The 144,179-nt window shown below is 38.7% G+C and overlaps 5 protein-coding genes and 1 non-coding gene across 6 annotated transcripts; 3 read left to right on the top strand and 3 right to left on the bottom strand.

Annotated features, from left to right (window-relative positions):
• The first annotated feature begins 8,348 nt into the window (after positions 1–8,348).
• Positions 8,349–9,143, top strand: LOC141649803 (uncharacterized). The gene has a single exon (XM_074458481.1). It carries the CDS (start codon positions 8,349–8,351, stop codon positions 9,141–9,143), a length of 795 nt encoding a protein of 264 aa, XP_074314582.1.
• A 23,885-nt stretch (positions 9,144–33,028) lies between these two features.
• On the bottom strand, positions 33,029–34,039 carry LOC141649802 (uncharacterized). Its single transcript, XM_074458480.1, has 2 exons — positions 33,559–34,039; positions 33,029–33,492 (listed from the first exon to the last, which is right to left on the bottom strand). Exons 1-2 carry the CDS (start codon positions 34,037–34,039, stop codon positions 33,029–33,031), a joined length of 945 nt encoding a protein of 314 aa, XP_074314581.1.
• A 13,140-nt stretch (positions 34,040–47,179) lies between these two features.
• Positions 47,180–47,286, top strand: LOC141650152 (small nucleolar RNA R71). The gene has a single exon (XR_012546205.1). It is a non-coding gene; the product is annotated as a small nucleolar RNA R71 (small nucleolar RNA).
• Positions 47,287–72,371: 25,085 nt separating this feature from the next.
• On the top strand, positions 72,372–74,918 carry LOC141649801 (uncharacterized). The gene has a single exon (XM_074458479.1). It carries the CDS (start codon positions 72,372–72,374, stop codon positions 74,916–74,918), a length of 2,547 nt encoding a protein of 848 aa, XP_074314580.1.
• A 1,799-nt stretch (positions 74,919–76,717) lies between these two features.
• LOC141649800 (secreted RxLR effector protein 78-like) lies at positions 76,718–77,137 on the bottom strand. The gene has a single exon (XM_074458478.1). The coding sequence runs from the start codon at positions 77,135–77,137 to the stop codon at positions 76,718–76,720; it is 420 nt and encodes a 139-aa protein (XP_074314579.1).
• Positions 77,138–99,676: 22,539 nt separating this feature from the next.
• Positions 99,677–110,570, bottom strand: LOC141648180 (K(+) efflux antiporter 3, chloroplastic). Its single transcript, XM_074456672.1, has 20 exons — positions 110,261–110,570; positions 108,903–109,289; positions 108,355–108,456; positions 107,281–107,361; positions 106,460–106,561; positions 105,777–105,854; positions 105,081–105,149; positions 104,729–104,779; positions 104,170–104,283; positions 103,986–104,087; positions 103,747–103,881; positions 103,407–103,588; positions 103,182–103,317; positions 102,484–102,555; positions 102,258–102,359; positions 101,905–102,066; positions 101,608–101,697; positions 101,362–101,523; positions 100,670–100,756; positions 99,677–100,090 (listed from the first exon to the last, which is right to left on the bottom strand). The coding sequence occupies exons 1-20, from the start codon at positions 110,294–110,296 to the stop codon at positions 99,881–99,883; spliced, it is 2,460 nt and encodes an 819-aa protein (XP_074312773.1). The 5' UTR covers positions 110,297–110,570; the 3' UTR covers positions 99,677–99,880.
• Between the last annotated feature and the right edge of the window lie 33,609 nt (positions 110,571–144,179).

Here is a 144,179-nt window from a genome sequence, read left to right as displayed (position 1 = left end):
AAGATATTATTCTTATTATAGAATTTTAAACTAAAAATTTGAAAATGCTTTTATGATTCTTAATGGTTTTTAACATTAAATGAATGTTAAATCTCGTTGTTGGTGACGTCCCAATAATGGGTTTTCTCATTTATTGGTGTAGAAATATTTTTATATCTTGATATGAATGTGGATGTTCTTGTCTGATCAACGAGAGTATCACCGTTTCATTGAAAAGATTCCTATATTTTCTTATAACTATAATTTCTCCTTCTGAGTTTCGAGGACGAAACTTTTTAAAAGGAGGGGTGATTGTAACGCCCCGTAATTTCGGACCGTTAATATATTTCGAAAATAATTAATTAATCAAGTAAAATTTGACATTAATGTATTTAAAGTAAAAATAATTCAAAGAAATATAATTTTATTATATTTTGAAGAAAAGTATTTATTTTGATAGTTTCGAAATGTTTAAAAATAGTTTAAACCGTGTAAAACTTTTTATTTCGAAATAAGGGCGTATCGGGGGGAAAAATGACAATTCTTTTGAACATTGGGTAAACGATTTTGGAAATGGGTCGTATGAATACTCAATTTTCTTGTAATCTCGTGTTTAAGAACTTTGGTCTTGTCGGAATTTGTATTTGACCAACGGTTCTAATTATTATCGAAACGAGCCAAAACCGACTCGTAAAATCCCGACTCAAACCCGCTCTTTTCCTCTCTTTCTCCCCTAACCCGCGGCATCCCCTTCCCCTACCTTTCTTTTTTCTGATTTTTGCCTTTGTTCATCTTCCTCAAGTTACCAAAACCTTCCAAACACCATTTTATACCTAAATCAAGCCAAAATTTGACATAACTTCCTCATTTCTTATCGGATTTTCGCAAAATTTACATTTCCGGAATCCTCTCGTCGAGATCTACAACCTAGTATGTTTTAATTTCAGTTTTCTTGAAGTTGTTTTAAGACGAATTTTGGCACAAATTCGGTATTTATACTTATTGTTGTGTTTTTATTGTTTGTTTAGGTGAAGAATTGGAAGACGAGTTTGGGGACTCGTATATTGTCGAGGATAGCGGCTAGTGCTTGTTAGGGTTTGGGTTTTAAGGTGCTAATTGCTCATTTTCTAGCTTAAGGTAACATATTTCGAGTTACTCGACGAAAAATCGTCACATGCTTTGATTTTTGTATGTTTTTGTGATTTTTAATTAAGTAGTTAATTTCACATGTTAAAATGATTGCATGCATGTTTATTTCATGTCCTTTGGATAGTTTAAGTTAATATGTTAGTATTGGGGACGATTAATTATGTTTCAGACGGTCTCATACTGAACAAAAATGGAAAAATGGAGGTGTGGGGGTGGCGGCAGCAGGCCCGGCAGGCCCACGGCTGGCCCATGGCTGGCTCGGGTCGGCCCGTTGCTTGTTTCGCGGTTTTCCAGGCTTTGTTCGTCATTTTAGGTTCATTAATGATATAATAAGAATAAGTAACATATGGTTAAACTTAGGAAATGAATCATAATAGTAGTTAAAAATTATGTTAATGGTAAAAAAATATGTTATATTGATAGTTATCACATGTTAGGATAGTTTACAAAATGAAATTGTAATTAATAGGCTCAAAATGAATTTTATAGCGATAATTGTAATGTTTTGATGATTGTGCCGAAAACTGAGCCTTAGTCTCTTTGACTGATTCGATGTCAGTTAATTGAGTGATTGGTCAGCCGTAATTTAACCCGTACCTGTCGCAGGGCTGAGGTTGCGGGTAAAAATTCGGTTGGGATGAAATTTTAAATGAATTGGATAATCGGCCTTTTTCTTGTTTTAGGCCATTTATTATATCTTTATTCCACATGTGTAGTTAGTTGAATTTAATAGCTTCTTATATTGTAGAAACGGCCCTAGATTCCCCGAAACCTTTAATATGGTTAATATTGTTAGAATTGGAAATTGGTATTTAATACTTATTGAGGATACTGTTGGATTGTCTGCTGAATAGACATTTATATAGCCTTTCACATGATAGAATGTTAGCATTTAGGTTGGTAAGTTGGACTTTTTGTCCTCTTATGGTTAAGTGGGTGTCTTACTTGTCTTGTGTGGTGTGGGTAAAAGTATTCAAGCTGGGACTAGCTGGGACTAGGTCCTAGGTGAGTATTTCGGCCTTCATCATAGATAGGTCTTTATAGTCTTTGACGAGTATATGTTCACTGCTTGATAGCCTTTGTGTTCCTGACTAGTGGATTTATATCCAAGTTGGGGCATGACCTCGTTACTTATTTTGATAGTAAGTGGTCAGCTTAAGTACTAGCCAACCCTTTGGTGGACTCCTTAGGGTACTCACTTTGTTTTAGAAAAATTGTGGGTCTTGGGTGCGGTGGTGTGTATCCGCATGTCTAGGTCTGCGCAGATTTTAGGCTAGGGTTGTGTTGTGTCTTGGCCATGTTTTATTAATATTAACCGCTGAGCCAAGATACCGGTTCGATTACCTTCCCTACCTCGTGGTATAGACTCGAGTTACAGAGTGACTATTGACCGTGCTAAGAACTTATGCCTGTCTTTGATATATTGCCCTTTCTTGTATGGTGATTTTATGAATTGTAATAGGTGAGATGTAAGCCGGTTACAATTGATAAAGTTTGGATTACTGTTTGTTATATGTTTTACATGATAGTTTAGTTTGGTCAGTTTAGAGTTCACATGTTAGAATACATGATAAGTAAATGGTTTATCAAATTGTTTACATGTTACATTACATGTTACATTAATTTTGACGATTCGTGGGGTCGGGAGGACTCGGTTACTCCCCACCTGAATTGTGGCTTTCGTGTTTGTATAAAATGCGATTGACAGTTGTTGATGCTTTGTTGGGGTCACGCATTTGAGCTAGTGAGCATAAGGAACCTTGGACCTAGTTTTGGCTATTCTTATAGTAAACCTTTTAACTTTTGGTTTTGTATATAATTTGAAGGGACATATGTCTCCCTTTTCTATTTTGGGTTTGTATCATTACATTTTTATATAGATTAGCTATGGCATGTAAATTAGTTCGTTAGCATTGCAGGTTTTGGCACCCTCCTCTTGGTAATGTTGGAAATGTTGTGATTGGTTTAGAATTTTTTTTGAAATTACAGGTTTTTATCTAGTTGCACCAATTACAAACATATCCTGTCAGTTTTTCTGTAGAATTTAAGTAATTAGATAACGCTAAATTTAAGGGTGTCACAGTTGGACAGCAATATGCCGTGGCAGACTGCCAAAACCACGGCAGTCTGCCGTTTTGGCTGGAAACGAGATTCTTAATTCCGTCATATGTTCCTATTGAAAGCCCGTTTTCATATGCCTTGTTTTTAGACTATATATACATGGTTTGTATTAGGTTTTGGGGATCCCTTTTCACCTCCTTACCATCAAATCTTATGCTTGAGTTTTATTTAATCTTGTAATAATTAGACCTTAATCAATTTCCATTTTCATTGTAATCTTTCCACAAAAATTGGGTTGTAATCAAATTATGGTTGGATAAGTCTTTCATCTTGGTGTAATTCATCCAAAGTTTCCAACTTTGGTATTGTAAGACTCTTTTAATCTCTCTTTATTTATCCATTGATCCTTCCTTGTGCTTATTTTCTTAAGTTGAGTAGATTAATGTATGAATTGATCACTCTTGCATCTTATTTACCCAACTATTGCAAATTCTAGAGAAATGGTTTAATCTATCTAGGATTAACTGGAGCAAGCTTGTTGTATGCTGATTTGGTTTAAAGGATTCATGCAATAAGTAGGAAATTTCATGTCTTTTCTCATTTGTATGGTTTAATCTTGTGAGAATTGATCCTAACTTCTTATCTTGGCATAACCCTTAATGCTCATGTTTAATTTTCACTCATGGGTTAATGAATTGTTGGTTAAACTTGAAGGATATGCATGGATGGTTTAATTTGTGTATGTTCAAATCTTGATTTGATACGAATTTAAAAGCGGAAGTAAAGAACAAAGGATATATTTGACAAGCTAGACCTATAGCTCGACAAATTACGAGACCAAGCCAAGACCTATTGACTCGAAACTCAAAAAACTATGCTAGAAAACGCGTCCAAGTAACAGTTTGAACTTGAAATTGTACACGACAATTTGCAAAGTAATTTGAAAAATATTTGTGAAAAAAACAACTTGATAGTACTCCCTCCAATTTCCTATTATCTTCCCTCTTTCCTTTTTCACACAAGTTTGATTATCTTCCCTCTTTCCTTTTTTGGTAAGTTTCATTCATTTTTTATTAATTTCTCTCTCCTAAAAAATCAAAACAACTCTCCTTACTTTATCTATTCTTTATTCATCATTCATTCTTTATTATTTTCTCTCACCTATAAATTTCACAACTTACAATACTTTATTCTACTTTATTCCTTCTTTCTTCCCCTTTCTTAATTTTTGTGCCCAAAAGAAAGGGGAAGATATAAGGAAATAGGAGGGAGTATTTCTTATTCCATGAAACTGATTTTATATAGCCTAAGAGAGACACATGAAAAGTCTCTTGTAATCCTAAAATTAACTAGCTAATTACTACCATTAAACTCAACAAAATAAATAAAGCTATTAACTAAATAAAATAACATAAATAACAATGCAAACAAAATAAAATTGTCACTTGGAACCATTTGTTTAAGACGGTCCAAGCTATTTAGCCTAAACATTGGACCAAACAAACGTAGTGTATCAAGCTCGCAAGTCCGGACTTCATAGTTGCTACGGACCTAGCCATTTCCGTATCATGATTTGATAGTATTGGGTGGATAATAAGGAGAGAATTACAAAAGAGTCAAACTTTATCCTTGTTGGTTACTAAGGAGGGATTACACCCAGTCCTCCTTAATATTGAATTTTCTTGCTCACCAAGTGTTTGTTATATTGCTTGTTGGAAAAAGATTGCAACTTTACTTTGTATTCATGTTACCAATCAACTCAAGCCCCCCCCCCCCCACCCCCCCCCCCGTCTATGTTCATCTATTGTTTATCATTGTTAATAACCATTGTTTGCTCATAACCTTGTCATTAGAGCCTAAATTTGTAGTAGAGTCTTGTTTAGAAGTCGATAGTTTACAATTCAAGTTTTTAGTTGTTAGACTTTCTCTTGGGTTCGACCCTTACTTATGCTATACTACTATTCTTAATTGCATAGTGTAGAGTTGAGTTCGGTTTTAGAAATTGTTAATTTGATAGTTAATTCTAGTATTTAGCGACCTAGTATTTGGCTAATCAGTCGGGTGTCTTCCTCGCAACGATTAGGGCTTTCCTCTCTTGATCCTTTTGGGCGTGTAACTCAGCTTCCCTAACCATCTTTTCAATTACTTGTTCTGATAGTCCACCAGAAGACTTGATGGTAATTTGCTGTTCCTTTCCTGTGGACTTGTCCGTGGCAGAGACGATGACAATGCCATTTACATCGATGTCAAAACTGACCTTAATTTGGGGGAGGCCGCATGAAGTGTTTAAAAACTCGCCCGAGTTGACTCGTATCGGCCCATAAGTATCGGTCTCGTGGCTGTAACAACAAATTTGCGTTAATCTGCAAATAACAAGAGAAAAACACAAACAATGCAACAAAATAATAATTTTATTAATCAAAAGATTTCGGGTACAATCTACTAGTTATTCTACTGATTCGATTTCCGCAATTGAATGAATATGAGGGTCTTGATTTGAAGACTTGGTTCTCCTGTGACGATTTTGATTTGCTTCTCTTCTACTGACTGCGATGGATGCTTGACGTCGGGTGAAAGAGTAGTTTAATATTCAAATCCAGATGATTAGAAATGAATGTATTTTCCTTTTCTCTTGTTTTCTCTTGGGAGAGATTTTGTAGAGAGTGTTTTGTATTTTCTTTTCCCTTACTTTCTCTTAGAAGAGATTTTTTTAGTAAAGAAGGTTTTGTTTTAGAGAGGTTTTGGTTTCTTTGTGAGAATGTGATTTTTTTGTGATTATGGAGATTCGTGTCAAATGAGAGTGAATACTCTCCATTTTATAAGACTCTCTGTTTTACGGTGCCAACTACAAACATGCAACTGCTTTCCATTGTTTACGTTGACTCCCCCTAGTCTCATGCATACTCTCCACAAATAGTGGAGCTAATTTGTCATGCATTATGGACTAGGTCTTTATCCTTATCATATTACTCCGTAGTAATGATTTATGCATGCCAACAACAACTTCATGTCAACAATCCATGGTTTTTTATTTTCTTTCGACAATCTCTGGGCTTGTGAGACTTCATTTGGTGGGCTCGCCAAAGCACGGTCCGATTTACTTTGCACCATTATTTTCGAACTTATCATTTACGTCCAATACTTCATATTAGATATATAGCACAACTGCACAACTCATTTTCTGATTGAACCGATTTTATATCTTGACGAGATGGACTAAAATACCGTCATATTTGTTCGGGCTGAAATCCACCGACCCATTTCTCAGACGATAGACTTTCACATAAGTCGAGTCACGTACACGAATTTGAGTGTTTAGGCGTGAGTCGGTCCCGATACTTGGCATTGTAACGCCAAACCATCTTAGATGAATGCGAGTTGCATCCATGAGCAGCCTCAACCTTTTGTCCAATTGCATGTGCTTTTTCTTTATCGGACTCTCGTATTTGGTCAACTGGATAAACTCCAACTTTGCATGGACTCTTTGACGTAGTTGGATAAACTACAATTTGCATTTCGCAATTCTCGCAGTAGAGATAAAGTTTGACCACAATTGATAAAATAATACTCCGTAGTCCGTACTTGGCAAGTAATTTATCAAGCTTTGGATACCTTTCAAGATAGAATTTTCAATCCCCTAACACTAGTAAACTTGTGAACTAACTCGTCCATTGAGAAGTATAAAAGCTAGAGGAGCTTCAAAATTCAACACCGACTTTCCTCCGTTGCCGAGATAATTTACCATCAAGACTCTACTCTGACCATAGGCACGCCCGACGAACAAGCATCTTTATGAAAAGCATTCCCGAGTCAACCTCGCCTTCGCAAGAATTCAATGCGCATTTTGACTCCGGCGACGAAAACCAAAGCCGCTAAAGACTAAAGAGACGAATCAGAATTTCAGGTTTGTAGGTGAGCGAAATTTATAATTTAATTAACCCACCATTTTTTTTGTCGTACGCAGCTTGTTTCTTAAAGGACGCCGTAAACGAACCTCCTTGTCATCACGGACTGAACTTTGACGGACCATGACCGAAAATAAACTTGATTTGGTGGACAATTTGAGATACACTGGACTTGAATTCACCTTGATATTCAGAAAATTGAACCAATCTTGAAATCAACGGCATATTTAATTTTGGTTCATTACTTGCTTGGTTCTGTTTTTCACGTTTTTTTTTTTTTTGTTTTTTAATGTGGGAGTGTGCAGTAGGAGGAAACTCCTTCTGTTTCATTTGGAATTTCTCCTTGCATTTTTTTTTTCTTATTTTTTTTTTTTTCTTATTTTTAAAAAAATTGTGCAGGTTAATGGATTCACCTTCTCGGGTGAGACGTAGTCGCCATGCTGATTGTGTTGGACATCATGCCCGTAAAGACACCATCGCCTTGAGATGACTATTAGCAAAGAGCCGTTAGCTCTCTCAAAAGAGCTGTTAGCTCAGCTCGTCACATCCCCTATAGACTAAAAGAATAACACATCTGTGTTATTCCCGCTCAAGTTTCCCGCTCATCTTTCCCCCCATGTGGAATATTCCCTTCTAGAATATTTTCTTCTAATATATTTTCCTTCTAATATATTGTAGTCAAAATATTTTAGTCAACCCATATATGAAATATTTCTACTACAATATTCTACACAATTAATAATAATATTGCCGTCAATCACTATGCCCCTATATATGGAATATTTCTTATAGTTACGTTTTATATGTAAAAGTACATTTACATTAAATTAAATTCATATTCTATTTATTAAAATAATATTAATACACTCAATCTCTAGAATTAGCCTTTATAAAATTACCGTGCTGTAGCGCGGGTTGCTATACTAGTAAGGCAACAAATAATCTGCCTTCCTCCTTTGTAGCAATACAATTATCTCCTTCCGTAAATACTTATTTCCATACACTGTATATATAATTGCATAGAACCTTGTATAGCAGTCAAGTTAATTGGAATTGATTTTACATATGCATTCACTATTATTCTCTCAATCTCACGTTTAATATGGTATCAGAGACCTAGGTCTCTCTGCCTCCTCCGTCTGTCATCTCTGCCATTCTCCTCTGTCTATTATCCATTTTTTTTCTTCCTTCTTTTTCTTTCATCTCATGACAAATTCTGAACTAACCGACACCGCAACATCTCAATCTTACACCATGGTCCACGTTGAACACACGGGTCAAAGCATAACCCCAATCGTCTTCAACGGGAACAACTACGATGAATGGTCTCGGTCGTTCACTCTTGCCCTTTTAGCAAAAGGGAAACTCGGGTACATTGATGGTACCATTGTTAAACCGACTGTTACAGCTGCTACTTTCGAAACATGGCAATCAAGCAACGCTTTGGTCACCATGTGGATTTTCAACACAATCGATTCTGGGATCCGAAATCAAATTTCCCTTCGTCCGGAGGCAAAGCAGGTATGGATGGATATCAAAAATCGTTTTTCTCAGGTTAACGAAGCCCGCATCTATCAGTTGCAGGCTGATCTTTTGGCGTGTAGACAAGGACCGACTGAATCACTGGTCAATTACTACGGCAGAATGACAGCGATCTGGAATGCGATTTCGGACATCGACGCACTTCCCTCTTGCTCTTGCAATCCCTGTAAGTGTGACTGGCTCCAAATTATCACCACTCGACGAGAAAAGAAAAGGGTACGTGATTTTTTAATTGGTCTTGATGATCGCTTCGTTAATACCCGATCTCAAATTATTGGTCTAAACCCTCTTCCCTCGTTGGACTTAGTCTATAATCGTCTTCTCCAAGACGAGGGTGTCCGTAACTTATCCCTTAATACCACTGAGACCACACCCGCTCCAATGGCATTTGCCACTCGTGTCCATCATGGACCACGGCAGTCCGGGGGAGGAAAGGATAATAAACGTAACCTGTCTGAGCCTTCCAAATATTTTTGTATCGCATGCCAAAAACCGGGTCATGGCTAAAAATTTTGCTACCAAGTCACTGGGCTTTACCCCGAGTGTTGGGGAGACCGTCCCCGTCCTCGTATTTTCCTCGCCCCAAACGCTACAGATTTAACAAATGCCACTTTCGTCCCGGATACAAAGGGAAAAACTACCTCTGACCGAGCCAAAACAAATATCCCATCTGCTAAGGTAAATATGGCGTCTGGTAAACCGCCCGTCGCTACTGTAGCGTCGACCTCTCGTCCACAGTTGGCTCAATTTGATAAGCTGGACCTTAATTCTCTAACGCCGCAACAATTGGATGAACTGACCGTGCTCTTGAATTCTCGCAACAATGAATCACACAGTGATCGTCTCAATGGTAATATCTCTTCTTTTACTTGGATTGTTGACACGGGAGCATCCCACCACATGTCGGGATGTCTCTCTCATTTTTCGAATCTTAAAAATATTACTCCTTTATCCGTTGGTTTACCCAACGGGGATCTTACTATTGCTACTCAAAGCGGTGATATACACTTGACTTCTCGTCTTATTTTACGAGATGTCTTATACGCCGCTAACTTACATTGCAATTTACTGTCTGTTTCTAGCCTCTTGAAAGATACAACTTTAACCATTCAATTTTCGCATAATCTTTGTCTAATTCAGGACCGTACCTCGAAGACGGTGATTGGGGCGAGTGAGCAACACGAGGGGCTCTATTACCTTAAGAGTGTCAGGAATGACAAAGTCCACGCTTGTCTTGCTGGGTCCATTGATTCCGTCAAAATTTGGCACCGAAGGTTGGGGCATCACTCTTCCAATATTTCACGTTTTTTGCCATTTATTAATAAAGTTTCTCGCACTTCGGACACGTTCCATAGTAAAACTTGTGACATTTGTTTACGCGCGAAACAAACTCGCGAACATTTTCAATTAAGTTCAAGTCATGCTATTTCTTCTTTTGATCTTATTCAATGCGATCTTTGGGGTCCATACTCCGAAAATGCTTCATGCGGGTCTAAACATTTTCTTACTATAGTCGACGATTTTTCCCGGTCTACATGGGTTTATCTTTTACGTCACAAAACTTTATTGAAATTTTTCACCATGATAGAACGCCAATTCGAAAAGAAAATAAAAGTCTTACGGACCGATAATGGCACCGAATTTCGCCCTCTTATCCCGTTTTTTTAAGAAAATGGTATTCTTTTTCAAACCTCTAATGTCGACACCCCCCCAGCAAAATGGTAGGGTGGAACGGAAACACCGTCACATTTTAAATGTCGCACGTGCTTTACTTTTTCAGGCAAGCTTACCCTTATACTTTTGGGGTGAATGTGTTTTAAGTGCAGTTTACTTAATAAATCGTACTCCGACACCCCTTCTAAATGGAAAAACCCCTTATGAAATGCTTTTTAATAAACCCCCACCTTTTGAAAATATTCGCATTTTCGGCTGTCTTGCTTATGCTAGAAATTTAAATCGTACTCACGATAAGTTCGCGTCTCGAAGCCGTAAATGTATCTTTATCGGTTATCCTTTTGGAAAAAAAGGTTGGCGTTTATACGACTTAGACACCGGGTCTATTTTTGATTCAAGGGATGTTGTTTTTGTGGAAACCGAATTTCCATACCAAAACCTAAACATTCATGATTTAAACCATGACTCCACGTCCTTTTTAGCTGACACTATGTCCCCAATTGACCACAATATTCTTATCACAACTCATACATCTCCCACACCTACGTCAACTCCAGACATGACCCCCTCACCCTCCCTGGATACTACCACGACAAACACCACCATGACTACTACCACACCTAGCGACCCCCCACCTATGGACACAGACTCCACGGACTCACAAACCTTGGGTCGTGGTCAACGTGCTAAAATTCCAAACTCGAACTTTAAAGACTTTGTTCTCACTAAACCTCGCCCCTCGTTGCAACTCACTCGTCGCTACAACATCGTCCTCAGGTACCGCACATCCCCTTTCTCACTACCTTAATTATGCGAAATTTTCACCTAACCATCAAGCTTTCTTGTCGGCCGTGACTAAACACCACGAGCCTAGTTTATTTAAAGACGCCGTGCAGGTACCAGAGTGGCGAGAAGCTATGAGACTTGAGATCGATGCACTCGAGAAAAACAAAACTTGGACTCTTGAACATCTTCCACCAAATAAAAAGACCATCGGCTCTAAATGGGTCTACAAAATTAAATACAATGCCGATGGTTCGATTGAACGTTACAAAGCCCGTCTCGTGGTCATGGGGAACAGACAAGTCGAGGGTGTGGATTACAATGAAACTTTTGCCCCCACCGTTAAGCTCGTCACTGTTTGAACTTTGCTCGCTATAGCCGCTGCCAAACAATGGGCCCTACATCAAATGGATGTACATAATGCCTTCCTTCATGGCGATCTTCACGAAGAGGTATACATGAAACCTCCCCCCGGATTTTTTCCATCCACGGATGGTAAAGTGTGCCGCCTCAGAAAGTCCCTCTACGGGCTCCGTCAAGCTCCTCGATGTTGGTATGCTAAACTTGCTTCCGCTCTCAAAAACTATGGCTTCCATCAATGCCCGTTTGATCATTCTTTGTTCTCTATTTCTCGACCCGACACCGAGGTACACATTTTAGTTTATGTGGATGATTTAGTAATTTGTGGCAACAACTCAACATTCATTACGACATTCAAAGAATATTTGAGTAAATTTTTTCACATGAAAGACCTTGGGACACTCAAGTATTTCCTCGGGCTCGAAATTGCTCGTCACCAATCCGGGATATTTCTCTCTCAAAGGAAGTATGCTCTAGACATCCTAACTGAGACTGGACTTCTTGGAACGAAACCAGCCCACACACCAATGGAGCAAAACCACAGGCTGGCTCTTTCAAAAGCCGAATTTATGAAGGACCCACAACCATATCGTCGTCTGATCGGTCGCCTCGTCTATCTCACTATCACTCGGCCAGAACTAACTTATTCAGTTCATACGCTAGCTCAATTCATGAATGCTCCAACAACTGACCATTGGAACGCAGCTCTTATGGTTGTGCGCTATCTCAAAAACTCCCCGGGACAAGGGATACTTCTTCGCTCGGATAGTGATTTACGCCTCAATGCATACTGCGATGCCGATTACGCTATATGTCCCACCAGCCGCAGGTCGCTCTCCGCCTACCTCGTCTTTTTGGGTTCTTCTCCTATCTCTTGGAAGACAAAGAAACAAGCTACGGTCTCACTTTCCTCAGCTGAGTCCAAATACCGAGCTATGGCTTTTACAGTCCGGGAACTAAAATGGCTAAAAGGGTTGTTACAATCACTCGGCATACATCATCATCAACCCATTAAACTGCAATGCGACAACAAAAGTGCTCTTTACATAGCTCGCAACCCAGTTTTCCACGAGCGTACCAAACACATCGAAGTAGATTGCCACTTCATTCGCGATGAAATACAAAACGGTGTCATTGCTCCTAGCTATGTACACACAAAGGAACAACTTGCGGATATTTTTACAAAAGCTCTCGGCCGGGCATCTTTCGAAGACCTGCTCTCCAAGTTGGGTGTCTCGGACCTCTCCACTCCAACTTGCGGGGGGGTATTAGCAAAGAGCCGTTAGCTCTCTCAAAAGAGTTGTTAGCTCAGCTCGTCACATAAGGCAACAAATAATCTGCCTTCCTCCTTTGTAGCAATACAATTATCTCCTTCCGTAAATACTTGTTTCCATACACTGTATATATAATTGCATAGAACCTTGTATAGCAGTCAAGTTAATTGGAATTGATTTTACATATGCATTCACTATTATTCTCTCAATCTCACGTTTAATAATGACCGTCGCCATTTCGCTTGAGAGGAAGCCATCGACTATGCCCTTCAAAACGAAGTTGCCATGCCATTTGAGACCTTTTCTGGTACAAGAATAACAGTGGATTTTTTTTTAACAAGCAGGCCCGTTTCCGAGACACGACACTTGTTTTGCTTGACTACTCAACGCATTAATTTCTTCGCTAAGTAGTACGCTGCCTCCTCTGATCATGAAGATGCCACGACTCGAGGACAAGACCACCGTGCTGCCATGTCGATCGAGCAAGCGTAGCCATTGAGTCATGTATGAAGCCACCGTTGTATTCAAACACCTGGCGTCCAGATGTTAAGTGTTTCATAAGTCTTTCATGACCATCCAGTGGGGCGAAGCGACATTGGTTACGAACTGGCAATTTTGTTAACCCGGCCTTTGCGATTTTCATTTTTTTTGTTTTTTGTATATTTGATTTGTGCAGGTACAATTAACATCAAAGAGCCACCTTCTCATCCAGTACGAATTCAACATGTTTATTGAGTTTGGTACCGTCTGTACTGATTTTATTTTGAGCTTGACGACCAATCGGCGCCAACTGTGTCGCCGAGTTAACTCCATTTTCATCCCAACTGCTCCCTTGCTCTTGCAGTGCGGCCTTCGAATCTCAACGTTCATCCCCTTTTCTTTATGGCATGAACTGCAAAAATGTGATGGCCGCTTAGCTTGACGATGATGGCCGCAACCTTGCCTAGCTTGACGTTGTTGAGACAAATTCACAGTGAAGCCTGCCTTCAGATAAAAAATCCATATCTACAGAAGCGGATTCACCCTTAACAAATCGATTGTTCATGTCATCCTTGTCTTTGTCTAAGTCGCATCGTTCCATCACCTCCCATCAATTATGAAAACCTTGGGGTTGATGATTGATGTTGGAGCCGGCGTTGAATTTGAAATTGTTGCTCTTTGTTTTAGTCAAGAAATCAAGGATTTGGAGAATCTGCATTTGGGACTCTCGCTTTTATTTTGCTTGGGCTGGAGTCTGGAGATGTTAGCCTACTCTGCTATCAATTCCTTTTTTTTTATTTTTTTTGTCTTTGTGAAGTGGACAACAAAAGAAAAAAGAGGTTTCGTGTAATTTGATTTCAGGATTTTTTTTTTTTTTTTTTTTTGAAACTTTACAATTATTGGATTTTTTTTGTTTGACGAATTTTGGTGCAATAACGCTTTCTCCAAATAATCGTCCGAACATTTTACGAAGAATCGATGCTTATGTTTTCTCGATTCTTCATTAAATTTGTATCGAAATCCAATGCTTGACCAATTTTTTTTTCAAGTATAGGACTCCTATAAACATTGTGACATCTTGCGGTATAGTCGGTGCTTAAATGCTTTCTCCGAATCTTTTTCCGTTTCTGATATTTCTCGACGAAGTATTGTTGCTTAGGAGCTTTTTCTAATTCTTCATCATTAGATTCTCTAACGAATTTTGGTACTTAGAAGCTTTCTCCAAATCTTCGTCAATTTGACTTCACGGTAAATCATGGTGCTTGGAAGCTTTCTCCGAATTTGTATGTCTTTAATTATTTGACGATATTTATAATACACAAGTTCTATCTCCACCCGTTCTCATCATTCAAGTAAATTTGGTGCTCGTGAGCTTGAATTTGGTGCTTGTGAGCTTGCTTTATTTGACTGTGAATCACACTTTATAGCAAGGTCCGGGCCCTGAAAACTTTCTCCGGATCCATATCACACTTCACCATTTAATTTTGACGAAGTCTTGGTGCTTAAGAGCTTTCTCCAACTCTTCATCATTTGACTTTACGCTAGAGTCTCAGTGCTTGGAAGCTTTCTCAGAGACAGCCTATCATTCATATTTCAACGAAGAAGTTGTGTACTCGTGAACTTTCGCCAAATTTACATCGTGACAATTAAAGACTTTTGGTGCGTAGAAGCTTGAGTGCTTTTACGTCAAAATAGCACATCTCGAAGGATAAGCAACGATTTGATACTTAACGATGCCCCCAAGATGCGAACATTTAGTTTTTTTTTCCTACGCACTCGTAGAAATAAGAAATTATTTCACGAGATCAAGTCAACGTAGTTCCTGCAAAAAAAAGTCGATTTTGTTTGGGGGTTTGGCCGCACCTAAGTAAAGGAGTTTTACTTAAGTTGCCTACGTACCTACAAAGTAATAATACTTCGCAGGATCAAGCCAACGTAGTTCATCAAATGTAAATTTGTGTTTGGATTGTGGTTTTTTTTTTTTTTTTTTTTGCAGTTTAGGCTCGTGTTCGGGAGCTGGCATGATGATGGATCTCCGGACTATTGCCCCTCGGGATCTTACAACGTGCACTTTTTTTTTGGCGTCTTAACGTGGCGCGGTCCCGATCCATTTTCCTTTGACTTAGAAGTCGATAATGAGCGTCCTAACTTGTCTCGAAGGCAGCTCCACTTGGCTTGACTTGGAAGTCGATAATGAGCAACCTAACTTGTCGTAAGGATGATCCATCTTTCTTCTAATATCACCCTGTCATTATCTGACTTGGCGGGCGAATTTGTGTTTGACTTGGAAGTCAAGGCGTACCAAAACTTGTCGCAATGGTAATGGTTTTTTTTTTTTTTTTTTTTGAAGTCACCCTGTCATTAAATGACTTGGCGGATGATCAGTCGTCAGATAGCTTCTTGAATTTTTTTTTCTTTACTTGGAAGTCGATGGCACCTCAACTTGTGCCTAGGTTTATTTCCTTCAGTCATCAACGTTGCTTGGACACCATCTTCGAGAGTTTTAGGAGTTTCACCAACTTCTATCTCATCATCCGAATCTTGGCACTTTTGTGCCGTCACATGGTTGAACGAGGCAATATCCCGAGCGGTTTTCCTTTGACCTGACTCCTCTTGCGGATTTGTGAAGATGATGGTACGTCCTTTAATTTTCAGTGACTTATCCATAGTTATTTCCACTTCATGATGGCGTTTTATTTGAGAGGGAATGATACTACGGATATCTTTGCTAAGGTCGACTGCAACTTTTGTTTTCGAGGATTTCCTCTGCTTTCGTCGACGCCTTTTTTGCACATTTGAGCTGCCAATGCGACTGAAGACTGATTTCTTTAGCTCACTCCCTCCAATGCGAGTGAATACTGACGCATTTGGTCTTTGTTGTTGAGAACATGATTTTAATTGCACCCGGACGGTCTCTTCCCTTTCTTCGAGCCGGTCGAACACGGAAGAGCGAAGAGTAGAAGTTGGTTGACCCAGCCTGTCGAAAACAGACCTTTGTGGCAATATTTCTGTATTATCGCCTTCACTTTCCGCGAGATCTGCCGCAATATATTGGGATGAAGCATCCTCGACAACATCAAAAGACACGGTGTTCACCGAAGCTTGGGGGAGGTAGGACTTGGGAAAATAGTCCCATAATGTCAGAATTTGACGTAACTTCGACTTCACTTTCTCAGACGATGTCACATTTGGCGGAGACTTCAAGTCGGTTCTCCAATCTTTCTTGTATGACGATCTTCTTATTTTTGGACGAGTCGATGTTCGATGTTGGGAAATTGGCACTTGGCATTTTTGCTTATTTGGTCGTCGCTTAGTCGCAAGGGTCCACCCTTCGTCGCCGCCTCGTTGATTTGGAGTGTCGGAACTTGATGACATGGCGAATGTAGACTCTTCAGGCGTAATGACGATCACCGGCTCTAGAGTTCCGAATTGAATCATTTGTGTACATTCTTTGACTGCAGAACGAAGGTATGGCCTACAGCTTTCAACATCCACTTGTGCTACAATGCAGTTGGACTCAGCAGCATCATCTAGATCCAAGAGAATTTTCCCTTCTTCGGCTAACCTCATTATTTTCTCTTTGAGGGTTATGCACTTTTCCAACGGATGACTCACAACCCTATGATATCGACAATACTTCGGATCAGTCGTACATCCGGCTTCATTTGGTCGTTTTGACTCAGGAAGCTCGATCACCTTCTTTTCTAAGAGATCGTCCAACATGCCGGCTAGATCGGAATCCGGAAAAGGATACTTCTTCTTCTCGAGCTCTTTCAAAGTTGGGCATGGCTTTCGTGTATCCTCTGAAAAGGTTGCCACCCTTTTGTCTGTTTTAGGATGCGCCGAGATTTTCACCGGACTGGAAGTAGAAATTGTCATAACCTCCTTTGAAGTGCTCTTGGACACTTTATCGTTTTTCTTAAACTCCATTCTCTCCGTCTTTGGTTCCGAATGAGTAAAAAGTCGTCCTCCGTGGCTAGCGATAGTAATCTCCATGTCGTGAGCTCGAGTGGCTAAATCTTGGAATGTTTTTGGCTTGTTGCCTTGGAGGATGTAGACTAGCTCCAGATTCATTCCCTGGATGCACATTTCAATAGCCGAAGTCTCTGACAAACGATCTTTGCACTCAAGGCTTAACGAGCGCCATCTACTTATGTAGTCGATAACGGGTTCGTCCTTCCATTGCTTCGTGTTAGTCGATTCCGTCATGCTTACAATACGCCTGGTACTGTAGAAGCGATTAAGGAATTCTTTTTCCATCTGGTCCCAACTGTCGATTGACTCGGCGCTTAGATCCGTGTACCAATCAAAAGCAGTCCCTTTCAGAGATCGGACGAATTGCTTGACAAGGAGATCACCATCAGTACCGGCAGTGTTACAAGTTTCAATGAAATGGGCGATATGTTGCTTGGGATTGCCCTTTCCATCAAACTGCTGAAACTTTGGTGGTTGGTAGCCAATAGGAATCCTCAAATAATCAATCCTCTTACTATATGGCTTGACGTAACGATGTTTGTCAACGGAGTGAAAGTTTCCATCGAACTGACTTTTGAAAGCCTCCGCAATCATCTTTTGGACGTCTTTGGCCGTAAATGACTTACCCTTGTCACGATCATCATCGTTCTCGCTGGCGTCATCACTATCACCACTTTGAAACGACGATGCGGGCCGCTTCTCCAATTTTTTCGTCAAGGCGGCAATCTGCTTGGATTTCTCTTCGTTTTCCTTGTGGAGGTCTTCGAGAATAGCTTTCATTTTGCTGAGTTGTTCCTCCATGTTGTCGCACTCAACGACCATGACGGGCGCCACCATAAAGTAAGACTGCTGGCTTGACATCTCTTGATTACGCCTTTGTGGTAACGATGGAGACGAACCAGTGCTACTGTGGCTGTCCTCGACGGTAAATGGCTTGAACAAAGGATTAGTGTGAACAGTCATCTTCTCGAAATTGTCGCACACCTTCTCCCGAAATGTTGACGAGACAAATTGAGGGTCGTCGACTCGGATGGGAGAAGATGAACCGAAGACAGGATATTCATATGGCCTAGAGTTGCCGGCACCATATGATTCCCTTGGAGCATTGACAGTGACATTGGATTTGCGGGGTCTCGTAGGCACGGATGCAGAACGGAGTCTCGCTGCAGCGGTACGGAAGAGGATGGATCTGGTCCTGCTCCTTGTAGAAACACCAATGGGCGATCTGTCGAGAGACCCACCGAGACGGATTGAGCTTTTGTTAGAGGCCATTGAAACGATTGTTGTGAAACTTGATTGTGCGGAAAAAAGAGATGAGTAGTAGAGACGTCCCACCGGGCGTGCCAAATTTGTAACAACAAATTTGCGTTAATCTGCAAATAACAAGAGAAAAACACAAACAATGCAACAAAATAATAATTTTATTAATCAAAAGATTTCGGGTACAATCTACTAGTTATTCTACTGATTCGATTTCCGCAATTGAATGCATAGGAGGGTCTTGATTTGAAGACTTGGTTCTCCTGTGACGATTTTGATTTGCTTCTCTTCTACTGACTGCGATGGATGCTTGACGTCGGGTGAAAGAGTAGTTTAATATTCAAATCCAGATGATTAGAAATGAATGTATTTTCCTTTTCTCTTGTTTTCTCTTGGGAGAGATTTTGTAGAGAGTGTTTTGTATTTTCTTTTCCCTTACTTTCTCTTAGAAGAGATTTTTTTAGTAAAGAAGGTTTTGTTTTAGAGAGGTTTTGGTTTCTTTGTGAGAATGTGATTTTTTTGTGATTATGGAGATTCGTGTCAAATGAGAGTGAATACTCTCCATTTTATAAGACTCTCTGTTTTACGGTGCCAACTACAAACATGCAACTGCTTTCCATTGTTTACGTTGACTCCCCCTAGTCTCATGCATACTCTCCACAAATAGTGGAGCTAATTTGTCATGCATTATGGACTAGGTCTTTATCCTTATCATATTACTCCGTAGTAATGATTTATGCATGCCAACAACAACTTCATGTCAACAATCCATGGTTTTTTATTTTCTTTCGACAATCTCTGGGCTTGTGAGACTTCATTTGGTGGGCTCGCCAAAGCACGGTCCGATTTACTTTGCACCATTATTTTCGAACTTATCATTTACGTCCAATACTTCATATTAGATATATAGCACAACTGCACAACTCATTTTCTGATTGAACCGATTTTATATCTTGACGAGATGGACTAAAATACCGTCATATTTGTTCGGGCTGAAATCCACCGACCCATTTCTCAGACGATAGACTTTCACATAAGTCAATATTTGACTTTGACCCATTTTAAGAATGTAAGACATATTTTTATGTCTACAGTGGCTTCCCGAGACACGAAACGACGAGTTATAACGGTTACTTTTAAAAGGGTCGAAAATCGTCAGAGTAGACCGAATCAATTGGGGTAATGTAATAGACTAGGCCCTGTTTGGTAATCAGCAGATTGATATTAGTAGAAGCAGGTTGGTCAAGCAGATTATAAATGACAGATTGGATTAACAGGTTTGACTAATATATTTCAATTAGCAGATTTAGTAGAAGTGTTTGGTAATTAGCAGATTTTGGTTAATAGATTGTTGTATTTATGTGTAAATTGTTGACGGATTCATATTTCATAATCTACTAATGTGAATATGCTAGGTAGAACAGCATATTGGAAAACAGTAGATTGAGCTCCAATCTACTCTGTCAATATGCCATTTACCAAACACTCAAAATAGTAGATTGGTAAGTCAAACATGCTAAAAGCCTTGAATATGCTGAAAATTTTCCAATCCGCCGTTTACCAAACACCCCCTAGGAATAGAAACAGGTGCAGCTACTTCGAAAATTATCAGACGTTAAACGATGCAATATCTCCAAGAAGAAGCTTCTGTACATTTTTCCTGATAACATGGTGTTGTCAAGTCAACCCTTGTTTCTCAAGAACATTTTACCTAAAAACTTCGAAACAGCTGAGGCACCAGTTTTTGACTTTTTGATAGACTCCTCTTTACTTTACTTGTATTTTTGGTACTTGGCATTCAAACTTTTTTTTTTCTTTTTTTTTTTTGAATTTGCTGTTTCCACTGTCAGAAAATAGGCTGTTTGTTCATGTCTATTTTCACAACATTTTGCCAATGTTTGATATATTTTCTTTTCTTTGCTAGAAAGATGCCTTACCAAGTCATTACTTGTGTGATCTGCTGATCCACATTGAGGACTTAGATCTTACTTGTGTTTCCTCTCTTGTCTATGTTAGGTTCTTCTCTGCACTCTGGTTTTCACAGCATTCGAGCTCCCTCCAAATGCAGCATTCGGGACAAAACTTTTGGTGTTTTTGTTTCATTCACGGCCAGATCTCGTATGACTTTTTCTGTCATCATATTCTCCTTTTTTGTTCATAATCTAGCTTCATTGTCATGAAACTTGGTTCGGCTAAAGATTTGAAGGCCTGTCTCTTTATGCCTGTTATTTTTTGTAGTAAAATCGCTTTTCTACACCACTTTTTCATCTCAATCTCCTACTGCATTTTCCATGACCTCATGGTTAAGGGATGAAGTGAGCAACCACTACACCAAGCCCATTTGGTTAACATCAGAAGTGTTGATGAGGCCATAGTAATAGGTGTTGCTTTATCATTGTCGTCTTCTGCATTTGTTTTACAGGTATTCTGAGGTAAAGTTCTTTATCTTTTTAACGGTACCATTTTGTAGTTGTAGAGGTCCTTGAACACGAAAAGCAAGGTCTTCTGTAAGTTGTTTATTTTTATCGACTTGCCTAGTACTGAGTTCTCTCGCATACAAGATATTGTGCTTGTGGGGCGAGGAGAGAGCACAATCATTTGTAAAGAGTGAGCTTCCCACAAGATTTGGTTCAGCAACTTTGGGCATTCTTCTGCTTCAGGTTCATACATATAAGATTAATTTGTAACTGACCAAGTAATCACCCACAACGGCATAAGTTATTTTTCCGATTTCGGTTTTTGTTTTAACTTGCTTGGTACTCAAGTGTTTCTAGCTAATGTTGTACTCCCTATGTCCCAGTCCGGTCATTTGTTGTCCTTTTCCATGTTTGGGTGTCTCACTCATTTGTTATCCTTTCTATTTTAAGAATGAATTTGATGAGTAATGTGAACATTCACACTCAATTTATTCCACTTGTCATTTAGTAATTGGCCCCCTCCCCTTTCCTTGGTCTTTGTGCCAAAACCAAAGGACAACAAATGACCAGGACGGACGGAGAGAGTATATATTTAACAATGACATTATCTGTATGTTTCAAGCGATTACCATTAGCTGACCCAAAATTGTTATGGGACTAACTAACTATGCCGCTGTTGTTGATGTCGTTGTTATGGGACCTTTTTGATATTATGCAGGATATAGCAGTTGTGCCTCTGTTGGTGATACTCCCAGTTTTAGAGACTCAGGTTGGTGACTCTGCATTTAAACCCAACTGTCTTACGAGGGCATGTATCATGTCCACGGAGTCTTGTCTACGGACTCTGCATTTAAAGTTTAAACCCAATTTGACATCTGAAGGCCAGTACAGTGCATCAGGATCATTGCGACTTGGAAAATATATAGAGGTAATTAAGTTTTTTCATGATGGTAGTAATTCACATTACTTCTCAAATTTCTGGGACTAATTTTATGATTTTTGTTTCCAGTGGTTCAATGATGTACAATCCAGTGAAATCTCTCAGAAGTGTGAGGATGTTCTGAAACGGCTCTCAGAGGCTTATGATTGCAAAGTATGGTATCCTTCATGCTTTGATAGTGTTCTTTAGGCTTTAGTTCATCTCTACCCCTCCCGCAGTCCTATGACGCATCCGCGGATCTAATTATATGATACAGTTTCTGCTGGTCTGACACTGCTAGATGGGTCTTTATGATGTCCAGAAAGTCTAACTTTGTGTGTTCTAAATGGTAAAGACAGTCGAAATCGCTATTCCTGAACTACATGAGATGCGAACTACCCATGTTGTTTCAGTTGGATCTGAATCCTTGTGTTCACTGAATCCCTCTTTCGTGGTCTAATCTACAAATCCATCTTACATGGCTTCATTGTTGTATTCTCCTTTGTTTGGTGTCTGGGTATATTGTAGAACTTCACCATCGTCAATCTAGTTATAAAATTAAAAATTATTAATATTTTTCCGTCTTCATTTTACTTTTTGCAAATGAAACTATAATCATGTAATTTTGATTTCGTATGTGCGCTACTGAACAGTATAACAGCACCAGTAATACCACCAAGTGCTCTCGAATCTGGCTAGTCAAACTTGCATGTTTCAGGTCAGCTGTATTTTCAATCATATACTCACTTGATCGCTGGTGCCTGGTAATTAAGTTTCTGGTTCACTCAGGAAGAAATCATGCATGGTTTAGAGGTTGGAGCAGTCCAAGGATTGGAGTTATATATTACTTCCCTTCTATTCACCCGATTCTTTACATTTGTCGTCTTTGTGAGGAGAATTTTGAACAAACATAACGTGTAATAACTAGAGGGAGCATCGTAGAAAAAACATTACTTTGTGTGGTAAGAGGCCCTTTCATTCTTTAATGGCTACTGCAAAAGGAATGAGTTTAAGCTTCATAGCACCTGCTGTAGAGGAGGGCAAACCTGTGGTTCAGTTACGAGAAGAAGTAGTCGAAGAAGAGTTCAATGAGTGGCAGAATGTTCTCATTCGGTATGTACCAGGCGAAACTTCGTGGACTATGAGTTATATGCTCAGTTTTGTTGAACAAGAGTGGAACATGGTGGCTAAACCCACATTAGTGTTCCATGAGGAAGACAGGCATTTTAGTGTAAAGTTTGATTCTTTGGATGATCGGAACACAATTTTGTGTTCCGGGCCATATTATATTGGTGCCTTGGTGGCAAACACATGATCATGAAACCATGGACCTCGGACTTAAGGTTTGAGAAGGAGGTGTTCATGAGTTTGATTCCTTTGTGGGTTCAGTTGCCGAATCTTCCTTTGAACTTTTGGGGAGTGGAGTCTTTGAGTAGAATCGGAAGTGTCATTGGTGAGCCATTGTATGCGGATGAGTGTACGTTTAAGAAGTCGAGGAACTCGTATGCAAGAGTTTTGATAGACACTGTCATAAATTGTTCTAAATGCTCGTGCTGAAACCGAATCATGGCTATATCACAAAAAACAGCAGCAAGATGCTCTACCCAGTATGCCCCTCCTGTTTTGCCAACAGCTGACATGAAAAAGAAGGCAGATGCGATTGTCAGGTTGCGTTTAACGAGAGACTCTCCCACTAATCCTTCCATTTTTTCTTCTTTTATACTTCAGTTGCAAATCATGTACAGATTGAATTTTGAAGCATGCTTTAATTGTCAGACTAACCATGGACTGATGTAACAGGTTGTGTAACCCAAGAATTATGAACCCTGAACGAGCTGCTAATAACAAGGAAGCAACTCCGGAGCCTCGACAGCCACAATCCGCCCACAGAAAAATCCATGCCAATCACATAAATTTCTATTTGCCTTTGGAAATCCATACTCATGTTTTCCAAATCCACCATTTGTTCTCTTTTATTAATTTCAATGTCTTCATAAATTGCAATTGTGTGGGCTATCATTTTTCATTTGATACTGGACTTTTATAAGACCATTGACATATACAAATTTTAAAATAAGATCGTATATTTTGGGGTAAACCGGGGTGTCCACCATCGACAACCGTGTATAATCTCATCGTCGCGCGTTCAAACAATTTTATAAAAGAAGTTATTCTTTTATTGCTAATAAAAAAATTGTGTAAAGTTGAATAAAATGTAAGGCATAATAACATAAAAATGAAGATGAAAAATCCAAACTTGAATAAAATCGTGTTAAATCCATACTCATGCTTTTCGCTTTCGAGGTCTTATAATAGAAGTTGTATCTCTTTTTATAACTCTCTTTATAATTATTGTGTGAGACCGTTTTATTGTACACAAAAGAATCGTCTCATAACCTAGGACCATCTTATTTTGAAGTTTATAAAGTCATAAAAATATCCATAAAATATAATAATTAGTGTATTACACACATGATTAATATAATGATGTGGCATTAAATTACCATATACACTACTCTTAATTAGTAGTTAACTACATGACAGTTAACTACATGACTAGCTACTTCACTTAAATAATAATAATAATAATAATTAACTATCCATAAGACCATAATAATAATTAAGTACCCATAACCGTATGTAATAACAGCCCAGGACCGGTCATGCATACGAAGATCAGATAAGTTATTAATCGAGGGAAGCAAGGTAGTTCCTATTAGAATAAGCGACAACCACACCATATGTAACACCTGTTACCGGCCCGAGGATACACATCGGCCACACCCACACCCACATGAATAAGCCTTGAAATGAGTAAAAGAGGTTTAGAGACAAAGCATTGAGAAGGATCTTCATCTTAGTCCTCCTCACTTGATACTTCAGTGGCATGGTCAAATAGGTCATGTAAACCGCACCAAACATACTTGTGTAAAAAATCAGTATCGTAAGGGGCGCTTCTGGTAGTTTCTCGTCAGTCCACATTGCGCCGACACCTAGGAAAATGGTTGCAATGTAAGCCATGATCTTGATCATTTGTTCTGGTTCGGCAATGTTAAGGGATGAAATTCGTCTGTTGCCTTCTTGTTGTACTTCTGGAACCGCACCCGCTTGAATATCCTCCATTGATTATCACCTAATTTATCAACATTTAAAATGTAAGTAAATCAATAGTTTGAAATTCACAAAATGAACCAATACTCTAATATTAATTGTCAAATTCCAATTAATTGACCTTCCAAAAACATCAAATTACCACCAAGATAGTTAAGCATAAATTCAGCTTTCAAAAAAAGCTACAACTGATGATCCTCGCAACATTCAACCCTACGTCCAAGACATTTAATTATTTACCTTTTGGTTAAAAATACAACGTAAACAATTGAGTGACACTGATGAAGCATTATTCTAAAAGTTCAATGAACTTAGCAAGGATCACCAAACAAATAAATACCGGAAATTAGAAAAGCAATAAGACCTAAAAAGCGAAAAGCAATCAAACAGAAATGTAAGGCATAATAACATAAAAATGAAGATGAAAATCAAAACTTTTGAATAAAATCAAATCAAAGAAAAATGGTTAAAAGAAAAGAGAGGAAGAGGGATTGAAGGATTACAAATTATAACCCTAATTAATTAAAATTGGAGAACTTATTACTTTAGTTTATGGAAGAGAGCTGTTACTTGGGAGTGAAGGAAGGAGAGATGATGTGATATTTTGATGTATGGGATTGTTACTATGCTAATGATAATAATAATAATAACCAGTTGCTCCTCTATTTATAGCCAAAGTGATTGTCTAAGACAAACTTAATACAATGATAATAATTATAATAATTTTATGTTGAAAGCTACTAGTAACCAAGTCCAACCTAATCCTTTATTTTGTTGGAGAATTAATAATTTGGAGTGATTATTTTAATAGTATTAGTAATAACCGTAGGTGTCAGGTGATATATATATATATATATATATATATATATATATATATATATATATATATATATATATATATATATATATATGAGAGGAAGTTCTTAGGTTATTAATAGTAAAGTAAATTTTTAATTATTATTTTACCAAAAAAAAATTATTTAACATGCATGGAGATATCATTCTTAAATGGAGAATGAGATGGTGACACCGATCACCGGGGACATAATTGTAAAATGCTTGCTATATTTTATTTTCCAACATAAAATTTGAACTTCAAATTAATTAATTAATAATAAAGAATAATTCAGGAATTAAAAATATATAATAATTAGTTATAACAATATTTAAACGATTTTTAGCGGAAATTAACTAAAAGATTTTAGTTGTAAGTAAACTGCTCGTTTTTGCTTCCCCGCGGCTTTAAACTCAAAACAATGAAATTCACAATATGGTAAGACTAAATTATCAAAATCAAATATAATACATTCGATAACTATTTTAATTCGAATGGAAGTAATTTTATTAAATTTTCACCTTCTTACTACGTTGCATAACTGATTAATCAGGATGAAGACCTTGTTATTGATCATGGATTTATAATACAGATTAGGTTAAATGTTATGAAAGGGTTTTTTTTCTAGGTATGAGATATGAGATTAGATAGATTCTTAGTCTATTTTAATTTAATGGATGTCAATTTACATTTATACCCCTTTAATTTTGGCGTAAAATCGAAACTGACTTTTTATTTTCTTATTTGTTTTAGTTATGGTGGCACCATCCCTCTTTAAATCTTAAGACGGACTAAATAGAAACCAAATCACACGATAAGTTGGATTATCCGTTTTAGAAATAAAACAAATACTCCGTCTTAAGCTAGGTATTTTCGGTGCTTATATGTAAAGTGATGGTTTCTACTATTTCGCTATAATTCCACCGTCATAAATTTATGTAAAAACACGTCAATGTGATGATAAATTGCTAGTGGTAAAAGAACTATACTCCCTCCGTCACAATCATTTATTTAATCACATTAAAACAATTACTCACAAAGAATAAAAGATAAATAAACGAATGCGTGATAAAGAAAGTAGGTAAGATAATATAAACAAACTTATTTTTAAGTACATGGTACACTTATTCACTTAATATTAAATTTTGTTTTACATAAAAGTGTCATTTTGTAGGATAACTTTATGTTAAAAAAAAAGGGATGTGAATTTACTAAATTCTTTATACTCGTAAATCGTAATTAAAATGTAGCGACTTGACTAATTGAATAAGAAAACACTTTAAAAACATACTCGGTAATTCTTTTAACAGTTAATGTATTATACAACCGGTTGTATATACAACTTATTCAGTGTTGCCGAGCTTTGTTACAAAGTTGTCGAGCTCTATTAACAAAATTATCGAGTTATGATACAAAGTTGTTGAGTTTAACAGTGTAATTATTAAGCTCAATAACTTCGTAAAATAGCTCAATAACTTGTAAAATAACTCAATAACTTTGTGTGAGAGCTCGATAACTTTGACGCGGTTGTACATAGCTATTATACAACTAGTTGTAGGATAGTAAATAGGTTCTTTTAATGGGTGAAATGTGAAAACCAAAACTTAGAAGTGCCATTAATATTGGTTTGATTAATGGAGAAACGTACTATGAAACTTCTAAACTTTGATTTGATATTGTTTGTATCCCATTTTTGGTAAATATATTTATGCAGGCTCCCAACCCTATTTTGGCCATTTGATATGAAAAGGGCTTCCACACAACTAGGGATGGCAATGGGTAGGGTCTGGGTAGGGTCCGCCTAGACCCGGACCCGACCCGAGATTTTCCCTTTGGACCAGATTCGACCTGGACCGTAAGGGTCTAAAATTTGAGGACCCATACCCGGACCCTATGGGTAAGGGTAGGTCCTGCCTACCATGGGTCCCGAGTTTACCACTTTAAGAACAAGATTAATAAATATGGGGTCTATAATATTAAAAAAAAAAAATTACTTTAACATTATGAGTTTATTAATCTGCCGTTAATGGTGGTTGTCGGTCGCCGACTATTAGAGAGGTGGTTGCCAGTCGCGTATCGTCTTTGTGGTGGTGGTTTTCTTGTGTCAGTGGTGGAGTGGTGGTATTGTCAGAAGAGTTTGGTTGGGTTTTATCACTTTATGGGATGAGGGAAGAGAAAGAGACTTTAGTTGGGTTTCTACAGTCTGTCAGTATAAATTCAGAAAAGTTGTAATTTTGATTTTTTTTTCATTAATAAAGGGTCTAAGGGTCGGGTATGGGTCTCATAACTTAGACCCTGACCGACCAAATATTTTCTTAAGACCCATACCCGACCCATACCCATCGGGGTCGAAAAAATGAGACCCATACCCGACCCATTGCAGGCCTCGACCCTCAGTGGTCAGTGCAGGTCCCCCGACCCACTGCCATCCCTACACACAACAGGTTCCATATTGACTACTCATAATGAGATGCATATTCTTTCTATACATTTCTATAGTATCAGTTTCTCACATGCTACTGTTTAACATAACAAATAGCATGCAAAATGAGTGTAATTGAGCATTTGAGCCAAGTACTCATAATTTGTGGTCCTTGCATCGTAGAGCATATGATATGTATTAGGCTAAAGATATGTGTTGACAAGAAAATTAGGGCCACAATTATTACTTACAATTATTATTAGGGTAAATTGATAAAGAATACCAACATTTGTCCTCCTTTTCATAATCACTACCAACTTAAATAAACCTTCAAGATCACTACCAAATTAGTTACTCCGATTTAAAATCACTACCATTTGACCTGAAAAGGTCATTAATTTCTTAAATTCCGAATTTCCAACCAAAAATCTTCTTTTCTATTCCCATTCTACCCTTCTCTTTGTTACATATAAGCCAGACCATCTCTTCCCCTTCATTCATCTTCTTCGTTTTTGCTTGTTTGAGGTATGTATGTGACTATGTGTTATCTTCTTCTTCTCTCATTAATTCTTATTTCTTCCATTTCATTAAATCCAAACATGGGTAAACTTGATTTCCCCCTTTTAATCTAAATCTGGGTAATCCAAATCAAATCTTGGAAACTTTCAATATGTCACACATATTTAAGAAATAAGAAACATCAATAAGGATCAACAAACAACCTAATTTAAAGAGAAACATTGGGAGCTGCCCATTTTCAGCAAACGCCAGTAAAAAAATTAGGAATTGTCCCTGAAATTGGTATAAAACGTAATAAGAATGGGTTAGTAGTAATAATTGAAATGGGTTTGTTGCTCAAATTATTGGTCATAATAATTACATTTGAAGCCGTCATGTTTGATTGGCACGAGTGTTGCATTTTTACAGTACACACAACTACACATGTGTCCAAGAGCTCAATAAGGATAAAAAATTGAATTTGGATAGGAAAGGAATAACAATAACTCAATATGAGTAGTCGAGTAGACAACTAACCCAGCAAAATAGAATATTGATAGAGAAAGGGAGAAATTTGGGGATAGTAAGAGGAAAAGTTGAAGGCAGAATGTCAAGTATCAAATAAGACGTAAAGTTGAGGGGATGAAGTCAAAGCAAGGGTAAACTGGTCACTTTGTTAATAATTTTGACTGAAAAGGTTAAATGGCAGTGATTTTAGATCGGAGTAAGTAAGTTGGTAGTGATGTTGAAGGTTTATTTATGTTGGTAGTGATTATGAAAAAGAGGATATATATTGGTACTGTTTATTAATTTACCCTTATTATTATTATTATTATTATTATTATTATTATTATTATTATTATTATTATTATTTATAGAAGGATGCGCGCAGCTATCATTAATTGAAAAACAAAAGTTTACATGAAATTGGTGGGGAGTCGAGAAACAAAAGTTTATTATTATTATTATTATTATTATTATTATTATTATTATTATTATTATTATTATTATTATTATTATTATCTATTGTAAAAAAAGAAAGAGAAAAAATAATAATAATGATCTTCATTTATTAATATTAAATGGGTGCGCTTTGATCGAATATTGTCTTCTTTTTTTTATTAACTTTATTGTTCTTTTGGTGCGCTTTGATCTAATATTGTTTTGTATCCCATTTTAATAATATAAATATGGAGGCTCGCATTAGACATACAAAGAGTCTGGAGGTAAAACTTCGAAATAAAGACTATAAAGACTTGCAAATCACGGCTTTATTACATGTGATAAAAGAACTAATTTAATTACGATTAAAATTAACATGTGATCTTACATATGCCAAAACAATTAATTAGGGTGTATTTTTCATTTTTATTTTCTGGCTTTGCAATTTGAATATATATACTACAAAGCACAACCTCAATACGATGATATGATCAATTAATGAAATTGTCTAAGCTAAGGCGTGCAACAAACTTTATAAGATAATGTTGGTCTTTATAGCTAATTAATTGCATACAAGTAAATGTGTATGAATGGTGTTTATAAGCCTTATTGAAAGAGTATTTAATTACATATGAAGTTATTAAGAAAATTTTCGCTATCGTATTCCATTTATATGATGAATGGTATGGAGTATAGTGTAAGATCGATGAATCTATGAAATGTCTTTACAAAATATAGTTTGACGTTGCTAACTTAAAATTATGTTATAGGAGTATAATTTAATCATATATAAAGCACAAAAACTTCGGAGAGATGGTTTGATATATTAACTTAAAAATTAATCCAAAACTTTAACTAAAAATTTAAAATTAATGTTAAGAGGGATGACCGGTCGTACAAATGATTAAGGTTGTACCGTGAATCCGTGATGCACAGAAGCAAAATAAAGTAGGACGTAGTTAGTGGTCCTCATGCAATAATTCTCATACATACACTAATTACATACACTAATTGGAACAAATGCAATCTGCGTGTGTTTCATTTTTGGTAATTAAACTCAACCAAAAATCAGATAATAATAATGAAAAAAAGTGGCATAACTAAAGGACTAAAATTTGAGAGAAACGGTATTTTAATAAATTATTGAGAGATCAGTTCTTTGTACCCTTTTATTATATTTCGTGACCTTTTGTTGTTGATCAAATCATGGTATTTTCGTACCTATTTTCATAATAAATGTAATAAGTTTATCTATAATAATGATTTGTATCTATTTTACTATCTTTTATACCACTTTTTCTTAAAATTATAAAATAGTCTCTCAATAGGCTTAAAAAGAGACCGTCTCTTAGAAGACATACTCCTAAAGTGTGTATTTAGGATAGAGTATGAATTTTTCACATTGTAAAACTATTAATTGAATAAAATAATTGTAAAAAAGCGAAAAAAAAAATTCAGTAAAGATTTTAAGATGACGGTTTCTACTATTCTTCATTAATCCCGCCATTGTACAGATTAATATTAAACACTTTTTCTTCAAATTGATGATAAATATAGTGTCAAACATGAAAAATTCTTATTTGCTTCAAAAGACCATTAATATATCCTCCCTAACTATAAAAGCTACTCCCTCCCATCCACTTTTTTCTTCCATTTTTCCTAAAACGGAATATTCAGGTTTTCTTCCTTATTTCCATACTTGGAAAGTTTTTTTGTTGTAAAATTACCACAATACCCTTGTTATGTTTTTATATTTACACATTATGCCACATATTAACACAACAATTAAACACCAACTAAACCCATTAAACCCAAATCCACAAAATTAACAGAACCCAATTAACCCAGCCCAACTAATTACCCTACTAACCCAACCCACTAATCTCTCCCGACCTTTTAAAGCCCCCCCCCCCTCTCCAGAAACCCTAATATTATCTCACTCTCTCTCTTCCGCCATTTTCACCATTTCTCTCCTCCCTTTCTGATCTCCCCTTTCTGATCTTCTCATTCAATCGTCATGTCGATGTCTTATTTTCTGAATCGTGATAAAATTGATGTCCTTACCAATTTAACTCTAGATCTGAGTTGTTACTACTCAGAAATTAAAGAAGGTCCATGTTTGTTCAACAACTCTACTGTTGATTTTCATGGTGTTGGTGAAGGTTACAATGGGGAGAAGAGAGAGGATGTGAAGGCGGAGATCTTAGGAGAAGACGATGATGAAAAAGCAAGGGAAGAAATGGCGAAGTTTTTAAGGGTTGATTCTGAGAGGAGATTGAAGAAGATGATTGCGAGGCGTGAAAGTCCTGAAAATCAACGTTGAGTTTTAAATGAGCTTTCAAAATTATTTCCAATCTTTCATTCTGCACTAGATTCTGTTGCTTTCCCTGAAGATTCTGTTCCTGTCTCTGATTCACAAGATTTTGTACCTGATTCGTTTGGGGAACTTGATGAGTGTGTTCCTGAAACGTGCATGTAGGACCAGATAATGGAAGATCTAGATGATGAGAATGCTAGGAAGGTCTATTTCTGTTTCCCTGAATGTTCTTTAATTTTTTGTTGTTTTTATATGGACTAGTGATGATTATGTGCCATTACTTTTTGTTTTTTCCTCCTAATATTCACTTGTAGTGCCCAATGACAATTTTGAGGGCATTACTTTGCCAAGATAATCCATGCATTACGCCATCACAAGTGATTGTGATGAGGCTATGCGTGGATTGTGTTGCCTAATCAATAATCGAAATTGATGTTGAAGTCGTACTATAAATGCACTAATGCCATTAACATTTCATTGATCTGGAAGTTCCAAATGACATAAAAAATATTTGTGCAAAGTTCAAAATACATTCTTGCCTACCATGACTTTCTCTGATGTTGTTTTAATTGATTTTGATGGACTGCTGTTTTCACTTGTGAAATTGACTGCTTCCTTCTTGCTGCAAAAAGTGTCATGTCCATCTGATTCTCATGTACTTCATACATGGTCTGCATCATCTTCAAACTGCATTGCATTAGTAAGAGCATAATCCTTAGTAAGGCTACCAACATGCTCAATGTCACTTGTTTGGTCATTACTGCAACTTGCTTCCCCTCTTAATTCTGAACTGTTACCTAGACTACCTAGTGATTCTACTAACTCACTTATAGAACTTGCATCCCCAATATTCTGTACATATCTTATGCACTCCTTCACCATTTCTACGTCATCATTCAAATACTCGGTAGTAAACCAGCAGCTGCTAGTTTAGACTTGTGCATATGAGGCAGAGGATAATCATTCCCACCTTTAAGCTTCATAATTTCTAACATACATGCTTGCAATGTGATGAACACATAGTTTAGTTTGTGGACTTCCAACTTTTGAAATGCTTTCATGGTATTGTCAACAAGATCTTTCACTACTTTAGACTTTTTCTTTTATTGGAGTGATTGAATAACTCTAAAAAAATCTCAAGTCCAGTACATTTAAATCTGGGGAATTTGGTGGTTGATGAGTGAACTCAATATTATTCCACCCATCTTCTGTTCCCGCCCTTCTAAAATCTGCATCTTTGTTGGTAATATGGGGTCTTGCATTATCCTGCTGTATGAGAATGTGCTTGCTGCAAGTAGAAGGCCATTTAGCTTTAATTGCTGGAATCACTTGATTGATTAACATATCCTTAGTAACTTGCTTTGTGATTGACTTAATACATTTGGTTTCTAATGTCCCTGCACATATGTTTTTTGATTTCCTCTGAGCTGGTACCTCCATTACAAATGGCCAACAACCCAATTTCCCATCAAAAATAATTTCCTGATTAGGCCCATATAATTTGGGTCTTGCAACAGCACACATAAACATAACTTTGGTAATGAATCTCTTTGATTGACATGTTCTATAAGGTCTTTTTTCATTTTTACCTACATAAAATCTTTGAGAAGGTTTGGTTATAAAAAATCATTTCTCATCTATGTGAATAACATTACCTTGATCTTTGAAAGTATATTTTTTAGACACTTGATCATAATGTAAATGTTCAAGACAATAAATTAATCTAGCAAGTATGTTGTTGTCTGTCAAACCTAGCTTGATTGCATTAGTATGAGAGTCTATTAAATCTGCTTTTACCCATCTGCTTATTGTTGACTGACTTACACCTAAACCTGCTGCAACTTCTTCCTGTGTTGTCCTCTTAATCATGTCAAGTTGTTCAAGCTTTTCAGTGTCAAACTTGCATCTGTGAGCCATTGGTCTACCTATAAGTTTGTTGTTGACATTGATTGCTTGGCCTGATGCATACTGTTTCCTTGCTATATTCCATATGTTTGTAATTGTCTTCCTGCAAACCCCAAATTGTAATGCTATTTCTGACATTGTTCCATATTTGGGTTTTCCATCTGTACATTTTTCCAGTAAAATTTGTGATATTCTTGACCTTTCTGCATTTGTGAGATTCTTTATCTTCATTTATTGAGAAAGTAAGGTTACAAAGTTAGTTTTTGTTTGGCTGGAATAAATGAAAGTTTGTTTTTGTTTGGATGTAATAAATGATCTACCTTGTCTTTATATACCCATCTGAACTTTGCACAATGTTTGAATATTAATTTGGCGCAAAAATGAAATGTTTGCTGAAATTTGGCTCCTTCTTTGAATATTGGTGCCAAAATTCTAATTATGGCAACTTGCATCCAAGTAATTAGACTTTGACACTTTGGTTATGGTTCAAGGACAACCAAATTGGTTGGAAAGGAGGAAGAAATCCCAAGACAGAATCTGAAGTCCATGAGTCACAAAAAAAATCGTCTCATTTTGTTAATTACTGTAACTTAATTAATGTAATTTCTGTTTTTTGTACTTAGTTTTTAAAAGAAAAATAATGTAATTTTATTAATTAGAGGCATGTCTCCAAAAAAACAATGCATTTTTATTAATTATTGTAACTTAATTAGTGTAATTGTTGTTAAACTTTTGTGATGTTTTGGAGTAATTACAACCGGAATTAATTGAGGAAAGAATTAACAAAAAGTGCACTTGCTTTATTAAGTGTTAATTGTACTTCCTTTATTTCTAATTACCACTACCCTTCAACAATACCTCAACCCCACATATGTACTTTAACCATTATAATACTCCAACCCTTAAACTTTGTGCCCTTTTGATATGGGAACAAAAGAGTGGATGGGAGCGAGTATAAAGATAAAGATAAATATAAGGAAAATATTAGAACGAATGCTTCTTATTAGTTATGGATGACACATTAATGGTCGTTCCAAAAAATCAAAGAATTTTTCGTCAAACATTTATACTCGCATGTATTAAGATGAGACAAAAATAACTTATTTTTTCCCTTAAATTTAGTTTTGGGTCAACGTGTCACTTTGTATGAAAAGTTTCTGTTAAAAAAAAAGGGTGGAACACCGGAAAAACACTCCCTCCTAGTCGGTCTTTTCTTCCCTCTTTTCTTTTTTTATGGTAGTCGGATTTTCTTCCCTCTTCCTTTTTTTGGAAAGGTTTGTGTGGTCCAAATTCATTTGCATGTAGGGTAGAGTCTTTTGTGTGTTTCAAAATCATTTTCTTATTTCTTGTGCAAAATGGTAGAAGGAAGAAATGAGCGATTAAAAGGGAGTATTTTTTATAAAGTGAAATTTAAAATGAAATAAAGTTGGGAATTTGGGACTTGGGAGCAACTAAGAAGCTTCCCAACTTTGACATGATAGATATTGTTTATACCCCAATTTGGTAATAATCCTAGTTTGATGATTTGATAGGAAAGTATTCACTCGTAGTCTGATTGTTGGTTCCCTTATTTTTGGGAACCAAAATTAAGAAATGAATTTGGACCACACAAAACATCATACCCCACATAAAATTAAATTTAGATCACATAAAACTTACCAAAAAGGAAAAGGGAAATCAACACCCGACTAGCATGGAAAAGGAAAGAGGAACCAACAATTAGACAAGGAGGAAGTATTTTTTTTTTTTTGACAACAATGTAATAATATTACATAAACCAAAGATACATATACTATTCTTTTATACATATATGCCAGTTATCTCTCTTCTCCATAACATACCTAATATTGGTGATAGTATGAAAAACATATTGGTGGGGGTGAGTTTGACTGTATCAATTTGAATAAGCCTCTGCCTTTGTGACCGACTTTCAAGGTAACAGAGATCAAGTCTTCTTTAAGAGCAAACTCCAAAGCGACTTGGAAAGCAAAAGCATTTGCGAGCAGAAGTAATGATGTGAGGAATATCTCGCTGCGATGTTGTATATTCATATTGACGATCAACTGAAACTGGGATCGACCTGTCCTTTTGTGACGCTGAACGCATATTGTGAATTTGTCATATACTTGCTATCATGTCTGTTAGAACACACTTGGTTGATAATGCCAAGTTTCATTATCATTTAATTGTTTGCCTTTTAGTTAAATGTTTAGCAAATTGAAGCATCCATTGATAGATCAAAGAAGTTCAAAGATGATCAAGATGAAAGACAAGTCAAGCATGCCCATTGTCTAGAAAGAATGTTGTAAACGAGGTAGTTAAACATATCCTCTTTAAGTATAAGTGATTGCAAAACCGTGCAACAGTTCCTGTGACTGTTGCACCAAGGTTTCTGGTACTAACGTATGGAGAATTTTCGGAAAAATTCACAAGTGTTTGAAATTCTTTAAAAAGCTTTTCTATGTTCAAGAGGAACATTATTTCAAAACTGAAGAACAAAAAGAACAAAAAGAATATGCTTGCAAATTAATTTAAAGATGTCAATCCTATTAATGCAAGTTGTTTTCCATGCTAAAAATGGGTCTTATGCTTTTTCCATTTGTGGCAAAATTGTGAGTTCCCATAAATTTTATGGAAAACACTCCTTTGCTTCTGAAAAATGCAGTCACCTTGAGCCTCACAAATCTGATTATTCTTTTATAATTTTAAATGAAATGCATACTACAAACCTATGGATTTTAGATTAAAGAAGTGTTAAGACCCTTCTCTTACACACTTCCTTTCTCTATAAATAGCCACTTCATTTATCATTTATTGTAAGACTTTGAAAGAGCATTCATTGTAAACACTTTACAAATCTTTTCAGCATTTAAAGCTTTGTTCTTCAATCATTTGCAAACCGTTTTCTGTTTTTCAAAAGTCTTCAATTGTTTTTCAAAGCTGTAAAATCTCCAATTATCAGTTCGCTTCACTGTTGCATAAAGAATATGTTCAATGATTCTCGTGTTTAGGTCTTAATTGTAATCTCCATATTCATAAGTGAACCACTGAGATTCTGACTCTGTAAACCGTTGAGATAGAACCTTAAGTCTTGAAGCAGAGTAGCATTGAGCAAGATAAAGTCTTGAAGCGGAGTAGCTTTAAGAAATTGCAACCGGAGTAGGTTGGCGAGTTATTTTCATTATAATGGTTTAGTTAAGTTTGAGTAAATTTCTAAACAAGCAATAAAATAACGGCTAGACGTAGGCTCCGGAGTAGGAGCTGAACCAATTTTTAAACATCGTCTTGTTTGTTTATTTACTTTCACGTTCTCTGATACGGTCGTTATGTACCAAAAATAAAATACCTAGATTACTACAAACAGAAGTCAGCGGTAAGTAGGGTCGATCTCCACAGGGAGGCTATTTTGCTAATTATCTGTTTAACTCAGTCTATCCGAATGTCACAGAAATGGGGGTTTAAATTATTTTACTAAAACTATTAAGAGACTAAGGGAAGAGAGATAAAAACAGAAGAAATTAACAATAAAGGGAAGGAACTAGGACTTCGGGTCATCAATAAACGTCAGTCAATTGCAGCTAAGGTCACAAATCAGTCGATGTGTCGGTCTAAGGGGCAACGAATATCTCCTTTCGGTCTCAATTCGCCCTAAAATGCTATTAGCTTAACTTTCGCCCTCACTAAAGCATCATATTGTTCACTGCGGGTCTCGCCAATTCCAACCTTTCGGTCCAGGTCAAGGGTTACCAATATTAAAAGGCTAATTGTGTCGACTCAACTAGCAGGATACAGTTAAAGCAGCGATTAACAACATAGACTACAACAACAACGACAGATCTAATAACCTAATTAGCAACTAACATTAGTCTAATGAATCACCTAATCCTAGCAGAGGTATTTAGCCAGACATGAACAAAAGAGCAAGAATAAAAGGGAGAAAGAACAATAACATAAACATAAATTAAAGAGGAAAAGGAAGGAAAAGAAGTTACAGTAGAAAAGGATCCAGAAATTAGAGATGAATAAAATAGCAGAGTAACAGTGTATTGGAATTATAAGAGATCCCAAGAGGGAAGAGAAGAGAGAGAAGAGCGTTACAATTGACGTAATACCTTCCTATTTATAAGAAAATAGGAATTATTCAACCTAATGACGAAAATAAACCAAAAAGCCCAAGCCCGTAGGAGAATCCACTCGATCGAGTGATTTAAAACCACTCGATCGAGTAAACTAAAGCTTAAACCACTCGATCGAGTAGAAAATCTACTCGATCGAGTAAATCCTAAAATGCAACTACTCGATCGAGTAGAAAAAGGACTCGATCGAACATAATTCTACTCGATCGAGTACTTTCCAAAAGACAATTTCGCTTTGACCGAACGTCAAACGGCTGCCATTTCTTCGTTACTTGGTCAAACAGGGCGATTCCGGTGGCATTAGAAGGCTAAGAGGACAAAATTTCATCTCCAATTAGAATCATCTGAATATCAGTTGTAGAACTCGAGATATGGCTCTTCAAAGTAGGCACTAGCAATTTGAAGTTCTTCCTTTGCTCGCCTAGCTATCTTTCTTCTTTGCGCATCTCAAAATAGCTACATTCCCGCTCCAAATTCACTCTTCCTCCAAATGCATGCTAAACGGACGATAAAAGGCTTGATTTCACTACTTTCTGGTTCATTCCTGCAAATAAGACAAAACAAACCAAAGTAGCATATCCGGGGCATTTCGTAGCATAAACTACGATAAAAGAATGGAAATAAGTGCATGAAAAGGCCTAAAAAGACTATATAAAATGCACGTATCATTCTCTTATCATTTTACTTCTATACGTTAATCTCGCTTCCAGTGTTGTGCAACAGTCTTTCATACTGTTGCATAGACCTGCTGTACCATTTGTGAACTTACAATCCATTAAGTTTCTCAAACCCGTACTTAATAGATCTTACTTGTATTAGTCATTAACCAAGTAAACGAGAAATTTTTTAAAAGGTACACCTAATTCACCCCCTCCCCCTCTTAGGTGTTTATCGTTCTTAACTCTTGAATTGATATCAGAGCCTTGTGCTCTTGATATTGGTTAACACCAAGGAGTTGATCCCATAGTTATGAACGATTTAAAACAAACTAAGTATCCCATCTTTAAGGGAGAAAACTATGCCTGGTGAAAACATCGCAAGGAGCACTATGTCAAAAGTGCGGACTACGAATGTTTGTTGATCATTCAAAATGGTCCCCTCAAAATTGAGGTGACTAATGCCGATGGCCCTAAGTCTCTCAAAAGTGAGGACAAATATGTTGAGGCCGATTATAGGAAAGTCAAGAAAAACTCTAAAGCCATGTCCATCCTTCAATATGGCATCGGTGAACAAGAGATTAATCGAATATCCGGATGTGACTCGGCAAAAGAAATTTGGGACACCCTAAATCTTGCTTATGAGGGAACGTCACAAGTAAAAAAGTACCGTGTTGATCTTCTCATACAACAATATGAGATGTTCAACATGGGAAGAGATGAGTCAATTAATAGTTTGTCTTCTCGTTTCTCTAGTATTGTTAATGACCTCAAGAGTCTAGGTAGAAACTTCGAATCCGAGGATTTAGTCCGTAAAATCCTTCGTAGCCTATCTGAAAAATGGCAACCAAAGGTTACGGCTATTGAGGAAGCTAAAGACCTCTCCTTGCTATCCCTTGATGAACTTATGGGCTCACTCATGGCTCATGAGTTAACTCTCATGAAGCGATCCGGTGAAAGTTCTAAAGGGAAAGGACTTGCTCTCTGTGCTCTCTCAAGTGATGAGGAGGATGAAGATGACGAGTTTGAAATGTTCACTAAAAACATTGTTGGCATGATTAATGGTCGAAACTCACAAAGGTCTAATAACTATACTAGCAAACGACGCTTTCCCAAAAAAAAAGTCTACTTCCACTGTTGGTTGCTTCAAATGCGGTGACAAAAGCCACCAAATCAAAGAATGTCCAAAGTGGAACGACATTAAATCTAAAGAAAAGCGTGAGTTTGCTAAAAGAGAATACAAAAGCAAAGTAATGACTGCCATTTGGGGAATGTCTGATTCCGACGAAGACGATGTCCTTGAGGAAGAATTGGATGCCAAGCTTAGCATCTCATCTCAGTTAAGCAATGATGTTCCAAAGTCAACAAAGAAAGAAAGTGTCAAATGTCTTATGGCTCACTCCGTGGACTCAGATTCAGATTCTGACATTGAGGTAAATAAGCTCAAGAAAAAGGTTCGATCTTTCTCTAAAGACAAAATTTGTCATCTCCTAGACCAATTCATTGATAAGTGTCGTGTCCAAAGCGATAAATTAGAGGCTATGCAAACTGAAATTGAAGACATAGCCGAAGAGAATGTTGGTTTAAAAGAATGTCTAAATGAGGTAGATCAACCTAGTTCATCATCGAGTCTTGAGAAGGAGATTAAAAAACTCCGAAAACAGAATCTGTTTCTTGCTAAAAGGGTTGATAAAATACATGCAACAGATCACTGCAATGTTGCATCTGTGTCTAACAAAGGAGAAGAGTCCTTCGACAAAACTGTGTCCTCACTAACCAAAGAACGTGACTGATAATGGGGATTTGTCGTCGCTTCCCTTATCAAAACAATTTATAAAAAACCCAATTAAATGTAGTATTTAGTCGGGTGTCGAACACGAAGACGGCGGGGGTTTTCACTTAGTCTAACTAAGAGTCAAGTCTAGTCAAAAACAAAGAAAAAGGGTTTTGATTTAACTACTTGATGCAACTAAACAAAGTATTATGAAGTATGTGTTCGATTGATTAAAAGACTAGGGTCTTCGGGGTTACCTAAATGAACTATGGGCGACAAGTCGATTAAAATAGTCTAAGGTGAGGGTTTGTCCTAGAGGCGGTTACCAAGTTTCAATGAGCAACAACTATTTCAAAACATGCAACAAGACCACCAACAAACTTTCATTCAAAGGAGGAATTAAGCTACTAAGACAAAAGGCACAAGCTTTCACTCACACAATTCGTCAAACACCTTGTATGCAATGCTAAGAAAGACAAATTCCTACACCAAAGACTCAAAACTACCAACTAGTCATGCCCACTAATCCTATTTAGGCTCCCCCTAAACCCTAGAAGGGTAACTACTCACTCATGTTGGAATTCATCATGCTAATAAGAAGAGAAGAACAAATAACATAAAGAGAAGACATGGAAATGATTATAGCAATTATAAGAGACAAACCAAAATGTAAACAATTGATTAACAAGTGAACAAGGAAATAGATGTACCAACAAAGTAAAGGTGATTGCTTGATTGAATAATATGAAGGAAAACCTCCAAAATCTCCCAATACAATCTTCAAAAACCAAGTGTAAACAATTGATTCTTACTAATACTAACTAATTTCACTAAGTAATTACTAATTATTAAGGAAAGATTAAAGCTTGATTAAGGAAAGATTACAAATATTTATAGAAAATTCTCAGATCTAGGGTTGTGTGTACAAAGGGTTTAAAGAGGGGGTATTTATAGTCTTGCACAAGATTAAGAAGAAAAGAGGAGTAAAGAGGAGAAAAGCCCAATCTCGTCAGCCGCTGCGTCCTGCCGGTGGACCGGATGCCGGTTCGCCTACCGGCAGGGCGGTCAAAATGGCTTCAACTTTGGATTTTTAGCTGGCAAGTGTGTTCTGGCAGGTGGGCTGTGGCCGGCCTCACGGCAGAACACGGCCTTCGTAATCTTCAAATCCCTTGATGTTGTGTCTTGCCGGGGACCGCCACTGGTGTGCTCCAACCGGTAGCGAGGTCAAGCCTCTTTTTCTTCTCTAATTCAATTTAATTCTTCCTGTTATGTCCTACCGGTGGGCCGGCTGCCGGGCTGCCGGCAGAACACAACCTTCAGGTCATTTCTTCAATTTCTTTGGCAAGGCTGGGAGACGTGTTCTGCCGGTGGCCAGACCGGCTGCCGGTCTGCCGGCAGAACACAATATTCACCATTTTTCACCTTTTCTTCATGTAAAGGCATTGGAATGCCTTTCTTGCCCCAATTCCTCTATACTCGACTCGGTTCCTGCAAAAGGATACACAAAATAACAAGTACGGATATTGGGCACAAAATGCAAGGAAAGGCACACTAAACCGACTCGATATGTGTCGGAATGCATAAAAGAAAGAGGGAAATTAGGTGTAAATAAATCATATATCAAACCTCCCCACACTTAACCTCACTCGTCCTCGAGTAAGTCCAAAATCAATGTACAAGTCCCTACTATAATAGATATGGAGAGTGGGTGCACAATATAAGCATCACTCAACTAAGCTACTACCTAAGCCGATCGAGTATTAGCGCACTCAACGCCCCTTCAACTCGCAATTTGGCACTTATGAGGGAAAAGTGTCCTATTGCAAGGCAAGTTGGGTCTTGCTACAAAATTTTTGACACATCCAACAATTAAGCATGAATCAACATATAAGATGCATCACAAAAAGTCAAACCGCTTTCCTCATCTAAGCGGCCGTTTTACTTTAAACATTTAAAGGTTTTGGTCGGGAGATACCGTCTCAAAGTCTTGGCGGGTGTCGATGCCCTAGTGGTGGCTCAAGCAACCTCGATGTGACAACCAAATGCCTAAGAAACAAATTCAAAGGCGGGAAAGAGGGAAGCAAAGCCTAACCTTCGAGAATTACATGACACACACAAGATTCGACCAAATCGACCCATGACTAAGGGGACCAAGACTACCGACTTCCTCACGGTTTTCACTAATCTCTCATTTTGTTTTTAGAACGGGTGATTTTTGTGCAAAAAGTAACCAAAATCACTCAACTACTCGACTCGTGAGACATGCCCGCAATCTAACATGGAATCCTCTCCTACAAGACCATTTATGAGATGCAAAAAAAGGAAAATATGCATAAAGAGAAACAAGGGTTGTAACGGGGCTAGGTGACGGGACGAAACGGGGTTGGTGCAAGCACCATTTTGGGAAAAATGTGGAGGTACACATCAAGAAGTTGCCAAAATTCCATTTCTTCCACTTTTATTACAACAAATGAGTAACGTCTACACCCTAACAAAAATTGTTTTCCCGAATTAATGCAAACATTGTGCAAACCCGACTCACTTTGGAAAAACACGAAAATCATCACCTTATTGCAACCAATGAATAACGTTTACACCCTAACAAGAGATTGGATTGCCAAAATCAAGCAAAAATTGTGTAAACCCGATTCACTAAGGAAAAACATCAAGCCCCCTTTATTCTTACAACGCCTTTTTCTACCCCAATGATGAATGGAGTGTTGCTTGGCTTTTTCTCATCAAACAAAGTATAAATGCAAATTTTTTTTTTCTTTTACATTATATTTTTATCCTTTTCTATTTCTTTTATTTTCTTTTTCAAAAACCTCTTTATTCAAACCAACCAAATGAAGGCAATTATTCCGACTCAAATCATCAACTAGGACTCAAAACACCCTTCTTCATACAACCAACAACATGTAAGCAACTTAATTGATAAGGGAAGGTTGTTTATGGTATGTAGCTAGTTTTGTAGGTGCCAAAAGAGAGGTTCAAGCTCGAAAGGGGTTAGCAAAATAGGACCTATTCTAAAGGGTCGAAAAATAGGCTTATTTGGCAATGTAAGGCTCAAAAGTGAAATGCAACTAATTGTTTCAAAATATGCACATAAATGAACATCTCATGGTCTAAAAAGGAAAGGACGCCATGCTTATGCGTCGTGATGTAACATGCCACGCAAGGAGCCTACTTACACCTAAGGCAGACCGGGTATGGATGTACCAGTTCCAAGGAGGCTCTAAACCTCACATGAAAGTAGCTATGTCGAAATCTAGGCCTAGTCTACGGTCTTGGTCTCACACGGTGGTCAAAACTTTCCGGTCTAGCCTCATTTCCCGGGTATTTGCAAGCAAACACCCTAACAACGAGGTCACAAGATGCAAGCCACTAAGAGGGGAAAGACACGACCTAGACAATATCATCATAGAGGGTATCATGCTCCCTTCCTAGACTAATTTAAATTCTGTTCAAAAATTTATATACAAACTCAATGCAACAAGAAGGAAATACAACACATATTTACATGTGAAACGAATGCAAGCAAGAAATGGAAATGAACGTAAGGTAAACATGCAACAACTTTGACTAATCCTAGCAACACATCAACACCAACAATCCACAAGTTCCCCAAGGGAACATCCAAGGCACAAAATCCCATTCTCCTTCAAATATACAAGAGATAAAAACAAAGAACGGTAAAGGAGTAAGAGATTAGAACGAGTTTACCAAGCGACTTCTAGCTCCTTTTTGCCTCAAATGGTCGATGTCTATGCCAAAGGTTAGCCAACAAACAACATATATATACAATGCAATATTTTTGGAATTTTTGAATTTTTTCGATTTTTAGGCATTTTCTTGATTTTTCTTAAATTTACAAGTATATAAAGGTATGAACAAATATAGACAATATTCACAAGGTGGATATTTTCCTCACCACACTTGAAATTTATATTGTCCTCAATGGAACAAAGTATAGGGAGAGAAAAGGGAATTAAAAGAACATATTTTTGGTGGTTTTTGAATTTTTCGAAATTAAAGAACATGTTTTTGGATTTTTTTGAATATTTGAAAATAAATAACATGTTTTTGTATTTTTAAAATGATGGAATTTCCTCCCCACTTATTTATTTACATATTTCCAATGGAAATAAATGTGTGGAGGAAATTCGGAAATGAAATACATGTTTTTGTTGATTTTTCTGATTTTTCAAATTTTTAGTGGTTTTCAAATAGGTATGCAATGCATGATCTAATCTATATGCAATATTGAAATACGATGCAAGTTATACTATATGAATGCAAAGAGAGCTAATTTAGATTAACTCCTAATCGAATCATGTCACTAAATGCAAAATGCGGTAAAAACTTAATTAAAGAGAAAGAGAATATATACATTGCGGTGGTTCTTAAGTTACTCCACCAAACCTCTTCATTCAAGGCCATCATTCATCCGGGATCAATATCCCGAGATCCCACTAACCTTCCAACTTCAACACAAGAATCAACAACACACGAACCCTTGGTCTTCATCATCAAATCATGCAACTTACTCATGGCATCTTGAATCTCTTGCCATTTTCGGTTCATTTCTTCTTCAAACTTTTCCTTAGTCTCTTTGTCAACATTAGGGTCACATACCCTATTTCCTTTCGATCTCTTCCTCCATCTTTTTGGCTTCTTCTTTTCAATTCCCGGTTTTGATTTTGGAGGGGCATTGGTGCTAGAATTGAACCCGGTTTCCCAAGTCTTGCCCTTTTCCCCACACTTATCTTTAGCATTCACTTCTTCTTCAAGGAATTTAGCCGGGAGCTTATCATCAACTTTCGGCTCACAAGAAATTAAGAGCTCCATGTTCTCATCTTCATTCTCATGGAGTTCTAATGTTTCCACGGCAAACATGTTTTGAATCACGGTTTTCTTTGAGAAATGTGGTAGCTTGAATTCAACCTTTTCCTCCCCAACTTTGAATGACAATTGTCCCTCTTTGACACCTATGATAGCTCCTCCCGTGGTAAAAAATGGCCTACCAAGAATGATACGAGAGCGTCTTCCCATAGGGATGTCCAACACAATAAAATCGGTAGGAATTGAAAGCTTACCAATTTGAACCATGATATCCTTGAGAATCCCATTCGGAGATTTGATTGTTCCATCGGCAAGTTTGATTGTAATGGAAGTGCGGGCTAAGCTTGAAATATTCAACCTCTTCACAAGTGCAAGTGGTATGACACTCACACTTGCCCCTAAGTCACATAAAGCACTATCCACCTTTTGGTCACCAACGGTACAAGGAATTGAGAAACTCCCGGGGTCATCAAGTTTGACGCGAATTTCTTTAGACTTGACCACATTGCACTTCTCACTTGAGGCATCAAGCTCATGGCCACTAATGTCCATTCTTTTAGAAATGACTTCTTCTTGCTTGGCCAAAGAGTGTTCTTCTACCATGATCATCTCTTCTTTTTCCGGATTCCTCTCAACTTCTACCCTCACATTTGGTAATTTCACAATTTCTTCAAGCACAAATTCTTCACTCATAGTGGTTGGTGAAGTCATAATCATCTCTCCCTTAACTGGGTCAACTTCAACATCCAAGCTTGTACCATGAATTGTCATTATTTGCTCAAGCACATAATCTCCCATGCTCTCTTTTTCGGGCTCATGGTCAACTTCTTGAAATGTTTTCATAGCCATGGAAAAAGGAGTAATGTATGATAACTCCTCTTGACTTGGCAAATCAAATGACTCTTCTTTTTCCTCTTCAACTCCCACCATGATAGCATTAACTTCCTTTGACTTCATTGGGTCCCTTGGATTTTGCCCTTGTCTTAGAAATACACCCGGTGGTTTTTGAGAACTCATGAGAGCTTGGGAAGCCAATTTAGCTTCAAGACTCTTGATTTGTTGTTGGGTATTATTTGCCAAATCCCCTATCAACTTCACTAAGTTGTCATATTGAGCATCTCCTAAGAAATTGCTTGCTTGAGGTGTTGGCTCTTGATTGGAAGGTTGGTTGAAAATTGGAAGAGAAAAGCCATATCCTTGATCTCTAAAGTTGGAATTTTGGTTGTGCCCTTGGTACCCTTGATTAAACCCTTGATTTTGCCCTTGATTGTACCTTTGATTATTGTTGTATCCTTGATTGTTCCAATTGTTGTTGTTCCATTGATTGAATCCTTGACCAAACCCTTGGTTGGCTTGGTTTCCTTGGTTTCCTTGGTAAAAGTTTTGATTACCATGGTTCCCTTGGTTACCTCCATAATCTTGGTATGCTTGAGATTGGTTGGCAAAGTTTTGGTTGGATCCTTGGTTGTTCTTGAATGAGGGCCTTGGTGGACGGTTGGAGAAATTGTTAAATGCTTGGAAAGCGTTCACCTCTTGCACATTGTTCCCATCAAAGTTGTTATGGTGGTTATTTGCACATACTTCATAAGTGTGACCCATCCCTCTACATGACTCACAAGTTGATCTTTGCATCACTTCTTCCATGGATGGTCCATGAGATGTGGTAGTTTGGCTCACTTGGTTCACTTGGTTCTTCTTACTCAACTCTTCAAGCTTTTTGGTAAGCATATCAAGCTTAGCATTGGTCTCCACATTCATTAAGAATTCGGGAGGGTGCTTACTTCTTCTCAAGACATTAACTCTTGTGCCATAATTTGCCTCGGAGTCCACCATTTTCTTGATTAGAGTCGTGCCCTCCTCTTCACCCAAATGATCGAATCCCCCTCCCGTGGAGGCATTCACCATTTCTTTTGTCCTTGGGAGCAAAGTTTGGAAGAAGGTTTGAGTCACGTACCAAGCCGGGATCCCATGATGAGGGCAACTAGCAAGTAGATCTAGGTACCTATCCCATGCCTCTCCTAGGGACTCTCCTTCCTCTTGTTGAAAGGTATGAATTTCGTTCCGGAGCATAGCGGTCTTTGATGATGGATAATACTTCTCTAGGAACGCCTTGGCTAAGGCGTCCCAAGTTGTGAATGTGTCCGGAGGGTGAACATTCAACCACCGGTCCGCTTTACCTGTAATACTCCGTATTTATGAGTCTTTGGGTACTCTATCGAGTAGGCCTTACTCTGTCGAGTAAGGGTAAGTTGCGTTTTAGAAAAGTTTCTGACCTGTTGGGTACTCGATCGAGTAGCTGGGGCACTCGATCGAGTAGGGGGGTACTCGATCGAGTAGCCGGTTTTACGGGGAGTTTTCTCGGGTTTTGTTAATTATGCGATTAAGATATATAACCTTCCGTCATTGTTTCTAAATCACTTTTGCAAAACTTAATTTACTGTTTAAGAGAGAAAGCAAGCAAGTTCACCATCTTAATCGCATTGTTAGCAATTCCTGGAGTTTGGGAGGTCGGTTCTCATCGTTGGTTATACCGTTGAATTCCTTGCGTCGAGGGTAAGATCTATGTACCCTTTTTATTGTCTTTTCTTTAATTTGGTTAAACCCTAATATAGGGATTTGGGGGTTTTTGAGTAGTATGTGATTTGGTAGCATTTATATGTTGTATGATAGGAGGAGGGTTCATAGAGGAAGCTTTTTGATACAAAGAGAGAGACCGTCGACAAAGTGCTTTCCAGGTAGGATTTCCTACTCAGTATTAGTCCCATAATGGGATGATTGTTGATGTGTTGAGATTGATTGTTTGATAAAGTAATTGTATTGTGACGGTCGTGATTGTGATTGTGATTGTTGTCCGTGGTTCTTGAGGCGTGTCCTCCGAGAGGGGGTCACTTGCGAGAGTGGCTTCACGCCCTAGTTTCGCCTTATGTGGAACCCGCCACCGAAGGGATGTGCACATTAATGGACAGGGTTATCGCTCACAATGTGGAGCGCGAATTTGGTGGGTACGGATGCGGTCCCCCATCGGCAAAATCGGGTCCAAAGGTGGACGATCATGATTGAGATGATTGGAATTGGTTGGTTGTGTGTGTGTGACAGCTTAAGTCATCTCTTTATCTTATTGTTGATATATATTGAGTTGTGTGATTAGTACTGACCCCGGTTGTTGTTTTGTAAACCTGCGGTGTTCCATTCGGGGATGGTGAGCAGATATTGAGCAGGTATGAGATGAGTACTGGGATAGCTGGGATTGCCACGACATGATGATAGGAGTCTTCCATTTGTAGCTTATTAGTTTATTTACATTTCAGCTTAGAACAGTCGGTTTGAGAACATGTATTACACTTTTGGTTTGGTTTTGAGAATTGTAACTCTTCACTAAGTATTTATATTTAAACGTTGTTTCTTCATTGTTTATTTGATTATCATTGCCTCGGGTAACCGAGATGGTAATGTCTTCATACCTGAGTGGTCCTGGTAAGGCACTTGGAGTATGGGGTGTTACAAATGGTATCGTGAGCGACGATCCTGAAACCTCGAACCAATGAACCTAATGAACATAGGGAGTCAATTAAAATGAACCCGGGGTAAAGGTTGTAGGAGCTAATGCAAAGGCTTGGGAGACGTCCTGAAGCCGCGAACTCGCCCTACAATTTTGAAGCGGTCACATGGGGGGTGTATGTCAAGGTCGTATGTGTTGTTTGGTTAACTTGTATGTGAATGCGATGAAGTGTGTGCAATTGTTGGATGTTTGAAGTAGAAATTTGAGAATGTGAAAGAAAGGTTGATGATATATGGAAACTTGTTGTTGGAATGATAACATGTTGGATGTTTACAAGGTGGCGTTTAATAACATGATATAATGATCTCGTAGATCGTATGAAAAGATGCGTAGCATTATACGTTTAGTTATGATATAATATGCGGTTTATGAAGTTTTTAGCATGTTAGCATATGATATAGCATGCGGGTAGCGTTTCTGAGTTAGCATGACTCGATCGAGTGGGACTGATTTGATTGGGTGGGTTTTTGATGATTTCGAGTCCAGAATCATGTTTTTGGGCACTCGATCGAGTACCTGGGTCACTCGATCGAGTACCTGGGTCACTCGATCGAGTAGGGGGTCACTCGATCGAGTAGCCTAGCTACTCGGTCGAGTATGTTAGAGATCAGAAGGTCTGTTTGGAGTCTGATGTTGGGGCACTCGATCGAGTATGGAGGGCACTCGATCGAGTAGCCCGTTACTCGATCGAGTATGTTTGGGGCACTCGATCGAGTAGGTTTTGGGCATCGTGTTTTCATGTTTTGAGGTTTAGTACGTGTGTTTATGTCTACCCTTTCTTATATATATAGTTTCAAGATGCCGCCCAAGAAGAATGCTTTGTATGCGAGAGCTGAGCTTATGACCATGGATGACATCGTTAAGATGTTGGAGCATCAGGATGCTCTTACTGAGGCTTTAAAGACTGTGGGGAAAGATAAGGATAAGGATAAAGAGAAGGAGGTTGATCATTCTAAAATCAGCCTCTATATAGCGAGGTTTAACCCGAAAGAGTATAAGGGAGTTGGGGAGCCTAACCTTCTTGATAGTTGGATGTGAGAGATGGAGAACATATTAGATTTGGTTCACTGTCCTGATGAGATGAGAGTGGAACAAGCTGCGTTCTATCTGAGGGAGGCAGCTGGCAAGTGGTGGGATACAGTGAAGGTGAGTGCTAAGGAGATATATACAAACCAAGGTTTACCTGCTATACCTTGGGAGGAGTTTCGTAGGGCTGTGAGGAAGGAGTTCGTACCGGAGCATGTGAGGAGTAAGTTGAGGGAAGAGTTTGACAGTTTCAAGATGACCGCCGAGATGTCGTGGGCCGAGTACTACAGGCGAGTTCAATGAGAAGTCTAGGTATCTTTGAGGATATGGGTTTGAGTGAGGAGAATCTGGCATTGAGGTTTGAGAGGGGGTTGACCCCTAAGATTATAGATAAGTTACCCGTGGGAATCCTTACGATGTTAAGGAAGCTTATGAGAGGGTGGGAGAGCCGAGAGGTTGGTGGAGATGGCTCGGAGAGAGGTCAAAGGTGAGAAGAGGAAGTCCGAGAGCGAGGGTGGTGGCCAATCTAATCACAAGAAAGGCAACCACAATCGCCTAAGGGGTTTTCTTAAGGGTCGTGGTTCGATCTTTGGGGCTTCCTTTGGGCGCAGCCGTGGGAGTGTTAGTGGTAGTTGGGGAGTGACCTGCTATAGCTGTGGTGGTGTAGGCCACAAGAGACATGAGTGCACAAGTGCACCGGGATCTTTCCAAGAGACCAGCGCAGAGCTATGCGAGCAAAAGACCGGCTGGGTCATGGCCAAACCGGGAAGTCAGAGTTACCAGAGTGGAGGCAACCGCAACGGCGGTAATTCTTATCAGAAACCACCAACGAACAACAACAACAATCAAGGGTCGGGTGCTAAGCCGACCACCTCGGCCAAGATCTTGTCCCAGGGGTGGACAGAAGACCAGTGGAAAGTTATTCATGATGGAGAAGGAAGCAGCTGAGGAGGATGCACAAGTTATCACCGGTACTTTCCTTGTTAATGGTATTCCTACCTTTGTTTTGTTTGATTCGGGGGCTTCTCAGTCGTTTGTATCTTCAAGTCATGTTAAACGGTTGGGTTTGAGGGTATATGAGTCTGTTAGTGAGCAAGTTTTTATACCTTCGGGTGAGTCTGTATCATGTAGGAGGTTGTTTAGAGATGTATCTATGATAGTTGGGCAAGTTGATCTACCTGTAAACTTGCTAGAGTTTCCTTTTGACGGTTTTGAGATGATAGTCGGGATGGATTGGTTATGTAACACCCCCATACTCCAAGTGCCTTACCATGACCACCCAGGTATAAGGATGTTACCATCTCGGTTTCCCGAGGCAATGATAATCATAAGACAATAACGAAACATACTTAAAAGTAAATAGTTTAAGTGATTACATGGTCAAAACCAAAACTGATAAACTGAAATACAACATTCTCGCATTTGCTCATCGCTAAAACTATCAAAGCTATAAAACACCGTGTGTCACAAATGAAGACTTCTAACCCGCCACGTGATGACTCATCCCAGCTATCCCATACGCGTCATATCATACCCGCTCAATAACTCGCTCACCACCCCGAATGGATCACCACGCTTTTAAAACATTTAAACGGGTCGATTATTTACACAAGTGATATAATCAACAAGATGACAAAGAACCAACACAAATCAAGCAATCATACACAATCAGGCACTCCACTCCATCTCCGTCACCGACTGTCCACTGGACCAGCCCTGCCAGTGGGGGACCGCCACTACTACAAAACTTGTGATGGACATCAGACTTTTTGCTATATGGACATCGGATTCACAACCGATGTAGAGTTTAGTCATGTCCATTCTGGATTAATGGACATCGGATTTTAAACCGATGTCCATTAAAATTTGCACATCGGATTTTTAGGAAAACCGATGTCTATTTGATCAATGGACATCGGATTTTTAGGAAAACCGATGTCTATTTGATCAATGGACATCAGATTTTTAGGAAAACCGATGTCTATTTGATCAATGGACATCAGTTTTTTTTGCAAAAAACCGATGTCTATAATTATTATTTTTTATATAAAAAAAAATATTACGCTGTTGCCTATATTAGTCGTACACATGATGACAATGCAAAATGATTTCATAATCAACAAAAAATATTTGTATACAATCAGTCGGTTATCCAAAGCGAATTACAAAAAAATTTCATCTACATAATGTGTTAAATTTACTTTGACGACTAACCTATACAAAAATATAAACCGATATGTAAACTGACTAATTGTTTAAAAAAAAGGCCGAAGAGACAAGACTACTTGGCAGCCTCATATTTGCTCATCTCCCATTGGGCATATTACCAAGAGAATCTGGTTCAACACAACAAAGTTAACGAGAAAACAAAATATCAACATAGAAGATCCTATATAACTAACGAGACACATACATTATTGTATTTGAAGTATCATAACTACTAGCAATACACTCACCTGAATGTGAGGAGCTTGGAACATTTCATGTATGGCCGCTTCAACTTCTGCCATACCGATAAGGGTTTTTCCTGAAGATTCATAAACAGATGCATTTTCCCAAAAATAAAAACAGGAGGAATTAAATATGCCATTGTAAGCGATAAGGTAGGGGAATGGATCAATGGGTAACACCATCTCTTTTCCTCATCTTCAGTTCAACTAGCAATGGCCAACAAAGACCTATAAACATATCAAAGAACTCAGATTGCTGAAGCTCCCACTCCCATAACAATATAGCATGAGCATAATACACACTAGGCAATCAACATGCATTTTGTTAAATATTTCACAATTATTTTCATTCAGCATTTCAGCCACTACCTCTTTTTGCTTATCTTCTGTCTTCTGACTGTCGCTTGAAGTGGCATCAATTAGCGTAGTGACACCAAAATACACCTGAGGCATTCACAAAAGAAAACTCATCATATGTAATACTGAATTGTCATATGATCTGTACGAGGAACTTAAGGCTCGACTTTAACTCAGTGGATTTCAAAAGGTAAAATGGCTTAACTTGATAACTACTCAGTTTCATATAATACAGATAGGGCCACAATAATCAACAAGGCAGATATTTTACGGAGCTCATAATGGAGTACATGAACTGAAGGAGATAACTTGCCTGGGAAGCAGGTGTTTCAGAAACAGTCGCAGGCCTTTCAAAAAGTTGTTGTGGGCTTGCCAAATAAATGCGAGTAGTCTCAGTAAGCAGATCCAAGTCCCACTCCAGCTCCAAATGCCACAGAAGCCCAACGAGTGACTGGACTCCTTAAAAGACAGACGAGAGTTACACCAGTATAAATAAAACCAGTTGATGCACTTTCCAGTTAGTAGTGCTTCTCCCTTTGATGAGATATTCTCCGTCCTTTGTATAGACTAATAGCTTCATTTAATGATACACCCACAGATAGTAATGACAATATCAAAAGGCAAAAATTACTTTTGAACAGGAAAATACAAATGCTGTCATTTGACACTATTTACAGTAGTGATTGGGTGAACACAATACCTGCAGCAAGAAAAAATAACTTAATAGGCTAAGAATTACAATTACTCAAATAAGCTAAGAATCTAACAATAATAAGTCTAATAGAAGGTATATAACCTGACACAGGAATGAAGCCGGCGAGAAGAAAAAAATTACTCAACCAAATCATTAGAACAAAAATTAATATTCAAGATAGCCATGATTTTGGATCAGTCAAATAGTATTAGTATTTGAGTAACTCGCGAATATATTATAAGATAAGTTTATAACGTCAATAAAATCTACTACATTATTCATTTATCCTCATTTCACAAAATATGCCCTACAGAAACTCGTAAATAACTTTAAATCTACATAGTTTGATAATAAGCAAAGATAAGAGACGACAATCATGCTATTTCTCACTTGATTCCAATCCAATCCCAAAGAGCAACATAGTCCCTATCATATGCACTAATCTGTCATCTAAAATTACTCCACATTGTATAAAAATATGCAGTAGAAGTAATTCACATGGTTTAAGCAAACCATCATGCTTATTTATGGAACAGTACACTCTCATTCAAACAAGACAAGGGCAAATTGAAGTCAAGATTTAACCAATTATTTTTAGTCTTTACATTAAGACACCCCAACAGACCTTGAAAAATCTTATGAGAAAGCATTGGATCAGATTACAAGCAAACTATAGTAACATTAGTATGGTAAAGGTATATGGGTTACAAGCAAACTGCAGTAGCATTAAAAATACCACATTCACAAAATCTCAAAAACAAACATGGAAATTATAGGTACAAGATCTCCAAAATGAGGAGAACCCACAAAATTAACACAAACTCATGTTAGAAATGAATAATTGAGAAGAAAAAAACACACCTTCTCCGACCAGCAATATCCCAAATCTGAGCATTGATAAATTTGCAGTCAACATTAAAACACCATATCAAACAAAAATCATTGCAATTCCATAGATGACAAACAAAAATCTAGATAATTAACTTGAATATGGTTCAAGCACCAAATAAAGAGCCAAATAAATCAAAATAATCTCACTTTCTACATACTTCTACATCATAAACAAGGAAAAATAAGCAAAAATAGAGAAACTCGAAAGGCGAAACTGATAACGAACCTCACAAATATCATATTACCTCCGATAATACAATTAATTTTCCAAAAACCCCAAATTTCTATATACCCTAACTTACAATACCTTCAATAACAACACAAAATATAAATAACTTAGCAATAGTAGATATATTAGGTTCGATAACAATAATATAAGTAAAAAAGAACAACAAATAACAAAAAAAAATCATCAAATTTATTCAAAATAAGGTGGTAGGTGTGTTGCGGACCAACAATTCACAAAAAATAATACCTAGAAACGAGATAAAGAATTCGACGGTAGGTATACGGTGGGCCGACATCAGGGAGTGAATGTTCAGCGCTGAGTTGCTTTGTGAAGATGGGGTAGTCGAAATAAGAGGAAGATGTTGTTAGGTTTTTAATTTGGGGAAGAATGCATGTAGTCGAAATTATAAGTGATGGCGGTGAGGTAAATATTTTTGCCGCCTATAATTTTCACTTTAGATGCACATCGATTAAATATAATGTCCCATGTCCATGATTTTTATATAGATATGGGTTTTATTAAATATCACATGTCCTTTAAAATCAGAAATAATGGACATGTGTTTTTTAAAGCAACCGATGTACATATAATTATATGCACATCAGTTTTTTGCAAACAACCGATGTGCATGTTATGTACATCGGTTTTTCAGATAATCCGATGTCCATCGACTGATGTCCATAACGAGTTTTGTAGTAGTGCGCAGCCGTTCCCACCTAAGCCCCGCTCATCATACCGAGCGATAACCCTGTCCCATTAATGTGCACATCCCCTTCCGTGGCGGGTTCCACGAAGGGCGAAACTAGGGCGTGAAGCCACTCCCGCAAGTGACTCCACTCAGCCGAGAACGCATCTCGAGAACCACAGACAAACAATCACAATCACAATATCAACAACCATCTGAATCAATCAACAATGTATAAGCACAACCGTCTGAATCAATCAATCACACTAATTACAGCACAATCACCACACATTATGTAAGTAATACTGAGTAGGGAAACCCTACCTGGAACAACAACACAATCAGACGGTCTCAACAGCTGTATCAAAATTTCTCTCCTACGAATCCTCCTCCTAACATATAATCATGCAATTGCTACCAATCAAGAAACATAACAAAAACCCCCAATCCCAAAATTAGGGTTTAACGAAACTTAACGAAATACTATAAAATTGGTATGTAGATCTTACCCTCGACGCAAGGATCACAAAGGTATAAAGAACGATGGAATCCGACCTCTCAAGCTCCGGGATTTGTCAACAACACGGATGAATGCGAAGAACGTAACTTGAATCTCCCTTTTAATGTTATTGGGTTTGTAAAAGTGTATTATGAAAGTGACGGAAAGATTTATATATTAATCCGTGTTATTAACAAATCCATCGAATTATCACCCGCTAACCGAGCTACTCGATCGAGTAGCTGAGGTACTCGATCGAGTACCCCCTTACTCGATCGAGTATCAAGGTTACTCGATCGAGTACCCAACAGGTCAGAAACTAATTTAAAACGCAACACACCCTTACTCGACAGAGTAAGGCCTACTCGATAGAGTACCCAGAGACTCATAAAACCGTAGTATTACAGGTTAGGAAAGTATAAAGCTAAGATAGACTGTCATCAAAAGAAAGTGTCTTTAAGAGGTCTTAAGGGTGTTAGTGTGTCTTATCGTGGGTTTCTAGTCAAACCCAAAGTTAAGTTGATTGCAGCTGTCACCTTGAAGTCTTATCTGAGGAAGGGATGTCCTTTGATCTTGTGTCATATGAGAGATGACCGGATAGAGAGTCCGACAGTTGATCAGATACCAGTGGTGGGAGAGTTTGCAGATGTTTTTCCTGATGAGATTCCGGGGTTACCACCGAAGAGGGAGATAGATTTCACCGTTGTGTTGAAGCCAGGGACGGGGCCAATCTCTAAGGCACCGTACCGTATGGGTCCTAAGGAGATGGAGGAGCTCAGGAAACAGTTGGATGATTTGATAGAGAAGGGATACATTAGACCTAGTGTATCGCCGTGGGGAGCACCAGTTCTTTTTGTGAAGAAAAAGATGGGAGTTTGAGGTTGTGCATAGATTACGGGAGTCGAACCGAGTGACGATAAAGAACAAGTATCCTTTGCCAAGGATAGATGACCTATTTGATCAGTTGAGTGGTGCATCAGTCTTTTCTAAGATTGATTTGAGGTCGGGGTACCATCAGGTGAAGATTAGAGAGGTGGACATACCAAAGACAGCTTTCACATCGAGGTATGGCCATTATGAGTATGTGGTGATGCCGTTTGGGTTGTCTAATGCGCCGGCAGTGTTTATGGATTTGATGAATAGAATCTTCAGACAGTTCTTGGACCAGTTTGTAGTGGTATTTATCGATGATATCTTAGTCTATTCTAAGACTAAGGAGGAACATGAAGAGCATCTGAGGATCGTGTTGCAAACATTGAGGGAGCATGAGTTGTATGCTAAGTTGTCCAAGTGTGAGTTTTGGTTAGAGAAAGTTGCTTTTCTGGGGCATGTGATCTCTAAGGAGGGAGTGGCTGTGGATCCGGCGAAAATTGAGGCAGTGACAAAGTGGGAAGCACCAAAGAATGTTGCCGAAATTAGGAGTTTCTTGGGTTTAGCTGGATACTACAGACGGTTCGTGAAGGATTTCTCCAAGATAGCTAGACCTATGACAGCGTTGATGAGAAAAGAGAATAGGTTTCGTTGGGATGAGAGTTGTGAGACGGCGTTCCAAACATTAAAGAAACGTTTGACCACAACTCCTGTCTTAGCATTGCCTGAAGGGAGCGAGAACTTTGAGGTTTATACAGATGCCTCGAAGAATGGGTTGGGATGTGTGTTGATGCAGAATGGTAAAGTGATTGCCTATGCTTCTAGGCAATTGAAGCCTTATGAGGAGAACTACCCTACTCATGATCTGGAGTTGGGTGCGGTGGTGTTTGCTCTCAAGATTTAGAGACATTACCTTTATGGAGCAATCTTTAAGGTATTTTCTGATCACAAGAGTCTCAAGTACATCTTCACTCAAAAGGAGTTGAACATGAGACAGAGGAGGTGGATGGAGCTGATTGGCGATTATGACATGGAAATTATCTACCATGAAGGGAAGGCCAACGTTGTTGCTGATGCTTTCAGTAGGAAGAGTGTATATTCTCTGTGTACAGCTCTATCTTTGATGAGGCTGAGAGATGAGGTAGCGAGGTTTGGGATACATATGATGTAGAAAGGAGATGCCATGGGTGATATGACAAAGACAAATGGAGTTTTATGATGACATTCGAGGTAAACAAAGGCGTTGGATCCTAAGATAGTGGAGTGGAGAGTCGGAGTAGAGAAAGGGACAAAGTCCCGATTTTCTATTCATACGGATGGTAGTCCGAGGTTTGATGGTAGGTGGTGTGTTCCTAATGATGAGGAGTTGAAAAAGACAATCATGACAGAGGTGCATTGTACACCATATTCGACATCCCGGTGGTGACAAGCTATACAAGGATTTGAAGAAAACGTTTTGGTGGCCTGGGATAAAGAAAGAGACAGCTGAGTTTGTGTCCCGATGTTTGACATGCCAGAAAGTTAAAGGGGAACAGCGACGACCACAAGGTAAGATTCAGTCTTTAGAGGTACCTGAGTGGAAGTGGGAATCTATTTCCATGGATTTCATTGTGGGTTTGCCAAAGAGTCAACAGGGTAACAACATGATTTGGGTAATAGTGGATCGACCGACCAAGTCACTCACTTTGTTCCAATGAAAGATACATGGACTAAGGCACAATTGGCTATGGCCTATCGAAAGAACGTGCTTAAGTTACATGGAGTCCCTAAGGACATAGTGTCTGACAGAGATGCGAGATTTATATCGAGGTTTTGGAAAGAGTTGCAGGAATCGTTGGGAACAACTTTGAAGATGAGTACAAGATTTCATCCTGCGACAGACGGCAGATCGAGAGAACAATTAAGACTCTTGAGGATATGTTGCGAGCTTGTGTGATGGATTTTGGTGGTAATCGGGAACAGAGGTTGGACTTGATAGAATTTTCTTACAATAACAACTATCACACTAGTATTGGTATGGCACCGTTTGAGGCTTTGTATGGGAGGAGATGTAGGAGTCCAATCTGTTGGGACGATAGTCTTTGAGGCAAAGGGTTTTAGGACCGAGATGGTGCATGAGATGGTGGAACAGTTAAGATGATCGGGAACGGATGAGAGCAAACGGATAGGAAAAAGAGTTATGCAGATCTACATCGCCGAGACATAGAGTTTCAGGTTGGGGACAAGGTTCTTTTGAAAGTGTCTCCTATGCGTGGGGTTATGAGATTTGGGAAGAAAGGCAAGCTAAGTCAGAAGTTTATAGGGCCTTATGAGATCTTAGAGCGAGTTGGGGAAGTTGCATATCGTCCGGCTTTACCACCGCATTAGAGAGAGTGCATAATGTGTTTCATGTATCGCACCTGTGGAAGTATGTGAGTGACCCGTCACATGTGTTAGAGGCAGAGAGCTTAGAGCTAGATGAGTCCTTATCATATCTTGAGGTGCCTAAGCAGATTCTTGACCGAAAGGTTAGAAAGACTAGGAGTGGTGAGACAGTTCTGCTTAAGATCCTTTGGTCTAACCACGAGACCGAGGAAGCTACATGGGAGCCAGAGGAAGCTATGAAAGAGCGTTACCCTTTCCATTTTGATCAGGTATGTATGGTTACGGGGACGTAACCTTGTTTCTTTTAGGGGGGGTAGGAGATGATCGCGAGCAGTTTTTAAGAGTTTTTATACCCCTTTTTGTATGTTGCGTCGGTGCGTTTGTCGGGATGAGTTGGGTTAGTAACATGTTTTATGTTGAATTTTGTTTTGGTTGTTGAGTCGGGAGTGTTATGGAGTACCTTTGTTTAGTGGTGGTTTGAACTTCGGGGACGAAATTCTTTTAAAGGAGGGAAGACTGTAATACTCCGTATTTATGAGTCTTTGGGTACTCTATCGAGTAGGCCTTACTCTGTCGAGTAAGGGTAAGTTGCGTTTTAGAAAAGTTTCTGACCTGTTGGGTACTCGATCGAGTAGCTGGGGCACTCGATCGAGTAGGGGGGTACTCGATCGAGTACCTTGGGTACTCGATCGAGTAGCCGGTTTTACGGGGAGTTTTCTCGGGTTTTGTTAATTATGCGATTAAGATATATAACCTTTCGTCATTGTTTCTAAATCACTTTTGCAAAACCTAATTTACTGTTTAAGAGAGAAAGCAAGCAAGTTCACCATCTTAATCGCATTGTTAGCAATTCCTGGAGTTTGGGAGGTCGGTTCTCATCGTTGGTTATACTGTTGAATTCCTTGCGTCGAGGGTAAGATCTATGTACCCTTTTTATTGTCTTTTCTTTAATTTGGTTAAACCCTAATATAGGGATTTGGGGGTTTTTGAGTAGTATGTGATTTGGTAGCATTTATATGTTGTATGATAGGAGGAGGGTTCATAGAGGAAGCTTTTTGATACAGCAGTAGAGACCGTCTGACAGTGTGCTTTCCAGGTAGGATTTCCTACTCAGTATTAGTCCCATAATGGGATGATTGTTGATGTGTTGAGATTGATTGTTTGATAAAGTAATTGTATTATGACGGTCGTGATTGTGATTGTGATTGTGATTGTTGTCTGTGGTTCTTGAGGCGTGTCCTCGGCTGAGTGGGGTCACTTGCGGGAGTGGCTTCACGCCCTAGTTTCGCCTTCTGTGGAACCCGCCACAGAAGGGATGTGCACATTAATGGACAGGGTTATCGCTCACTATGTGGAGCGGGGATTTGGTGGGTACGGCTGCGGTCCCCCATCGGGCGTGGGTCCAAAGGGATGATCATGATTGAGAAGATTGGAATTGGTTGGTTGTGTGTGTGTGACAGTTAAGTTGTCTGTTTATCTTATTGTTGATATATATATTGAGTTGTGTGATTAGTCGACCCTTATTGTTGTTTTGTAAACTGCGGTGATCCATTCGGGGATGGTGAGCAGATATTGAGCAGGTATGAGATGAGTACTTGGGATAGTGGGATTGCCACGATATGATGATAGGAGTCTTCCGCTGTAGCTTATTAGTTTATTTACATTTCGGTTTAGAAATAAATCGGTTTGAGAACATGTATTACACTTTTGGTTTGGTTTTGAGAATTGTAACTCTTCACTAAGTATTTATGTTTAAACGTTGTTTCTTCATTGTTTATTTAATTATCATTGCCTCGGGTAACCGAGATGGTAATGTCTTCATACCTGAGTGGTCCTGGTAAGGCACTTGGAGTATGGGGGTGTTACATTACCCGTCAAGGAGAATGGGAACAACATCATCCTTAGTGTATCCTCGGATACCCCGTTCTTTTTCATCATAGAGACTTTCCTCTTGAACTTTCTTAGATGAGCATGAGCATCCTCTTCAATGTGTCCTCCGAACAAGTCTTTTTCAATCAACCCCACTTGGGCGGGGTGCATCTCAAAGTTGTTGGGAGCCAAGGTGCCGAAATTAATTGGGTCACAAGCATCATTGTGGTTAGGACGGTTATGGTCTCGTAAAGCCATTGGTGGTGGTGGGTTTGGTATATGAGGTGGTGGTGTTTGAGGTGAGCTATTTGGAAGTTGGAAGTTGTGAAATGGATTTTCTAATGGAGGCTCAATTGTATTGTTTGGTTGTTGTTGAGTTGTGTTTTCAATGAGAGGTTGTATGGGTGGATTTGCTTGGTTTATGGTTGCTTGAGAAGAGGTTCTAACCCTTGCAATGGTCCTATTCCTTAAAGCTCTAAAAAGCCTTTCGGGATCGGAGTCAAAGAGCAAAGCTTGGTGGTTCCTTCTAGGCATACAACTTGACAAACCGTAAGACTCCTAGTGCTTTTACACACTAGGGTAAGGCAAAAATCACACACACTCTACAAGAAGCACGCAAACTACACAAACAAACTTCAACAACAACTCAATCTACTCTCTGCCAGCCAACCGGCAGCCGACGCCCTCAATCGGTAGGCACACACTCTATTCCCCTCCTTTTGTGAAGTTCTCGCTACCGATCAGAGCCACCGGCAGCCGGGCTACCGGCACGCAATACGCAATCCAACATCTCGCATCAATTCTGTGCACTCTACCGGTAGCCCTTCTGCCGGTGCACCGGCAACCACACACACCCCATTTAATTCGGCTCCTTATTCGATGGTCTCGCTACCGGTAACCTCGCCGGCGGCCGGTTGACCGGCATAGGAGTGCACCGTCCTCCTTTTTCCCCTTTTTGATTTTATTCTGACCAACTTTTGATTGATCTTGCAACATGTCAAAGTGAAAAAGGGGATCTTGTCAAAATTGCTGAAATGTTAAATGATGAGTCAAGTCATGTTAAAAATGCTTTAGATCGAGTGCAAAAATCAAATGATGATCTTCTTGTTCAAATTGAAACTCTGAAAAAGGCTGAACAAATCCATGCAACAGATGATGCAACTGTTGCATCTGAGTCTATGAAGGAAATTGAGACTCTCACAAAACATGTGTCTTCACTAACTAAAGAACGTGACTCTCTGCTAGCTGACCTCACCTTATGCAAAAGAGATAACAAGCAACTTGAGCAAATTGGCTTATTGCTTAGTGATGAAATAAGACATTCTAAACATGCTTTCGACAAAGTAGGTCAACTAAATCTTAATCATCTTGCTAAAATTGAAAAACTAACCAAAGAGCTAGATGAGGCTAAGATGTTCTATTTGAAACGGGAAGGAAGTCAGAATGTCTTGGAGTTTCTTCTAAAACAATCTCAAGAATATGAAAACCGTGCAAAAAATGCTGGACTTGGTTTCAAATACAACAGTTCCACGCACTGTTGCACTCGAAACCAAGACCCAAGCGTGACATATTTTCGAAGAAGAAAGTATGCTGGCCTTCCTAAGTGCATTATTTGCAATTACTGTGGTAAAACTGGTCATGAGTTCAATGGTTGTGAAAAGAGAGTCCTTGACTTAGAAAGAAGCACTAAAGTGGCTAAACATGTTTGGATTAAAAAGAAAGAAGTCAAGAAAGTTTTTGTCAAGAAGGAACCCAAACTTGTTTGGGTTCCTAAACTAAACGCTTGATTTCTTATAGGCATTAGCGAAAGGCAGCAGCAATTGGTACTTAGACAGTGGATGCTCTCGTCAGACGACGGGAGATGAAAGCCAATTCCTTTCGCTAGAAGCCTACGATGGTGGCATGGTGACTTTTGGTGACAACAAACGAGGTGAAATCATTGGTATTGGAAAAGTTGGTAGGTCAAAGTCACTATATATGTGTCGACAAAGTGTTGCTTGTCAAAGGTTTAAAACACAATCTTCTAAGCATATCACAATTGTGTGATCAAGGTAACATCGTTGAATTTCTTGCTAGTGAATATAGAATAATTGATGGAAAAACTAGAGAACTCATTCTTGAAGGTAAACGTGTCAAAGATGTTTACATGACTAACTTATATTCATTGTCAAGTCAAACACTATCATGCATGAGTGTTCAAAAGAATGACCCTTGGCTTTGGCATAAACGACTTGGCCATGTAAATGTTAAAACACTTAATACCCTTAAGAGGCTTGATCTAGTTGATGGCATTCCTAACATCAAATTTGAATTTAAATCACTTTGTGACGAATGTGTTAAAGGTAAACAAGTAAAATGCTCCTTTAAATCCAAAAAGATTGTTAGCACTTCCTTACCTCTTGAACTCATTCACATAGACTTATGTGGACCTATGCGTATTGTTAGTAGAGGTGGAAGTCGCTATATTTGTGTCATTGTTGATGATTTTACAAGATTTGTTTGGCTTCTCTTCTTAAGTTCTAAAGATCAAACTTTTGATGAATTCTTAATTTGGGTTAAAAAGGTCCAAAACAAATTTGGTTATAAACTAGTCTCCTTGAGATCCGACCATGGAACCGAATTTGAGAATTTATCATTTGAGTCTTATTGCAATGAGCACGGTATTAGCTACAATTTTTCGGCCGCAAGAACCCCTCAACAAAATGGGGTTGTGGAACGAATGAATCGAACGCTTGAAAATATGGCTAGGACCATGCTCATTGGCTCTAAAGTGCAAAGAAACTTTTGGGCCGAGGCCGTTAACACATCTTGTTATATCTACAATCGTGTCATGATTAGAAAAATCATTAAGAGAACTCCTTATGAATTACTACGAGGAAGAAAACCTAAAATCTCACACTTAAAATGCTTTGGTAGTAAATGCTTTGTGCACAATCATGGAAAAGACAACCTAGGCAAATTTGATGCTCGTAGTGATGAAGGTGTTTTTGTTGGTTATTCCGATCATAGTAAAGCTTACAAAGTGTATAACAAGAGAACCATGAAAATTGAGGAAAGCGTTCATGTAATATTTGACGAATCTAGTCTCTTTGTTTCAAACACTCAGGTTAATGATGAAGAAGATGATGAGGAAGATGATGACTTTGAAATTGGAATGATACGTCATGACATGGATCAAGTAGTGGAAGAAGCTGAGCAACAGTTGGAGCCACTGTTGCTTGAGGAGGCTGGCCAAAATCCAGGGGGAACTAACCCTCCCTCATCTCAAAATGGAGCTAGCTCATCCAGGGGGAATGAGGAGTGCAGTGAACCAACCACTAACCAAGTTGAAATCAATCCACAAACACCCTCACAAAATATTCCCCATACAACAGTCACTGCCACTATTGCATCAGAACCAAACGAAACAAACGAGGCCTCTAACACTCTTGTTCCAAAGAAATGGAAGCATCAAGGTTCTCATCCCTTATCAAATCTAACCAGTGACCTTACCTATGGAATCAAAACCAGATCATCACTCCAAAATCACTGTGCTTTTGAAGCATTTATATCACAAATTGAACCCATTAATATCACAATTGCATTAATCGACGAATATTGGGTCACAGCTATGCAAGAAGAATTGGAGCAATTTGAGAGGAACAAGGTACGACATCTGGTCCCTAGACCATCTCAACGTACTGTAATTGGTACGAGATGGGTCTATCGCAATAAGCTCGATGATGTTGGTGAAATCATAAGGAATAAAGCTAGACTAGTGGTATAAGGGTTTAATCAACAAGAGGGGATTGACTACGATGAAACCTTTGAACCAGTAGCTAGGCTTGAAGCCATACAAATGCTCATAGCTTTTGCATCTCATGTTGGCATAAAAATTTTTCAAATGGATGTTAAAACCGCTTTCTTAAATGGCTATCTTGAAGAAGAAGTTTTTGTCGAACAACCTCCGGGCTTTATAAACAATGAGTTCCCTAATCACGTATTTAAACTTGATAAAGCACTTTATGGATTAAAACAGGCTCCCCGAGCTTGGTATGATAGGATTTCAAAATTCTTGTTAGAAAATGGTTTTTTACGTGGTTCGGTCGATAAAACATTGTTTATCAAGTCACAGTCAGAGGAACTGTTGCTTGTGCAAGTATATGTCGATGACATTATTTTTTGTGCAACTAACAACACTCTTTATAAGTACTTTTCGGATCTTATGACTTCTGAGTTTGAAATGAGCATGATGGGAGAACTTGGATTCTTCCTTGGTCTCCAAATTAAGCAAGATGAGAAAGAACCATGATCCACCAACAAAAGTACTTAAAGGAAATGATAAGTAAGTTTGGGTTAACTAGATAGAATCCTATGCCTACACCTATGATTGCCAAGCTTAATCTTGACAAAGACGAAAATGGTAAGAGTGTTAGTGAAAAGGTATATCGAGGTATGATCGGTTCATTGCTTTATTTAACTGCTAGTCGACCCGACATACAATTTAGTGTGTGTGTATGCGCTCGTTTCCAATCAAATACTAAGGAATCACATTTCAAAGCCGTTAAACGGATTTTTAGGTATTTGATTGGAACGCAAGGTTTATACCTTTGGTTTCCAACTCATTATGACATTGATCTTGTAGGATTTTCGGATGCGGATTATGTCGGGAGCTCGTTGGATAGAAAAAGTACCTCGGGTATTGCCACCTTCTTAGGACCATGCCTCATCTCATGGGCATCCAAGAAACAAAATACCGTTGCTCTATCCATGACCGAAAGTGAGTATGTAAGTGCCGTTCTTTGTTGTGCTCAAATTCTTTGGGTCCGACAACAATTGCGTGATTACGGTCTTATTTTCGAAACTACTCTCATATTTTGCGATAATACAAGTGCCATTAACATCTCGAAAAGTCCAATACAACATTCTAGGACGAAACACATTGATATAAGGCATCACTTTTTACGAGATCAAGTCGAAAAAAGGAAATATATGTCTAACTTTTGTAGAACGGAAATCAAATTGCGGACATTTTTATAAAACCGTTAGAAAGGGAACAATTCGTAAAACATCGGTTGGAAATTGGTTTGTTAGGTGACATGTAACACGAGTTAAAATTATCTTTCCCACATGATTGACTAGAGATAAAAGATATATACATGTTTTCAAGTTTAAAAATATCAAATTTATCTTATGTTAAGTGGACCGGAAAAATTGCATTGAAACTCCACATTTTGCTCTTGAATTATTGCATTGAGCCTTACAAATACTTTATGTCCTATCAAGCTAATCCTACTCTAGCCGCCCCCTATACCATCATTTCCCACATTTACACTCCACCTCACCTATTAACCACTCTCCCTTTAACCCAACCGCCCCTCCATTAATTCCCCATGCAATAACCCCACTTTTCCATTTACCCACAAACTTCCTTCAAAATTCAAAAATACCTCAACCTCTTTCATCTCCCTAAACCGTCAAACCCAACACCCTCAAATGGCTCCCAAAAAATCAATTAGTAGAGAAATTCAAAATCTTAGGAACTCCTTCAACCCAAAATACATTGCTCAACAAAAAATGGTCACCAAATCCGCTCCAAACATTCAAAAATCCGACAAACCCACCCCGTCTCCTACCAAGCCCCCAACAGTTAAGCCCAGTGTTACACGAAAAAAATCCATGGCTACAAAAGGAAGAGGCCGTGGTGGATTAAAACGAAGTCCCCCAATCTCCTTGATGTTGGACTCAAATGTTGATGTTGATTCCGAAGAAGATGAGCCCACAATCAAACAAATGGCAAGCAAAATCCACAAAGACAAGGTGATTGATGACGATGTGGTTGTTGATGATGTTGTTGAAGAGGAAAAAGAAAATGAGGTTGAAGATGAGGTTGTTGAGAAAGAAAAAGAATCAGAAAAAGAAAGTGAGAAGGATGTTGAAAAAAAAAATGAGTGAAAAAGATGAGGAAAAAGAAAGGGAAAGTGAACTAGAAAATGAAAAGGGAACCGTGAGTGAGAAAGATGATGACAAAATTGATTCTCCAAATCAAAATTCAGAAAAAGAAGTCATGCATGAGGAAGAGGTCATTCCCAACATTGAAAACTCCAATGAACCCAACAATGAAGACAAGATTGTCGATGAATTTGACCCTCTCTCCACCGAAAACACCAAAACAAAATCCCAAATCAATATCACCGAGTTGTTTGGTGGTGGTGATGATATTATCATTGAAACTCCCACCAAACCGAAAGCAAAATCTAAGGCCGGTATCAAAAGAAAGAGGGAATCAAAGCCAAAGGGTGGCTAAAAAGCCGAGGTACCCACGAAAGTAAGAGGTGGTCTTTCCACCGGAAGATGATGATGTTATTGAGGATAAAATCCCTCTCAATACGTGCACGGAGTTGATGGTTACCACTCATGATGAGGCATTCAAGAATGATGTCCTTGCTCATCTGAACTCTCTCGACCTTCCGGATGACACCCTCAAGCTATGTCAAGGCATGCTTGTATGATGCTTCCACAGTGGGAGACGATACAAAAAACATGGTATGATTCTTCCCCAGCTTTTGCATTCTTCAAAGCTGCGATTTTTGGTCAGGGTTGGTTTAGTCTCCTCGACAAATACTCTCCGGTTTACATGTCGGAGTTAATTCAGGTCTATGCAACAATCAAGGTTGATGTTGCATCAGGAACTCTCTCGGCATTTATAAACCAAAAACCCTTTGTCTTGACCATTGACCAACTCGCCTCTTACCTTGAGGTTGAAGCCGTGGGTCTTACCACCTTTCCTAAGACTACTTGGGGTGATGTTGATGAAAATATGGCTAGTGAGGTTGTGAGAACACTTCGACCTGACAATGAAAATAGACCCACCAACATATATGCCCATGAACTTCAAGCCCCCCACCGTTTCATCTTTAACCTTGTTCACCGAGCCATTTTACCAAGCAATAACAGTAAGGGACGATGCTCTCTCCTTGAGATGCTTCTTGTTCACCACATTATCAAACGCCGTCCCATTAACCTTCCTCAACTCATCCTTCACTGTATCAATGAGATTGCTCCCGATCTTCAAAAGGGAAAATTTGACAAGAAAACGGTGATTCCATATGGTATGTGGTTGTCTATTATCTTCATGAAAAGGAAGATAGTCATGAAAGGTAGCACCGGTATTGAAACTCAGTGATGACATGACCATGGGTTTGCTTTCTCAAATGACTTTGGCTATTAGCAATGGGAAATTGACTCGCAAGTACTCGGGTAGAGCTATATCTGGTGCAACAGTTGGCTCAACTGTTGAAATGGGTGATGTACTTGCTAAGTTGGACAAGCTTATGACCATGGTGTCCAAATTGGTTGTTGACAATGAGACTCTTAAGGAAGACGTTGCTGAGCTCAAAACCATAAATGAAGATCTTATTGAACGTGTGCAAGCTCTTGGTGGTAATGCGTCCGATGATGAATAAGGCATCCGTACCTACCCTTGCCCTCCTACCCTTTTGGCTCTTTGTTTTTAACTCTTATGCAAATTATGGGCTGTTTTTTTTCTCTTGTTTTGAACATTTGGCTTTGGTTTAATTATTATGTCCTTCTCTTGATGATGACAAGAGGGGGAAGTAGTTAAATTATGTGTTTATGTGTTAACTAACAACTCTTCTGCTAACGTTCACGGTGAAATTATCTTAGCTATGATGATTAGATGTTCTACTTAGGCCAAGCATGTTGACCCCCATTCACCTTGATTATGTTTAATTGATGTTCTTATTATTTGGTTCAAAGACCGACTCACCATGGGCTTAGGGGGAACTTCACACATATTTAAAACATCCCATCATCAAAGGGGGAATTTGTTAGAACACACTTGGTTGATGATGTCAAGTTTCATTATCATTTAATTGTTTGCCTCTTAGTTAAATGTTTAGCAAATTGAAGCATCCAATGATAGATCAAAGAAGTTCAAAGATGATCAAAATGAAAGACAAGTTAAGCATGCCCATTGTCTAGAAAGAATGTTGTAAACGAGGTAGTTAAACATATCCTCTTTAAGTATAAGTGATTGCAAAACCGTGCAACAGTTCCTGTGACTGTTGCACCAAGGTTTCTGGTACTAACGTATGGAGAATTTTCGGAAAAATTCACAAGTGTTTGAAATTCTTTAAAAAGCTTTTCTATGTTCAAGAGGAACATTATTTCAAAACTGAAGAACAAAAAGAACAAAAAGAATATGCTTGCAAATTAATTTAAAAGTTGTCAATCCTATTAATGCAAGTTGTTTTCCATACTAAAAATGAGTCTTATGATTTTTCCATTTGTGGCAAAATTGTGAGTTCCCATAAATTTTATGGAAAACACTCCTTTGCTTCTGAAAAATGCAGCCACCTTGAGCCTCACAAATCTATTGTTCTTTTATAATTTTAAATGAAAATGCATACTACAAACCTATGGATTTTAGATTAAAGAAGTGTTAAGACCCTTTTGTTACACACTTTCTTTCTCTATAAATAGCCACTGCATTTATCATTTATTGTAAGACTTTGAAAGAGCATTCATTATAAACACTTTGCAAATCCTTTCAGCATTTAAAGCTTTGTTCTTCAATCATTTGCAAAACCGTTTTCTGTTTTTTAAAAGTCTTCAATTGTTTTTCAAAGCTGTAAAATCTCCAAGTATCAGTTCGCTTCACTGTTGCATAAAGAATATATTCAATGATTCTTGTGTTTAGGTCTTAATTGTAATCTCAATGTTCTTAAGTGAACCACTGAGATTCTGACTCTGTAAACCGTTGAGATAGAACCTTAAGTCTTGAAGCGGAGTAGCTTTGAGCAAGAGAAAGTCTTGAAGCGGAGTAGCTTTAAGCAATTGCAACCGGAGTAGGTTGACGAATTATTTTCATTGTAATGGTTTAGTTAAGTTTGAGTAAATTTCTAAACAAACAATAAAATAACGGTTGGACGTAGGCTCCGGAGTAGGAGCTGAACCAATTTTTAAACATCGTCTTGTTTGTTTATTTACTTTCACGTTCTCTTATCATTTTACTTCTATACGTTAATCTCGCTTCCAGTGCTGTGCAACAGTCTTTTATACTGTTGCATAGACCTGCTGTACCGTTTGTGAACTTACAATCCATTAAGTTTCTCAAACCCGTACTTAATAGATCTTACTTGTGTTAGTCATTAACCAAGTAAACGAGAAATTTTTTAAAAGGTACACCTAATTCACCCCCTCCCCTCTTAGGTGTTTATCGTTCTTAACTCTTCAATGTCGATATATCTTTCCTACCTGAGTGTCTTGTATCTGGCTCAATTCCTCCAAGTGATTATTAAAAATGATGACATTACAGTGACTCCAGATTGCTAGAAAGATGAATAAGAAATAACGTTGTTTCATCTTAGTGTCATCATCCACTTACCTAAGATAAATCAAATTGTTCCAGAACTAGGTCGTGAAAGGAACTGTCAAATTTGAATCAGTTACCAGGCCCAAGTTGTCGCATTTCCATATTCTTTTTGCAATCCTGCAAGATCTGAATAAGTGGTCGTTTGTTTCATCATCTTCACAACTAAAGGAGCATGACCTTTTGATGGGGATTCCTCTTGCAGCAATTAAGGAAGAAGTTGGTACAATACCATACGAAATTTCCAAAATAAGAGTCAATGTCAAGCCTGACAAGGCAAAGTCTTAATTATATTCCAATTTAGATTAGATGGGGGAGAATACCTACTAAGAGTATTGGCTGGCTGAAGTGAGATGGCATAGCCATATCCTGATGAGATCTTGTATGATTCATTACTCGTATATTTTGAGCCATCTTAAATTCAAACAATTTGAAAATAGCCGAAGAATTCCATTTCCCATCCGGCCGAGTCATCAAATTCATACCAATATGACTCAAATCAGATTGGGATTAAGTACTGGCAAATCTCCATTTATCCACTTATCTGAGGTTAGGTTGATGCATTTACCATCTGCAAGTTTGTAAGCAATTCCAACTTTGAGATAATTTGTTGCTTTACAAATACCTCTTCATGCATAAGATGGATTAGAGCTCTTAATTCGAAATCTTTGGCATACCAAACTTTGTAAACTCTGGATAATAGTGAAGCTTGATTATTATGAATTCTCCAATACTGCTTGAATAAGAATGCTTGGTTAAGTGTAGGCAGGTTCATTATTCCGGTTCCCCCTTTTTCCTTAGGAGCGCAGACAACTGATATGGGAAGCCAATGAAAGGACCGAGTTTAGAACTATTTCTCCACCAGAACATAAGAATAAGGTCTCAATTTTTGCGCAGATTTGCTTTGGAACCGCCAAAGTAGCTAAAATATGATTAAAAGATGCAACTAAAACCATATTGATCAAGATTATCTTTGCTGCTTGCGAAAATCGCACGCCATCCTATAACCGAATTTTTTTCGCTACTCTGTCGATAATGAATTGGAATGAGAGAATCTTTCTTTTTTTATATATCAATCGAAATTCCTAAATAAAGGCCAAAATCGTCTCTGGAAGCAACCTTCAGAATATTTTTCATATATACTCCTTGAATTCATCTGGTGCATTTGGGCTAAATTTGATGAAAGATTTTTGATAATTAATCATTTGGCCAGAAAGTTCACCAAATTTCTCAATTATCTCTCCCAAGGTAAAACAAACTTCAGGGGTAACTTTAAAGCAAATGACGCAATCATCCTCCTATAACAAATTCGAGATAGAAGGACTATGCCTTGAGATTTTGATCCCTTGTAGTCTTCCTTCTCTTTCCGCTTTCAGTAGCATTATTGGTTATTAAGTTAGTTATAGCTATAGTTAAAAGTTAGTTGCTAACTAACTAGAGTTGTTAATTAACTAACTCCTAAGGTTAGTTAGAAGAAGTCAAAAGTTGTTATAAATACTAACAACCTGGCTCATTGTAAGATAACAAATTCATAATAAAAAATATCATTCATCAAAATTCTCTCAATATTGTTACATCAATCGTCCTAAGTATCATACACAATACATTCTATATTCTTCAATTGTACTCTAATCTTCATCTTCTACTCGTTCATTCTTCAACAACTTCAATGGAGTTCTTGGTTTCTACATGGTATCAGTAGTTCAATATTATCTCTTTTGGGTTATTTTCTCTCAGTTTCTTGTTTAAATCACATCAAGAACACGAGGTATATCATATCGCTTCCGCACATTATTTCTGTTCAATTTGATTCATTGTTTTTCTTGGAATTTAATCAATATGCCTGAGTTTGATTCTGTTGATACTTCATCAAATTTCGATTATTATGATGATCCCCTATACTTGTCTACTTCTGATCAAACCAATGCTGTTCTTACTTCCTTTCTCTTTGAAGGTCATGATTTTGTTGGTTGGAAGAGAGAAGTTCTTATGGCCTTGACTGCCAAAAATAAAGACGGCTTTATTGATGGCACTTGTGTCCTCCCTCCTCCCACTGATAAAAGATACAAACAGTGGAAACGCTGTGATTTCATGGTTATGCGTTGGATGTCTAATTCTTTGGATAAAAGTCTGAGGGAAAACTTTAAGTATGTAACCTCATCTAAACAGTTTTGGGGTGAGTTGCTTGAGCGTTTTGGTGTCTCAAATGCTTTTTAAGTGTATCAATTGACTAAAGATTTGGAGGCAATAGTTCAAGACAACTTGTCTTTGGTTGAATATTATAGCAAAATGAAAAATATGTGGGAAACTCTTGATTCTCTTGATCCACTGCTTGTATGCTCTTGTGGCAAGATTCAGCTTTGTTCTTGTGATTTACTGAAAAAGATGATAGAGAGGGAGAGTAATGCGAAGGTGATCCAGTTTCTCATGAACTTGAATAGTACTTATGATGGAATTAGGACACAGATCTTATCTCTCGAACCTCTTCCATCTATCAAAAAGGTGTTAGCACTGTTACAAAAAATAGAGAGGCATAAGCAAATAACTGATGCTGTCTCTTCTCTCACCGAGGTTAATGCATATGCTAGCTTCAGGCCTTCTGACTCCAAGAAACCTGTTTTCTCTGGTGCACCTAATGGTGAATCTGCTTCTGTTAAACACTGTGACAATTGCAACATGGATGGTCATACCAGGGCAACTTGTTTTGGACTAAAGAAGTGTCCTCATTGTGGAAAGAAGGGGCATAATCCAGCTAATTGTTTTGTGATAAGGGGTTTTCCTGGTGACAAAAATACGGGTAAAGAAAAGGTTCAGCAGTCTGCAACTGGTTTTCCTCAGAAGGGAGCTCATTCTGCTGATGTGTTACAAGAATCTCCTCTGGATAGTTCCTGTTTGGATGCTACTGGGACAGCTGGTTGTAATATGGTCAATAATGTTCCTGATTCTGCAGTTTCTCTTAATTCTGATATGCTTGATGGATTAATTACTTCTGTTGTTGATCAGGTTCTGAAAAGAATTTATGATCAACAACCTGCTTTGTCCACTGCTAATTTTGCAGGTATGACCACTGCTACTTCATATGCTTATACTACTAATACATCTCCATATATGCTTGATTGGCTTATTGATACGGGTGCATCTGATCATATGACATATGATTGTTCCATTCTAGCTAATGTTCATGTTTTTAAGAATCCCATTAGGGTTGGTTTACCTGATGGGACTATTAAGTTGGTTCATAAAATGGGTACTATTTTTCTCACTGACAAGATTACTTTATCTAATGTGTTTTTAATTCCAGACTTTAAGCAAAATTTGTTGTCTGTAAGTAAGCTTCTTGATTGTCATAAGTTGTCTGTTGTTTTTACCTCACATGGTTGTTTGTTTCAGGACCCTTCAAGTAAGCTTGTTGTGGCTAGGGGCAGGAGGATTGGTGATCTATATAAGTTTCACAAACAGCATGATAATTCTTGTTCTATTTCTTTAGCTAATCAAATTAGACAACTAGTGCTAAATAAGTTTCAGGCTTTGGATAGTAATACTTCTAAATCTAAGTCATCTGTTTCAGCTGCTAATAATAAATTTGTAGTTTTACTTCATGAGAGACTTGGTCATATGTCAATTAATAAGCTCAAGTTTGTATCTGGTTTTTCTCATGTGGTTAATAATGATAAGTTTCACTGTAAATCGTGTATTCTTGCCAAGCATCATAGGTTACCTTTCCCTGCTAGTACACATAGAGCATCTTCTTGTTTTGTTTTATTACATATGGATGTTTGGGGTCCATATAAGATCCCTTCAATGACTGGTGCCAAGTATTTCTTGACTATTTTGGATGATTTCTCAAGGAATATTTGGACCATCCTTTTCCAAACTAAAGATCAAGTTGTTCATTTGATCAAAAATTTTATCACTTATGTTCATACACATTTTGATGCAAATATTAAGATCATTAGGTCTGACAATGGGACTGAGTTTCTTCAGGAGGTATGTGGTTCTCTTTTTAAGGACAGAGGGATTGTTCATCAAACCAGTGTTGTTGGATCACCCCAACAAAATGGTAGGGTAGAACGCAAGCATAGACACTTATTGGAGACTGCAAGACCATTAAAACTTCATGCTAACCTCCCTATTAAGTTTTGGGGAGATTGTTTGTTGACTGCTACTCATTTAATGAATCTTATGGCTACACCTGTTATTGATAACAAGACACCATATGAGTTACTTTTTGGTTCTGTTCCTTTATATGATACATTAAGAACATTTGGATGTTTATGTTATGCCACAATGCCACCTACTTATAGTGATAAGTTTGGAAGTAAAGCAAGGGAATGTGTTTTTATTGGTTATTCTCATAACCAAAAGGGATATAAGTTGTATGATTTAAAATTGCATAAAATTTTTGTTAGTAGAGATGTAGTATTTAAAGAACAGGTCTTTCCATTTCATCAAGACAAGCCCCATGAGGACTTGCACATTACAACCAGTAATCTAGTGAATCCTGAAACCTCTACAGTTATTGTACATGTTCAGGTTTCACCTGTACAATCTGTTGGTGGTAATCCACCCTCGGCTTCTGTTGAAGAGCATGTTTCTACCACAGAAGCTATTGTCCCTGATCCAAGTCCAAGTAATCCAACTTCTGATGGTGTTCATGTAAGAAGATCTACTAGACCTAGGCAGCTAAGTACTTGGTTACATGGGTACCAATGTAAGATACCTGGTCAGCAATCTACTGCTGGTCTGGCTCAAGCATTTGTGTTTCAAGCTGAAGTGCTTCAGACAGTAGAATATTATCCACCAGATTATGTTGCTTCCTTGTTCAATGTTTTATAAGAGCCTGAGCCTTATTCTTATAAGCAAGCACATGAAGATCAGAGATGGATTGATGCAATGCAAAAAGAGGTAAAAGCTTTAGAGGAGAATCAGACCTGGGATGTAGTACCATTACCTGAAGGGCACAAGGCTATTGGATCCAAATGGGTATACAAAATAAAGTATAAGCCAGATGGTTTAGTAGAAAGATTCAAGGCAAGATTAGTGGCTAAGGGCTTCAATCAGGTCAAGGACAAGGATTATAAGCACACGTTTTCTCCAGTAGCTAAGTTCACCACAGTGAGAATTCTGTTGGCACTTGCAGCAGCTAAGAAGTGGCCATTGTTTCAGTTGGACATTAACAATGCCTTCTTATATGGCTTTTTGGACGAGGAAGTTTATATGAAGCCACCAGATGGTTATGACATGGGGAAAGGTATGGTTTGTAAATTGAAAAGGTCCTTGTATGGCTTGAAACAAGCATCAAGGCAATGGAACAAGGAATTGACAAAGTTTCTTCAAGGTTTGGGTTATGAGCAATCTAAGCATGACTATTCCTTATTCGCAAAGAGAGATGCCCAAGATGGCTCCTTTACTGCTATATTGGTGTATGTGGATGATGTTCTATTAACTGGGACATCCATTACTGAGATTGAGAAGGTTAAAGTTGCACTTCATACAGCTTTCTCTACCAAGGATTTGGGTGAGATGAGATATTTCCTTGGTCTGGAAATATCCAGAAATGAGAATGGTTTAATGATAAATCAAAGAAAGTATATAATGGACATTCTACAAGATTTACAAATGGAAAATTGTACCCCCTGCAAAATTCCCAATGCAGGAAGGCTTAAAGCTATCCATTGATCAGGGAGAATTATTGGAGAATCCTGAGCAATACAGAAGGCTTATTGGGAGATTACTTTATCTGAATATGTCAAGACCTGACATATCTTATAGCATTCAGCATCTCAGCCAATTTGTGAGTCAGCCAAGAATGCCACACATGCAGGCTGCTTTGCACGTTGTCAAGTATTTAAGAGGAACCATAAATACTGGTTTATTCTATGTTGCACACCCACAGTATCAGATCACAGCTTACAGTGATGCTGATTCGGGACAGTGTGCCTTCTCTTGCAGATCCTTGAGTGGTTATTGCATATTGTTAGGTCAATCTTTAGTTTCATGGAAGACTAAAAAACAGGCTACTGTGAGTACAAGTTCAGCAGAGTCTGAATATAGGAGTGTTTCTTACACAGCCTTTGAATTGGTTTGGTTACATGCCTTGTTGCAAGATCTGGGTGTTGCAGTGCCTCAGCCTATTAGTCTATATTGTGACAATAAAGCTGCTTTGCACATTTCAGAGAATCCTGTCTTCCACGAGAGGACGAAGCATCTCGGCATTGACTGTCACTTCGTCAGGGATAAACAGGACCAAGGTTTTCTCATTACAAAGCATGTCAGGATTGGGATGCAATTGGCTGACATTATGACTAAACCTTTAGGAGCTGCATAACATATGTTCTTATCATCTAAGCTTGGTCTGTTGTTTCACACCAGTCCCGCTTAACGAGGGGATATTGGTTATTAGAGTTAGTTAGCTATAGTTAAAAGTTAGTTGCTAACTAACTAGAGTTGTCAATTAACTAACTCCTAAGGTTAGTTAGAAGAAGTCAAAAGTTGTTATAAATACTAACAACCTAGCTCATTGTAAGATAACAAATTAATAATCAAAAATATCATTCATCAAAATTCTCTCAATATTGTTACATCAATCGTCCTAAGTACCATACACAATACGTTCTATATTCTTCTATTGTACTCTAATCTTCATCTTCTACTCGTTCATTCTTCAACAACTTCAATGGAGTTCTTGGTGACAGTACTTCCATGCACATAATAAATATGTACGGTGATATAGGATCACCTTGAAGAATTCCACAAGATGGATAAATGATATCAGATGGTTCTCCATTTATCAAGATATGGTATGAAACAGTCGTAATACACTGCTGAATTAATAATCTCAACGCCTTTGAGAATTCAAATTTGTCCAGCAATGAGAGAATGAATTCCCAAGAGACTCGATCAAAAGCCTTGTTCATATCCAGTTTTAAAGCTGCATAACACGTTGTGCCTCTAGTTGTAATAAAGTTCATGATCTCGCGGGCAAGCAAGCATCCATCAGAAATTAAGCAACCTGACATGAACGCCTGCTGGTTATGACTAATAATGGAAGGCATAACCTTTTTTAGACGATTAGCATATGCATTTTGTGGCTATCCGGTAGATGACCTTACATAAGCTGATTGGCCTGAATTTAAAAATATGTTCAGGATTATCAACCTTTGGGATTAAAACAATATTAGTGCGATTCCATTATTTTAGAACGTATCCATGATTCAGGAAAGTTAGTATTGCTTGGGGGTAAAGATGACCCAATATCATTCCAAAAAAGCGATAAAATTTCGGCAGAAAATCATCTGGACCTGGCGATTTATTATTATCCATCGAGAATAGAAAAGTCTTAGCCTCTGTCTCAATAAATGGCTTGGCTAAAAAATCATGATGCGCTTGATCAAGACATGGAATGTTCAGTGCTTCTAATTCTCTTTCCAATGAAGTTGGTTTGTTATGTTTGATGAAGAATACCTGTTGGAAATAATTCCAAATTGAGGAGGATATATATTCCTGACTTGTCATCCAATTCCCATACATATCATCTTTATTTCACTTTGCTAAATTTAAAATGAGACATTTTAAATTAAATTCTTGTTACCAAACACTTTCTAAAAGAAAAGGGTAGTTTAGGAAACTAAAGTTAGTTGTAGCAATCTTCATTAACGCCATAATTGTAGCAATTTTTACGTTGCTCATCAACCAAAGAAGTCCTTGGAAGGCCGTCTGATTTTTGCGATGGCGATGAATATGATCATGTTCAGACTTACATTCACTAGTTCATATGCAAACCTGTCAAGTATCGACAATAATTCCGACCGGGTCAATTTGTTAAGAAATTAAATTGAAAACTAATTTCAGTTGGTGGCATATAATGTAGTTTGACTAATAAATATTGCATGAGGGATAAGATTATCAAATTGGGTTCTTGAAGTTTCCCTAATTTTGGTACTTTTTATTAACGATATCTCATCAATATCTTTCATATCTTCCATATCTTCTTCAAGCAAGCAAATCGAGTCACAAACTGCAACAAATAACTCGAGTATATAATTTGTAATATATTTATTCCATATCTTGTAAATATATCTTTCTTGTATAAGGCTCCATCTACTAGCTCATTAGTTGTATAAATAGGATAGAATCCATTGTAATTTTACTCATTCAATACAATCATCTTATATGGTATCTAGGAGTTCTCATCGATCCACCAAACACCTCCTACAACCCCGTCGTTCTCTCTTCAAACGCCACACAAAAACCCAATCCCAACCCACAGCCACCATGACCAACAACCTCGACACCACCGTTACCAACCCTCACGAAACCACAACTCCTCTCACCTCTCTAAACCTCAACCACTGTGTGAAATTAACACCCATGAACTACACTTCATGGCACTTTGAATTAACCCACATCCTATTTGGCTATAGTTTACTTGGGTTCCTTGACGGCTCCCACCCAACCCCATCACCAACCATTGTAGGTGATGACAAAACCGAAAAACCCAACCCGTTTTATTTCACCTGGCTTAAACAAGACGGCCTTATACTCGGTACCCTTATGGGAAGCTTGTCTTCGGCTGTTCAAGCTCTTATTGTTCGGGCCAAAACCTCGAAAGAGGTCTGGGATATACTCGCGCAAACCTACGCAAACCCTTCGCGTGCGCACATATTACAGTTAAAAGACCGTCTCGAATCGATTGTCAAAACCACCGATGAATCGATAACCGACTATATGAACTCCATTAAAGCAATCATTGATCAACTCGCTCCAATGGGTAAAGTTCTCGACCCAGGAGATATTGTATTCAAGGTGCTAAAAGGACTTGATTACAAACTTTATAAACCCGTCTTGGACACCGTTCGTGCTCGAGATAACCCGATTACATTTGAAACACTTCACGAGAAATTTCTTCAACACGAATTACTTCTTAAACAAAAATAACCCGAAACTGAAATCTTCAACCCTTCTGCCAACCCTGCCTTTCGCCAAAACCGTGACTATGGCAACCAACGGACAACCACCAACTACTACCACAACAACCATGCTCCCACTTCTCACACCCCGCACTCCTACCAAACCAACCAACAACAACCCACCACTAACCCAAACCCACGACCCTTCAAAGTTCGTTGTCAATGGTGTTGACAAATGGGACATGTCATTGCTGATTGTCCCTTCTTCCGCAAGTTGTTTCCTAATATTGTTTTTCCTGCCCCACCCACTCGACAACCACCACCGTAGGCCCACACCGTCTCTACTGAACCCATACCCAACCCTAATTACCTCCTTGACAGTGGGGAATCTCACCATGTGACCCATGACCTCGACACCCTTGTCCTTCACACCCCCTACTTCGGTCAAGATGACCTCATTATTGGCGATGGCTCAGCTGTCGACATTGCCAATATAGGTAACTTCACTCTCTCCTTTCTGCACATAAACAATGTTTTACATATTCTGAAAATCTCGCGTAATATTTTATCAATTTCGAAATTATGTAAAGACAATAATGCATATGTCATATTCTCATCTGATTCTTTTGTTATTAAGGACATGTTGACGGGAGCACCAATCCACCAGGGCCGAGCTAAACACGGCATTTATGAGTTGAGCCCGCATCAACCGTCTGCAAATTTTATGAAGAAAAGCTCAACTCCTCTATCATGGGATCATCGATTAGGTCACCCAACCATTGATGTAATGCGAATTATCAATAAAAAATTACCATTTAATATCTCTAAATTCTCATCTTGTGAATCATGTCATATTAGCAAAAGCACGAAACAACCGTTCGGAACATCGACCTTCAAAAGCAACGCACCACTCGAACTCATTTTTTCGGATTTATAGACAAGTCCCATTTATTCACGTGAACATTACAAATATTATGTAATTTTTGTTGACTATTTTAGCAAATTTATTTGGCGATTTCCACTAAAACGCAAATCGGAAACACAACAAGTTTTTCTACGATTTAAAGCTCTTGTAGAACAAATTTTCCAAAAACCAATACGACAATTCTCTTCCGACAATGGTGGCGAATTTCAAAAAATGATCCCCACCTTGCTCGACAATGGCATAAGCCATTTTACCACTCCGCCTCACACCCCCGAACATAATGGGTATTCTGAAAGACGACACCGTCACATAGTTAAAACTGGGCTAGCTCTTCTTGCTCATGCCAAGCTACCTACTACATTTTGGCCCTTCGCATTTAGCACGGCCACATACCTTATTAATCGACTACCTACACCCACTCTACAAGGCAAACACCATATTACAAACTACATAACAAACTACCTCTATATACAAAATTACACAACTTAAGATGCCTATGTTACCTATGGCTAAGACCGTATACAAAACACAAACATGAGTATCTCTCCGTTCCCTACATCTTTGTTGGATACTCTTTCATTCAAAGTGCATTTCATTGTCTTGATCCAAAAACCAATAGACTATATACTTTGCGTCATGTATGTTCGATTTATTGAAGACGACTTCCCCTACACTCGACTCCTCAATACGACCTCTACTCCTAGTGCCAACACTGACCCTACCGAGTGGTGTCCACCAATGCTGACCATCCTACCCGCTGCTACTCCACCCTCACCAGACCAAGCCATGACCACCACCCCAAAATCTCCCTCAATTCCTCGCTCTCGACGCCCCATTTCCAATGTCTACACACGACGGAAAATCTCACCTGCCACCCCCACAGTATCTTCTTCGTCCACAACCTCTCTCATCGATGCCAGCCATTCTTCTCCACCTTCCTCTCCTCCTCCTATCACTCACCAAACAAACCCACCACCACCCTCTGTAACACCCCCATATACCAAGGAGCCTTAACAAGACCTTCCCTAGCATATAAAGGCATTATCATCTCGGTTACCCGAAGAAAGTAATCATCAAAAGTCGATAAAAGAACATTTATAATTTATTACAGGTGAGGAAATCAAAACTATTGATACAAAAGATACAACTCAACATCCTTATGTGAACTATCTTTGACGTGACTGGTGAAAGACTCATCTCTGCCAAGACTCCAGCTATCATCCAAGACATCACCTGCTGGACTGACTGCTCACCATAAGGGATCACGGCAGACACAACAGAACAAACAAAATAAACCACACAAGGTCAGCAACTGAGATAACACACCAACAACCACAGACACTACACAAGTACACGACACACACATACACCACACCTCTAATCAATAACCGTCACCGACTGTCCACTGGACCAGTCCTGCCAGTGGGGGACCGCAGCCGTACCCACCAAATCTCCGCTCATCATACCGAGCGATAAACCCATGACCATTAATGTGCACATCCCCTCCTGTGGCGGGTTCCACAGAGGACGAATCAAGGGCGTGAAGCCACTCCCGCAAGTGACTCCACTCAGCCAGGGACGCGCCCCGAAAAACACAGATAGCTATACAATAATCACGATCACGCCAATCGAGACTATACAACACCAACCAACACCACAGTCAATCCAATCATACTAACACTGCAATCAACACAACAACTAAGACACTAAACAACCAACAGAAACTGAGTAACTGAACCTACCTTTAGCCAACCGCAACGATTCCTTGTTCAATCACATGACATCAACCAAGCAAGCAAAACTCCTATAGAAACAGTACAAACGCCTATTACTATCACCACAACCCTACAAGAAACAACAACGACAAAGATGACGATGATGACATATCTACGCATAGCATATCAGCGTCAAGACCGCTACCCGACTCAAGCAACCTATCCCCAAGGCACAAGCATCCTCAAAGGCTCCCATGGAAGGACTTATGGTGAAGGAAATGAGGAAAGGCGACATCTAGGTCTGGAGGAAGGAGGCGGAAATGATTTGCAATTCTATCAAAACACGATTATAAACCCTCGCTCTAAAGACGCTACTCGATCGAGTAACCAACTTACTCGATCGAGTACTCAAGCTACTCGATCGAGTAGCCTCGACTAGATTGAGTAACACTCATCCAAAGCCTATCACGACACGAGACATCTCTTGTACGAATTCCCAAAGGCTACAACATGCCCCTAAGGTCGGTCAACGTCAGTCAACGGGTCCCTAAAAGGACGGGTATTGCAGTCTTCCCCTCTTAAAAAGAAATCCGTCCCTAATGTTCGACTCATCCTCCCCCACACCACACGACAAGAAACCAAGGTCGGCACCGCCGTTTACCCGACACAGGTCAACAAACTATCCAGAAGCATTATCCAACTACGTATGTCCATCAAACATCATCATCGTCAATTGCCTAACACACACCACACACTCAAGCCTCAACGAACCACTACTCGAGTTACTGAACACATAACATGCACCAACACGACCAACTCAACTATCGCTTATACTACATTGAATTATTCAGACGTGCATTAACACAACTACGCGACTATACTTTCATTCAACATCGGCCAACAATTACCAATACAATCCTGCAGAATAACGGTGCTGCCATAAATTCACAACAATACACGGTTCATACCATCCTATCACTCTAACCACACAACAATTTACTTAAGACAACTCTCCCCTTGAGTGTACAATATGCTATATCATTTAACAGTTATAAATTCTTACTCAAGTGCATTACAACCATCATGAAGTTACCAACGCATACATATGAAATTATAAAACACACACACGTATGAAACTATTCAAGCAATTATTCACATACTTTAAAATACCACAAAATACCGAAAAATTGTTATAATTACATCATTTTCCTTTTGCGACATTACTCTTCCCCTCTAAAAAGGAACTTCGTCCCTGAAGTTCACCATCCAACAACCTCCCTGTCCCTCAAACGATACAGACGACATTGCTTTGACATTACTCATAAGCCACCAAACCATACTAATTCATGCTCACAAAAACTCATTCTTTGACATTACTTACGTACAATTCATACAACATAGACCCCAGATATCACGTAACATAGCGCAGATATATAGGTACAATTAATAGTAAATTCAACAATTATTGTAAAACTACCTTTCTGAACAAATGACAACATCATAATTATAATATTTGATTAACCCACGTCAGATGGTACCCACATAAAGATTACAAGGTAATACAAATACCGCAAAAACTGCATGAAGTGGTCAAAATCCATATCCGACTCATGACAGAAACAACACTCTATTGACATTACTAAACCATTACTTGCAAGTCATAGATATATCTATATATATGCAATTATGAACTTAAACAACATCATTTGTATGCCAACTTTCCGCAACAATATGTTCCATCGTTCCAGCGCACCTATATTGTATAAAACTTGACTCATGCTCGAACCCAATATGGAATAAGACCAACGGTGAAGTTAAAACATGTTACTAAACACCAACGACCATGACTAATATAAAGATAACCAAAATATAAGGATTCAAACAATTTTAAATATCGAAATGTGCCTGTAATAGTGACACTCGATCGAGTTGGTCAGGCACTCGATCGAGCTGGCCCTACTCGATCGAGTCTCTTAGCTACTCGATCGAGTAGCCCGAGGTCAGAATGCTCTTCCAATTGCACACCTTCAGCTACTCGATCGAGTTGCCACAAGTCCAAAAGTCCTCAACACCTCAAACACCAAGCATATAATTACATAAATACGAGTCAGGAGGCTAACCTTATCCACAAACCCTGCATAAAAGTGCAACTGTATTCAAAATACGGCCTTATGGCCCAATATACAAACCAAGTCCAAAAGTACCAACGGAAAACGAACTAATATCCATCATAAACTACGAACATAAAAAAAAGAAATGGAGTATCATCACTCCTGCTGCTGCTGCTCATCCATCACTGCATCCTCATCTCCACCACCACCCGAAGTGCCTGCTCCTGACGTACCAAGACCCGCATCACCACCGGCTCCAACATTTGGTCTCACGTACCAAGGGGTCAAACCACCATAGGGGTATAACTGAGGCGCTCCCCACGTAGACATATCCACCCCATAAGAGTGAAAAACCCCGTCGCTGTCCCCGACTCCCCTCTACCAAACCGGATGCGGTCCCGAGGTCCCAATCTGAACATACGCCATCTCATGCAGGTCCCGGAGTGTCAAGGTAGAAGACACTCTCTCAGCAAGGTAGCTCTCACGCATCTCCGGGGTATCAAAAGAAGGGTAACCAGGAAACGGATACTGTGGTGGTACTGTCTGTTGTGGCTGTGTCTCAGCCATCCTCTCCCGCACTCGGCGTGGCCCTCTTCCCCCACCCTAGGTCGATCCTCCTCAGCTCCCACGTTCTCCCCCTTCCTCGGCTCGGGCATGACTCGGAGGATCTTCGGGTCGATGAAGTACGTCTGCCTCGCAGGACGCTCATCTTCCTCCTCATCCTCGTCAGAATCGAAAGATATTACTACCGAGGGTAAAGGCTCTGTCGGTGGGAGGTGCTCAGGAGCTGGTATCCGCATCCAACTCATGCCCCACACCCTCCACGCTAAACTACCATCCGCCAGGGTTCTCAACCATTTCTGGTCGAGGAAGTAGGCTCGGTCCATGGTAGGTACCGGGGTGGCTAGACGAGTGTAGGCCGGGGAAGCCTCAAAGGAAGTCAGCTTCTCTGCTAAACATGTGGCAATGGCACCACAACTCAGGAGCCTAGTGTCAGACGAGGCCATCAAAGCTAGACTGGCACACACTATGGCAGGAGCACTAAAGCTCACTCTCTCAGTCCGCTCGGGGTTAAGGTACGCCATCAGAAGCATCAACTCATGTGAGTTCAACTTACTCACATCCTTTCTCTCATAAAGAAGACATGACAAAGCACGAAGAAAGATCTTCAAAGTCACATGTTGAACATAATTAATCAACATGTTACTTGAGGTGGGAGCTAATTTCCCGGTAATACAAGGCATAAGACTACAAACCCCACACTCCGTTGGTATGGCTCGAAGGGCTTCCTTGGCGGGTTTAGCGAGGCCAAGGTGAGAAGCAAACAAGTCCATGGTCAAGACAAAGCTGGTATTCATGAGGCGGAACTCCACAGTTTGTTCCACCGTCTCGTATTTAAACGAGCTCATAAACTCAAGAGTAAAAAAGGCATACGAGTGCTTCCGGAGGTGATAAAGCCCATCCATCCCCAAGGTCTCAAAGATGTGCTTGACATCGGTCTCAATACCCAGGTCATCCAAAAGGGTAGTGTCAATGCAGCGGGTCGGTCTCATCTTACGAGCCTATAAAGCCACAAACCTCTTTCTTTGTGTGAAATCCACAAAAACCACAGACGGGTATTCGGGCATAGCCGGGACTACCGGTCCACTCCCCTCTCCTATTTCGGGCTCAGAAGCCCTACCCCTCTTGCTCTGTCGGGTTCCTACTGTCGGTCTCGGCATCTGTTTCAGTATACAACTTAAATATACCACCACATATATACAAAAACATACAAATCATTCATGTATGATCATAAAAGAAGCAACTAGGTACACACTATCACCAACAATCCAAAATTATGAGCAAAATTCTCAATTCTTAGAAATCAGACGGTCTCTACAGCTGTAAAATTTTTGACATATTTAGCATGAATTAACTTAACCACTACTATTTTTAGGACCCAAACCTTCAAAACATTTTCACATACAAACCAATTTCACAACAACATGGGACGAATTTCAGTTTGGGGCACTTTTAAGAAGGACTTTTAAGACAAATTTTTGAGTGAAAAATCACAAAATCAATCCTAAACATGATATACATGACATAGATTACCCAATTTTCATCCTTTTACACACAAAAGACAATAAAAAATCAATCCAATTTACCAAACCCTAGAAAATTCGAGTCACATAAACCCCTAATTTGAGTCGATTTTTGTATAGCTACCAACAATAATCATCAAGGGAAAGCATCTAGATCACGTTGCAACAATTAGAGGCAAGATTTAACACATATAAATTGATTTTTCAACAATTTCCAACATCATATATGTTTCTAACTAATTGAAAACATCAAAATAGGAGAAACATTCATACCTTATCTGATTAGCAAGTAAGAAGGAACGATTTAAGCAAGAAACCACCAAGTTCAAGCACCACAATCAACAAGAATCAAGAGTTTTGAGAGAGATGAGAGATTAGGGTTTGCGAAATAGAGAAAAGAATGAGAAGAAAAAAAATAGGAAAAGGGTTTATTAATCCCTGTTTTCGCAGCACTGTAGCAGCTTACTCGATCGAGTAAGTATGTTACTCGATCGAGTGGCCTCCACTCGATCGAGTTGAAGCTACTAGGTCGAGTTTTCGTAGTAAGTTTTGTAACAACCCGGATTATAAAACAAAGGAAAAACTTATATAAAATGAATATCAGAGTACGATACTGATAAAAGGGTCAAGGTGGCGGAAACACCTGACCAATCAGGTTCGCTACTAAAATCCAAAACAAACTAATACATTATTCAAGGTTCTTAAAACATAAAGCAAAGTCCTAATTTATTATTCATCTCGCCGCACAGAAATTCCCAGCAAGATATCATCCAAAACAACAACAAACTGAACAACCTGAAAAGGGGGTCGACAATTCAGTCGGGAGTAACTAGATGCTCTCCCAGTCATGTTTACAACAATTGAATATAACCAACAATCATTAACAGTTGAAATGCAGAACTAGTAAACATGTGAGACCATCTATACTCATGAAAATCCAACACAACATGCCATTAAACGATAACATACTATGACATTCTTATGATATGATGACAACTCCAAAGGAAACATGAGACGACATACGACAACGTAAACCATATCATGACCACGTATGAACCATAGAGCAACATAAACACAAAACATGTGACCAAACCAGACCACCGAGCACAATGTATAGAATGAACGCCGTTAGAGCGATTAACGAACTGCCTCTAACTAATGGAGCGATTAACGAACTGCCTCCATTCAATGGTATGGGCCAATTAACGAACTGCACCCACAGTGGATCGATTAACGAACTGCATCCACACTATGTATAGCGTATAACCACTGCCAATATGCCTAAGACCTGGCCGGACCTCTCGGTGAAACACAGAGCGATTAACGAACTGCCTCTGCTACACCGAACGACACTCGGGGAAGAGCGTATAACGAACTTCCTCTCGCTACCCCCCCGACCATAGACCAAAACATAAACTCTGGATGCGAGGTTATAGTAACCTTAGCTATAACTTTAATATTAACCATTCTGTGTTATAGTAACTCTAACCATAACATAAACTCGGGATGCGAGGTTATAGTAACCTCGACTATAACTTCAACATATACGACTTGAAGTTACACTTACCTCAACTATAACCTTGACACGAAACACAAAGTTATACTAGTTCCAACCATAACCTTGAGCCATAAATCTCAGGGTACGTTAGTTCCAGCTATAACCTTATCTCGTACTTCAATGTTATAGTAGCTCCAGCCATAACTAGAGTCCATAACACTTGAATCATCATCAAAGTTATACTAGCTTTAGCTATAACTTTGAAAAGCACCCTTGGCCGCTTATCATGCCGCCTCTAGGGTTTATTCGTAAACCCTAATTGCGCTCATGACACCCATAATAAACACATAACCAACATACGATATATAATTAATACATTAAAACATATACGAACATGCGAAAACATATTTAATCATGATAACAAATAATCAAACATGTACCAATCCTACAAGACAATCATTAAATCATATTAATTATATCAATTGGCATAAACACAATTAAAAGAAAACACCTAGTTACCTTATTAAGCAAATAAACCCTAGAGATCGTCTTCAACGATATAAACGTCTTCTCCAGGTGCAGTTTCCACGCCTTTATAGAATCACCCACGTGCCAAAGATAACGAATCTAATAAATATACTAATATATATATGTATAAACTATAGACTATAAAAACTACGCGAAAAACATAAAACTTACGAAGAGGATTGATAAATCCAAGAATTATGATCGATCTAAGCACAAAAGATGATGAAGGAAGGAGGAAGAAAGGAAGAACGGCACGAAACCCTAGGAAGGGTGGAGGCACACGGCACAAAAGAGGAAGGAGGAGGAGAGAAATTAGGTTTAGGGTTTTGAGAATTATGAGAAAAGAAAAGCAAGGGTTTGGTTTCCCCTCATATTTATAGAGAAGCTCATGGGTTTATTCTAGGTTTAGGCTCAAAACTCACCCATCTACACCAAAAACACGTGAGACCCAAGGAAGGAGCGGGTCTTCACCGTTTTTGAGCCCAACGAGCCCAAAAGACAAGAGACGGATATTTTCCCGGAAAATAAAATATGAAATATGGGAAAATAAAATTATAAAATTATATTATGGAAATTAGGGTGTTACAATCCAACCCCCTAAAAAGAAGTTTCGTCCTCGAAACTTGATAAGAGAACTACCTCATTCAAAAAGATGTGGATGCTTCTCTCGCATAGACGCTTCGGTTTCCCAAGTCTCTTGCTCAAACTTCTGACTCCTCCACGGAACCCGAACCAAAGGCACAACCTTATTCCTTAACCTCTTCTCCCGACGTTCCAAAATGCGAACAGGACGTTCCTCATAAGTCAGGTTAGGCTCAACCTCAATAACATCCGCCTGAAGAACATGAGAAGGATCACTGCGATAACGACGCAACTGCGACACATGGAACACATCGTGAACCTTCGACAGATTCGGAGGTAAAGCCAACCTATAGGCTACCTCGCCAACTCTCTCAAGCACCTCATACGGTCCAATGTACTTAGGACTAAGCTTGCCCTTAAGCCCAAATCTCTTAACACCTTTCATCGGCGAAACCTTAAGAAAAACCTTATCGCCAACCTCAAACTCAATCGGCCTACGTCGCAAGTCTGCATACGTCTTCTGTCGATCCTGGGCTGCCTTAAGTTTCTCGCGGATCAACCTCACTTGCTCAATCGATTCCTGAACCAACTCTGGACCAAGAACAACAGCCTCACTAGAATCGTCCCAACACAAAGGACTACGACACTTCCTTCCATAAAGTGCCTCAAACGGAGCCATCTGAATACTAGCTTGATAACTGTTGTTGTAGGAGAACTCCACAAGCGGTAAACTCTTCTCCCAACTAACTTGGAACTCCAAAGCACATGCTCGCAACATATCCTCAAGCGTCTGAATCGTACGCTCAGTCTGACCATCGGTTGCAGCGTGAAAAGCTGTACTCATCTTAAGCTCACTACCCAAAGCCAACTGAAGCTTCTTCCAAAACTGAGAACAAAACCTCGGATCACGGTCGGAGATGATATCCTTAGGAACCCCATGAAGACGAATGATCTCTCGTTGATAAGCATTCGCTAGTTCCTCGAGACTCCAAGTCTCCTTCATTGGAATGAAATGCGCGACCTTAGTCAACCGATCAACCACGACCCAAATCGCATTCATTCCTCTCGGCGACCTCGACAAACCCATAACGAAGTCCATCGAAATCGAATCCCATTTCCATGTGGGAATCTCCAAAGGTTGCAGTAGACCACCAGGTCTCTGATGTTCAAAATTAACCTTCTGACAAACCAAGCAACGACTCACAAACTCGGCGATCTCTTTCTTCATACCCGACCACCAAAACTTTAGCTTCAGATCCTTGTACATCTTATCACCACCAGGATGAACCGAATAGGGAGTACTATGAGCCTCTTTGAGAATCTTACATTTTAAGACCTCACAGCTAGGCACACACCAACGACCATGGAATCGTAGACCATCATCATATCCAACGTCGAAGTCTTTGGCACGTACTTCGCTTATAGCGACTCGAACTCCTTCTAAGTTTTCATCCTCTCTTTGCTTAACTCGGATCTCATGAAGGATCTCGGGTTCAGCAACCATCGCACTCAAATCTAAAGTACCAGGAAGAACTACCTCCAGGCTCATCTTCTGGAACTCTCGACTCAAGTCATCAGGTAACACCAACACAGATCTCATGGCATGACACACTTTGCGACTCAAAGCGTCGGCAACCACGTTTGCCTTACCCTCATGATACTGTAGCTCAATCTTGTAGTCGTTAAGCAGCTCCAACCAACGTCTCTGCCTCATGTTAAGATCTCTCTGGGTGAAGATATACTTCAAGCTCTTATGATCTGTATAAAAGTTGTAAGAGACTCCGTACAAGTAGTGTCGTCACAGCTTAAGTGCAAACACCACTGCTGCTAACTCAAGATCGTGAGTCGGATAGTTCATCTTGTGAACTTTCAACTGTATGGAAGCATAAGCCACAACTGTACCCTTCTGCATCAAGACACAACCCAACCCAAACTTTGACGCATCGCAGAAAACATCGAACTCAACACCCTCTTCTGGTAGAGTCAACACCGGAGCGGTAGTCTACCTTTTCTTCAACTCCTGAAAGGCAGATTCACAAGCCTCAGTCCAAATGAACTTGGATTCCTTCTTCATTAACTGAGTCATCGGTCTTGCGATCTTAGAGAAGTCATGAACAAACCGACGATAATACCCAGCTAGTCCAAGGAAACTCCGAACCTCATTTACATTCCTTGGGCTTTCCCAATCGACCACAGCTCGGATCTTCGACGGATCAACCATAACTCCATCGCCAGATATCACATGACCCAAGAAGATAACTTCCTTTAACCAAACTCGCACTTTGAGAACTTAGCATACCACTTCTGTTTACGCAGAATCTCCAAGATAACACGAAGGTGATTCTCGTGTCCATCCTCATTTCTCGAGTAAATCAGTATGTCGTCTATGAACACCACGACACACTTATCTAAATACTCGCTGAAAGTGCGGTTCATCTGATCCATGAAAACAGCAGGTGCATTTGTCAACCCAAACGGCATCACCATGAACTCATAGTGGCCATACCTCGAACGAAAAGCAGTCTTAGGAATATCCTCATTCCTGACTGGAATCTGATGGTAACCAGACCTCAGGTCGATCTTCGAGAACACACTAGCACCACGGAGTTGATCAAACAAATCCTCGATCCTCGGCAAAGGATACTTATTCTTGATAGTAACCTTATTCAGCTCACGATAGTCAATGCACAACCGCATACTACCACCCTTCTTCTTGACGAACAAAACAGGAGCACCCCACGGCGAAGCACTCGGTCGGATAAAACCCTTATCGATCATCTCCTCAAGTTGCTTCTTGAGTTCTTGTAACTCAGCTGGTGCCATACGATATGGAGCTTTCGAAATGGGACCAGTTCCAGGCAACAACTCGATCGAGAACTCAACATCTCGCTCAGGAGGAATACCAGGTAGATCCTCAGGAAAAACATCGGAAAACTCCTTAACCACATGGATATCCTCTAACTTAGGCTCAGCTGAAACACCATGAACACTGCACAGATAGATCTGATGACCCTTTCTACCCATGTTAACCATCTTCATAGCAGAAGCCCACTTGACCGTAAGTGTAACCCTAACACCCTGATAAGAAACCCTCGAGCTTGTAGGACTCTTGAGCACGATCTTCTGATCACGACACAGGAACCTAGCGTCATAGCGAGATAACCAATCCATACCCAAAATCACATCAAACTCTCCGAGTTTGAATTGGACGAGATCAGCAGGAAGGATCGCCCCTGCGATACTGACAGGTACGTCCTTGAAAAGAACGGAGCAAGAAACAATCTCACCCGTAGGAAGGGATATAGAGGTATGAACGGATGAAGAAGAAGAGAGTCCAGCACGAACGGAAAAGGATTCGGATACGAAAGACATCGATGCACCCGTATCAAAAAGAACAAAAGCAGATAAAGAATGAACGAGAAAGGTACCCGTAACCACATATGGATTAGCATCTCGGCAAAGACGACTCATAACGAACACTTGACCAGTCTTGAGCATCAACCTTCTAAGGCGCTTCCGTCTTTGGTTTCGGGGACAATCGATCGACTTGTGTCCGAGCCTTGCAAGTATAACATGTGAGCGGAGCACCAGTAACGCAAGTCGTACCCGGGTGGTACGCCTTTCCACACTTGTAGCAAGACAAATCCCGCTTAGCTTGACCTTGGTCACGCGGAGCATACGGACGAGCCTCATACTTCTGTTTCTTCTGGGAAGAACTGGGAGCAACATAAGGCCTCTTCATGAACTTATTCTTCGCACTCTCCTCAGCCTCGGTAGCAAGGACGAATCATAGATGCTAAGAGCACGATCATAAGCCTCGTTGGAAAAAAGTTGAAGGAATGCCGGACATAGCGATTCGGACCTTAGGAGCTAGATTCTTCTCATAGCGACGAGTCCTCGAAACCTCGTCCATAGCTACGATAACGAAATGTGACAACTTCACGAACTTGTTGGTGTACTCCTCAACGGTCATGGAACCTTCTTTGCGTGACGAAGGAACTCCTGCTCCTTCTGCCCGCGCATCTCTTCAGGATAAAACCTTTTCTTCAGCGCTTCAGAGAAAACAGCCCAACCATATCCTGGTTGAACTTCCAGACTAGCTCTAGCAAGAGCCCACCAGTTGTCGGCCTCGTCCTTCAGATAATAGGTGGCGATATCCACCATCTGATCCTCAGGACATCCAGTAGCGAGGAACAACTTCTCGATCTCTCGAATCCAAGCCTCCAAAGCAGTAGGATCATTCGCACCATCATAAGTAGGAGGACGATGACGAGCAAAGCGATCAAACACAGTCGGTTGCGGATGGTGGTTGTTGTTGTTGTTGTTGTTATTGTTGTTGTTGAGGTGGTTGGTGAAACCTTCGGCCATAGATGCCAAAGCGGACTCAAGTCTCCTGATGAAATCTGCATCAGACTCGCCATTTCCGTTGCGCACCATCTGCAAGAACGAAATCTCGTTATAAGTGGTAGAACCTAAGTACCACTCCAAACAACTACTCATACACTTTACAAACATAAGAAAACCAACCAATCCTATTGGTTTCTACCCCATTTACTCTCACTCATTAACTAGGTCATTTATTTTAATCATCAACTAAGCGAGAGTTGGGAGCGTGTTCGCTCTGATACCAACTGTAACAACCCGGATTATAAAACAAAGGAAAAACTTATATAAAATGAATATCAGAGTACGATACTGATAAAAGGGTCAAGGTGGCGGAAACACCTGACCAATCCGGTTCGCTACTAAAATCCAAAACAAACTAATACATTATTCAAGGTTCTTAAAACATAAAGCAAAGTCCTAATTTATTATTCATCTCGCCGCACAGAACTTCCCAGCAAGATATCATCCAAAACAGCAACAAACTGAACAACCTGAAAAGGGGGTCGACAATTCAGTCGGGAGTAACTAGATGCTCTCCCAGTCATGTTTACAACAATTGAATATAACCAACAATCATTAACAGTTGAAATGCAAAACTAGTAAACATGTGAGACCATCTATACTCATGAAAATCCAACACAACATGCCATTAAACGATAACATACTAGGACAATCTTATGATATGATGACAACTCCAAAGGAAACATGAGACGACATACGACAACGTAAACCATATCATGACCACGTATGAACCATAGAGCAACCTAAACACAAAACATGTGACCAAACCAGACCACCGAGCACAATGTATAGAATGAACGCCGTTAGAGCGATTAACGAACTGCCTCTAACTAATGGAGCGATTAACGAATCGCTCCATTCAATGGTATGGGCGATTAACGAACCGCACCCACAAAGGGACCGATTAACGAATCGCATCCACACTATGTATAGCGTATAACCACTTTGCCTATATGCCTAAGACTGGCGGACCTCTCGGTGAAACACGAGCGATTAACGAATCGCCTCTCTGCACCGAACGACACTCGGGAATAGAGCGTATAACAAATCGCTCCTCTGCTACCCCCCCGACCATAGACCATAACAAATCCCCGAAGGGTAGCCTTAGTTCATTCCGATAGTATATAACTGATACTATCGTCATCTATACACCAGCCAACCAACAAATGCACAGTATAACTGACTGTACTAACATGCGTGAACAACATCACGACTCAACTCATAAAATAGTATAACTGACCATCCTACTTATCATGTGAATAAGAGTAACCCAAAGATATATGCAACCACAAGGACATAACACGTTAAACACAATACAACATATGAAACAAGTATAAACAACCAATGTTATAGTAACTTTAGCTATAACTTTAATATTAAGCATTCTGTGTTATAGTAACCCTAATAACCTTGACACGAAACACAAAGTTATAATAGTTCCAACCATAACCTTGAGCCATAAATCTCAGGGTACGTTAGTTCCAGCTATAACCTTATCTCGTACTTCAATGTTATAGTAGCTCCAGCCATAACTAGAGTAACTACCCAAAGTTGTACTAACTTCAGCCATAACACTTGAATCATCATCAAGGTTATACTAGCTTTAGCTATAACTTTGAAAAGCACCCTTGGCCGCTTATCATGCCGCCTCTAGGGTTTATTCGTAAACCCTAATTGCGCTCATGACACCCATAATAAACACATAACCAACATACGATATATAATTGATACATTAAAACATATACGAACATGCGAAAACATATTTAATCATGATAACAAATAATCAAACATGTACCAATCATACAAGACAATCATTAAATCATATTAATTATATCAATTGGCATAAACACAATTAAAAGAAAACACCTAGTTACCTTATTAAGCAAATAAATCCTAGAGATCGTCTTCAACGATATAAACGTCTTCTCCAAGTGCAGTTTCCACGCCTTTATAGAATCACCCACGTGCCAAAGATAACGAATCTAATAAATATACTAATATATATGTATAAACTATAGACTATAAAAACTACGCGAAAAACATAAAACTTACGAAAAGGATAGATAAATCCAAGAATTAGGATCGATCTAAGCACGAAAGATGATGAAGGAAGGAGGAAGAAAGGAAGAACGGCACGAAACTCTAGGAAGGGTGGAGGCACACGACACAAAGGAGGAAGGAGGAGAGAAATTAGGTTTAGGGTTTTGAGAATTATGAGAAAAGAAAACCAAGGGTTTGGTTTCCCCTCATATTTATAGAGAAGCTCATGGGTTTATTCTAGGTTTAGGCCAAAAACTCACCCATCTACACCAAAAACACGTGAGACCCAAGGATGGAGCGGTTCTTCACCGTTTTCGAGCCCAACGAGCCCAAAAGACAAGATACGGATATTTTCCCGGAAAATAAAATATGAAATATGGGAAAATAAAATTATAAAATTATATTATGGAAATTAGGGGTGTTACAAGTTTCAACTTTCTCGACGTAATAGCTTCCTAACTAATCCGAATGAGGTCTACTCGGTCTAGTAGGCACTCGTACTCGGTCGTGTAAGGCTAGATACACGGTCGAAAATACAAGATTAACTAAAGATCCCTGCAAAACAGCAACGCGTGTCGATTCCAAAACGAATTCGGATATCGGCACAGATTAACATACTCATTCACATTGTATTACTACTACACAAATACAACGTATCAACTCACAAATACATTACTTCATTCAACTCTTCATTTTCGTTCTATATCCATAATTACACAACCAAGTGACCAAACTTTCAATCTTCTCATGCACACTCTTAACATTTTTCGTTTACTCGTAAGCATACAATCGTGACTTCAACAAAGTAACTTCTAATCATATTGCTTTAATCATACATCTAACAATTACCACACACTAGTTTGATTACTCAACTGAATTACACTATACGCGGAAGCATTCGATCATTCATCTACTACATATACTCCACTACTATCCTGATGACCATCACAACCACTTTACAACTTACTAATCATCACTATTATTACCATATACAAGGCTCACAAGCTTTTATACCAATCACTAATATCAACTATTTGGAATAAGCATTATCAACGCCACACCATACACATTATCTCACCTTGCAAACACGTCACCACTTCCGTCACTACTCAACTATAAGCTTTCACAGTTCTAATCACAACCATACACACTTGACATTCACAAAGACTCCGTTACAAGCATCTCTACACCACTATCATACACACTAGGCACATAATTCCCGACTCAATATCCCCTTGACCAGTGACTGGCTTAAGCATAATGGGCCACGATCTTGAAATGAGGGCGCCTACTCACCCAAAATCTAGCATTAGCTGGGGCTCCCAATATACATACACCAGGTGCATTTTATAAGACTCACTACATTCATTAGGCTCATTTGTTACAGGTTCCAAAATCGTCGCTCTGATACCACTTTGTAACACCCCCATATACCAAGGAGCCTTAACAAGACCTTCCCTGGCATATAAAGGCATTACCATCTCGGTTACCCGAAGAAAGCAATCATCAAAAGTCGATAAAAGAACATTTATAATTTATTACAAGTGAGGAAACCAAAACTACTGATACAAAAGATAAAACTCAACATCCTTATGTGAACTATCTTTGACGTGACTGGTGAAAGACCCATCCCTGCCAAGACTCCAGCTATCATCCAAGACATCACCTGCTGGACTTACTGCTCACCATAAGGGTTCACGGTAGACACGACAGAACAAACAAAACAAACCACACAAGGTCAGCAACTGAGATAACACACCAACAACCACAGACACTACACAAGTACACGACACACACATACACCACACCTCTAATCAATCACCGTCACCGACTGTCCACTGGACCATCCTTGCCAGTGGGGGACCACAGCCGTACCCACCAAATCCACGCTCATCATACCGAGGATAAACCCATGACCATTAATGTGCACATTCCCTCCTGTGGCGGGTTCCACAGAGGGCGAATCAAGGGCGTGAAACCACTCCCGCAAGTGACTCCACTCAGTCAGGGACGCGCCCCGAAGAACACAGACAGCTATACAATAATCACAATCACGCCAATCGAGACTACACAACACCAACCAACACCACCGTCAATCCAATCATACCGACACTGCAATCAACACAACAACTGACACACTAAACAACCAACAGAAACTGAGTAGGCGAACCTACCTTTAGCCAACCGCAGCGATTCCTTGTTCAATCACATGACATCAACCAAGCAAGCAAAACCCTTATACAAACAGTACGAACGCCTATTACTATCACCACAACCCTACAAGAAACAACAACGGCAAAGATGACGATGATGACATACCTACGCATAGCATATCGACCTCAAGACCGCTACCTGACTCAAGCAACCTATCCCCAAGGCACAAGCATCCTCAAAGGCTCCCATGGAAGGACTTATGGTGAAGGAAAAGAGGAAAGGCGACATCTAGGTCTGGAGGAAGGAGGAGGAAATGATTTGCGATTCTATCAAAACACGATTATAAACTATCGCTGTAAAGACGTTACTCGATCGAGTAACCAACTTACTCGATCGAGTGGCCCCTACTCGATCGAGTACTCAAGCTACTTGATCGAGTAGCCTCGACTAGATCGAGTACCACTCATCCAAAGTCTATCACGACACGAGACATCTCTTGTACGAATTCCCAAAGGCTACAACATGCCCTTAAGGTCGGTCAACGTCAGTCAACGGGTCCCTAAAAGGACGGGTATTACACCCTCTACGCAACATAAAATTGTCACTCGACTAACTAATAACATCCGCAAACCCAATCCACGCTATGCTAACCTCGCTATTGCTTCCGCTACACCACACTCGTTACCAACAACCGTAAAACAAGCTCTTATTTCCTCACAATGGCCTGCAGCTATGCAAGACGAATTTCACGCCCTTGAATGAAATAAAACATGGACACTAGTCCCCAACCAACCATCTCAAAATGTGATTGGATGCAAGTGGGTCTATCGAATTAAATATAATCTCGATGGCTCACTCAAACAACATAAAGCACGCCTAATTGCGAAAGGTTTTCATCAACGTCCGGGACTTGACTATACAGAGACATTCAACCCGGTCATCAAACCCACTACCGTCCGACTAATTCTCTCCTTAGCGGTCACACAATCTTGGCCCTTACGACAGTTTGATGTCAACAATGCCTTCCTACAAGGCACCCTGACAGACGATGTCTACATGGCCCAACCACAAGGCTTTGTCGATGAGTCAAAGCCCACCTATGTTTTCAAACTAAAGAAAGCAATTTATGGCTTAAAACAAGCGCCTCGCGCTTGGCATACTGAGCTTAAATCCTATCTAATTACCTACGGTTTCAAACAATCGATCTCCGACTCATCCTTATTTATTTTAAAAACCAACACCGTCAGTATATACATGCTAGTCTATGTTGATGATATCATCGTTACAGGACCAAATCATCATCATTTACAACTCTTTATCAACCAATTAGCAACTCGTTTCTCCATTAAAGATCTCGGACCACTCTCGTATTTTCTTGGTATTGAAGTCACACCCAATACACTTGGTCTTCATCTAAACCAATCTAAATATGTTCATGACTTACTCCTAAAATACAACATGTCCAACGCAAAACCAAATTCTACACCTATGGCAGCCGAGTGCCACCTTGTCCGCGAAGATGATAAACCCCTTCACGACCATTCGGACTATCGGGCCATTGTTGGTAGTCTACAATATTTATCACTTACTCGATCCGATATTGCCTTTACTACAAACCGACTTGCCCAATTCCTTCATCATCCTACAGCGAGTCACTGGTCTGCTTTAAAACGATTGCTCGTTATCTCCAAGGAACCTAAGCATATGGCATTCAACTTCATCGCAACTCTCCTATGTGTTTACATGCCTTCTGTGATGCTGATTTTGCAGGTGATAAGGATCGGTACATCTCTACAACCGGCTACATCATCTACCTTGGTCGTAATCCCATCTCTTGGTCTTCAAAAAAGCAACGCGGTCTTGCTTGATCAACCACTGAGGCTGAATTCCTGGCTGTCGCAGCTGTCACCACTGACGTTCTCTGGCTTCGTAATCTCCTTACTGAGTTGCACATCCAAGTCACCAAATCGCCTGCCATCTATTGTGACAATATATCTGCTACTCTCTACGCCAAAAATCCCGTCTTCCATTCACGAATGAAGCATATGGCTCTCTTTCCACTTTGTTCGAGAACAACTCCAGCTTGGCCACATTCGCATACAACACGTCGCTAACAAGGATCAACTGGCCGATGCTCTTACTAAGCCACTGCCCAAGCTTCGTTTTCATAATCTACATGACAAGATTGGACTCCTCTCTCCTACGTCCATCTTGCGGGGGCGTATTAACGATATCTCATCAATATCTTCCCTATCTTCCTCAAGCAAGCAAATCGAGTCACAAACTGCAACAAATAACTCGAGTATATAATTTGTAATATATTTATTCCATATCTTGTAAATATATCTTTCTTGTATAAGGCTCCATGTACTAGGTCATTAGTTGTATAAATAGGATAGACTCCATTGTAATTATACTCATTCAATACAATCATCTTATACTTTTATACTTCATCATCCCAATCATTTATTTACCTTTGATTAAAATACTAGATGATGGGATGGAGCGATTAGCGAGTATCTTGTTTAAACTACCTTGACATACAACAAAATGAACAATGACGGAGAAAATACAGATAACAGTATAACACTTACACTAGAGCATGATGTACATTTAAATGCCATTGTGGGTGGTAAAAAACTTGCTAAAAGTGATAAGCTTCACTTTCTGAGACTTTATTGTAGAAAAAATTATTTACATGGAAATAAGTTTCCAAATGTAAAGCTCAATATGAATTACTCCCATCTTTGTAATTACATAATTTCACTTATGTTGAACGGAAATTACTGCATGGTAACTAATAAAATAATACGAGATGATGTACAAAAATGCAGCTGTCTGCAAGTCAGGAGGAATTGCAGGAAATAGTATCATTCTCCTCAACACCGTTGCCTTTTATTAACGAGTTGTTCTCAATGTCCATTTCCAAATGAGAGTCGCATTGCTCCTCCCCATCGTTACTATCCGAGGAATCACCGTCATCTATTTGACCCGTATCTGAGTAGTTGTCATCGGTTGGTACAGAATTTGCACCCATTATATCAGCAACTCTAACCTTTACAATGGTAGTGTACAATAGTTAGTTGAGGATTTAAGGCAGTACAGTTAGCTCTATCAACTATATATACGTATAATAAAAAGTTAAAAACTGCGACAAAATTGCATACTGAAGCATCTCTTCAGTAGTCGCGGCAAGATTTCTAAGGTCACCTATGCACCAATAACCCATTGGAAGTAGAAATGGCAAACCGGTCATTTGGGTATTTTATGTACGTCGTCACATTGGGTCATCTTATATTATTAGATCAGCCATTTTGATTTTGGGGCCAAGTCGTTTTGGATCAGGTCAATATTGGGTCCATGTCAATATTGGATGGTCTTGTGTCAGACTATCAGGTGAGGTCATTGATGTCACATCAAATTGTAAGGGGCCGTAGTCGAGAAAAAAAAAGTAAAGAAAAGAATGAAAGATGAAGAAAACAGAGAGTAAACAAGTGTCTAGCTCTAAAGGCCTAGTGTAGTGCCCTTCTTTACCAACGGTGTGCTCCGTTAGACACAAGTTACCGATGTTTTATTAGAATCGTCACTCTAAATATAAGTGCACCATAGTTTATGAAATGAGAAGGTGAAATACCTGAACAGGTTTCATGACATCATATTGTTGTTCATCTGTTGGTACAGTTTCCACAGAACTTGCACCCATTATATCAGCAACTCTAACCTTTACAATGGTATGTGTACAATAGTGAGGAATCATTCATGCTGCTTCAATAGTTAGTTGAGGATTTGAGGCAGTACAGTTAGCTCTATGAACTACACATAATAAAAACTGCGACAAAATTGCATACCGAAGCATCTCTTCAGTAGCGCGACGAATACCCCATTGGAAGTAGAAATGGCAAACCGGTCATTTGGGTCAGGCCATTTTGGGTATTTTATATACATCAGGTCACATTGAATCATCTTATATTCTTTATCAGCCATTTTGGGGCCAAGTTGTTTCGGATCAGGTCAATATTGGGCCCATATCAATAATGGATGGTCGTGTGTCAGGCTATCAGGTGAGATCATTGATGTCAGGTCTAATTGTAAGGGGTGGTAGTCGAGAGAGAAAAAAAAGATAGGAAGTAAAGAAAAGAATGAAAGATGAAGAATAGAGAGTAAACAAATATGAAGCTCTAAAGGTCTAGTGCCCTTCTTTATACCAGCGGTGTGCTCCTTTAGACACAAGTTACCGATGCTTTAATATGAAATGAGACAGTCAATCATAATGGTGTCATAATATTAAAAGCAACGATTTGGAAGATCGCAATGAAAAACAAATACCTGAACAGGTTTCATGACATCATATTCTTGATCTTCAGTTCTGATTAAATCTTCTTGAGCTTGGACTTCCATGGAATTCCGAACAAGCTCACTTAGAAAATCGACATCATCCGACATTACACCTAGCCCCTTAAGAAGCTTGGACCCAAGCTGCAAACTAGTCTATTTCCATAGGCAAACGAAACTAATAACTATATGCTTGTATTACCACACACACGGCAACTTCAAAACAACACAAGCATTTACCTCTGTATTCTCGAGGATTGCATCAGTAGCACCTGATTTCTTCAATTCTATCAAATGCTTTAAATCTTGGGCTCTAGCATATATGGGAACCTGTTAAGTTAACGTCTTTCTCAGGGAATATAAAACAATATATTTAAGCATTAATGTTTGATCTCCATCCAAAAAGAAAAGGAAAAACGGAAACCAACCAGGAAAATTCATAGCTTAAGGATAAGAGCTTTACCTATTTATATAATTATCTGGACATAGATCTAAAATTTGAAACGCGGCAATGATTGAATAAAAAATATTAATTACCGATGGGTAGGCAAGTCGAATGCTTTTGACAGCTTCAGATGTCTTCTTCTTCTCAGGGTACATGACTAAGACAGCTTTAGGAGAAGATATGCCAGCAGACTGCAATACTAGTGGCCTTGATCCGTCACCATATAAGACCGGAAAGCCCTGATCTTTTGCTGCCTGTTTAAAAAGAGGAAAATCTTTTTGAGAACTACAAAAACATAGCACCATAGACAGTTATAGTTAATCAGATTATTTTAAGATATAAATTGCATAAAATTTCACAAAAAGAACTGTCAATTCATATTATGCTGTTTTATGTTGCACAATTTGAGCTTAAACTCTGAAAGTAATAAATGTTCAGGAGAAACCTTGACAACAGCAGGATTTTGGTCAAAAGCAACATATGGCCATCCCATGGCATCGCCATCTATGCCAGATGCCAATGGCGCAGACAAAAAATTTGCAAGAACCTGCAATTGAAAAACAGACCGACCCATAAATCCGAATGCTAAATATGTTGTTATAGCTAATAGGTTTCAACTTATGCTTGATGATTTGTTACAATTCTTACAACTTATGAATTTGATACCGTACCTGACCCATCTGACCAAATCCGAGAATAACTACAGGGTCACTTGCTTCGTAATTCATGCTATCGACCACTTTCTGCAAATAAAATTTGAAAATTTGAGAGGCAGCAATGGTCTCTGCCTAAACATAGATTGAAGTACTGGACTGGAAAGAAAAAGGTAATGCCTACCAGAACTGAAAACTTTCTATCATGCATCATGTAGTTTCTTTACTATTATCAGGTTTTTCCGAAAAAGCATTTGCGCCAACCCATGGTCATGGCAAGATTTGAGAGGGTTATGCTTATATATCCTACCTCTCTTCCAATAGGTTATTTGCACTTGCCAAACATGAGAGATTTTGAAAAGTGTAAATAACCTACTGGAACAAACGGAGTACTCTACTCCATTCCATAAGATGCCCCCCTTTGACTTCGATGGTCAAACACACATTTCAATCTGGACCAAACGGGATGGAGGTTTTACTAAGTAGAAATGAAGGGAATGAAAGGGCTCCTATATTCCTATTCAGAGAGTTATATATCTACACGAGGATATTATGGCAGGGCTTGTGTTATGCTTATAATACACACTCCTTACTTTCTAGCAATGGCGGTTGAAATGGATCATGTTGGGAGAAGGTTAGAAATCAAGACGAATCATGGCAGCCGGGAACACAAACCCACTTCCCCCAAATAACCAGATATCTCTTCAGATACTTACCGTGTCTGGATCAAATTTTCCAGCAATGACGTCAGCAGCTTTTCTTCCAAGCTCATTTAGCAGCGGTGTCAGTGCCATTGACAGCACAACAACAATTATGAGTAGTTTATTCAGCTCAAGCGGCAAAACTCCAAGCCTGGTCCAACGAATTTCAGTCAGAAAACAAAACGAGTATCGATATGCATAGATGGTTTCCTGTTGGATTAGCAGTGATGCAGAACTCACCTATTTGCAAGAGAGAAAACTACAAATGCAAATTCACCCCCTTGGGACAGAAGGAATCCTATTCTTATGCTTTCTTTTAGGGTTAATCCAACCCGGGGCCCAATAGCCGCTATTATCATCGTCTTAATAGCAATTAAGCCACCTAGAAGGGCAAGGATGTTTGGCCATTCCCTTAAAAGAAGCTGAAGGGAAAATAAACAAACATTAAAAATCTCAGCTGAGAACCCCCCATAGAAAAGAGCCGGAAGAGGAAAGATGAGACCATAAGGGGAAAAAAAAAGAGAGAAGAGATAAAATGTATCCTGTAGTATCCTACACCACAAATAGGAGGCACGAGTACCTGCATGTCTATGGAAGTTCCAGTAGTCACAAAAAATAACCCAAGAAGTAAACCTCGGAAAGGTCTTATATCAGCCTCAATTTGTGTTCGAAAATTAGTCTCTGCTAATATAGCACCGCCCAAAAAGGCTCCTAGCTGTACAGTGACCAATGCAAGGAATTAGAATAGAGACAGTGACGAAAAATGACAGATACTACAAAAATTTAATTGTTAACATTCAAAAGAAAAGACATGAGAACCGTGTCACTGAAGCCAAGCTGTTGCGTAAGAAGCGAAGTCCCTGCCACTGTAAGGAGGCAAAGAGCAACAAAAGCTTCTGAGCTCCTTGTTTCTGCAACAACCTAATAATATGTCACACTTACATTCTGGAAAATAAAATTATGTAAATGATGTAAATGATGTAATAAATAGCCCCAAAACTACCTCAAAGATTCTCCGCAACAAGAATTTGCCTCCAAGAGAGAGCACCCCAAGCCCAAGTAATGCTTTCAAACTTTCACTAATGAGTGTCGGCCAAAGGCTTCCTTCTGCCAAATTCTTCAAACATCACCAAATAATAGTTTAGTTACACATGATTAGAGATATACTCTAGAAAACATTCTACACAAGAAACAAATAAAATTACTAACACCACCACTGTGTGTTAGGACACCCCCACCTTCCTCATTGCCAATCAACTTTACTTCACCAGATAGAATGATATACATGGACCGAAAAAGAGGGCAATAAGGTGGCCCATTGATCAAGAAACAAAAGTAAAGCTAGGGACTTTTCTTTCTTGACACGTACACATGATACGCAATAAGACCCTGGTAGCCACTCTTAAACTAAAGTGAATATATTAGATACGATATGGAAACAACAAGACCAACATGTTCAGATAGAGGTACCTAAGACTAAGCATATTTTTCCACGGATAAGACTCGGTGGACATGATACATGCCCTCGTAAGACAGTTGGGTTTAGGTGCAAAGTCACCAACCTGAGTCTCTAAAACTGGGAGTATCACCAAGAGAGGCACAACTGCTATATCCTGCAAAATATAAAAAATGTCGTTAAATAGGATATTTCAACCGAAACTTTCTTGAATCTAAACAACGACATCAACAACAAAGGCATAGTCGGTTAGTCCCATAATAATTTCGGGTCGGCTAATGGTAATCGCTTGAAACATAGAAATTATGTAATTATTATACATATACAACATTTGCTAGAAACACTCGAGTACCAAGCAAGTTAGAACAAAAATAATTGAAGTCGGAAAAATACTTTTGTAATAACTTATGGCCTTATGGGTGATTAATTGATTGGTTATAAATTTTATATGTACGAACCTGAAGCAGAAGAATACCCAAAGTTGCTGAACCAAATCTTGTGGGAAGCTCACCCTTTTCAGCAAGAAGCTACAAAAGAAATTGGAAGACGTAAATACTTATTAACGCTTAGATAACAAGAATTTTGCCGTTAATTCAAGTTAGAAAAATTAACGCATTGCAGACATTATGATAATATAATATCACAGAAAAACGTTGGTCTCATGAGTCAGTGGTCAATGTAAACTAAACACAGCAAGGTCTCAGAGGGTGTAAACCTAGTGAACGTAACCAGTACCCCATGAAGGAATTTAATATTTATGGAACTGCTTTAGAGATCATGATAAATCACACTAATGACGGACAAAGACAAAAGTATGATAAAGGACCTTGAACGCGAAAAGCAAGGCCTTTAAATTCCAATTTTTCAGTTTCCTGATCCCAGAGGAAGTTAGTGGCTTAAACTTTGTGATGCCAAGTATGGGTTAATATCTCATCAATGCACAAACGATTTGTTGTACAAAAAAAAATTGTACAAATGATTTGTGCTCTCTACTCGCCCCACAAACACAATATCATGTTTGCAGGAGAAACTCAGTAGTAGGCAAGTCAATAAGAATAAACAACTTACAGAAGACCTTGCTTTTTCGTGTTCAAGGTCCTGTACAACCACAGAACGGTACCCTGAAAAAACTACAGAGCTTAACCACAGAATACCTGTAAAACAAATGCAGATGACGACAATGATAAAGCAGCACCTATTACTATGGCCTCATCAACACTTCTGATGTTCACCTGCAGTTACATGAGAAAATATGCAAGTATTTATCAGCAAAGATACAAATGAAAGTTATCACTTAGACCTACAGGGATCATGTCATTAAATATCGGCATCGACACTACATTCCAAGTTATCAGTGTTTTTAAGGCCACCGCAGCCACATTTTGAGACGGTATCGGCTATGTTTATAGCGCAACGTGACATCAAGTGATCAAACCGTGGCGACCACTTTTGTGAAACAAGTCCTGAACCAATATCTAATACCTAGGAAAATTAAAGACCAGATAAGTAGTCTTATGATCTCATCACAACTAATGCAATCTATCACAGCTTCTACCAATCGAATCTCTCATTTATAAAACAGGCTATTTCAGTCCGCATACCTTCTTTCATACACTCATGTATCCTTGTCATAGAAAAGGCAGTAGGAGATTGAGATGATAGTATTGTAGAAAAGCGATTCTACTACAAAAAATAGGCATAAAGAGACAGGCCTTCAAATATAACATTTACTCTGTACATTATCCAGTCAAAATCTTTATGCACCCAAACCAAGTTTGACAACAATGAAGCTAGATTATGAACAAAAAGGAGAATATGATGACAGAAAAAGTCATACGAGATCCGGCCGTGAATGAAACAAAAACATCAAAATTTTTGTCCCGAATGCTGCATTTGGAGGGAGCTCGAATGCCGCGAAAGCCAGAGTGCAGAGCAAAACCTAACATAGACGAGAGAGGAAACACGAGTAAGATCCAAGTCCTCAATGTGGATAAGCAGATCACACAAGTAATGACTTGGTAAGGCATCCTTCAAGCACAGAAAAGGAAATATATCTAATACTGGGGGAAAAAATTGTGAAAATAGACAATGAAAAACAAATAGCCTTATTTTCTGACAGTGGAAACAGCAAATTCAAAAAAAAAAAAAAAAAAAAAAAAAAAAAAAAAAGTTTGAATGGCAAGTACCTAGAATACAAGTAAAAGAGGAGTCTGTCAAAAAGTCAAAAATTAGTGCCTCGGCTGTTTCTATCTTTTTAAGTATAATGTTCTCGAGAAAGAAGGGTTGACTTGCCCTAACCATGTTTTCAGGAAAAATGTACAGAAGCTTCTTCTTAGAGATATTGCATGGTTTAAAGTCTGATTATTTTTGTATCAACTGCACCTGTTCTGAATCCTAGTATACAACAATACCCAATTCCTAAAAGCCTACCCCAAATGGCGGGGAAAAGGGGCTCGAATGAATGTACGCAACCTTACGCTGATGATGATAACCTACAAAGTTAAAGTCTTCCTATAATTTGTTAGAATTTCATGAAGATGAAGCAGAAAATATTCCTTAAAACATAAAAATATGGATAATTGACACACTTAAGCTCTTGCAATTATGAACTTAAAATCATTGGTTATCAGAACAGCCTTTACTGAACAAAAAATATACCTGAGGCAATCCTATGCCAAAAGCAAACTTCGCAAGAGCTTTCAAACGAGCAAGTGATAGCTCTAAACCCATCTCAAAAAGCTAACAACATAAGAGAAAGAACTTCAGGCCATACGAAACGAACATTATAGATCAAGACAAACATTGAGATTAGAAAGGATCACGCCTATACAACAACAACAACAACAACAACAACAACAACAACAACAACAACAACAACAACAACAACAACATCAGAGCCTTAATCCCAAAAAAAGGATCATGCCTATAAGGTTGAAATTTAGATTACAGGTAAAAACAGCTGCTAGTAATATCTACTTTCATGACATATAATCGGAGGAATACCACAGTTACCAAATAGGTGATCTGAGATTTTATACCATAACAACAATTGTATCTAACATAAGTTCAGGTAGTTTGGTACAGGAATTTGCTCATCAGATAAATGAAATCTCAATCAGGATTTATTGTTACTTCACACTTAGCTTTCCTCAATGATGCAAAAGGTTTATATCATGGTGCTTAATAAACTATTAAATTCAAAAGGTCCTTACTCCTTAGGACTTGCTTGGATTGGGGGTAAAATGAGGGGAATGAATAAGAGAGTGATAAATAAGATACATTTTCCATGTTTGGCATGAGAGTAATTATTCACCTCCTGGATCTATTACCCTTATGAAAGGGTAATACATTACCCACTCTCCCCTCTGGGCAATGATTAAGGGAGTAAAACATTTACTCTGTAATCATTACCCTTATATACCAAACCTGTCATCAATTAATTCATTACCTAAGTAATTAACTTCTCTGGTAATTATCACCCAATTAAAATTTACCCCCGGATTATTCCATGGATTTCAGGCAAGCCCTAATCCATCATTCCTTTCAATGATTCTAGGCCATTACACAATTTCATATACAAAGTTCACTACAGTAATCGTATGGCAGTAAATTTTTCGAAACCCCCTTGTCTTTTTTTGGAAGGTGAAATCCCGTTGTCACTGAACCAACATAACTTGAAAGAAACCAACAAGAAAGAAGTTGAAGTAACTAGGGAGAGAAAATAAACTTTACCAGGAAAAGAATTCCCCACTCTGAAAGAATTTTAACATCAGTAAGGTTTCTAATCAGACCAAACTGATTTAGGACAACGCCAGCAAAAAAGAAACCAAGTATCTGCATTGAAAGAAGCATGAAAACCGTCATGAGATAATGGGGAAAAAAAACTGTAATCTTTACCATGCATTCATAACAAGTACCAGAAACCTTGATAGTTAGAAATAGTTAAAACCAGATTTTAGATTTCGAGGAAAAAAGGGGAGAGATTTGACTACAGTAACCAGCAGCGGTGAAGCTGAGACAAACTTTAACCCACGGAGAAAAAACACTCAAAGAACCGCATTTCCAAACCACATTTTGCAGCAAAATAAGACATTGTAGAGACTAAAGACAGGGCTGGTATTAGTGTGGAAACCTAAGATGGTGTGATATTTCAGTCGGCTTATTTACCTTCTGATTACTACAAAAGGTTTAAACAACAGTGTTTATAGGCAATAAATTTCCATGCAAAGAAAAAACAAATGTAACAACATCGGGCACTCTGAAGAGTAATGAAAACTTACTGTGCTAGTTTTCAAAGCTCTGAATGCAGGTACTATTAATACTGTCACGGCTAAGAACGTCAGAGTATCCAACCCCAAGTCATTAATGACATCTACGGCACTGGCGACATCTACTACAGCGTGCAACTGAAATTTGCTGGGGCCACGTGATCTAGCGCTTGAATATAATGATTCTCTATGGCTAATATATGGAGAAACTAAAGCTGGAGATCTACTGCAGATCCTCCGTGAAACTTCACATTTATTTAACCTTGGAATAGTCCAAGTTGGTGCCTGATGAATAAATCGCTCTCTGGAAGATAATATGTAGAAATTTCGCCTATGAAAGCTAGACTTTCCTAGACGACACTCCTTACTTAAGATTGTCCTGTAAGTGACCTCGGAACCCTGCAAGCTCACCAAAAGAATATCAACCTCCATAATAGATTTTCAGTAAGAACCCAGAAAAGTGAATTCCAGCATTGCCTCTTGTACACCAAGGAATAGAAGCTATAAAGCTTCCTAGTCATTGTCATCTTAAAACATGCAAGAAACACAAACAACGTACTGCATACAATAATTTTAATACAAAATAAAGCATTTATCCAAAGCACCAAAAACGTTCCTTCATCAAAGCATTTGGAACAGCTGAATTTCATAGCCAAACCAAAAAAAAAAAAAAACGCGCCTCAATATCAGTTAATAGATCCTACAACCAGTTGTACCCAGTTGTATGCTCTAAAACACGAGCTATATAATAAAGTTTTCGAGTTTTGTTTTAAAGAAGTCGAGTTATACCATAAAATTTCTGAACTCACTCACTTGAACATAAAAAAAAAAAAAAAAAAAAAAAAAATTAAGAAAACTCAAAAAAATTACACATAAGCTCGATAAGATATAACTTGGTTGTATGATGTTTTTTTTACCACTGAGGTATAATGTTATTTGTGAATATTCAGAAACCAACATAAATCATTATACATTTCACGCAATTTCCCCTCTCCAATATTTCAGAAACCAACATAAATTGTGCAATTGTGCAAATTTAGACCATAATCGACAATTCGACATCCATGGCAACATAGGAACTAAACAAGCTACTCGCTGGAGTCGCGGCACTCCGTCCCAATCATTTGTTGTTTTAATCAAACGTAAACAAATGATCAAGAGTCAGGACGAGGAAGCATAAGACTACAAATTAAGTAAAACTTCAAGAACCCAATTTAATATAGTAGTAATATTCAAAGCACAATATGCTACTAGCTGAAATTCAAGTAATTCATTAATTTACCTTTTTATATTCTTAGTTTTTGCAAATATTAATACTTTAAACAAAGGTAAACAAATGATTAAAATAAATGAATAGAACTTGAGTTTACCCTGAAAGTATGGAAGGAAAATATAGCATCAGCCATATTAATTCCAGAAAATGAAACTTCATCAGCTCATAACGAACCCATTACTTCCAATTGACTAGTAAACAAAACACACTCAAATTTGATACCTTTTTTTCCTTAATTTTTTGATGAGATAGAAAGAGAGTGATTATATGCCAGAAATTTTGGTGGTTTATTTTTTTTAAAGAGATTTCATGGATAATAAAAATACATGAAAACAGATAGTATAATTGTTGAGTTGGAAGAGCCAACGTGGCTTTCTTGCCAACACTTTGTTTATTATCCTTTTTTAGAAGCTCAATATTCTTCACATATTTATAATTGATTGCTTCGTTTGGACTTTAGAATCATTGGGATCAGCTTCCAACTTTCCGTGAAATTCACATGGGCGGATCGGGCCGGGTGAACTTGGCTTGGGGACCAAGAATCGGACCGAGATATGGGATGGGTCAGGCCGCGTTGGGGTCAGTGGCGTATCTAGGATCTTAACATAGGGGATGCGAAAAATTAACGACGGTTGCAACGACGAGGACTAAAATTTAAACACCAAAAAATAGCGAGGTTAAAGTAAAGCACTTAATTAAAATAAAACTTAATCCAAATAAGTTCAAGTTGATATAAGCAAATAATTCCCATCCTGAGAATCGAACCTGTGACTCCTAGAATAAAAAGTAAACAACAAACCACCACAACACTGAAGATTTTCTAACAACTTATGAAATAACCATATACATATTTCAGAAAAGGGGGGATGCAGGTGCATCCACCGCACCCCCCTTGGCTACGCCATTGGTTGGGGTGGACCGAGCAAAAGTTGACCCGGAGGCTTTGGGCAGGTCGGGCTTGACACGGGCCCGGCCCAGAACCAGTCAGGGATAGAAGCTGAGTCGAGCTGTTGTCCAGGGAGGGTTGGCCAAAACTGACCCGTAAACCGATCGGGCCATGCTGGCCCACACTTTTAATCACCCCTAGTTTGTACTTTGGAATCAATGGATACCTTCAACTTTTCGAGATACTCAAGTGGTATTCTTGGGATAGACTGGGCAAACGAGTTAGAGTTAGGTCGGGTTAATTCGGGTTGGGTTAATTTTGGGTTGTGGGTTGGGTCAATCTGGGGTAAGCATATTTCGAGTCTTGTCGGGTCGGATTATTTCAGGTTGGTTCATTTTTTAGTCAATTATTGTCAAGTTATATATAGATAACCATCAATATTAAACAAATAAACATTGGGTTTGGTTTCGTGTTAAGCACGCGTTTTGAGTTCAGATGTCAAGTCAAGTTGTTCGACCCAAGCAAATTTATTATTGCAAGAATTTGCTAGATATGGGGTATAGTTGCTTTTAATTTGATTATTCAAGTTTTTTTTTTTAAATAAAGAAATAATTTATTAATAGAACGTTACGTTTACAAAGGATATCTATAATCGAAAACGAATCTATTAGAAATCAAAGAAAAATAATTTTGTAAATTAGGGATCTCAAACCATGATCTGACAATTCGGCTCGACCTCGTATCAGTATCCTCATGCAGATTTTGATGAGGGGATCCTTCGTATGATAAATTATTAAAGAAAAAAAAATACCTCTTACTGGTTCCGAAGATCGTTGACAAATAACTTGTATCCATTGAAGTAATGTGCGACGATCTATTAACGAACTACTCTTTTCTATATTATGAGTGAAATAACCCAGGATTAACTGAAAAACTCCAAAATAAAGGACTCTCAAAAAGAGAGTTTTTGATTGAGTAGATGATAAGCATGCATCTATTGATTGGAAAAGAAGCCGTTTACAATATATATTTCTGGTTTGATGTCTTTTCTTAGTTATATGTTTTCATGTATTATTTACTTCTTGATTATCTCATGTGTTACTATATGATTTATGATGATTTATGAGTTACGATAGCTATATATGCTTTTAGTTTTACTTTTTTGTCTTCCTTTTGTCCCAACTCCAATAATGTGCCGGTCCATTTTTATTAAGATCATTGCTTTTGGTCTGAAATAAGACGGGTAACATGTCATCATTTTACAATAAAATGTTGTTATTTTTTGATAACATGTTATCATTATTGTTCACATCATTTTCAGGGTAAAAAAGGACATCTCTAGTCATAACATTTTGTGAATTAATTGGTTACATTTTCTTAAAAAATGACAATATTTTATCTGTCTGACAAATAAGACCAAAAGTGTCCGTCTGAAACAAAAATTTGTGATAATGTGCATGATTATACTATTGGAGATAAACATTGATGACCATGTACGTACTTGCTCATACCGTTCTCTTCGTCCCAACTATTTGCTTACTTTATTTTTTATGTTCTAGCTTCCATCCTACAAAAAAATTCGACTATCATACTTTGTCCATTTGTGTAAAATATATATTACAAATTTTGACCCACATGAATGTCAAAATCACTAGTACTTTGTCCATTTGTGTAAAATATACTCCCTCCGTCCCGATCATTTGTTGTCCTTTGGTTTTGGCACAAAGCCCAAGGAAAGGGGAGGAAGCCAATTGCTAATTGACAAGTGGAATAAATTAAGTGCAAATGGTCAAATTACTCATCAAATTTATTCTTAAAATAGAAAGAACAACAAATGACTGAGACACCCCAAAATAAAAAGGACAACAAATAACCGGGACGGGGGAGTATATGATGAAATTACTTGATAGTTCACTAAGTAATTGTATACTCCGTATTAGATATATTTCAAAATGCAAGGTTTTCAGTACGGGTTAATTATAAACTCAATGAAGATTGGGACAATTTCGTATCGACTTGAATATTAAGAAGGTAAAAGCTTAGCATTTCAGATCAACTTTCGATCATTTTTACATGTCTAACATCAAACATTAGATTATCATTGCAAAATAGGTTTAATGTAAAACGAGTAAACGACCATCAACACACTACTTTTACGGAATTACTTTTTTCACATACGAATTTTACTTTTTTTCACATACATTTTTTCATTATTAACTTCCATCTTTTACCCTTCTCATCTAAAACCTAACCAAATTAACTCCAACCTTTTTCCTAAAACCTAATTTAATTGTTTCAAGGACTAGAATAATGCATCCTAATTCTCCAATTAATGAAGTTATTTACTTGTTTAACGATTATCAATATTAATATTATTTGATAAATTTTATTCAATTAATTAATCAGATTTTATTGTTTGTTAAGGGAATGAAATTAGGGTAAGTATAATTAATTAAATTAGGGTTCATGGTGGCACGAGACGAGTTGTTGGACGGCGTGGTGGTAAAATAAGCTTAAACAATCAACTAAGAAAATAAGAAATGCACTAGACTACGTTATTTTTTCACAAATACTATCCTACAACCAGTTGTATAGTAGTATTGTACAACCATCTCAAAGTTGTTGAGCTCTTACACAAAGTTGTTGAGCTATTTTATGAAGTTATTGAGCTATTTTATGAAGTTATTGATCTTGATAATTATTCTGTTAAGCTCAATAACTTTGTATCATAACTCGATAATTTTATTAATAGAGCTCGATAGCTTTATAACAAAGCTCAACTACATTAAATAAGTTGTATATATAACCAGTTGTAAGCTCAACTACATTAAATAAGTTGTATATATAACCAGTTGTATAATACATTAACTGTTATTTTTTTGCTAATCCTTCTTTTCTTTTGTTATCCTTTCCACTTTGTTTAGTTTCACAAGCCAAATCCAAAAAATACACATACTTAAAAAAGGTGATTGATGAAGAAAATACATGGAAATGGAGGTGGGGTTATGCAACTAAAAAGAGTAATACTGAACTAGGGTATATCCCCGCGCTACAACACGGTATTTTATAGTTTTGTTTTATAAAGAGACATTCTCATTAAATTAACTGTACCTTTAATGTTATAATGTACTAATATAATCTTAGTAAGAGGTAGAAAATGAAAGGTCTCTACCCAGACCCGATGGAAAAAAGGGGGGAAATTTGAAACGTCGAAGTGAGCTGTGGCTGGAAGAGAGGCTTCTTGAAGTGTGGACACTGGCGCATGCGCAAACGAAGGAAGGTGCTCAGTCCAACCCAGCTGAGACTTTATCGACGCTTTACTCGTCCTTTCTTTTCCAGTGAACGAGCTACTTTCCGTAGAATCGAGAAAGAAGTTTTCATTCTGTACATGCCTTTCTAAAGAAAAACCGGCTTTAGAGTCGGGAAAATTTTACATTTAAATTTTGTTAGAAGGTGCAGCAGCTGCCTCTCTGAGCTACCTACGAAATATCATGCCATCAGTCAGTATTCCGCTCCTCTGTTTTTAGTTTATTTATTTTTGTCTTAAACCATTTTTATATTATTTTACTATAAAAATTAACTCTATAATACTATATCATTTCATGAAACTAATTTATGACATTAAATTTCAATTAATAAGTGATGTAAAAATATAATCTAATTAAACGCATATAAACCTTATAAAAAAACAGGTAAAAACAGTATACCACGCACTTAAAAAGACGATTTACGAATAAGTAGACTAATATATTTTTTTAATTAAAAAAATACAATAGAATTGTTACGTCCTTTAAAATATACACTATATTTAGATTGTAACTGATGAAGGATAATATAAGAAACAGATTTACGTAATTTTAAGGTGTAAGTGATGACAATAATTATGTTAAAGACTACATAAGAAGTAGGTTTCCGTAATTTTAGAGTGTAACTGATAAAGAATAATATTTATAGAAATGAAAATGATTGCATGATAAATTATGGATTTTAATGAAAAAGACATAAATATGAATTTTAATTAAAAGATTAAAGTTTAATTATAAGAATATATTAACGTAATTGAAAAGATAATAATGTAATAAAAAAAAATTTACTTGTTACCTTATTTAGCTAGATGCTTTTTGAAGGGAAAACTAAGAGAACTTTTATTCTCTTAGTAGTAGGGGGATTTCAGAAGAAACATGCAGTAGTTATTAGTTTTAATTTAGGAAGCAGATAATATGGTTCAGTTGTAGCAAACAAACAAGATTAGCAAACACAAACCCAAAGGCCAGAACCCGTACCCAACCCGGCCTATAGTACTTGGTTCCGTCAGGACCAACTCGTACTAGGATCACTAGTAGGCACCATACACAAAACCGTAGCCCCCGCTTATTATCCTAGGTGCCAACACGTCCCATGATGCCAGGGAAACCTTAGCCAACACTTATGACAAAACTATCCCAGGCTATATGCAATCAATTGCACAACTCGGCAAACTAGTGGATGCCGAGGACATCACCTCCAAAATTATTAACAGTCTCGATTACAACCTATAAAAACTCGTTATCGATGTCGTTAGAGCCGGAGACACCCCTATCTCCTTCGAAGCATTCCATGAGAAACCGAAACATGCTGCATACCAAATTTTTAAGACAAAAAAACGAGTTTATTATTTTACAAACATCTACGAGAGACCGTACCGTGTAACCACCAAATCTATAAATATAATAAAAAGACAATCAAAAGCATAACATTTCACCATTCACTTTAAGAACAATTTATCAAGCCACGTCATCATTTCTTATTTTGAAAAGAAAAAAGAAAACAAAAATGAATTTGTAAACATTAAATGCAAATAAATAACATAATAAACATTAAACTTTAGCCTATTTAATTTTAAAATAAGTTAAAAAATAATCAAAAATTAAAGTATATACTAAATTTTATAGTTCCACATTTATTGTTGAAATAAGATAAAGACAAATAAAAGCGAAGAGAGAAAAATAACTGAAAAAAATATCAAACAAAAAAAGGCATTGTAGTGTAAGAAGAAAAAATATAAGCAAAAAAAGCCAAAAAAGCCAAAAAAAATAGAATAATAAAGTAAAATATAAAAAATTAAAAGAAAAAATAACATAAGACCCCATTACACACCAACAATCAAAAACAAAAACAGAAGCACCGCCTACCATTAAAACTATCATCTCCTCACATCTCTGCCACCAACCCCGCCACCCATTTTCAGCCAAGAAATAACCTGCCAAGTGTCAATATCCCTGCATCTCACTAGTAACCAACAAAAATGAAAAAGAGGTATAGAGTTTTTGATTTACAATTGATACAATTAAATTTGTATCATAATTCATAATGTTTAATTAAATAGTGCAATTTATCTTTATACATCAATGTTTACTATACTATACTCCCTTTTGTCCCAATAAATAGTTTATATTTTCTTTATTTTGTGAGGGGGAAATATAAAGCAAATGTAAACAATTGATTGAGACAGAGGGAATATATATGTACAACAACGTAGCTCATTTGAAATAATATATTGAAAATATTTGATGATTATCACCAAGATACATAGATTATTATACTTTATATATACACCAATTTTACAGTTAAGTAACGTGTCAGTATCTTTCACCAAATTAAATAATTTTAATCTAAGTATTAGCTTACACAATTTACCTCAAACACACTTGTAATTTTCATGGAAAAAAAAAACTAGTGAAGTTAATTAAAAGGGTAAATCTATATTTTCCTTTCACTCTATATACTAATGAGTATCATATCTTTTAACTTTGAATCTCTAATGTGAGAATGATTATTGTTTTACCTATTATATACCCACATAATTTAAATTGTTTTCATTTGATTAAACGTTACAACAGTTAAGAGAAAATGAGAGAAAAAAAATTTGAAGTCTTGAATATCACCATTATTTCCAAACTAAAAAAATAGAAGTATATAACTATCGTCAATATAATTTATTATTCTTATAATTAATATCATCATTTTAATAATATTGGACTAATAAAAATATCGTTTTGACGTCGATAAAAAATGATTATCATTCGCCAACAAACTAAAATGAGAAACAGAATAAATAGTAGCATGTTAAAATAACAAAAAAAAATACAAAAGAACGATATGAATTTCAAGATATTACAAAAAAAAAAATAGGAAAAACAATTATGTGATCAAACATTTATTAGTGAAGAGTTAGAGAGTTCTTAGAGCATCTCCAATAGTTTCCTTTAGGGATTTGCTTGCAATATTTATAAAATTGCAAGCAAGTAGCTTACCATTGGAGTAGGAAATAATTGATGTAGCTTATGAGCATTATAGTTTTACCAAGCATGTAGTTTGGTTTAAAAAAAATAAAAAGTAAGATTTTTCATTGGTGGAAATTTTATTGTGGGACCCATAAAGTTAGAAAATATTGTAGCAAACCATTGGAGTGGTATGTAATTGAAGAGCAAAATAGCTTAAAAAACCGAGTTGCAAAATCAAGCTATAATGCGTCGTGGCTGTTCACTAGAGATGCTCTTATGATTTTCACAGGATATTAAACTATTTTGTAGCATTAAACACAATCATCAAAATTTGGCTTTTCATTCTAAAAGTAAATTAAACAATCATAAACATCAAAACGAATACTAAATTAAATTTTGGGATTTTTTTGTTATAATAAATTAAACGAACAAAATCATCATTTATTTTTCCAGCGTTTATAGTTCTCACGGTATTCTTTCAAAATAATGTTAACAATTCAATTTATCTTGAATTATAGTTCGCAAACAAAAATATAGAACTTTCTATTTTAAAAAATTTCTTTTAGGTTGAATTAATTAAATAGATCAATTATTTTTAATGAAATAACAATAAAATGTAGAAAAATGACCGAGTCAGAAGGAGCACAATAATAAAAAAAGGAAAAAATAGAAAAGAATAATAACAATAATCGCTGCAAAACACTACAAACGTAGCAATATTCGTAACAAAATAATAATAAACTATGACAAAAGTTTAGTAACTTATGACCATATGCATAACAATAAATATATGTTGATGATATATTATGACAATATACACATTGGTTAATAATTTTTCTTCTTATAAATCCGTTTTGTCTGTAAGGCTCAATGTTATCGCAAATCCGGCCTTGTATAACACCACCACCGTGACAACGTAGCTAGCCCCGTGAATTTCACGGGTAATAAAATTAGTTGGTAATAATTGCAAAAGTACACAATATTATTAACGTACAAAATCAAGAAATGGAAGCAATTTAAAGACATCAATTATTCGCGGCCATGGTGTAACTAATAAACTCGATCTGAATTGTTGATTATAGGAAGCACCCCAAATCAAATCTAATTAGAACATAATATAAAACAATAATTACTCAATTTAATTGTTTGTAGGTAATATATTTCGTACTACACTACCAATTCGAGCCGGAGAAGGGAAAAGTCAGGAAATTAAATTTATTTATAATGAAAATACTACTATTCCGTAATAGCCAAACTAAAAGAGCACTCCATTAAACTAATATGTAATAATTGATCTTGAAGTTTTTAGCTTACCCGATTTTCAACGTGCCAAAATACGGTTGAAGGCAGTAAACTATTCCAACAATGTAACCCAAAGCCAGGATTGGAGCAATGAAAAACAGTGACACCAGATAAATACCCAGTAACGAGTAGAATAATGCTATAGTGAAGTCATTTAGCGCAATCTCGAGGTATGTCCGGATACATTTAGCCCCTTTCGTCAAACTTGAGTAAACTGCGTACAAAGCCCAAAAACGCCCGTGTAAAGCAGTAAAAAAACAACCGGTACGAACACATGCTGGTCATGTGCAATTGAACCCACCTCAAGAAATACCACGCCGGTGAATGCGAGTACCTTGATTAACTCCTTTGGGTTGACAATCTTCAAGTATCTTGTTACCAACCGTTACTCAGCTCCGGTTGATGAGTAGACATACCATTTCAATATCTGCTATTATTTTGCTGTTTGAAAAAAATAAACCATATTTTACATATATAATAATGGTTCATAATAACATGCAACACCATGCAAGAAGACTTGTTATTTTATTGAAATTTCAAAAAAAAAAAAAAAAAAAAATTAAGACGGAGAAGTGAGGAATACTACATACCTTAGTGACACAAGAATCCGATATTAACCTTTACCTTTCTTGAAGTTGTTGAGGAAGTTTTGGAGTGAATGTGAATATTGATTGTAGGGGTGATTTTGAGCACATAAATAGTCAATAAGACAGAGGACGAGGACATTTACCTGCTGCAAAGTCTTTATATGATAACATGCCAAATTGATACTACTTATTACTATAAGGTTGAAGTCGGTTCATACAATGTATGAAAATGATGTCAATTTCTTCTCCTTATAATTTGCTATAAATGTTGTTTAGGGAGTTAAAGTGTACTCTCCATGAATGAATGGATGCAAGGGAGATAGAATATTTTCCAAATTACTTAATAAATACTACCATTAATTAATAAAAAATAAAATTCATTATTAATTCAAGCTCGAACCAATCGAATACAATTTGAAGCTTTTGTAAATAGGAATTGCTCTAGCCCGGTCCGAGGTCCGAGTACAAGCTAATTAATCACAGTCAAAATTTGACATTATTGCGACCCAGCCCGTTCAACCCGAATCAGAAGTGACTCGCCAATTTAGGATTAACCCTTTAGTTGGGTGAAAAGATAAAATTAGGACACTAACCTCCCAAGTCTCAATATTATAAAAGAGTAAATAAAAAATAACCCCCTTTTAAATCCAGGTTTGTAAAATTACTCCCTTATATAATTTTTTTTCTAAAATTACTCTCTTAAGATACACTTTTGTTAAAGGTTGCTTCAAAACTCTAATTTAGGCGACCTGTTCTGTATGTTTTTGAACTTATTCTCCATTGTTATACCTTTTAAAGTATAATTGGATAAGTTACATACGGAATAAGTTCATAAACATAGGAAATAAGTCACCTAAATTGGAGTTTTGAAGCATTTTTTGATAAAAATGCATCTTAAGGGAGTAATTTTAAAAAAAATATATATAAAGGAGTAATTTTAAAAAACTGGATTTTAAAAGGGAGTTATTTTTAATTTACTCGTTATAAAATGACAACTTAATCTTATCTTATAATAAAAGGGAATAGGGGTGTGACACAACATTGAGAGGGCATCTACCCCTTGCTGACGTCAGTATTTACAAAAATACCACAAAATTGATTTTCTTTTCTTATGCACCGCCTAATCTTTCCCCATACCTTAATTGCCTCTGTCTCTGTTACTCAGCTTCATTATATTGAAGAAATTAACGTTGTGCTTGCCATGGTCAAAGAACCCCACCATCATCCATTACGGCCGAATTGTCGAACCTTGCTATCATCCATTACGTATGTTATTTGTTTCTATATCTTCGATGATTGCCGATCTTATTATCTTATAAAGGTTAGTCTAACGTATTTTTTCTTTTCTTTACACATTGAATTGTCTGCTGATATTACAATATGTTCATGGAATTTTGATTCAAATTTGGTCTAAAGTTATAATTGCATATGTTATTGATGAAATTTGGAAACATGACTGCCCAATATATTATACGTCATTTTTTTGATGAATATGCTCATAACCTGTTCGATGAAATGCCTTAGCTAAAATTCCACATTTTTTTTGTTGTAGTTTTTTTTTTGCGGATTTTCTTCTTTAACGCGGTCTTCTGTTGCTCTATTACACATTATTTTGGGGTTTGAATTGATTCTAAACTTGAGTTTTGTAGCTGAAAGTTGAAGGTGAAAAATCAATTGCCATGAAATGGGTTTGAATATAATATTTATTCATATGTATATTTTGAGAGAAGCAGAACTGATTAGTTAGTCTCTCAAGGTATGAGAACACATATAGTATATAGTTTAAAATATGACCAAGCCGGCCATGTGCAATCTTGAAGGTAATCCCTTCAACAACGTTTATGGGATTTGTATTTCAAAAGAGTATTTTAAGATCAATAATAAAGCTGGTGTTTAGATTGTTACGGCAGTGATGAGTCATGCATGAGTGATTTGGACATGAATAATAATTTAACACAAAATCTCATTGAAGACGGTACATATCCGTCACCCCGGAGTGACGGATACTATATTATTAATGGTTTTTGGAATTATGGCGGATCCAATTAGTAAGCAAAATTTTTGTAGTGATTACAGCCACCAAGCGTTTGAGGAATTGCCCCAACTAAAAGACTACCGCTTTCCTTTCGTATTGTGTCCTTGGTGATTTTTTTCTAACATACTATGTATACAAAGGTGTTACACTACCACGAAATTGTACAATTCTATTGAATCTATTCATATAAATCTCTCATATTAGTCTGTTTTGTGTGTGTTTGTGAATTGTTATACCATTTTTTTATAATATGCACGAAAGTGATACGGAATTTTTATCTTAATCATAATCAATTATCATATAATAAAACTTGTAAGCAGGGAAGTAAACAAGATCGTGCCACTACTGCTACTCAAGTGTGAATTTAATGCTCTCTCAATCTCAAGAATTATTGATGGCAATTAGAAATTTCATAGCACTATATACTATTGTCGTCAATTTCTTGCCTTTACGATTTGCTTTAGTTTGATTGCTTAGTGAAATGACACTAAACAGTGGGAACATATTTTAACAAGAATGCGTGTTGCAATCCGACAAACTACCCATGGTTATGGGTTTTGGAACTTCGGTAAAGATAGTCGTAAGCAAAATTGTTGTTACAAATATGGTCACTAGGTGATTGAGGAATTGCCCCAGCAAAAGATCTACTACTTTTCTAACGTACCGTGGCGTAAGTATTTCCGTTTCTTCTATTTGAGCTTGTCGTTAGCGAGACCGTAATATGTGTAAGAAGGTGTGAAACTAACTATTGTTAAAAGATAATACTTATAACATGAAACTGGACGATTTTGTGCATATAATACTCTCATAAAAATTTGTCCCTTTTTCTATGTATTCATGCCACCATCTGAAGCTTTGGCGATTTATCCGACCATCTATATTGTTATGGTGGAGAATAGCAAAATAGTTCGCTACTGTATATATTTAAATTTTTAAGCAACACTTCTTAGGTGTAACTCTTAATGAGTTTGTTAACATAAAGGTAAAGGGGTAAAGTTGCGAACACTGGACATCCTTTATCATGCTATTTACAAGAGCTCTTGAGCGACTGAAGTAGGTAATATTTTGTGTATCGTAACCACAATACACTAAAGACTGAATGCTACATCGCCAGTAGACATGAAATAGCACCTGATAGTTCAATTTCAGATGACGACTGAACAACTACGAACATGACGGTATCAAAATAATAATGTTAATAGAACATAAAGAATACAATTATTGTATTATATATCCCGTGTCTCTTTACTGTGTACTTTTAAAGAGCATTTCAAATCATTTATGAGATACCGCGTGCTGCGCACGCGCATTTCCAGCTAGTACTACTAAATAATTGGACATAGTATGAAAAATCTCAACAACCTCATCTTTACAAATGCTATAAAATGGGTTGAGATGAAAATCGTCATATTCGTGCACATGGAATATTCTCCATGACAAGTTTGATAGCAATAAGAAAATTTTAATCATGAAAACATTTGTGCATTACTTATACAATGTTTCTGTATTGCTATTTTAAATAATTGTACCGAGTACAATTTACTACATATGACTGATATGAGTAGTAATTTTTACTTTATTCGACTGCGAATGTGTGATTATAAATCTCAAATAAAGAATGAATCGATTAAAATGTATATATGATGCAACATATGTTAGCTCAATTGACAATACGACTCATCCTACCTTGTTAATTTCATTTTCGTTACCTAGTTTCGTTGACAATGCGAAAGTAGTAATTTACCCCTTAACTTAATTCAATTATTGAATTAGGTCACATAAATTCAATTGGAGCAATCAAACCCTTTACCTTAGTGAACATGATTATTTACTCATCTATATATAATTTTATTATTCCTGATTAAGTGCGGTGTCTATGAAATTAGTGAACATGACTATTTATGCCAATTAATTTACGTAATTAAATTAGCAATGATCGAAGAGTGTCAACGTCCATTTGAATACCCACTGCCAATTAGTATTGAGTTATTGGGAGAAAGATTGAAAAGATAATCCAAAGAGGATGTTTTTTTTTCCTTGAATGTCTTTAACAAAACTAAAACTACGATAAAAATTATTCGTGTAATACCCGCCCTTTTAGGGACCCTTTGACCAGCGTTGACTGCCCTTGGGGAGCGGGAGTAACCTTAGGGAAGTATGCCAGACCATCTTGGGGTGCGTTGTAAGAGTGGTACTCGATAGAGTAGAGGCTACTCGATCGAGTAGCTAGGGTACTCGATCGAGTAGGGGGCCACTCGATCGAGTAGGTTGGGTACTCGATCGAGTGCCCGGTTTGCAGCGAGGGTTTTATATCGCGTTTTGTTAAATCCGCAAATCACTTCCGCCACTTTCCTCCTATCCTTCAGCCGCCTCTTTCCCTTCCCTTCACCTCAAAACCTCCATGGAAGCCTTTGTGAAGATCCTTGTGCTTTAGGGGAGCTCTCTTGAGTCGGGTAGCGGTCTTTTGCCTTGTCTCTCCCTATAGGTATGTCACAATCATCATCCGTGCCTTTGTTTCTATAGCTAGGGTTTGTTCGTTAGTAATAGATGTTTGTATGTCGGTAATAGGCTTTGCTTGGTCGCTGGAGATGTTATCTGTCAGCGTGGATTGGTTGCGGTTGCATAAAGGTAGGTTCGCCTACTCGGTTTACGTTGACGGTCTAGTGTGTCGGTCGTTGTGGTAGTGTGGTGATTGTTTGTTATAGTATTTGTTTGTGTTGTGACTGTGGTGGTGATCGTTGTTGATGGTTCTCGAGATGCGTTCTCGGCTGAGTGGGGTCACTTGCGGGAGTGGCTTCACGCCCTAGTTTTGCCCTTCGTGGAACCCGCCACGAAAGGGGATGTGCACATTAATGGACAGGGTTATCGCTCGTACGATGAGCGGGGCTTAGGTGGGAACGGCTGCGGTCCCCCACTGGCAGGGCTGGTCCAGTGGACAGTTGGTGACAGAGTTGATTGAGTTGTGGTACTGTGATTGGAGTTGGTAGTGTTGTTTGTATTGCTGATTGTAGTTGCCGTTGGCTTGTCTTGTCTCAGTACTGACCTTGTTTGGTTGTTTGTTTGTTATGTGTCTGCCGTGATCCCTTATGGTGAGCAGTCGGTCTTAGCAGGTGTTGATGTTGTGAATAGCTGGAGTCCAGGCAGGGATGAGTCCTCACGAGTTATGATGGTCGTAGCGAGTAGTCCTTGAGTTGTACCTTTGTATTGTATTTTGATTTAAATCACTTGTAACACAACTTAATAGTTCTTTTATTGACGTTTGATAATTACTTCCCTCGGGCAACCGAGATGGTAATGCCCTTATATGCTAAGGAAGGCCTAGTTAAGGCTCCTCTGGATATGGGGGTGTTACAAAGTGGTATCAGAGCGACGATTTTGGAACCTGTAACAAATGAACATAATGAACATAGGGAGTCTAATAAAATGAACCTGGTGTATGTGTAATGGGAGCCCCGGCTGATGCTAGATTTTGGGTGAGTAGGCGCCCTCATTTCAAAATCTTGGCCCCATGACACTTAAGCCAGTCACATGGGATGGGAATGTGAGTCCGTGTGTCTATGTGTGCTATGTAGGTTAATTGTGCCGGAGCTACCTCCGGTTAAGTTTTGTTAGAATTAATTGAGGGGTGATAGTAATGTTTGGGCCGAGTGTGGTAAACATTGACGAGATTATTGAAGCTCGTTGGATGATTAGCGAGCTTATAGGATAGCTAGGAGTTATGTGACGAGATTATACGTCATGAAGATGCGTGAAAGTGTGAATTTGAATGTGTAATATGAATAGCGAACATGTAGGTGTTTGTCATAAAATTTATGATGACGGAAGTTGTAAGTGAGCTTGTAGATCCTACTGAGATGACTATAATGATAATTATAGTATGGATGAGTAATAATTCGAATCACGGTATATGGTAATGTGTATATGCTTTATTAGCTAGTTGAAATTTTTTTTTTCCGCTGCGAAATATTTGAATTGTGCAAAATAGATCGCTTAGAATAACATGTAAGACATAATTGATTAAGAGATTTGCAAAGTATATAATTATGTGATAAGTAAATATGGGGAATTAATGTGAACTATACGTTTCAATTTGATGTAAACACGAGTTCAGTAATAGCATGTAAAGTAAGTTTAAACGTAATAAAATGACACGGGTAGATTTATACATAACTCGGTGACAGGTAGACCGAGTTGGGTAATTTGTATAACGTAACGTGATATGTCTCTTAGTTGTTGGAGAGTTGTATTTTGTGTGACGATGGTTATAAAACGGGATTGAATGCGATGATTAGTGTCGAATTCCGAACTTAGTTGGAATCGACACGCGGTGTTGTTTTGCAGGAATCTTCAAAGTTACTTCGTATTTTGATCGAGTACTTAACTATACTTGACCGAGTGCGAGTGCTTACTTGACCGAGTAGACCTCACTCGATCTAATTAGGAAGCTATGATGTCGGGATGTGGGAAAATTCCCGCAGTTACTCGATGATTTAGCTCCTACTCGATCGAGTAGGGTGGTACTCGATCGAGTACCCAAGGCACTCGATCGAGTAGGTTACTGTACAGTGATTTCTACGGGTTTTCTTAAAACCCTTCATCTTCCTATTTCTTCTTCTTATTCCTCCATATCTCGACACAACCATCCTATATCACTCTCAAATCCCTTAATCTCTCTCAAATCCTCTCTTTCTCTTGGGTTAGTAGTAATTCTTGGGGTTGATTTTCTTGTTTAATTCGTTTCTTTATCTTACTAATCAATCAAGGTATGTTATTCCTCTCAATTTATGTGATTTATTACTTTGAATGTGTTAAGATAGTGAAGTAATCTGAAAATTTCGATTCACATGAGTAAGATGCTGTTTTGATGGTTAAAACATGATTCACATGCCTCTTTTCCGTGTTTGTTGGTGACTAATTGCTGTAAATTAGATTGGAAAGTTGCAAAGTTGAAATCGAAATTTCTAGGGTTTACAAATTTGAAATTGATTTTGATTGTTTTACCTTGATTAGATGATGGAATTAAGTACTATACATTGTTTATGTCATGTGGAAGAATGAATTTTGATGATTTTACCCTTGGAAAGTTGCCTTAAAACTCCGTCTTAAAAGTGCCTTATGGGAAATTCGTGACTTAGAATTGGAAAATTGATGTTGTAATTGACAATATAAGCATGAATTGAATTTCAATATGATAATAGAAACAATGATTGATGAATACATGCCACAATTCTCACAGCTGTAAAGACCGTCTGAAAATTTTAATTGAGTTGTTTTACATAATAGTAAAGGGTGATATTGATTTGTCATAAATTATTCATCCTCCTGAATTAGTAACATGTAATTAGCAATGTACTAGAAGCATGATAGGGTATTCAAATTCGCTGAGCATATGCGGTCATCATGATAATTACTTTCACCACTATGACATATGAGTAGTAATAATATGAACTTGTATGTTGGAATCGTAGAAACTGCTAATGAGCATGTATACTTATCTTAATACTCAAAGTAACAATGTGAAATATGTGTTCCACATGCTGAGAATTGTTGGTAAATTGGTGTGTACCTAACTGAACATCTAAGTTTGGTGGCATGATTTATGTGCTTCAAATATGGAACTGGTTGATGAATTAGTAAACTTACTAAGTATTTAGAACCCAAAATTACATGAAGTATATGCTTGCATGTTTATATAAATTGTTTGAACATATGTCTAAAAACAGATCTGAGACTAAACACAGGAACCCGTCGAGTAAAACGGGAAGGGTTGATCCACTTGAGAGGGGGGAGGCTAGTGGACCGGTAGTACCCGTAGTTTCTGAGTACCCTTCTGTTGTTTTTGTCGACTTTAAGCAAAGGGAGCGTTTTGTAGCTTTACAAAAACGCAAGATGAGACCCACAAAGTGTATAGACACCGGTGTGTTAGAAGAGTTGGAAATAGAGACGGATGTGCGTCATATATTCGAGACCTTGGGGTTTACGGGTTTGTACCGGTTGAGGAAGCACACTTACCCTTTTCTTACCCTAGAATTCATGAGCTCTTTTAACTATGACCCAACGGGTCAGACTGTCGAGTTTAGATTGATGAATACCAGCTTCTTGTTGACCATGGACCTGTTTGCCTCTCACCTTGGGTTGGCCAAGCCTCCCAAGGATTCCATCACCGACATTCCAGCTGAGTGCGGCGTCTGCCGCCTAATGCCTTGCTTGACTGGGAAGCAAACTCCCACCGCGAGCAACATGCTGATTAATGATGTTCAGCATATCACCTTGAGGGTCTTTCTCCATTCTCTCTCGAACCTTCTCTATGACCGGAAGGATATCAGTAAATTGAACAATCATGAGGTCTTACTTTTGATGTCGTACCTCAACCCGGAGCGGGCCAGGAAAGTGGTCTTTAATGCTCCTTCTATAGTTTGTGCTGCTCTCGCCTTGATGGCTTCTTCCTCTTCCCGGTACTTGAGTTGCGGTGCCATTGCCACTCGGTTAGCTGAAAAGCTAACCTCCTTTGAGGCTTCTCCGGCGTACGTACCTCTAGTTACCCCAGTGCCTACCATGGATCGCGAATATTATCTCGACCTGAAATGGTTGAGGACCTTGGCTGACGGTAGCCTAGCATGGAGGGTGCATGGGATGAGTTGGATGAAGATTCCAGCCCCTGAGCACCTCCCACCCACGGAGCCCTTGGAGCCGGCAGTAGTGACGGTGAACTCCGATGACGAGGAGGAGGAGGAGGATGACGGACCCCGCCAGCTACAGACCTACCTCATCGACGACGCCATTCTCAGGGAAATGCCGGAGCCGACGAAGGGTGAGAATGCGGGAGTACAGGTGGTGGAGAGACCCAGAGTGGTGAGGGGACCCCGTAGAGTGAGGGAGAGGGCCCCGGAGACTAGGCCACCACCAGTAGCACCACAGCAGCAGCAGCCTTTTCCATGCTACCCTTACCTTGACACCCCGGAGACGCGGTCCAGCTACTTGGCGGAGAGAGTGTCATCTACCTTGACACTTCGGAACATGCACGAGATGGCGTACACCCAGGGGATAGGGACCGAGGGACCACATCCAGTTTGGTGGAGTGGAGTAGGGAGCTACTCGGGGGTTTTCCATGCCTACGGGGTGGATCAGTCGACGTGGGGGGCACCTCAGTCCTTCCCTTACGGTGGCTTGACCCCATGGTATGTGGGCCCGGGAGCGGGAGCGGGGGTGGATGCGGGGATCGGGTCGGCGGGAGCGGTACTTCAGGTGGTGGTGATGATGAGGTGATGTTCGAGCAGCAGCAGGAGGAGTGATACTCCTCGTCCTTATCGATGTTGATAGTAGTTGATGTTAGATAGTGATATTGTTGTTAGACTTTGGTAGTCCTTTCCTTTTATTGTTGAAACTTGGTCGGATTTGTATGATTGGCCATAAGGCCGGAATTGCTACACTAACCTTTTGCAGGATTAATGAGAGTCGGGGCATCATCCCGACTCAATTTATGTGACAATCATGTGTGATATGTTGGTTTGAGACGGGTTATGGAAAAGTACTTGACCTGCAGGTACTCGACAGAGTACCCCACACTCTATCGAGTAGCTGCAGGAAGGGAAGTAAATACACATTCTGATCTCGGGCTACTCGATCGAGTAGCCAAGACACTCGATCGAGTAGCATGGCACTCGATCGAGTACCGCTAGTTACTCGATCGAGTAGCACTGTTACAGGGGTTTTTTGAAATTAAAAATGTTCAATTGTTTTATACTTGCGAGTTTAATGTTTAAAGTAGTTGTGACTGCGTAGTAACACCTTTAAACCGTTAATTCATATGTTGCAAGTTGTGGTCGAACTTTTATAAGCATAGTTGTCACGATTAGTGAAGCGGTAATCATTTTCTTGTCACTTTAATATCGCATACGCCTCCTTCATTCTGTTGGTCAGCATTGTAACTTCACCTAGGTTTGCGCATACCATTTTAACGTGTGTTGTCAATGGTAACTAGTTATTCCGATATCTTGTGTATGACTTCCAACTTAACGAGTGTATAATTAGCGAGTAATGTCCACAACAAATAATAGGGTTCTCCTTAATGATTAAGATGCAAATAATAATTAATAGGCGTGATAGTTTAGGTGGTGAACTTCGGGGACGAAGTTCCTTTTTAGAGGGGAAGAGTAATGTCGCGGAATAAAAAGGTTGTTTTCGAATGGTGTTTTGCTTGTTTATAATGTTGTTGGTGGTTGTTTATAAGGTGGTTGATGTCATGTGTTAAAAAAAAAAAAAATTAATTAATTTGTTGTTGAATTATAACGACTTATTTTCTTTGGTTCTTTAAAGTGAGTATGATTGTATCTGAATCATGTTGCCAAGTAACATGGTGGCATTAGTTGTACCACATGAAAGTTGATATGAGACATGTTCTAGATGGAAGATTGGACAGTAATTAGTGTATGTTGGAAGTTCGTGAGCGGCGATTCGCACTGCGTGTCGGATGTTTTATGTGTATATAAAATAACGGTTGACTGTGATAAAGCTTGCATGATAGTGACAAGAGTCGATAGGTTTAATTGTGGACGGTGATGATGATGACATGGGGGGGGGGAATGGTATTTACAAGGAATGATGGTCTGACCGGGAAGATTGGTGAGATTGTGTTGGTTCCGTGCCATGAGCGGGAGAGGTGAGTTGAACTTCGGGGACGAAGTTCTTTTTAAGGGGGGAAGACTGTAATACCCGCCCTTTTAGGGACCCTTTGACCAGCGTTGACTGCCCTTGGGGAGCGGGAGTAACCTTAGGGAAGTATGCCAGACCATCTTGGGGTGCGTTGTAAGAGTGGTACTCGATAGAGTAGAGGCTACTCGATCGAGTAGCTAGGGTACTCGATCGAGTAGGGGGCCACTCGATCGAGTAGGTTGGGTACTCGATCGAGTGCCCGGTTTGCAGCGAGGGTTTTATATCGCGTTTTGTTAAATCCGCAAATCACTTCCGCCACTTTCCTCCTATCCTTCAGCCGCCTCTTTCCCTTCCCTTCACCTCAAAACCTCCATGGAAGCCTTTGTGAAGATCCTTGTGCTTTAGGGGAGCTCTCTTGAGTCGGGTAGCGGTCTTTTGCCTTGTCTCTCCCTATAGGTATGTCACAATCATCATCCGTGCCTTTGTTTCTATAGCTAGGGTTTGTTCGTTAGTAATAGATGTTTGTATGTCGGTAATAGGCTTTGCTTGGTCGCTGGAGATGTTATCTGTCAGCGTGGATTGGTTGCGGTTGCATAAAGGTAGGTTCGCCTACTCAGTTTCTGTTGACGGTCTAGTGTGTCGGTCGTTGTGGTAGTGTGGTGATTGTTTGTTATAGTATTTGTTTGTGTTGTGACTGTGGTGGTGATCGTTGTTGATGGTTCTCGAGATGCGTTCTCGGCTGAGTGGGGTCACTTGCGGGAGTGGCTTCACGCCCTAGTTTTGCCCTTCGTGGAACCCGCCACGAAAGGGGATGTGCACATTAATGGACAGGGTTATCGCTCGTACGATGAGCGGGGCTTAGGTGGGAACGGCTGCGGTCCCCCACTGGCAGGGCTGGTCCAGTGGACAGTTGGTGACAGAGTTGATTGAGTTGTGGTACTGTGATTGGAGTTGGTAGTGTTGTTTGTATTGCTGATTGTAGTTGCCGTTGGCTTGTCTTGTCTCAGTACTGACCTTGTTTGGTTGTTTGTTTGTTATGTGTCTGCCGTGATCCCTTATGGTGAGCAGTCGGTCTTAGCAGGTGTTGATGTTGTGAATAGCTGGAGTCCAGGCAGGGATGAGTCCTCACGAGTTATGATGGTCGTAGCGAGTAGTCCTTGAGTTGTACCTTTGTATTGTATTTTGATTTAAATCACTTGTAACACAACTTAATAGTTCTTTTATTGACGTTTGATAATTACTTCCCTCGGGCAACCGAGATGGTAATGCCCTTATATGCTAAGGAAGGCCTAGTTAAGGCTCCTCTGGATATGGGGGTGTTACAATTCGTTACTATGGAAAGAGATGACAAGGAGTCCGTTTCAAAAATAATACCGAAAATAAAATAATTGTTATTTTGGGTCGGTTTTGAAAATAATTGTCGAAATGGTGTCCACGTAGGCTCGGTTTTTATGAGCCTATGTGGGGTTCAAACACGCCATACGTATAGGCATGCTTAAGCAAGAAAACACGCCATATCCAATGGCGTGTTTCTTCAGTCAAATTTTCCAACTCCAATCCAGTAGCTGGGATATTGGAAACAAATCAAACACGTCATTACTAATGGCAGGTCTTCCTCAGCAAACACGCCAATATGTATGGCGTGTTTCTCTAGTGTGTTTTTCCAGCTCCAATCCAGTACCTGCCTTAAGTGCTACACCCAAACACGCATTAATAGTGGCGTGTCTTCCTCATTAAACATGTCATTGGATGTGGCGTGTTTCTTCAACACATTAATAAAACCAAGCTGGAAATTGGTTAAACATAAAAACGCCAATACGTATGACGTGTTTATGGAAAGAGACACGCCAATACGTATGGCGTGTCTATGCAGTATCATTTTTTTTTACAAAGCTGCCCATTTCCACTTCATCCACATTTAGTTCCACTGTCAAAAGGCACAACCAAACTCAACAATGCAAATTGGACACAAACCATTGTCTATTGAAAACTAAAATAGAGTTTACACACCACATAGTTTAGCACAAGGGGTTTAAATTCAAAGTTTTCCAACTAAAATGTCAAATACATTAACCGTCTAAAGTGTCAAATACATTAACCATCTAACTATTACATTAAGTTCTTCAAGTCTTCTTCTTGTTCTTTCCTCGAAGGCGTATGAAATTGCTCTTTGTTTTGCAAATATTTCCTCAATTGCTCTTTGTTTTGCATTCCAAGCTTTGGTGTATGAAATTGAATAACCATACTTATCTAAAATATAAGTAACAACAAAGTTAACTTTTTATCCCCAATCTCCCTCAACAAGGTTACGAATCTCATGACTTATGAATGCTCGTTTCAAATTAACATGATCTTGAGGAACCATGTCACAAACACAAGACTCGTCATGAGGACCTTTGTATGTGACAATGGTAAAAACTTTAGAATGAATTTTTTTTTATGTAGCTCTTAACCGCCAATTACATGGTATAGGAGACCAGCCACATATGAAGGTAATAGTATTAGGCTTTGATTCGGCAACTTTGAAAAATTGATTTGCTTTTACACAATATGATATCACCTCATCGCTAAGTGAAGCTTTATTCGGGAAAACTTGTCCAACCGCAAACTCTTTCCCTTGTTCATGTCTTACCATATTTTCCCAAGTTTTCCAACTATTCAATTCATCCTCATCTAATTGATCAATCTTATTAAACTCAACAATGGGAGCACTAGAAAAGACAAGATCATCATCACCATCTTCTTCATTTGCCAACAAATTCTCATCAAGTATTGTCCATTCCTCATCAATCTCATCACCTTGTAAGTTACCATCAAATTCTCCTCATTTACGTCATTAGTTTCAAGTGAAACAAATTGAGCAACATCATCTAGCCTAATACTTGGTGTAGAAGTGACAATTTGACTAGTGGAAACTTCTACAAATATGTCCATTGAAGGAGCATGTGAATGACGAATACTTGCCCATAACGCTTTAAAGGCTCCCTCATTATTAAGGGGTACAATTTTGAAACACCCGGAACTTGGAAGTTTCATCATCACCCTCAATTGAGTACCCAAACTTTGAATGCCGATTCTCTTATATATCTCTTCAACTAATTCAAGATATGTCATCTTTGTACTAGCTAAAATAAAACATTGATTCCCTTCTCTATAAGTTACACATCCATTTTTCTCCAACAATTCTCCATCCCAATAACAAATAAAAGAAAAATCACGAATTTCCATTCTATACAAGAAAATTGAACAAGTTTAGTAAAATCAACTAACTATAACCTAATTTCCCTAAAATACATACCTAAACAACAATTAAAATGCATAAATAGTTCATCTTAATTAGGGTTTCGAAATTGGGGGTTTTTTCTAGACAAGCTTAAATTAACATATATAAGTTGTAGATCTAAGTACAAAACAACATAATTACCAACAATGAAGACAAAATAAGCTAAATCTACCTTCAAAAGATGAAATTAAATAAGTTAAAAAGAATTAAATTACCTTGCTAATTAGGTAGAATGTTTAATTTGAAAATCAAACCCAATATTACGCTGGAGACACGTCGGAGATTCGCCGGAGAGGAGAGTGGGGTGAGGAAAAAAATGAGAGAAGTGAGGTGTGTTGTGTCGCACTTAGGGTGTTTGTGAGGAGGATATGGCGAATGGTTTGTATTTTTGGTAGAAAGTGATGGAAATAGACTGAAATGTTAAAAAAAAAAAAGAATTCTGAAGAAACACGCCAATACGTATGGCGTGTTTGCTTAGGAAAACCCGCCACTAGTAATGACGTGTTTGATTTGTTTCCAATATCCCAACCACTGGATTGGAGTTGGAAAATATGACTGAAGAAACACGCCATTAGATATGGCGTGTTTTCTTGCTTAAACAAGCCAATACGTATGGCGTGTTTGAACCCCACATAGGCTCGTAAAAACTGAGCCTACGTGGACACCATTTCGACAATTATTTTCCAAACCGACCCAAAACGACAATTATTTTATTTTTCAACATTATTTCAAAAACAGATTCGATGACCAGAAAAGGGAGATTATGTGGAAGTATTAAGGGACAACAAATATTTGATAACAACACGTTAACTTTCCATGTGTTTTCCTCCCACTTTTTTTGTATTTGTTATAAATTCTTTTCCCCTCTTAGCAACATTACTTTCAAGGCTTCAAGTAATTACAAGTTGCCCCTCTTATTCTTTTAAATTAAAATTAGGCAAAATACATATTACATGAAATATAAGTACAAGAATATTCATTTAAGACATACTCCATACTTACTTGTGTCTTAATTTTAAAACGGCTCAAATAAAATGGATTTATGGATAAGACAAAAGAAAAGTTCATAGAACCTACCAAAATAATTGTCCTATCTAGCTGGTCTATTATTTAACCAATTTTACTTTTAAGACGAATACATCCGATCTTAAAAGAAACCAATTGTTTACCATGTGTTTCGAAACCTTCTTGTAAATAACTGAATCCCTAATTGGGTCACATTCTATTGAGCGTAGTATATATATATATTTAGGGTACAAGGCTAATTACAATGTAAACGTAATACACATAACAATATCTACGATATACAATCTAGCCTAATAAGAGGAAATACAATATTACGAAATATTACATATTTATGGTTGCTAATACATCCCCATAGTCGAAGCGGGAGGAGAGCGGACGCAAAGACTGATCATAAATTGAGTGAAGAGTTGCCGTGGAAGCCCCTTGGTAAAACTATCAGCATACTGAAACGTAGAAGGGACATGAAGGACACGAACTTTACTAAATGTAGACAATTTAATTCGAATCTTGGATCATACTCAGGTTAATCTATCAGATTTAGTTCCAATAACTTGTTTAAGTCGTGTTAGGGTCAAGTTGTATACACAACTAGGAAACTATAGGTTGCACCTTGATTCTTGATTTTTTTATTTTTTAGAATTTTTTTTTTTGTGAAAACGAATTCAATAATTGTTTCCCCGCCTTAATCTTATACGGTATAATAATGCGAAAACGCGATAAATCACTAAACATTATTGAATATAATTTTTCTTAATTATCATAAGAACGACAATTACATAAATGATAACAATAAAAATATTTACATATGACCTATATCTACTCATCATTAATAATTTTTTCTTAATAAAACTAAACTTAATTTTTAATTCACTTTTCCCACCAAAGTCATTAACTATTATAACTAGAATCCTAATATAATACAATAATATAACAATGAGTTAAAAGTCCTTGGAGGTTAAGCTAGCTATACACGGAGTACCAAAGACGGAAATATTATGATTTGGTAATATTTTCCTTAATACTCAAAACATGACTTAGATTTAAGACTGTTGTGTCTTATTGTCACATGGGTGACACACTCCGAAATCATTACAATGTTAACATTTTAGGGAGGCAAATTAGAATACAATGGCTTAACTTCTCTAAAATTTGAAACAATTTGATTAAAAAATGTACTCGTATTTTCATCAATTAGATATTAGTCTTACACTGTCTTGGCGAGAAAATAAAATTGAAAAAAAATTGGGAATGCACTACTTTCCACAATTTCAAAACACCAACATAATTGTGCAATTGAATAGAATTAGACCACAATCGAAATCTTTGGCAGCATATGAACTAAATAAAATACTCGTCAATCAATTAAACAAATGATTGTGACGAAGAAGCATAAAACTACCAAATTTAAGTAAAACTTGAAGAACACAGTATGCTACTAGCTGAAATTCAAGTAAATTCCACAAACGTATACTCAATCCTGACCTATGACGAGCATTATGACCAACCTAACATTGATCCATTGGGTCGAGGATTCAGAACAAAGTGTTCTTTTTCACGCCTCAAAAGGTTTCGTTACTGACACACACACGGTACATACTTTGAGTCCTATTCTCGCATCTCGTGCCGTTCCATCGCCTCCAGGTACTCGTTATCCTATAACTCATTATGTTAATTATAGTCGATTTCCAAATGGATATAGGCACTTTCACGTTGTTTTAAATGCAGGCCATGAACCACGACATTTTAAAGAAGCTATCTGTGACTCGAGTTGGCGAGATGCAATGATAAAGGAGATTGATGCGTTGGAACAAAATAATACATGGGTATTGGACGAATTGTCATCCAATAAACGTGCTTTGGGTAATAAATGGGTTTATCGTATCAAATATAATGCAAATGGAACGATTGAACGCCTCAAGGCTCGTTTGGTTATACTTGGTAACCACCAAGTTGAAGGGATCGACTACGACGAGACATTCACTCCTGTAGAAAAAAATGACAATTGTTCGGTCTTTCTTAGCTGTTGCAGTTATTCGTGAATGGCACGTTCATCACATGGACGTTCATAACGCTTTCTTACACGGTGATCTTGATGAGTTTGTATATATGAAATTGCCTCACAGATTTCGCCATTCTAATCCCAATCTTGTTTTATGCCATAAATCCATAATAAATCAAGAAGTAGGTAGTAATTTTAAAACTTCTCCGGAAGGATGTCCCATTCTTTTATGCCATAAATCCATTAAAGCTGAACGATCAATGTTGAAGATATTCGCACATGACATACCACGGTAGAAGTAGAGCCCGTCCTCACATTTACCCGCTCCAATCACCCTCCCCGTCCTTCGGTCCCGAATAACACAAAATGATTTAGTACATTGAATAAGACAATCAGTTTCATCAATTAATTGTAAAACCGAAATTAAATTGCAAGTAAAGCCTTGGACATAAAGAACATTGGAAATTATTAGACCCCCATCAAGGACTACATGGCTTTTATAGGAAGCAGAGGTCGTGACCCTATTTGGAAGGCCAACGGGAACGGAATCAATCTTCGTTAAATTAGAGAGATTAGCAAGAGTTCCTGTAACATGGTTCGTTGCGCGGTATCAAATATCTAAGCATTCTTACCATGGAGATGATCCTTAGCTTTAGGTATATTCAAGAGATCGAGCAATTGTTGTTATTGGCCCGTTAAACCAGCAACAGCAGAAGAGTCAGGAGCCGGACGAGAAGTACTTGTACTACCTTCGGTGTAGGTTGTATTTATGTGAGCATCACCGTGGCCACGGCCTGGATTGGACCCGCCTCTAGTAGCCCCTCCTCTACAGCTAGAAGGACGAGGACCGCATGGTCGATCGTCCCACCAGTGAGGATATCCGTGAAGGCAAAATCACACACTTTCATCGTGAACATTACGATTGCAATAAGTGTAATGTTTGTCAGAGTTATCAACAGACTTGCCTTTGGTTTTAAGGGAGAACTGCCTTTGCTTCCACCAACTAAACCGAAAAACAAAACGAACCCTTTGGGAATCCATGCCATCTCAGATGATGAACCAACCTTGGACTGCTCACACCTCATACTTCCAATTGATGACGAGGTGAACGCCCTGGAGAAGGATGACTCGGACGGGGTATTTGTGTTTAGTGTCGCAACTATGCTTGCCAAGTTCCAACAAGTTGAAGAGGCTATATCCAGTCTCTCCGAAAGGATCACCCGACTTGACGACGCTTACTATCGTCTGGTTTTCAGTCCTCCAACACCACGCCCGAGGGAGGGTCCCCCGAACACCCAAAGCTACCCTCACCAGGATGGATTGTTCCCGCGACCATTCTGGCATGCACCCCACAACAATCACCCTCACAATAATCACCCCCACAATAATCAATCTCACAAAAACTACCCTCACAAAAACTGCCCACCGAGGAACACCCCTCTGAGGTGTCCTCGAGATCCCGAAATCAATGGCATCTGGAGAGATGATGTTGAAGATGTCTATATCGTCCCAGGGAAAGTGAAACAGGCAAAAGAGATCGGTCATCTTACCCGATCCGGGCGCCCCTACCAAAACCCGAACAGTTCAACAGTCGTTCCAACAACGAATGACCAAGTTGTCCCGGACTTGGACACTCAACTCAAGGCTCCCGAGAATCCGATCCTTAAACAACTGCAAAAAGCAAGAGCCGAAATCTCAATTTGGCAACTGATTGCTACATCCTTCGAGCATTGGCAGACTCTACTACAAGCCTTGGGGAAACTGACCATGCCCTCTACATCCTCCCCAGAAGAAGTGGTGGCACACATGACAAGGGATGTCCCTGATTTGAGCAACCCGGTCATCTTCTCTGACGAAGATATCCCTCCCTTCGGAGCCAACCACAACCTGGCCTTGTATATCACCGTACAATGTCTCAAAAAGAATGTGCCTATGGTCCTTGTGGATGACGGATCCGCGGTGAATGTCGTTCCCCTCAAAACGGCTCATAAACTGGGTATCAAAGAAGCTGATTTGGTCCCAACCAATCAAGGAGTACGCGCTTATGACGGCACTCGTTGTAAGGTCGCCGGGCTTATCACCCTGACCGTCGCAACCGGACCACTGGAAAGGCAAACCAGTTTTCAGGTGGTTGACATCGACGCTTCCTTCAACACGCTTTTGGGATGTCCCTGGATTCACGCCGTCAAGGCAATTACTTCAACTCTCCACCAGAAAATCAGGGTCCCCTTCAACGGGAAAACAATCACAATTCCTGCTTCCCCGATCAAAGCTGTCATGAGAAAGGGAATAGCCTCCCATGCCATTGAGGAAGACGACAACGAAATGTAGGGATTTCAAGCTGTGAATGCCATAACTGATGAATCAACACCCTTTGATTGTGACCCATTCGCCAACCTCACAGTCAACCGCATCCTGATGCGCCAGGGTTACTTCCCGGGTTTACCCCTCAATCCACTGAAGAGCACCTTGCCTCCCTTGAAACATGCTAAGGTCCCCAACATCCCCTTCGGACTGGGCTATGAACCTACCGATGAAGATATCCAGGAGATGAACCTCCTAGTTCGAAAGCGCAAGAAGCACGGAGTCATCCTCCGTCCTTATCATTTGACCCTCAATGAATAATTTGTCCCCGAGGGAGAGTCCGAGCTCTACCACGACTTTACGAAGCCGATCTATGACTCTGTGGCCAAGGTCAAGTACCCGGGCGTGGAAGTATTCCAGGATTGCTATTTCATGCCTAACAACACCGAAGCTGCATCAACCGAGTCTAAACCGTCCTCATGCCTCGACGGACAAGCTGTCACTCTCCTCTTTAGAGAGGATAACATCAAGCACCTCGACTTTGAGGACATCATCAACATCGCTCTGAAGGACAACCAATTTGACCCGACCGCCTTGATCTCCGATACTGACCCGGAAAAAGCTACACAAGGCTGGAGGAAAACCGTCAAGTGGACCGATCGCCAAGGTCGCATTCTCAAGATCACAACTGGAGAAGGCCCAATGTTCAAGGAGGGAAGTGAAGAAGAATCTAAGTCTGAGTCGGAGTCAGAGTCTATCATAGCTCCTAACACTCCTGATGTCCCAGTCAAGGTCTCCTTCCCACTGTTTTATCACAAACGTATGGCTGATTCAGAGGCTGAGTCTACTAGGGTCACCCCCACTCCCATGAGAGGTGACAACCTGGAGCCTGTTCAAGGGGCCATCTCCTCTGCTGTGTCGCCTCTGACTGACCATGAGATGTCTTTCCTCTCCGAGCTTTTCGCTCGTGTCAACTTAATGAACGCTAAGTTTTCTTGTGACTCGTCTCAATTTAAATACAATACAATTCTGAATGACTATGAGGAATTTGACTTGAGTGACTATCCACCTCACTTAGCCAAAGAACTTGACAAACGGGAAACCAGAACCCCCATCATTGAGGAGACCGAACCTATTAACGTAGGAGTCGACAACACACCTCAAGAACTTAGGATAGGGACAACCCTGGACCCCTCGGAAAGACAACAATTCATTGACCTTGTCCACGAATACAAGGACGTGTTCACCTAGTCCTACAGAGATATGCCTGGGATTGACAGAGAAATTGCTGAGCACCGAATACCCATTAAGCCCGGAGCTAAACCCGTGAAGCAAAAGCTGCGTCGGATGCGTCCTGAATGGGCCCTGAAAATCAAAGAAGAAGTAGATAAACAGTTCAAGGCTAGGTTCATCAAAGTGTCGGAATACTCTGACTGGGTGGCCAACATTGTTCCTGTACCGAAGAAAGACGGGAGAATTCGGGTTTGCGTCGACTTCAGGGATTTGAACAAGGCAAGTCCAAAGGACGACTTCCCTTTGCCGCATGTTGACATTCTGGTGGACAACACCGCCGAGCACGCCCTCCTATCATTCATGGACGGGTATACTGGGTACAACCAGATCAAAATGGCTGAGGAAGACATGCACAAGACTGTATTCACTACGCAGTGGGGTACATACTGCTACACGGTCATGCCCTTCGGCCTCATCAATGTCGGAGCTACCTATCAAAGAACTGATACCACTCTCCTACATGATATGATGTACAAGGAGGTAGAGGTATATGTCGATGATATGATTGTCAAATCAAGAGAACGAGACAGCCACATCAGCGCCCTTCGGAAATTCTTCGCTCGTCTGCGGAAATACAACATGAGACTAAATCCTCAGAAGTGTGCATTCGGGGTCACCTCCGGAAAACTCTTGGGACATGTCGTCAGCAAAAGAGGCATTGAGATTGATCCAACCAAAATCAAAGCCCTTCAGCAAATGCCTCGGCCTAGGAACGAGAAGGAGATTCGGGGATTTCTCGGTCAGGTTCAATACATCAGCCGCTTCATTGCCAAGCTCACCATGATTTGTGAACCAATATTCAAGAAACTTCGCGCCTCCGATCACACCGATTGGGACGACGATTGTCAAAAAGCCTTCGACAGGATAAAGGAAATCCTACCCAAACCTCCTGTCCTCATGCCACCTCAACCAGGGATCCCCTTATCCTTATACCTGACTGTTACCGACACCGCCATGGGAGCAATGTTAGCACATACAGTCGACGACGAAGAGCGAGCCATCTACTACATCGGTAAAAAGTTCATTGAGTATGAGACAAGGTACACTCAACTGGAAAAGACATGCCTTGACCTAGTATGGTCAACAAAGAAGCTACGGCATTACATGCTCAGCTACACGGTCCACATCTACTCCAAGATGGACCCGGTCAAATACATCTTCGAAAAACCCGTACTAAACGGAAGGCTGTCTAGGTGGACACTCATGCTGTCCGAGTTTGATCTCAAGTTTGTGCCCCTTAAGGTTATCAAGGGAAGAGCGGTCGCCGATTTCCTGGCAGAGAATCCCGTCAACGAGGATCCAACGACCGACACATGGTCACTTCCTGACGAGGACATCTTTTGTGCCGACACCGACGCATGGGACCTATACTTCGATGGTGCATCTAATCTGAGAGGCTTCGGGGTAGGAATCCTTCTAATATCACCAGAGGGAGAACATATTCCGATCTCGGTCAAACTAGACTTCGCCGTTACCAACAACGCCGCTGAATATGAAGCATACCTCATCGGCCTATAAGTAGCCATCACACTTGGCATCAAGAGACTGAGGGTCCACGGCGATTCCTCGCGCATCATAATCAGGTGTCCGGATCATGGAAAATCCGAAGTGATAGCTTGGCTCCCTACCGAGCGAAGATTAATCAAGAGGCCGAGTTCTTCGACCAAGTCGACTACTTCCACTTGCCACGAGAGGAAAATCAATTTGCTGATGCCCTGGCAAAACTTGCCACGCTCGTCAACATACCTGACGACATGACATCAATGCCCCTATGTATCGAGAAAAGGAGCGAGCCAGCTCACATTTATGCCATTAACAACGACGAGGAAAGTCATGATAAACCCTGGTACCAAGCCATCCTCAACTACAAAACCAAAAACGAATTCCCTCCCAACTCTGATCAAAGAGAACAAAGAGCCATCCGTTTACTTGCATCACGATTCGTGATAAACCAAAATCAATTATACAAAATAACACCCCAAGGAATTCTCCTCCTTTACATTGACCATCAAAAAGCCAAAAAGGTTATGGAAGAGGTGCACGACGGAGAATGTGGCCCTCACATGAGCGCAATGATGCTTACCCGAAAGATCATGCGGTTAGGCTACTACTGGACCACCATGGAAGCCGATTACCGTAACTACGTCAAACATTGCCACAATTTCCAAATCTTCGCCAACATACAACATATACCACCATCCCTTTTATACACCATGACATCACCCTGGCCTTTCTCGACCCGGGGCATCGACATCATCGGGAAGGTTAACCCGATAGGCACTAAGGGGCATTGCTTCGTCCTCGTCACCATCGACTACTTCACTAAATGGGTAGAAGCGCAGTCATATGCAGTCTTAACCGCCAAACAAGTGGCCAAGTTCATCCAGAACAACATCATCTGTCGATATGGGGTTCCCCATGAAATCATCAGCGATCAAGGCTCTCACTTCCGGGCGGAAACTCAGGCCTTGCTGGACAAGTACAAGATCAAACGACATCGATCATCCCCCTATCGTCCCCAAACCAACGGAGCGGTGGAGGCAGCTAACAAAACTCTTGTCACCATTATCAAGAAAATGCAAGACAACTACCGCGATTGGCCAAGCAAATTCCCGTTCGCACTCTGGGGATACCGAACCTCCATTCGAACACCGAAAAGCGCCACACCCTTCTACCTAGCATACGGTATGGAGGCGGTTCAACCGATATAATTAGAGGTCCCTTCTCTACGCATCCTACTGGAGAGTCAAATCCCTGAGGCAGAATGGACCCGTCGAAGGTACTAACAACTCACTCTTCTAGACGAGCGGCGGCTCAACGCCTTGCATAACATCCAGCTATACCAACAACGTATACAACAGGCATTCAAGAAGAAGGTCAAACCCAGGAACATCCAAGAAGGCGACTTATTTCTCAAATCGGTCCGAGCGCCACTACCCGTCGATCCGAGGGGAAAATTCAAACCCAACTGGGTCGTGCCATACCTGGTCAAGAAAATACTTTCGGGGGGCACAGTGAGACTGAGTGACCTAGACGGGGAGGATTTTACAAACCCGACCAACCTAGACCAACTCAAGAAATACTACCCTTAAACCATAGCAACCAACGACCCAACCCTAGTTTTACAACTAGTAACCACGTTAACCCTTTTCAAGTCAAGTTCCTCAATGCGTTCTGATTTGAAATTGCATGTTTTATCGAGTCTAAGTTGTGGCACCTTGCCCGTTTCGAATGTTCTTTGATCTGTCAAAGGCAACATCCATTTGCACTAAAATAAAAAAACCCCTGAACTACGAGCATTGTTTGATTTCACCTCTTCAGGTGGATACGTAGGCAGTCCTTCTTATGCATGAAGGATACAACCACAAAACCCAATCAAAAAATTACAAAACATTTCGAACTACGATCATGTTTTGATTTCACCTCTTCAGGTAGATACGTAGGCAGTACTTTCTTACGCGAGAAGGATACAACCATCCCCATAATAAAAAAAAACATCACCCACATCAACTTTCAAAAAGAAGAAAGGGGGACAACATCCCCTTTCCCCCACAAAAATACAAACATAAGCCTTTCTCCCTTCCTACAAAAATCCCACTTTCCCAAGTGCAAACGTTTAGGACGATTCAAACCGAATTGATTTTACAACATGGATGGAAGAAACGAGCGTTTACAATTTTTGACACGGGTAATCCTCTTATTTAATTAATAATGGGAGGGATTACTGTTGGAGCTTGTGTCCTCCACAAATTAGTGTGATAACATTTATAAATCTCTTATAGGTTCACAAGGGTATACTTCGTATTTTATCAGTTAATTAACGATTACCTAATAACGGTTGGCTTGCTGGAAAGTTTGACGTTATTATCATACTGATGGCGGTGATCAACTGGTCCCTAAAAGTCACACCTAAAGGATGTGTTTGAGAGATGTGATTATGGAAATGTAATCACATTGATGCCTTATATGACTAAAAGGTTAGTCCATGTATTTGACTAAACAGTTAGTCAATGTGTTGATGAGACAATTATTTAATCTAATTAAATAATATTAGCTGAGACGAATTAACTGTCAATTCGTAAATTGAATATAAACAGTTATATTTAATTAATGTATATAATGTTGAGCTTGGACGAATTAATATGTTAATTCGTAATTAAATGTAATCGGTTATATTTAATAAGCTAATTATAAATATGCGATATTTATAATTAAAGTATATATTATACGAGATTGTCATAATAAATTATTACAGACCGATATTAATAAATCGACTGCAACCTGTTGTGTGTAGACTTATTAATACGGAATAAAATGAATGATAATTTATAAATAATACACTTTATATACATTTTGTAAACTACCAAAATAAGAATATTTAATCTC

This window comes from Silene latifolia, chromosome 3, assembly GCF_048544455.1.
Source record: "Silene latifolia isolate original U9 population chromosome 3, ASM4854445v1, whole genome shotgun sequence".
Taxonomy (NCBI): Eukaryota; Viridiplantae; Streptophyta; class Magnoliopsida; order Caryophyllales; family Caryophyllaceae; genus Silene; species Silene latifolia.
Note: the sequence above shows the minus strand (reverse complement) of the source record. Positions and strands in the feature narration are given on the sequence as shown.

Coding starts and splice junctions, on each gene's coding strand:
- LOC141649802 (XM_074458480.1), bottom strand. CDS start 34,039: ATGAAGATAAAGAATCTCACAAATGCAGAAAGGTCAAGAATATCACAA. Junction 33,493..33,558: donor ATATACTTTCAAAGATCAAG/GTAATGTTATTC, acceptor GATTTTATGTAG/GTAAAAATGAAAAAAGACCT.
- LOC141649801 (XM_074458479.1), top strand. CDS start 72,372: ATGAAAAATATGTGGGAAACTCTTGATTCTCTTGATCCACTGCTTGTA.
- LOC141648180 (XM_074456672.1), bottom strand. CDS start 110,296: ATGGCTGATGCTATATTTTCCTTCCATACTTTCAGG. Junction 104,088..104,169: donor TGTTGCGGAGAATCTTTGAG/GTAGTTTTGGGG, acceptor ACATATTATTAG/GTTGTTGCAGAAACAAGGAG. Junction 100,757..101,361: donor ATGTCATGAAACCTGTTCAG/GTATTTGTTTTT, acceptor ACCATTGTAAAG/GTTAGAGTTGCTGATATAAT.
- LOC141649803 (XM_074458481.1), top strand. CDS start 8,349: ATGGTCCACGTTGAACACACGGGTCAAAGCATAACCCCAATCGTCTTC.
- LOC141649800 (XM_074458478.1), bottom strand. CDS start 77,137: ATGCCTTCCATTATTAGTCATAACCAGCAGGCGTTCATGTCAGGTTGC.